This window comes from Salarias fasciatus, chromosome 13 (genome assembly GCF_902148845.1).
Source record: "Salarias fasciatus chromosome 13, fSalaFa1.1, whole genome shotgun sequence".
In the NCBI taxonomy this organism is placed as follows: Eukaryota; Metazoa; Chordata; class Actinopteri; order Blenniiformes; family Blenniidae; genus Salarias; species Salarias fasciatus.
The window spans coordinates 10,870,331-10,987,626 of NC_043757.1; the positions used below are offsets into that span (position 1 = coordinate 10,870,331).

The 117,296-nt window shown below is 42.2% G+C and overlaps 1 protein-coding gene across 1 annotated transcript; it reads left to right on the forward strand.

Moving 5' to 3' along the window:
• Window positions 1-29,271: 29,271 nt before the first annotated feature.
• Window positions 29,272-96,189, forward strand: wdr11 (WD repeat domain 11). The gene is made up of 29 exons (XM_030106229.1): window positions 29,272-29,458; window positions 31,521-31,632; window positions 38,787-38,940; window positions 39,176-39,349; window positions 39,471-39,672; window positions 45,612-45,777; window positions 49,604-49,706; window positions 50,260-50,458; window positions 52,061-52,161; window positions 59,012-59,188; window positions 66,645-66,729; window positions 70,153-70,259; window positions 74,343-74,418; window positions 77,456-77,564; window positions 78,314-78,435; window positions 79,261-79,408; window positions 81,209-81,315; window positions 82,610-82,724; window positions 84,003-84,174; window positions 84,357-84,465; window positions 85,879-85,941; window positions 86,301-86,366; window positions 88,201-88,390; window positions 90,212-90,307; window positions 91,793-91,958; window positions 92,206-92,303; window positions 92,938-93,083; window positions 93,555-93,634; window positions 94,139-96,189. The coding sequence occupies exons 1-29, from the start codon at window positions 29,373-29,375 to the stop codon at window positions 94,339-94,341; spliced, it is 3,732 nt and encodes a 1,243-aa protein (XP_029962089.1). The 5' UTR covers window positions 29,272-29,372; the 3' UTR covers window positions 94,342-96,189.
• Window positions 96,190-117,296: the final 21,107 nt, after the last annotated feature.

The following is a 117,296-nucleotide window of genomic DNA, read 5'->3' on the forward strand; positions in this document are numbered from 1 at the left end:
GCAGCGACACGAAGACACAAGGACAGAGGGCCCACTCTGCTTCTGGACAAAACGTTTGGATTATTCAGTTGAAGCAAGGAGGTTTCACCTGTTCAAACCTGTTTTGCAGGATGTGTAAGCAGATTGATCTGAGATACTGTCTGATTCAACAGCTGACAAGTGCTTAGCCGATGCAGCGTTTGGGGATCGCAGATCTCTGCCAAGAATGGAAAAAAGCCAATGAGAGATGAGTTCATGGTGAAGAGAATTAGGCTGTTAGTCCCAGCTTTTTGTTGGATTTCAGACAGTTTGAGCTGTGCAGAGGATTAGAGAATGTGGATGTAGCAGAATGCGGGAAGATTTTTTTTTTTCTATCTTTGACCTACAGAGTCATTTTAAAGCTGTATATCTAAAATATTCATCAATTCATCCATCCAGGTTGTCAAAAGATCCCTCTCGAAAACGAGAATATGTTTCTCAAAGAGATTACATGTGAAAAAGGCCAATTAAAAATATATTCTTCAATATCATTTAATCCAATAGAAGGTCGGGCAACTTTATTTGTCTCAGGGCGCTGGAGCTGATCACTACTCAACACGGTCTAGACAGGACACCCTTAGACAGGTCATCAATCCATCTCAAGGCAAACATATAAAGGCATTAATGCACCTGTTTGGACAGTGAGAGGAAACTGGATTATCCAGTCTTTTAGTTTTAATCTGTCTTTTAGTTTTGTCACTCATTGAAACTGACTATATTGTGATCTGCATGTATGATTTATAATATTTTACATAACTCACCACAATTACAGGTTTTAGTCAGTTACCCACAGCAGTAATCCATCAACACGCATTCCAGCAAACATCTACTTCCCTGACCCCCAGGACATCAGTCTTTAGATTTATCACACAAAAATTGAAATACCTTAAATCGCCTTCAGAGTAAACAGTGTACTGGTCTTTTCTTGGAATATTTATGAAGGCATCACCATGAAAAACTCAATTCTGTGTCAGTTTCATCATAAATCAGCAATAAAATAATGTTCTCTAGCTCAAAAATGAAATATTTCAGTGTGTGCATTGTGACATTGAAAGCTCCTACACCTTGGAACCCTACAAACTTTCAGAGGAAGAATGCCAAGTATAGATTCCTCATATGTACTGAATATGTGTGAAAATGTCAGAAGGTGACAAGACTGTATTATATAAATATATTTGGCTTGACAGATTAGAAAGCTCTGAAACAATTTTGCGAATAGAGCGACTTCACCCAGCTGTGTCCCAGTAGAAATAAAACATTGCTGGTTGATTTACAAAGTTTGCCGACGCCATCCTCTAAACTTTTACAGTGTTTTAAAACTTTTTGTTTTCCAACAAGCCATACCTCCTCCACTGCAAGGTCATTTGGCATGAAACCAAACTTGCAGAAGTTATACACACTCAGTAAATTTGCCTCGCAGAGAGAAAGGATGCTTTAATCTTTTCACTTTTCTTTTGTTTTGCGTTACCTTGCTTTCATGTAACATTAATAGAATCATAAGCATTTTTACACAAAAAAAAAAAAGTTATTTATTACTAATTAAATGTGCCTTAATTGTGGAGGGCAGGATATCTACTTGTTGCCTGGGTGACTACTTGATAGTGAGATGACTTTCAAGTTAACGTTCTCCACTCCCACTCTACAGCTTTGTTCAGGAGAAAAGAACATTTTGTCTGTTTTTAAGCTCTGAGAAGGTTAGAGGAAGGCAGTGGTTTTCATGCTCATTGATCCTTTAGCTAATAAATTAAGTTTAGCATATTATAAGCGGATCCTGAAGCTCCACTTTCACGTGGATTTTTGGCGGCTTTTGGCCTTCGAGAACCTGCAAACGCAATGACGCAATGTTGCGGCTTCTCAGCCTCGCGCTTGTTAAAAGGCCCAGTAACAAGCCGCCATTGCAATCAAGTGTGCTGCAACTGGGAGAGAGGAGGACTGCGGCCCTCGAGGACCGCGGCTGAGTAGCCCGGGTGCAAGCTTTGAATGAAATTCTCTTCATTTGCTCGACTCTGTCCACGTCTTAATGGAGAGGTCTTTGTTAGCTCTGCCAGACTGTTTGCTGAGCGAAGAGATGAATGCTCACTGGAAGAGATAGATTTGTTTATCCAGTCATTTCCATTTAGGCTTTCATGCCTCTCATCCATCTGGAAGGCTTTGTGAAGGAGGAGTGAAAGATGATGCCCACCGGCTGGTCGATGGGGTGCCGGCTGCTCACAGCACCTATATGTTCATTATCATATAAAGCAGAAGCAGCACTAGATCTACACTCAAGCCCTGAGTTTTTATTGCATGGGAGAATTCATTAAATATGCATGAATCATAACAGTGATTTACAGATGATTTCCTGTCCATGAATCTTTAATGCTTCTTGCTATGTCATCTGGCAAGTCAGACTCCTCCTCCGCTAATCAGTATGAAAAACGTGCTACTTTTTCCAGAGCCCTGTGGCTTCCTCATGTCTTCATTGTGACATTTCATGCAAAAAAAAAAAAAAAAAAAAAAGTCTAGTCAGAAATGCCGCGGTAAGAAGCTATTTTTGTGAGTTCGGATGTCAAATCAAAGTGACTGTAGTAAACAGAGAGGAAAAGCTTTTGGGTGACAGCACTTTGGGCTGAGAGGAGGCAGGCTTTAATGAACCTGTGATTTTTAACCACGTCGCAGGAACCTGCTAAAGCGTGTCAAGGTGAAAAATATCAGCTGCAAATATGCAGAATTTAACTCTCCCTGAACTTACACGGAGCCGGAGCTTAACACGGTACGGCTCCTCAGCTATTTCTCCTGAATTCATACTCATCAGTGAGTAGTACTAATCTTCTTATTCCACAGGCGGTTGGATTACCTGACTGCTGATATTTTAAATAAAACTCTGACTGTTTTCCCTTGCCCTCCCCCCATGAGCGCTCTCATCTTGCAAGCGTGTCTGGGCAGAAGATGCAGTCAGTAATCGTTTAGCTGCAGCTGGTGGCACAGCAGAATCGTGCCATATCCAGGGATTCCATCTCATATGGGCCATGAATCCTATCTGAACATATCCGCACACATGTTGGGCTCAATCTCTTGTCTGCTGGAGAAGCTTTGTTTTTATAATTATTGGGAGCACGCGTTCCTGCAATCACCGATAATGCAGAACAATTCCACACACCGTAATGCAAAAAGGTGGACTCGCCTTCTCAGACTGTTAGTTTATTCTGTAAATTGAGCATGCATGCATAATCTGTAAAAGGATATGTGTAGTGCTGTGGCCTTGTAGTTTAATTATCCAAAAGCTTTGTCACATGCTATGAATTGGTTCTCGCAGCTGCTCTGCTCAGTGGGCTCTGTCTCCGTGTCGCTTTGGTGGGGAGCGGTTGCCAGCAGCTGATTGGAGAATCTCTGGCAAGTGCCCACATTTAGACGTTCACTCAGTGACCCCAGGACGTCTTTCTTTTATCTTTCTCTCTCATTCACACAATCATGCACGTGTCTCTATCTAAACACCAGCATTAAAAACATTGCGGCCTTGTAGTTTCATCCCTTTCTCCATTTACTTCCAGTGCCATAAATGTGGAGATTTGGCATCCCATCTTACACCTGCAAAATGAAATGTTTTTTTGTTCATTCGCTCTGTTCTGCTCCACTCGGTGCCTTGACTAAATTGGTGCCCATTAAGAGCTGCAGCCACACAATGTCCCAGGTCCATCCTGTTCGCCCTATGGGAAACAACCCCACGTTTAAGAGGAAACACATTAAGACTGGCCATTAGTGAGCGCACAGTGAATACGCATAAAAACCAAGGTAGCACCATGCATTCTCGCAGAAACACAGAGAATTAAAGTATTGCATTATTCCGTCTCACATCTGGCTAATAAAATTTACATTTTATTTTCCACTGTGGGTTTCTAGCTATATTGGGGATAGAAAGGAAGAAAAGAAAAAAACAAAAGATCCATGGCACTGGTACCTATAAAACAAGGACCTGGCCATATTCACAAGGGATGGGATAAAATAATATGAATTTGTTTTGAGGCAATTAGAGCAACTCTTCAAAAATAAACTGTAATTAAATTGGAGGCGCTTTCCCAGTGGACATCTAAGCTAACAATTTTTGTGTCACCGTTCCACCCCAGGACACCAACCGAGACCATTGTCACTGTGTGCAAAAATTACAAACAGGAGAGTACCTCAAGAGACAGCAGCAGACAGTGAAATTTACTGTCACACTAACACTGCTGTCAGGTTGTGCTGTGATTTAGATGCTAACAAATACACAAAAATGCTGAGCTGCCTAACAGGCACGATGCGTGAAGATCCAGTTTTATAAAAGAAAGCACACACATGAAAACACATTGTCACAAACATTATCTGACATGATGACGGAAAGAACTGATTGGCGTTTTCATTTGTATTCAATTCACTTCACTTTATACAGCTTAGATTTTCAGAATTACCGTCTTGTCGGGAACCTTGAGGCGTTTCTGAAGCCTGGAACCAATAATGCAGCAGCAACAACAATAAAATCAGCATACTGGTTTGGGGAAGGGATTTTCTTTTTTTCTCCGCGACATATTGGACTAATACAGAAATACTGCTCAGAACAGCTGAATAGGATTTATGGCTGTAATCTCAGCCAATGTCGTACTTTTTCTGTTGAACATGAGCATGCTCAGAATTTATTTAAACAAGCTCACAAGTTTCTTGTGCTTATATTTCAGTGTGAGAAACCCAGAGGGTTTTATTTTTTTTATTAGAGTGTTGACAGTTTCTGCTTAAACAGACTTTCAAATAAACATTACAGTTACCATTACAGATGCTTTGTTGTTATCTGAGGCGCCACTTATGTCCATTGTTACAATTAATATGTTGTATAATAATGTGGTATTTCTTAAGGGAGCAACATGTTTGCTGTTATTAACCCTCTCATGCACAGCACTGTCCTCTGGCAATCCCATGTCTATTGATGGGGCTTTTCTGGCAGTGCAGTCTTTTCTAAACAAATGGTCTGAGAAGAAAGTAAGATTATTTGCACACTACTAATGTTTATTGAATTAATATTAAAAAAAAAATCTTTGTGCACAAAAAGTTTACTTCTTTTATCATTTTAATTTGTTTTTGAAAGTCCCATTTCATTTGATCAAAAATATTTTTATTATATTTGTGTTGTATTATTGTGGCAAAGTTGTGTGTAGGAATATTTTTTTCATGTTGGTTTGGATGGGCAATCACATTATAGCATGCACATGCACATGTGTTTGTTCATTAACAGGTTATTATCCAGTGGCTTGTGTGAATAATTCTCACCTGAAATGGTTGTAAGAAGCGTAACTTTTGTCTTTTTCTTAAATTAGTTTTGTTTCTTTCAAAGCAGTGTCTGATGATCTGTAAACAGATTATTTTCTTGGTAATTTGATGCCAATATTGTGTATTGTTACCTACAAGGAATAAAAAAGGCGATAAGATGGCCAAAAAAATATATAACGTTTCGGAATAAAGTAACTCAAAAAACGATATGGATTAATTTTTATCATGCATCATCAAATCATGCAGAGTACAGGGTTAAACATGACATCGGAAACTCCATTGAGTTTGTTACTTTTGGCCTGGAATAAAACAATAATGAATAAATGTTATGTTACAAACAAATTGTTTTCACTTTGGTAGATTATTTCATTTGGCTTGCAGATTCTCCTTTTGTTGTCATGAAATTATGAATCCATGTTATTTTGAGTTCTGCATGACTGTCGAAATGCATGTAAATACAATGCATGTACTAAAAAATAAACACTACAACTGAGTATTTTACATTTGATTAAGTCATTGTTACATTGACACAGTCTTCTTATGTTTAGGTATCAACTGTAATTGATTATGTTAAGATCATGATTCTGCTTTCACTAGAATCTGGTGTGTGGTTATATGGCTGCAGTCACCCTCCATCTTTTTCACAACTTTGCCATTAGTGTTCAGTTTGTAATTGTTCCAAGTTTCAAAGGTCTCCTGATGTAAAAACTGGAAATAACAGCCTCTACTTTGGCGGTTAATGTTAAAATGTCTTTTTTTTTTTTTTTTGTACAGGGGCGGACTGAATGTCATATCTCTCTCTGAAAAAGGCAAGGCTGGACACGTTGGTGACCAGTGTCAACAGATAACTATGAATGTCTTTGCTGACTGGAGGATCAGTAAGACACGTTGACCTTGAATAAGATGCCAAAAAAATAAAAAAAAATAGATCACCCGCGTCATTCATAATTTTTGCAATATGGATCTTATTCACACAGCGAAATAGATGATTGTATCTTGATTGGTATCAGTTGAGAGAAAGCTTAATATCAGCTACACTGAACAGAGATGTGTGTTTTGCCTGAACTTTAAAAACTCCTCTTCCACCCACTAAGCAGCTAAAGGTCAGTACAGTTAACTGTCCAGCTCACAGAGAGGCAGGGTTACTGTTAAGCCATGCTGCGAAATGTTGTTTTTTCCTGCAATCTGGTTCCTAATAAGTTCCCAGGCTCACTTTAATAAGCACTCTGCTGTGATTAAACATAAACCTGTATTTTCTGTTGGACACAGAACTGCTTGCAAAGGGGAAAATGTTTTCTTTTCTTCGACTTTAAATGTCATTAAGCATCCTGTGAGCGTGCTCATCTAAAAAGCTGTGAATTGCATTCATCCACTTAAATGTGATTTTTTTTTTTTGTTCTTCTCATCTCTCTATGGCAGCTGTTTAAATTTGCAAAGTTTCTTGTTTGAGGGACGTTGCAATGAATTATTCATATCAAAATGCATTTTCAGTGTTGGTAATGGGTTCTAATGGCAACACAGAAATGAGAGGAAAAATAAAGTTTGTTTGTGTTTATTTCTAATGACAGCTCGTGCCTGCACAACTGCCTAAATGTGAACTTGTGCTGTATGCCACACATCCTTCTCGCCATTACATGATATCTAATATCACCTGAAAAAAATAATTATGAAACACTTGACAAAACATTTACAACAATCAACAATGAGGGAAGAGAGGAAAAACTTAAAGCTTGCTGCGTCATCAATATTGGCCATCTTTCCTTTAAATCAGTATTAAAACACAATACAGCTCGCCCGTGGTGAATCACAAAGCAAACTCACCTGTCTGAATTTGTCTGTACCCATGTGACATGAATTTTCCAATGAATGACAACTACCACTTTTTAAAAAGCCACCTGTTATTTCCTGTTGATTTTCCACAGTCACAGCAATAAGAGCAGTCTGATTAGAGCTATTATTCACAGACAGACCTCCAAAGTTTATAAGACCTCCTCCAAAAACCTTCCTGTTCTCTACACTGGATAAAGTTTGCCAAACATGACAGTCTCCCTTGACATGGGGGAAAGAAAAGAAAAATCAATGAAGAAGTCGTTGAAGGTTAGTGTAAGTGGAGGAACAAAAACACATCTGAAAAAGCTGAATGTAAACCTGGTACGGTCTGGGTCAGGATTTCAACAAGTGAAATGCACCTGACACTGAACCAAACTGGGCTTTATGGACAAAGGCAATACCATTACTGATGAAAAGACATGAAAAGGAATGACTGATTTTGCCAAAGAGTACCTGGATAAACCTCAATCCTTCTGGGAAAATGCTCTGTGTGGACATATGTCCTATCCGGTGTCAAAAACACTTCCTCCAGCAAGTCAAAGACCCAAAGCAAACATCCAAAATCTCACGTATTTGTTGAAAAGGGAAAAAAAGAACATTTTTTGAAATGGCCAGCAATAAGTTCTGATCTCGATCTGATTGAAAGCCAATGAGGTGAGCTGAAATATGCCATTAGGGAAAAATCCTACAAACATTGAAGAGCTTGAGCAAACTGCAAAAGAAGAGTGGAAGAAAATGTAAGCTCACTTATGGATGGATGGCTAAAAGAAATGTCTGGAGGCTGTTATCACTGTCAAAGGGTTTGTAACCAAACATTAACGAGGGAAGTCATTATTGTTGCACAAGACATTTTTTTTCTTTCTTCTTTGAAAGTATATTATTGCAAGTCATTACTCGATTGCTGATCATAATTGCTGTAGATCTTGAGTTGAAACATCCAAATTATACAAATTGGGTGCATTGCCCATTTTTTCTGAAGATATGCATTTGGACAAAGTAAATCACATTAATTTGTTAACATGAACTCCTCTTGGTATTTTGATTTGGAGAACACACCCGATATTCCATAGTCTTGTGTGAAAATTCTGTTGGGCTCAATTCTTATTGGGTCCTGTTTGTGGATCACTTTCCACATGGGTCCACATGCGGTATCAAGCCTGGCTGCAGACCTTTTGAAGATCAGGCCCAAAGTTGGATGAAATGAGTAAATGATCGACAGGCGATCAACGCAAGATCAGAATACTAAAAATAGATCTTAAAAAAACAGTCAGCTTTTGTTTTTTGGTTTTTTTTCAATGTAGTGATTGATTGCATTTTATTTATTTATTTATTTATTTATTTATTTATTTATTTATTTATTTATTTATTTATTTATTTATTTATTAGCATTGATGGAAGCTCCATTTCTCCTGGAACCAATTTTGTTCATACCACAGAGTGTTAACCACTTTAGACGTGCACTAAATGCACTAAAATGAATGTCAGCACCAATATTTGCGGCACTTCATGGAAGGTAGATAAGCAGCAACAAAGCTGAGCAGGATGTCATGTTTTATTCAACGCCATTTTTAGTTCAAAAGACAAGGAAGGGAGGAGAGCACTCACAAGCAATTTTTGTCACTTTATGTTTTAGTTAAACCCGGAACGCTACCGGTACTTTGTTTCAGTTTGAGTTTGTTTCAGAGAAGATATGACCAAAACCAGACCACCAGCGTCAACATATATTTATTAAACACCATGTGCAGTTGCCCAGATTTATAGCATCCAGTAAACTTTAATATAAATATTTCAGTTAAACCTTGCTCAAACTTGAAGTCGTCACCAAAGTCCGACAGGTGATGAATTGCTGCTGGTGCAAATTGTTTCCTGGTTGCAGTTCTTATACAGTAAGCTGCTATCAACCTGTTTGCTGCACAAATAAAATTGTCACCTAATCAAAGAAAAGACGAGCAAAAACCTATTTCCTCTGCATCTTACATAAGATAACACGTGAGGCTTTCTAAAAAGTGTTGCTGCTACTGTTTTGTGCAGTATGTTGATATTTGTGTAGAGGTTGAAATTTTAAAGTCACAGTTTAAACCGAGAGTTACTCCACTGAGCTCCCTGTCTGCCCGGGTCAGGTCTTGTTCTGCGGACGCGATCACACTTTGGGTTTGTCTTTTCCACTCTGTTGCACTTTATCTCACTAACCTTCTCCTCGCTGCCACGGTGGTGTCCCTTCCCATCTCCCACCTCCCCATCGCTGCCTCGGGATCACTGCGGTGGAACATGCTCTCATCTCAGCCGTGAGTGATTGATTACCCGTCACCACACTCCTCTGCTCTTAGTGTCGTGGCTGCGCCAAATCATTTGTTTTCACGCAGCCACTTTGGTCAGAGTGAATAACCAAAGGCGAAAACTGGAGCAGGGCAGACTGTGATATCATTCCACTGTGATAAAAATCTGAGTTTTTATTCTTACCAGGATCAGCTCTTGACTCCCCGAGAGCTGAACGACCTTCCTGTTAGAGGGATCAAAGTCAGTTGTCAAACCTGGACAGACACGTTAGCTGTGTTTTACTCATAACCCCACCTGGTTTGAGGAACCCTGGATCCAGTCTGCATCATACAGCACAGAATACATAAAAATGAGACTTTAGAGCCGAGATTTTTACAGCTCTGCACTATTGAAGTATTTTAGACTATTTTTGATATTGCTGTGAAATCGTTCTTTCCCTGTGAGCAGAAAATCAAACAAACAAACATCAGAGTGACCATAAACAGAAGAGTGACAGGTGGCAGAAGATGAATGCCTCCTGTTAGAAGCTGTGATATGTCCTTGGGGCTGGCATCGCTTTGGTACCACGCTGACATTGAAAGGTGAATTTAGCTTTGATATGATCCAGCTCTCAATAATAAAAGTGTTTGTTTGAAAAGAATGGATGCTATTTGGCGGTGTGTCTATATGTGCATGAATCAGAAAAGACGCTTTTTTGGGGGGACTGAATATAACTCAAGACTGAATTATTGGTGTGTCTATGGAGGATTGAGGATTTATCTTTTGGTAGCGTAACACAAAGGAAACAGAAGAAGAGGTTTAACGGCTCTTTTGTGATGCTTTACCTTTGATTTGGTCATTTAAATTTCAGTACAACTGAACTAAGAGGAGAGGAATGGAGATGGCAAATAAGACTGTGACTGATGATTTAAATCCCTGCCTTTGTTCACTGACTTAAATTATTCCACAACGGTGTTCAGATTAGAGAAGCAAAACTTCAGACATGACGGGTTTAAAGAAGAGGAAGAGGTATAAAATGAAATTCCAAAGTGGGCCTGACATTGAGGGCAATATTTAGTCCAATCATATTTGAACTTACCACATTTATAAAATGTGTGTAAATGTGATATTTTCAATACCATTATCTTCTATACTGCTTTGTCTCCATGGGTGAGGGCAGGAAACACCCTGGACAGGTCACCAGTCCACCACAGGGCAAACGCAGAGACAGACAACCACGCACACATTCCCATTAACACCCTATTATTTGGCATCAACAACTGTATGATGCTTTTGGACTGTGGGAGGAAACCCAAGCTCACACAGGGAGAACATGCAAACTCCACACAAGAGGCTCAGCCATTAGTTGAACCCATGACTCTCTCTCTGTGAGGCAAGAGTAAACCAGTACTCCACCACATAGTGCAGCCCGCGCATTTTCAGTGTTGCATAAGTGAACTCAAAAGTTTAGGTCATCGTTATTTTTTAATTGCTAATTGTAATCTTTAAGTGAACATGAGTTCAACGAATAGTGAAGGAATCAGTAGCAAATAGGACTTATACCGTGGAAATGTTTTACTGTGTTTTTACTTTTCATTTCAACATGTGTTTTTCTGCTTGCTGTTCATAAATAAATTCGCCAAAGTCCAAGCCATGGAACTTTTTATATCTGAATGAATGTGACCTTTACAGAGAGAATAACATAACTGACTAATAATAAACCTGAAGTGGGATTTTTTTTTTCTTTTTTTGATGGAGGGGGGTGCTTTAATATTTATATTTGTTTTATTTCCTTCTTACTCATGGACACAAACACACCAATAGCATCGCAACTGTTTTATTGCTGTAGCAGCGGAGAATTGATAATGAGCTGTCATGCATCCTTGCCTCCATAAAGTAATCTGGACTAATTGAAACCGGAGTAATTAGCATATAGCTCATTCTTGGTCTTGGTGCCTCCAATTCAAACTCGCACATGCACCAGTGAACATGTGGGCGAACACGTAAATGAACACAAAATATACACATAATTAAGAGGTGCCCAGGTCGGCTCGGCTGTAATTCTTTATGGCCTGTAGGTTGGGCGAACAGCTGACACTGAAAGAGGAGAATTGGTGTGCAAAGCGTGCAGCAGTGTCTCACAGTGCAGCTAAGCTGTGATAATGAGCCTCTGAGTGCCTTTTTTCCCCCCTCTATCTTTTAAGTGTCAACCTTCACCTTCCTTCATTCGCTGCCTGCTTCATCATTCTCTAAGCTTTTCAGTTTCATTTTCAACTCCCCTACTATATTAAGCCAAAATGCAGTTTCGCGTGTAGTCACTATCCTTTCATAAAGCATATAGTATATTATCAGTAATGCTTGTCGCACATATAAGGTTCCAGTAACATGAAAAATGGCAAAGAAAGGATTTTTTATTCTCCCACTTTTCACTATCTTGTTTTGATAGAGCCTTATGGCGCTATACTTCAGACATGCTCATCGTAACAAGGTCATTATTGTCACCATCGCCCAAGACTAAATGATTTGAAGTTATCACTCTCTCTTCAGCACATACGCTCAAGTGACTCCATAAAATATCACTTTATGAGTTTTTGCCACAGAGGCAAAGATAAACTCAGATTAGTCTGCATATAACTATGTGTGCATAAGGTTGTAAATCCCTCTGTACACTTCGCCTTATAACATCACTATTGAGGTGATCGATACAAATGTTTTGCATGACTTCAAGAAATCTAAATATTCTTGGATTGTTGGAGATTTATGAGCTTCATCGTCACGTTAAAGTGGTGAAATACTTTAGTGCTTTAATATCAGCTCTCATGTCTGACTAATAGGCTGCAAAGCCTCATCTGCTCTGCCTGTTGAATACAGACCCAGTATTTTACTGAAGCACAACAACAGCATGGGTTTGATTCACTCTCTAGTCTATGCCACCAAGGAAACCTTTTTTTTTTTTTTTTTTTTGTCTGTGTTTCATGTCTGACTGTCTGTCACCTTGTTATTTATTAGCCTTTAATAAAACATCAAGGGAGGCTCTGCTTCGGGAATATGAATGGGATACGCTGACAGCCACATCAGCATATGTGGTTTCTATAGATGAGCTTGGTGAGAGCTGACGTGAAAGCACCACTTAAACTTTCCCCAGGGTCAAGTTAATGTGATACAGCATTACATGATTTTCACATTATTTTTAACAGTCCCGAGACAATCAAACTGCAAACGTCTGTGTTTTAGGTTACCATGAAGGCAATGCGTCATCATGTTTTTATGTACTGCTCTAATGAATTTGTGATCGTCTTTTTTTGTTTGTTTTTTAATGGATGTTTCTTTTAAGGGTCTAAATCAATTGAAGCTTTTTTTTAGATGATTAATAAATAATCCTCTATCCCTCTGAGATGTCAGGTGAAAGAATGTCAATGCTGACAATGATTAAAGCTTTCTATATAAATCTGTCCATTATCTTCTGGATCACTTGATCCAACCCAGGGTCACAGGGTGCTGGAACTGATCCCAGCTGGTTATGGGCGACGACAGAGTGCTTGGGACAGATCACAGGGCAAATGCACCCATGTATCTCTTTAAGAGGCCATCACAAATGGGCAACTTGGAGTCGACAACACAAATTCCCCCAAGCTCAAAACTGAAACAGGGAAATGTTTGTTACGCTTGTTTTTATGAATAACACAGACTGATCAAAAAGTAGAACATTAAAACTTCACACTGTTTCATTTGAGAGAATCTGTTGGATGTGGAAGCCAATGCAGTTTAAAGGCTGATCAAATTATTCCCTCAGCACTTCTGCACACAAACAGTCTATCATGGCTTTCCACTTGTTCAAAAACATCTTTACTTGAATTTAAAAAGCAGACACACATTCAGAATTGGATGCAATGAACTCCATGGATGCATTTACTGTCTGAATAAAAGTTACAGCAGCTATTGACCAGGTTCAGGAGCCACTTCCCTAGGAATAACTAATATTTCTGTCCCATAATATATACAATTGAATGAAAATATAGTGTCAACCAGTATATTGAAAAAATGAACTCCAATATTATATTCAAAAGGATCCATTTATAAAATTATAAAACCATATAGAACATAGTTGATATTCCGTGGAATTGTATTTTAAATTGGGATGTTCTGTTTGTGTTGTTTTGCTTTTTTCCCTCTACTTTTTTCAGCTGAACAGAGATTTGATTCATGTTGGCTTCAAAGCCGGAAGCCCTGAAATTGCTTCAGAGGAAAGGAACATCTTCAGTGCATTTATGACAGCAGGCAGAACCTGTTCACTGATGGATAACACAAGATATGATCAAAAGCTTAAAAGCAGCTATGGAGCCAAGAATGAATGTTTGAAAGCAGACTTTAAAGTATACCCAAGGTAAAATTTGGCTGTTTTGTTCAACATATACGGACCATGAAAGATCTGAAACTGTGCCGGTTTTCGAGAGTGGCACATCAAAGAAAAAAAAGAGAACAGGGAGAAGGGCAGGAACACAGACAAGGCTACAAAATATCAGCAACAGAAAGGTCGGACATTACAGTAAGGGTGAGGTTTTGTCACAGCATGAGCGAGGTTTTTTTGTGTATGTGTCTTTTTAGCCTTATCCTGTATTTTCCTTGGTTCATACTTTTACCAGGTTGTTTTGCTGATAATTCGTCCTCCCGTTTCTTGAGTTATCGCCTGTTGTTATTTTACAGCCCCTCTTCGAGTCCTCCAGAAACCTGGGCCTCAGTGTAATTTCACTATTTCTAATCAATCCGGTCTGTTTTAGATAGGGTTGTTTTTTTCCCCCAAGTCATGCCACTGGCGTTTGAAATGTCTTGTCCATTTGTCATATCATGTCATTGTTCTTGAGGCTATGTCTTTCAGGTCAACGTCCAGATACATGTTTGATTTCATGCTCCATATTTACGGCACGTCCATCTCTATTCTTGCTTTGTTTCCCCGTGCGTCACACATGATTACTCACCTTCATTGCTTCAACCTCCCTCGTAAATTGCAAGCTGCATGAATATCAGTCCATACATGTGTCCCTGTTGGTACTTCAGGTAAATTCTTGCCTAGTTACCTCTTTTCCATTTTAATCATGCCGTGTTGCTCGTCTGGGATATTTACCCTGGTCTATGGTTATTTAGAAGATTTCTATTTGTGATTATTTTCTTCAGGATCTTGTCGTTGCATGGTGACTGATGTGTGTGGTTGAGTGTTTTAGTCTCTCTGTGTGATGGACTGGAGACCTGTCCATGGTAACCTCTCAGCAGCGGGACTCCAAGATTGCAAACTTTGATTGCAAATCTTTTTCTCTAGTAGGCCACTACCGCCTGTTGGGTCTACATCCAGAGACTCACCGATTCCCAGGAACTTCACTGAAAACATTCATTTGTCGACACAAATCAGCTGAAGTTCCCTCCATGGGGTGGTTGGTGCGCCTCACGCTTCATCATCAGCACAGACTGAGTGTCAAGCCGCTTCTTCTCCACATTGAGAGAAGGCATCTGGGAGAATCCTGGTCACCTCTTCTTGAAGGTGTACTCTGCACACCTGACTAGGAGGAAGATCCGAGTTCAGCTCAGAAACAGCTAGAGGGATTATATTTCTCATTTAGCCTGAGACTGAGGCTTTCAGATCCCCGGAGGAGCTGGTGGAGGAGGATGGGAAGGGCTGGGCATTATTGCTCTCCGCACTGCTGCTCTGTGCAGAAAAGAAGATGATGGATTGATCTATGAAGATGGATGAAAGCAAATCTATCCTTTTGTTTTTTTTGTTGCTGAACTTCGGTCCTATCTCTTTTACCATTACTGGGCAGAGGGAGTCATCGTGTGTGTGTGTATGTGTGTGCAGTCACGCTCTTGTAGTGATCTTTACTAAGGCATCATTAACACAACATTTTCAGGTGAAAACACAAAGCCTTTTCTGCGTTTTGGACGTCCCTTCACATGACAACGGTGTTTGAAGCCACTGAGAATCAACTTTTAGAAAACGGCTCCCAAGACGGAATCTTTTGACAGTGCAGAAGAATGTTGTCATGCCAACAGGGAAAAATGCTCATTTGTGAAACGCTGAGGTTCGGTCTCCATGTCGACAGTGAAAATGGCCTTCTCCTCAGCAACTATCAGCAGATGAAGCCATCACAGTGTGTGGAAAACACCTAATAGAGACACTCTTTTTTTGGGTTGAACTTACTGGAGTGGTCAGCTCAAACGACACATCAGCAGCTCTGAAATGTTACCAAATGGAGATAATTGTCTTCAGTGTGGAATAATTTATTTCAAATCATTTGGAAATCTTTTTAAATCTCGGGCCAGATTCATGGCATTTCACTGCCTCTCCTCTGAGGGGCTATGGAAAGCTCTTTGGACCTTGGCATAATTACAGCACATATTTCAGCATGAAGGAGAACAGTAGTGACTTAAATGTCAGATTTTTTTTTTAATGAGACAGTCATTTCCGAATCATTTGCACTGAATTGGAAAACTGAGACACATACTTTATCGATTTTGACATGATTCCTGTTGAAGTGCTTCTACTTTTCCAACATATAAAGCAAATGTATACATAAAATGTATTTTCATTAAGCAATCACTGAGAGGAATCTTTTTTTTCTGACCTGCTTTATGTACAACAATAAAGTTGTGCAATCCTAAAAAAATCTTTACCGTATACTTTGAACTCCATTTGACAGTTCTGTTGCTTAACAGAGACAGAACACTAATGCATGGGTTTGACATGCACTCACTTGATGAAGACCTTTCCATGAGGAGCGTTAATCATTCTGAGGCCCTAAAATAAATCTCCATGTTCAGTGCAGGTTCAGCTTTTTGTCCATTGCTTTCAGAACATAATGATATACAGAATACTGAAACTAACTTCAGGAGCATATTATCATCCAAGAATAAATCGCAAGCTTGTTCCACTGCAATGGTGAAATTGGTGTTGCAAATTTATAATGCAATAATACAGCAAACCATACAGGTTATTAATTCCCTTCCTTTCTATAGGTACACAAGGTCAAAGTTTATATTATGGCCATTGTATTTTCTGCCATCAGCCCTTTAATGTTCACCAAGACCTCAATTTTTCTATAATATTTATAATAAATAAAATATGCCCATTATCTGTAATTTTCGCAGAATGGAGAAATTATGCAGCCTGGGCATAAAATGACTCATTCTGCTGTTACAAGGCAGCAATTTAGAATCAATTTCATAGTAACAGAAGTAATAGAAACTGTGCTGCCAATTACACAGATGACAGTGCTTTTACTATGTGCCTCATTCAGGCTTCATTAATATTCATATGGCAGATGCTCAATTGCCTGGATGACAGAAGTAAATCAGGAATATCTTCTGGGGATTTCCACCCTCAAAGTGTGACAACGTAACTCATCCTGACATGCGGTGCCACAACCATCAGGTCAGGCAGTTTGAAATATGGAAGAGAGCTGGTATCACATTCTGGAGCCGCCAGTCAAAGGCTTGGTCTGTTCATGTGGATCTGACATGTTCTGTCAGCAACAGGAAGCCCTACTTAGAAGAACAAACACGATTATATATCTTTCTTTTTTACTCCTTCAAACTTTGTAAGTGTGATAAGATGTGACAGTAAATCTTTCTCTTGAACTGCCCGTATGAACTGTGGTGGTTTTAGATAAATTTATAAGAAATCTATGACTCTGTTGGCTCTGTTTCATCTTTTTCATTCTCCCTGCCCACTTTGCTTGCAGACGGAAATTTGATCACAAGGATGGCAGGCAGGATCACAGAAATGAGAGCACAGAAACTCTGCAGGGCCAACTTCAGCTTGTCATTAATATGCTTTTTTTTCTGAAGCTTAGAAACATGCATGATGGGCTGAGTTTGTTGTGGAATTTTACTGATGTGGATTAATGCGACGAGAAAGGAAACCAAATGAAAAGCCTTTTTGGTTATTTTGCCACATCTGCTATATATTTACACCACTCTATTATGTTTACATAAAAACTTTTATGGTTTGTTTTTTTGTTGGATGATACTAAAAACTGAATATATGAAATAAGAGTGAATTTCACAACAATCACTCTTCATGAATGCACTCAGATTTTTTCACTTTGAATCTGATCGTTCATTCTCTTTCTTTCTTTCTGCTTGTCCAGCAGAAAATGGGAATTTGGGGCAGTAGCTTTTGAACTCACATAACTGCTCAGCATTTGCTTGCTGCTGACATGGTGTGATGTATAGAGGTGGGAATTGAGGGCTCCAGTTGATAACTTCTTCTTAATAGTCCAATCCATTTGAAACGTACTGTGCACCTCTAAGACCGCCTTACAGTGGTACAGTCTGACAGACATGCAGGTAAATGTGATCTCCAGAAGTTTCCAATAACTGATGCTTTTAAAGGCACACAGACATTTTTTTTTACAGGATCTTCCATCCATCTTTTATACCATTTTATTGAGTTTGGGTTCACTGTCAGTCACACACTCTGGATCACACCTGGAGAAAACTCACATGTGCACAGGGAAAACATGAAGATTTTGCAGAGAAAGGCCCAGCCTGGACTTGAACCCACAATTTTCTCACTATGAAAGAAAAGGCTAATCTTGCAGCCCTTCATAGTACTTTTACTGTAATACTGTTGTTTTGCTAAGATAAACACATGTGCACATCTTTTCACCTCCAAATGAAAACTAAATCGAATCGCTAATTTCTAAACCAGTCTCTAAACATCAAAATAGGGAAACTCATGACGCATGTGTCAGTTAGTTTGTAACCGGTGTAGCACACACAGCCCTCTCCAAAGCGCCTTTGCGCTCTTTATTTGCTTTGCAGTACGAGTTCTTGATGCAAACTGCATGTAAACATACAGCTTTACTGTATTGAAGATGGTCTGCCACACATAAATGATTGCGCATACTGTAGCAATCAAAACAGTGTATCGCCCCTTTTAAGATGCACATAACAACATCAGGTTGTATAGTTTTTTTACTTGTTTATATGCAGTACTTTTTGTGAATGGACGTCTGATGCTGAGCTTATCTTTTACTTTTCTTCCTTTCTTGCTACATTGATTCGCACACCTTAGATCACTATCCTAAACATGTATGTGTAGGAAGCAACCGGGCTTAATGATGTTGGTGGGTTGATTTGGAAATGTGTGTTAAATGATGCCCTGGATACTCTCAGATATGTGCAGTTTTTACTCTCATCATCAACCCATCACGATACCTTTGACAGATGTAATCTGTTGTGATAAAATATGTATCATGTAATGCCTTCAGTATCAAAAGACATACATTCAAATCCTTAATATTGCATAACTTCATAGAATATTTAGTCTATACAGGCTACATTATTTCTAACTTCAAAGGCAGGATTGTCAGGATCTGTTTCTGTAAATAAACTGAACCACTGAACTCTTCCTATAAAAAAACTGATACATACTGATGGGATGAACTGAACAGTAATCACATCGAACATTTCAAAATAGTTTCTCCTTAAGTGATACTACTACAAATCTTTGACTAAATCAGACAAAACACCTAAAGCAGTAAATCTAAACATTACTATATAACTATGAGGCAAAATTTGCTAAAAATTAAAACTGAAAGACTCCATAGCCAGAGTCATTGTATGTATTCCTTGGTGTGAAATTTAAGCTCTCTTGAGAGGCAACATGTTGACCAGCTTTGCCTAATTGCCTCACAAAAATATTTGTATCCTTGAGCCAAGAGATGGAGGTCAATGAGCTGGTGTGAATAAATATTCAGTGCATCTCATGCATCAGCGTAACCTTTCAGCCTGCCCATACACACCCGGGGTGGACACTGTGGGCGGATATACAGATGGATAGTGGAAATACTGGGGATGTTTCACATGGCTGACGGCCAGCAGTCCAACACTTTCAGTGCACTCAGGCTCTAATTGAGTTTTTACGTGACCCAAAGTGTGATTATCCTTGCTCTCCATTTTCATTACAAAACCTTCATTACACTCTGCAGTCGAGGCTTCTCCGCTGACACCACCACAGAAACTAAGAGGCTGTGGGAAGATAAATAAGAGAGGGAGAGAAATGGCTGATTTATGGCCTTTCGCGCTGTCACATAATGGTTATCTTGAGAAAGTAGCTCGACTAAACACTAGCTTTCCTGCTCAAATGGGAGAGCACTGAGACAAATGAGTGACTTTTGGAGAATCTTGTACAAAGAGGAAGATAAAACCCATATATTTGCGGAATCCCAAGATGTTTTCATATAGTTTTGCATTTTTGTAGAAATTAAACAAACCACGAGCATTTACTGCAGTCATTAACTGTACTGGTGAAATCATTTGCTATTTTTTTTTCTTCCCCCAAACAAAGCCAACTTACTCCAGCGTACAGTTTTCACCATAAGCCTTGGTGTATTTTCCTTGATAACTTAACAACCAAATGTTTTGTGTGTGCATGTGCATCGTATTCATTTACTGATATCAGAAGATGACTATAAACTGGGCAGAAATCCTGATTAAAAATCTTAAACCATTGTTTTTTTTTTTTTAAATGAAGAATGCAAAGAATACTACAAAGTAAACTGGAAAATTCACACTGGATGAACCTGATATGCATAACCATTCAAATTTCACAATGCTTACACAGATGTAACATTATGGGGTTTTTTTTTTGGTTTTTTTTTTTTGGGTTGTTCATTTTTATAATAGAATGAACAGCATGATAGTAAAATAAAAAAATAGATAACTAAATATCTTGATTTAGGGTCATTGGTATATCTAATATGCAGAGTGAGGACAGAATCTGCACATATAAGTGAAAATTGTTGTGAGATATAACGGAGACAAGCTCAAAGTATAAAATCTGTGGATTCAGTGCAGAAACCATGAAGTATTACCAGTGTGACAAGTGCAGACTTTATTGATAAAAGTGATTACGACATGGAAAGGCGAGCCTCTCGCCAGCCTATACAAGCAAGTGGGGTTTATTTCTATCAGTGGAACAGTAATGGTAGACAATATGTGAAAAACATGGCGTGGTTGTGGGAGCCACAACCTCAAATGCGCGGTCACCTTTAGTTTTCAGTCTTGAGCGAGGAACTACCAGCAGGCCTTGATCGGAGAACCTCAGGGACCTGCTGGTAACATAAGGCTGTAACAGATCTGTGATGTAAAGTGGTGCCTGGCCATGCAAAGCTCTGTACGTGACCACAAGGATTTTATAGTGTATTCGAAACTTAATGGGGAGCCAGTGAAGAGCAAATAAGATTGGAGTTATGTGGGACCTCCTGGGGGTCCTGGTCAGCAGTCTAGCAGCGGCGTTTTGGACCACTTGCAGGCGATCCAGAGACGCTTTGCTGACACAGGTAAACAGCGAGTTGCAGTAATCCAGGCGTTTGTATCCTCACGCCTGGATAAGGATCTCCATCTCAGCTTCAGACACAATGGGCCTCAGTTTGGCTATGTTCCTCAGCTGGAAAAAACAAGAGCGAATCAGAAGTTTCACATGTTGATCCAGAGTCAGAGCCTGGTCTACAGTGACACCTAGAATTTTAACGGAGGGTTTAATCATGGAGGTATGGAGACATAAACCATCTTTGATCTTAGGCACAAGACTAGGAGGAGCAGAGATAAGAAATTCAGTTTTAACAGAATTTAGCTGCAGAAAGTTATTAGCCATCCAGTTTTTTATCGCTGTCACACAGTCACTTAGAGCTGACAGTGAGGCAATGTTGCGGGGTGAGAAGGAAAAATAAAGCTGTATATCATCAGCATAGCAATGATAAGAGACACCTTTAAACTGATTAATTATTTGCCCAAGAGGAAGCAAATACAAGGCAAATAGAATTGGACCAAGGACTGAGCCTTGGGGCACACCACAACGGAGAGGTTCAGATGGGTAGGCGAAGTTACCAACTGAAACAGCACAGCTCCTGTCAGAGAGGTAGGAGGAGAACCACTGCAGGGCTGTCCCCGTCACACCCACCCACTGACCAAGTATCTCTATCAGTATGCCGTGGTCCACTGTATCAAATGCTGAGCTGAGATCCAACAGCACCACCACCGAACAGTCTCCTGCGTCACTGCGCATCAGGAGGTCATTTGAGACTCTAAGAAGGGCAGTTTCTGTAGAGTGCAGCCTTCAAAAACCTGACTGAAACTTATCAAAAATACCGTGATCATCTAGAGCACTTGTGAGCTGGATCGCTATGGGTCACGATAACATACAATCTCCTCAGGTCACCAGTCCATCACAGAACAAACAGTCACATACAGTAAACTGACATTCCCTCCTACAGGCAATTCTGAGTCACAAATTAACCTCAAATATATGTTTTGGTCTCCCCCTAGAACTGCCACCTTAACGTGGTGGGGGAGTTTGAGAGCCCGCATGATCCCAGGAGCTATGTTGCCGGGGGGCTTTATGCCCCCTAGTAGGGTCTCCCATGGCAAACAGGTCCTGGGTGACGGGCCAGACTGAGAGCAGTTCAAAACCCCCTATGAGAAGAAAAAGAACAAAGGTCGTTACGTCGCCCGGTATGGCGCAGCCGGGGCCCCACCCTGGAGCCAGGCCTGGGGTTGGGGCTCGTAAGCGAGCGCCTGGTGGCCGGGTCTTTGCCCACGGGGCCCGGCCGGGCTCAGCCCGAAGGGACGACGTGGGCCTGACCTCCGGTGGGCTCACCACCCACCGAGGGAACCGTAGGGGCCGGGTGCAGTGTGGATTGGGTGGCAGCCGATGGCAGGGTGCCCGGCGACCCGATCCCCGGACACAGAGACTGGCTCTAGGGACATGGAATGTCACCTCGTTGGCGGGGAAGGAGCCCGAGCTTGTGAGGGAGGTTGAGAGGTACCGGCTAGATATAGTCGGGCTCACCTCCACACATAGCCTGGGCTCTGGAACCCAACCTCTCGAGAAGGGCTGGACTCTCCACTTCTCTGGCGTTGCCCGCAGTGAGAGGCGGCGGGCTGGTGTGGGTTTGCTTGTAGCCCCACAGCTCAGCCGCCATGTGTTGGAGTTCACCCCAGTGAACGAGAGGGTTGCATCCCTGCGCCTTCGGGTCGGGGATAGGTGCCTCACTGTTGTCTCGGCTTACGGGCCGAACAGCAGTGCAGAGTACCCGGCCTTCTTGGAGTCCCTGGGAGGGGTGCTGGACAGTGCTCCGACTGGGGACTCCATTGTTCTACTGGGGGACTTCAACGCCCACGTGGGCAGCGACAGTGAGACCTGGAAGGGGGTGATTGGATCGCACGGCCTCCCCGATCTGAACCCGAGTGGTGTTCTGTTATTGGACTTCTGTGCTAGTCACAGTTTGTCCATAACGAACACCATGTTCGAGCACAGGGGTGTCCATAAGTGCACTTGGCACCAGGACACCCTAGGTCGGAGGTCGATGATCGACTTTGTTGTCGTGTCATCTGACCTCCGGCCGCGTGTTTTGGACACTCGGGTGAAGAGAGGGGCAGAGCTGTCGACCGATCACCACCTGGTGGTGAGTTGGATTCGCTGGCGGAGGAGGAAACCGGACAGACTTGGCAGACCCAAACGTGTTGTGAGGGTCTGCTGGGAACGTCTGGCGGAACCCTCTGTCAGCATGGCTTTCAACTCCCACCTCCGGGAGAGCTTCTCTCATGTCCCGAGGGAGGCTGGGGACATCGAGTCCGAGTGGACCATGTTCTCCACCTCCATTGTCGAAGCAGCTGCTCGGAGCTGTGGTCGTAAGGTCTCCGGTGCCTGTCGTGGCGGCAACCCCCGAACCCGGTGGTGGACACCGGAAGTAAGGGCTGCCGTCAAGCTGAAGAAGGAGTCCTATCGAGCCTTGCTGGCTCATGGGACTCCCGAAGCAGCTGACGGGTACCGGCAGGCCAAGCGAACTGCAGCCCGAGCAGTTGTGGAGGCAAAAACTCGGGTCTGGGAGGAGTTCGGGGAGGCCATGGAGGAGGACTATCGGTCGGCCTCGAAGAAATTCTGGCAAACCGTCCAGCGCCTCAGGAGGGGAAAGCAGGTCTCCGCCAACACTGTTTACAGTGGAGGTGGGGAGCTGCTGACCTCAACTGGGGATATTGTTGGACGGTGGAAGGAATACTTCGAGGACCTCCTCAATCCCGTCGCCACGTCTTCCGTGGAGGAAGCAGAGGCTGAGGTCTCAGAGGTGGACTCGTCCATCACCCAAGCTGAAGTCACTGAGGTGGTTGGCAAGCTCCTCGGTGGCAAGGCACCGGGGGTGGACGAGATTCGGCCTGAGTACCTTAAGTCTCTGGATGTGCAGGGACTGTCTTGGTTGACACGTCTCTGCAACATCGCGTGGCTGTCGGGGACAGTGCCTCTGGATTGGCAGACCGGGGTGGTGGTCCCCCTGTTTAAAAAGGGGGACCGGAGGGTGTGCTCCAACTATAGGGGGATTACACTCCTCAGCCTCCCCGGGAAAGTCTATTCCAGGGTACTGGAGAGGAGGATCCGACCGATAGTCGAACCTCGGATCCAGGAGGAACAATGCGGTTTTCGTCCTGGCCGTGGAACAGTGGACCAGCTCTATACCCTCCATAGGGTGCTCGAGGGTTCGTGGGAGTTTGCCCAACCAGTCCACATGTGTTTTGTGGATTTGGAGAAGGCATTCGACCGTGTCCCTCGTGGTGTCTTGTGGGGGGTGCTCCGGGAATACGGAGTCCGGGGCCCCTTGTTAAGGGCCGTCCGGTCTTTGTATGACCGGAGTAGGAGTCTGGTCCGCATTGCCGGCAGTAAGTCGGACCTGTTCCCGGTGCATGTTGGACTCCGGCAGGGCTGCCCTTTGTCACCGGTTCTGTTCATAATCTTCATGGACAGAATTTCTAGGTGCAGCCAGGGGCCGGAGGGGTTCTGGTTCGGGAACCACAGGATTTCATCTCTGCTTTTTGCAGATGATGTTGTCCTGTTGGCTTCATCGAACCCGGACCTACAGCATGCACTGGGGCGGTTCGCAGCCGAGTGTGAAGCGGCAGGGATGAGGATTAGCACCTCCAAATCCGAGGCCATGGTCCTCGACCGGAGGAAGGTGGCTTGCCCCCTCCAGGTTGGTGGAGAGACCCTAGCCCAAGTGGAGGAGTTCAAGTATCTTGGGGTCTTGTTCACGAGTGGGGGACGGATGGAGCGTGAGATTGACAGGCGGATCGGTGCAGCGGCTGCAGTGATGCGGTCGTTGTATCGGTCCGTCGTGGTGAAGAAGGAGCTGAGCCGAAAGGCGAAGCTCTCGATTTACCGGTCAATCTACGTTCCCACCCTCACCTATGGTCATGAGCTTTGGGTCATGACCGAAAGGACAAGATCCCGGATACAAGCGGCCGAAATGAGCTTCCTCCGTAGGGTGGCTGGGCGCTCCCTTAGAGATAGGGTGAGGAGCTCAGTCACCAGGGAGGAGCTCGGAGTAGAGCCGCTACTCCTCCACATCGAGAGGAACCAGCTGAGGTGGCTCGGACATCTGTTTAGGATGCCTCCTGGACGCCTCCCTAGGGAGGTGTTCCGGGCATGTCCCACTGGGAGGAGACCCCGGGGAAGACCCAGGACACGCTGGAGAGACTATGTCTCTCGGCTGGTCTGGGAACGCCTCGGGATCCTCCCAGAGGAGCTGGAGGAAGTGTCTGGGGACAGGGAAGTCTGGGCATCCCTGCTGAGACTGCTGCCCCCGCGACCCGGCCCCGGATAAGCGGTAGAAAATGGATGGATGGATGGATATGTTTTGGTTGTTTTTACAAATAAATCCATGCATACAGAGAAATAACTTGCAAAGTCCACACAGGGAAGACCCCGATCCCCCAAGAGAATGTGGCAAGAAAGCTAGTTGAAGAGATTGATAATGAAATCAGTGAGAGTGATGTACTCGAACAGACTGACACCAGGCTCCTGTCACAAGGAGCATTTCCATTCTTTTAAACTGCTGCCTGACAGGGATTATAGAGATGCTTCTGGAATTTATGCTTGGTATTAATCCATTGCATTTTAGGCAAAATATCAATGTAAGTGAACTCAAAATGCAGTCAGCATCTACTCTTTTCCCTTTGGTTTTAAAAAAAAGAAAACGTTTGTGCTCATCTGACACATTCTGGGAAAAAAAAAAACAGGTTTGTCTGAGGGAATTTTCTTTTTTAGTTCTTAACCTGTAAATGTCAAAAAATACAAGTAAAAGAAAATAACCTCAGTGAGAAACTTGAGGTTGGTCTCTTTGAAACCCAAAGTTAATAAAACATCTCAACATGCAAAGCAGATTTTCACCAATATATCTCTCAAGGTGTCAATTTTAATAGCCTGTCTGGTCTTTATGACAGGTTGGAGTTTGACATGCGGGATGAGATTCTCCTTTCTCAACAAGTGTCAAGAGAAGATTAACTCAGTCACCAGGTCAACGCAGAGAGACTTCAAAATGAAATAGCTTTCTGTTCTGACCTGTCAAAGTACATTCACAGTCTTGTAGTTCTGATATTGAAAACGGATACATGAACACGATTTGAGCTTTAGTGCTTGAAGGAAGATCAAGGAAAAGGATATAAATTCCGACTCCAATCCTGAAGATTGCTTGAGATAATTGTGATAAATGTGACAGATTTGCCATGTGTGGAAGTTTCTGTGCACAAGATGGTTTTGACAGACACTCTAACATTCAGCATGTCAAAACCAATTTACAATTTCTGTCAAATAATTGACAATTAACATGCAAACCAGAAAAGGGTCACCTGGGATTGTTAACAAGATGCAAAGTCAATGTGACAAAGAAAGATGACAATTTATTTGAAGCAAAGTCAAAATAATTAGATTAGAAGTTTCTCTTTCCATGTTTTTAGATAGCAGTGGTTCACCACATATTTTTAAAAAAAGAAAGTGGAATGTTGGATATTGTCCTTTTTTTCTATAATACAGAGAAGAGAGGCTTTCCTTGAGGAAAAATTAGCCTAAAACAACTATTTAGTTGCGTGAAATACAATTAAGAAGGCTGCATTTGTGACTAATGAGCCTCAACCGCATCAACATGCATTGCTGACAAAAAGGTTTCACGTTATATTTTATTCTTCCAGTCAGTTGAGGAAGAAAACCTCTTTTTAATTATTTCAAAGAACACTAATGTTGACAGTCAACAGAAAATCTTTATTTGAAGTCAGCAAACTATAAAAGATAATGTTTGTCCTTGGCGCATCTTGTAATGTTTTTCTACACTTTCACTTCTTTATTGTACGACATTTTGTTAAACTCTGTATCTTTTCTTTGTGCTTCACAGCAAACCTAATTCCAAATCATATTTTCCTTTTCAAACATGAAGGTTAAGTTCTGCTAGAAAGTCTACGACGCAAAATTCACGATTTCATACTCTTCCAAGTTGCAGTATTTCAAATTAAAATTCACTTCTTGTTGATGTTGTTGCTGCTGCTATTTCGGAAATGTTATGTTTCCCATTGTTGCACTGAAAATATCTTTTTCGGAAATCAGTGGCAAGTTGTGACAGAATTCTTGCAGACAGTTTAAATTTATCTGTTGACATAAATTGTGGTTTGTAAATTGTGTTTGACCTCGAAGCATTTCTTAAGGTTTTGTTTCTTACCTGATGGTAACATATTCAAGCCTGTGAATCTCAGCCTATAATGTGGAAATCACCCAAAAGGCGATTCCCTTGAGTCTCCACTTTGTGTTCTGCACCATCAACTAGTGTGCCGGCCTGAACCACTGTCAGAAGGAAGTACCATCTGATAAAAGACCGGAAAAACTTTGAGAGTTTGAGCTGCCAACAGTTTTATGAGGTTGTTAGATTTTAAGCTACACAACTTTCCTGTGCCAGAAGTCATTCGCTTTGCTATGCTGTGTTTGTTCCCGGGTCCATGGTGCAGAAACCCATCAGACCAAAGTAAGACATCAAAATGTTCTTGCTGCTTCGAACAACTTTTGCACCACATTGTAACACTTGTTGGCAAATTTGTATTACTGGGTGTTCCTTAAGATAAAATTACCTTTTATATTCTGTAATTTCAAATAAACAAAGTCCTACTATTCAGGTAGTTTATTCTCTTTAACCAGAAACACCATGCTTGAGGAAAGAGACTGAAACTCACTGAGAAATAATTGCTGATTGATTGTTATGTATTCTCTCTCTCTCTCTCTCTCTCTCTCTCTCTCTCTCTCTCTCTCTCTCTCTCTCTCTCTCTCTCTCTCTCTCTCTCTCTCGCAATATCTAAACTTGCTAATGAAACTTATTTGAAAAATATTCATGCTGAACATTTAGTCATGTTAATTATTTTGACATTTAAAATGTATAGTGTAACAAAAATACTGTCATTCCAAGTCATCCCAAATGAATATAAGTACTAAAGCCTTCAACATGTGGTGGTGAAGAACTGTGTTTCTCAAGCATGGGTAAGTGGGTCGTAAACACATCAGTGAGTCATCTGTATTGAAGTCAAACTAGTTTTTAATCACTATGCTCATGTTCGTTTGCCTGGAGAAAAGCCTCCAGTTAACCAAATTTGGCATCAACACACCTCTTCATAAATATTGATTTCTTCCTCACCTTTCATCATCATGGCAAAGAGGTGAAAAAGAGGAAAAATGCAGCCTTGGAAAAGGGAATTATGTTGAGTCGCCAGCAGAAAAAAAAAAAAAGTGGTTTGACATTAAAAATCCCAGTGTGAACAAGAGCTTACTGTGCACTGGGATGGCTTCAGTTCATTATGTCTCTCACCCCATCATAGTGCGTAAATCATGATATAAACCCATATATGTATGTTTTATCCCCAAAAAAACATGAACAACAAAGCCAGGACTTAAACCCTCGCCTCCCACATGACAGGTAAGAATTCCACCACTGGATAATCAGTCTCCATATGTGATATATCTTACAAGCGAATTGTTACCATATCACTGAACCAGCACAACCCGGCAGACCCACAGGCAAAATAATAAATCAGTGCCTTTACCTACCGAGACTGCAACTCGGTGCTCTCAGCAAGCAGATCAGCCACACTTTGAAAACCTGTTCCCTGCAGAGCAAATGGTTCTCTAAATCTTCCAACAGCACAAGATGTGTACTTCCATACATTTCAAACATCTCTCACGGCTTCTTTAGCACCTTTCACACCACAAACAAAACCATTTTTCTCTTTATAGATGAAGTGTAGGGATATACTTCTCTTTTACCCATCCTATTGGAAAGCAACCTTAACTACACATGTTAGGAGAAGTGGGTTGGAACAGTGTGGCACCTGGTGAGGTGGAGGGTGGTCGAAAGTCTTGATCCAAAGGAATCCATGGTATTAACCTGTGGGCAGTGGTACTCAACCCAGCAAATCTTCAATTAAGATTAAGTCCACTTTCCTAATCTCTAGGCCACCACAGGGTCCACAGAAGACATAATTAAAAGGAATATTTACTGTAGGCTAATTCTAATTTAAAAAAAAATATTGGTTTCGTCCATTATGTATGCAACATTGTTTGCACCCTTCATTATGAAATCCTTTTCTGAGATAGCTTGCACTAACACCTTAAATTTGTCCTCATTATTGATAAAGTGCTTCAGAAAGGTAAAGAAGTAGGAATGCGTAAGAAAGAGAGAAAGAAAATGCTGACGATGTTCTGTAAGTCACCCAGCCCAGTATTGAGTCACAGTTTATGAGGTAGACACAAGTGAACATATCATTACATGAAACATCCTCCATGAGCAGCAGAGATTGATCCTCCTTCTAAGCACAGAGGTCAGATGCAAACACTGTATTAGTTTTCTATTTTATGCCAGCAAAACAGCAATCAGCATATAAAAAATAAATCTATGGTTTGACATTTTACAACCACAATTATTTAAAAAGAAATATCACTGATCAATAGCATTATTTTTCCCAGGCTTGCCCTGAAGCGGAACTATATCCAGATGGAGTTTGTTGCTACACGGCGTACTGTTGAGAAGCACAGTGTCACTTCCTGTTAGAATTGACAACAGAGCCGCTACCGGGAAGCTAACTGGTTTAAACCTGTTGTTCGTCAATAAATGTTGTTGTAGCACAAATATTGAGGAACAACAATGATTCCTTACACTGTCAACATCAAGCTTGCGGCTCGGACGCTGACTGGCACTCTCAATCTGCAGAATAAAACCGCAGTTGATTGGTGAGTAGTACATCTCTGCAGCTAGCATGTTTCGGTAGCTAATTAATTCAAAGAAGCTGAATGAAAGATGTCACTGAACACGTTTTTATTGTGGATGTAACTTCTATTGCTGGTTAGACCTATGGCAGTGTTATGTGCTGCTGATACTGTGGATTTTTCTCTGTCGAAAGACTAAGTCTGCAGGCTGTCATGTGTGTCATGTGATTATGTGACATTCTACTGGGCCTGATGGATTCCTCCAGCCTTTATGTTTTTTTCTCTGAAATGCTGCTTGAAGCGTTGACAACAACGTGACTTCAATTCAGTGAAGCCTGGGGGGTGACAAGCGCTGGTAACCTCGTGTGTTTACATTATATTCAAAGGCAGCACGCGCAAAGTGACAAGATGTTCATGAGGCTCTTTTGTCGCTTCTGTTGTCTTGACCTTCACTGTGCATGTATTGTCGATCTTATTTAGTTTGTCCAGAAAAACACCGAACTTTAACTTATTATAAGGTTCAGTGGCTGACGGTGATCGTGTTTATTGCCAACAAATATATTATTTCTTACTTTATATTGACCCTCATTTCAAAGACTTGCTTTCACAGTCAATGGATGCATGATGATTTTATGTAGCTTTGGATTTCTTATGGTGCATCCTGCCATTCCCTGGTGTAAGCTGAGATGGATAGTCAAAAGTTTTAAAATGATGTGACATGCATCATATATATTTAAATTGAGATAAATCTGGCAAGGTCTACTTCATTCCTGAACTTTAGAGCTAATTTCTTTCATAGTATTTTTATCATCAAGCAGAGAAACTGTATATAATTTGCTATAAGCATTGATTTCAGTGAAACGAATGTGGAAAAATGTGTGTCGGGGATGCAACATGTGGGTTTTAGTGTATGTAATGCTGCTGGTATATTATATGCTCATGTCTGACAACTGTATGTGAAAGGCCTAAACAGGGAATGCATATTTGATGTGTGAGTAAGTGGGAATATATACTGTGATATACCATGACAGTGAATGAGCCGCCTCCAGGTGTCGTGTATAGAAAATGATTAAGCATGATGACGGATGTCCACCTTTTACCACCAGTATCAGTGACTTTATATAACCTTGTTTTCATGGTTTGGCATTTGGTGACATAAGCACCTATCATCACCCAGTATTAGCCACTCTGCTGGATGTGGCAGAAGATCCTGTTTTATACGCTCTCCCAATGGCTCGCATCCAACAGCGATTAGGTGACGAAGGTTATTCAGTCATCAGGCACAAAGGTTAACTAATGGTGTGCTTCACTGATTAAAAGGTATATAATCTATGATTAAAATCACCCATGCATCACAAATGTACTGCATCTTGTGGCCATATAAACCTCTACAACTAAGTGCATCAGCAACCCATACACTATACCGATCAACCCATAATAACAGTAGTTTCAAGTAAACACTAAACGGACACAAAAAAGGTTTCCTACAGTAGTCAAAATGCAGTAAAATGAGGATGAAGTATAGAGATGTTACCTGATGACAGAAAACTCATAAACTGTAGCCCCTGAAGTTCAGTCTCTCTTCAGTCAGCCACATCTCTGAACTGATCAATCTGTTTCTTTGGGACTCATTAACTGAAAGTTTGAGAATGTAAGGAGCAATTTTAGCTTACAGTTGAGTGATTTAGCATTCCAGTTACATATGCTGACACACTTACTGAAAGACAGTAGGTTAGATATTTAAAATTGTTATGCAACTTACAGTTTTCAACACTTATTATTATATTTTCATAGGTGAGAGTATGCAAATCACTGTCAGTCACTGTGGTTGAGAGTACCACTTACAAACATTTATTAAGGCCTAAAATTCCCCGGCAGTCATTCCCTGTCTCTGCTTCTGCTCTGTCTTCCTCCTAGCGTGCATTCAGTGGTGGTTCCTTGCTTGTGTTTCAAAGCAAAATTGAGTTTTGTTTTCAAGACTTTGCTTTCTATTCAGTTTTGTCCTAATGTATGATGCTGTTCTGTGTATGGTTTATCGATAGCCTTTGTAATTACCATTATTCTGTCTTTCTGTCATGTCCTGCAGGGGTTGGCAGGGCCTTATCGCTCAGGGATGTCACTCCAGTATTCTCATAATTGATCCAAAAACAGCCCAGACAATCCAGGTGCTGGAGAAACACAAAGCAAATGTAGTCAAGGTAAGTTTTTCAAGCACTGTAGTTTGCTTTACTTCCACTCGCTGGTTAACTTGCTGGCTAATTTATCCAGTCTGTCAGTCTATACAGGGTCAAAAAATGTTGAGGGAACTCATTTCTTCCTCAAAGCTGTTGGAATGCTTTCTGTTATTCAGCATGACTTGATGCTGTATGTTGCACTGCATGAAAAATCATGACTGAATAGGCAACTAGGGCTGAACGATATGGGCAAAATTTCATATCTCGATATCCATGCCAGATATCTCGATATCGATACGATATATTACAATGGTTTCAGTGAAAGTTAAGCATTTTTCAGAAAAATAAAAACATCATAATACAAAAGGATGTAAAATAATGCAGTTTTATTAATGAGAACTCACTGCCACTACCACCAAACTTGTTTGTGCAGATTCTGCAACCGCCCTCTGCCATCAGCTGTCAACCAGTAAACGAGGTTTGTGGTTGGTTGGCCTTACCTGTGCATGGGCAAGCTTACATGCAGGGCAAGCAAGGGAAATCTTGATGTCGTTGATTTTGAGAAACTAATGTCCTGAATGTTCATATCCCGATATCGATATAATAACGATATATCGTTCAGCCCTATAGGCAACCCATTGTATTTGCTGTACAAATCTAAATTAAGGCTTTAGTTGGTTTCTCCAAGTGAGCACCAAGTGAACCAAAAACTCGGTAACACATGAGTAGTTATAAACACTTATAAATAATCACAATGCTTTATAACCCACTATACAGCATAGGGTTAGAGTTAGGGTTAGGTCCTGATGTTATAAAGCATTGTGATCAATTATGAGTGTTTATAACTATAGTTATACAGTGCTATATGTGTTATACAGGGGTGCTTCAAGTAAAGTGTTACCAAAAACTCCTATCTGAAAATCTCTGCTGTGTTCGTAGCGTAGCGTTGGCTGTGCGATGAGGAGAGCTGCTGCAGGTGTGTGTGTGTGTGTGTGTGTGTGTGTATACAGGGAATTTTTACAACCATCATTGTTTCTGTAGAACTTATTTGCCTTAATTTGCCAAAATCATCTTGATGCCTGAACTATTGTTTATTTCATGTGAAAAAATTGCTAATAAAAATGTGGGAATAGAATCGGAACAACAGCCAAAGAATTACAGTAAGGCATAACTTTTTTCTCATTATTTTATTAACACATTTTCAAATAAGAACAATTTATACTGCACCTCATCAGGGTCTCTTTTTACTACAAAGTTGCACTTTAATTTCCAATTAGAGAAACATAAAAAAAAAAAAAGTTTTGTTGAAGAAAATCCTGATTCTCAGAATATTCTCCCTCTTAAAAGCTTTTTCTTTTTCCAACAGTTTACAATTAGGTAACAAAAGAAGACCTTGAGGGGAGACTGTATCACTTACTAAATTACTATTCATTAATTCTGAGCATCTGAAGAGCAGAATTTACTCCTTGTAAACATAAGAAATCAGTCAGCTGAAGTGGTGACTTGTTAACCATCAAACACTTGAACGTTACAAAAGGTTTTTACAGCCGTTTGTCTCCTGCTGTCCCGTTATTGATCGTAGTGTTGCTGATCTTGGTTGATTTACCTTGTTTTCATGTATTCAGTATTTGCAGCAGTTGGTATTTAGGTTTTCAGCGTGAATTGTCTCTCAGAATTAGAAGGTTGCAGGTTCGATCCCCCATCTGTTGAAGTGTCTTGTGTGCTTGCGTGTGTGATCATATAAAACCATTAATGTCTTGTGTTAAAATGTAGTTAGCTTTTTCATCTTTCCTTCTTTTACTTTACTCTGATGTTAGTATGGATATTTGCTTTGTTCCATGTTATACTTGGTATGAATTTCCAGTTAATCTGTTTTTGTATGCATCTCCACATTTGTCTGAGGTTTCCCATTTTAAAATCAGGCCAATGACAACAGATGAAAATTAGCTGGTTTGGGATAAATGTGGCTCATTAACAGTCTTGTCTTTCTTTTTAATTAATGAGAACTTTCCCAGTGAAATAAATTGACAATTGAAGGGAGACTTCAATACTCATTTCACAGGGATCGACAACCGTTTCTGAATATTAAGTAATAAAGAAAAAGATGCAAATCTTCCAGTATGAGAAGTTGTTTTTCTTTTTTTTCTATGATAGAATAGCAGAACGAGAAATGCGCTCCAAAAGTTGTTGTTGCATCTGTAATTAATTGACTGATAGCTTCAACTTCGCTTCACAGACTTCAAACCACTCACTCTGCGCAGAGATCTTACTTACAATAAACAGTCTTTTAGTAAATTGAAACACCTGTAGGAATTGGTAGCACCAAATGGCAAGGGTTGATCAACCTCTATTGCTGCAGAACAGTTTCAAGTTGTTAACCTATATCCTGTTGCTTGAAAAAGGATTTCTTTCGACATGAATGGCGGCGCGTGCACACGCAGCGGCTCCTCTCTGTCCCGACCAAACGGTGTTTCCGTGTTTTTTGTGCGTCCCAAGGAGAACTTACTCCCGCAAGCTTCTGCTCGACATCCGCAGAATCATATTCAGAAATACATTCACGTCAGAGATTTCAGCGGACGTGGAAAAGCTCCGCTCCTACGGTCTGCTCCGGAGTCCCGCTCAACCCCCGACCCTCGCCCCTGCGGTGAGCCCACAGTGGAGGCGCCACAGGCGGAACAGGAGGAAGCAGAAGAGGGGTAAGCGCGGAGGTATCCGAGCTAGGCTAGCTGCTAGCCCTCATCGTCCGGCTATCCCCACCATCATCCTGGCTAACGTGCGCTCGCTGGATAACAAACTGGATTACATCCGCCTTCTTCGGACATCTGTAAAGACTGTGAGTGAGTGCTGTGTCCTTGTCTTCGTGGAAACATGGCTCAATGACAGCGTCCCGGACTGTGCTATCCAGCTAGAGCGGCTAACATGCTACCGGGCTGACAGAGCGCTCGTCGAGGGGGGGAAGACTCGCGGCGGGGGGCTCTGTGTTTACATCAGTGACGCCTGGTGCCGTGACGCCGTTGTCGTCTGTAAACACTGCTCACCACTGGTGGAGTTTATGATCATCAAGTGCCGCCCATTCTTCCTGCCAAGAGAAATTACAGCTGTTTTACTGGCAGCAATATACATCCCCCCTGGCTCCACCAACAACAGGAGTGGGGCACTGAATGAACTCTATCAGCACATCAGTGAGCAGCAGACAGCCCATCCTGACGCCTTCCTCATCCTGGCTGGAGATTTCAACCACGCTAACCCAAAGAGCGTGTTTCCACAACTCCATGGACATATTAACTTTCCCACAAGAGGTGCTAATATCCTGGACAATGTTTTCACTACACACAGTGGTGCCTACAAAGCCACCCCCCTCCCCCACCTCGGGGCTTCAGACCACACTACTGTTATGCTCCTGCCAGCATACAGGCCGCTGGTTAAAATCAACAGACCAGCGAAGAAGACAATCCGTGTGTGGCCAGAGGGGTCGTCAGCGGCACTCCAGGACTGCTTCTCCACCACTGACTGGAGTGTGTTCAGAGAGGCGGCCACCTTCAACGACACCATAGACCTCCAGGAGTACACAGAGACCGTCACTGCTTACATGAGGAAATGCATGGACGACGTCACGGTCTCCAGAACCATCTCCACTCACGCCAACCAGAAACCATGGCTGACAGGGGAAGTCCACAGACTTCTGAGGGCTCGGAATGCTGCCTTCAGAGCTGGGGATGAAGCAGGCCTAAGGACAGCCAGGGCTAACCTGTCACGAGGTATCAGAGTGGCCAAGAGACAGTACTCCAGGAGGATCGCAGATCGTTTCACTGACAGCAGAGACACCAGGAACCTGTGGCGAGGGATCCAGACCATCACGGATTATAAGCCCGCTCCACAGACCTGTGACAACTCCACCTCTCTGCTGAATCAACTGAACGACTTCTTTGCTCGCTTTGAGGCCGACAACAACACCCCAGCACAGAAAGCCCCACCTCCTCCTGACGACCAGGTGCTGAAACTGTCCCCGGACAGCGTGAGGAGATTCCTCAAAGGGACCAATGTACTGAAAGCCCCAGGTCCTGACAATATTCCTGGTCGTATCCTGAGAGACTGTGCTGAGGAGCTCACTGATGTTTTCACTGACATCTTTAACATCTCGTTGAGCCAGGCTGTTGTCCCCACATGCCTCAAAGCCACCACCATCATCCCGGTTCCTAAGAAGCCGTCTCCATCCCACTACAATGACTATCGCCCGGTCGCACTCACCCCCATCCTTATGAAGTGCTTTGAGCGGCTAGTCATGCAGCACATCAAGTCTGCCCTCCCATCCACCCTGGATCCCTACCAGTTTGCTTATCGGTCCAACCGCTCGACCGATGACGCCATCGCCACTGCTCTCCACTCAGCCCTGACCCACCTGGAGACCAAGAACTCATACGTCAGAATGCTGTTCATCGACTTCAGCTCAGCATTCAACACAATCATCCCCCAGCAGCTCATCTACAAACTGGACCGGCTGGGACTCAACACCACCTTGTGCAACTGGCTGCTGGACTTTCTGACAGGGAGACCACAGGCAGTTCGGGTTGGCAGCAACACCTCCGGCACCATCATTTTGAACACGGGGGGCCCCCCAGGGATGTGTGCTGAGCCCCCTCCTCTTCACTCTGCTGACCCATGACTGCACACCCTCATCCAGCTCAAACCTCTTCATCAAGTTTGCTGATGACACGACCGTGGTGGGTCTCATCAACAATGACGATGAGACAACCTACCGGAGTGAGGTGAGCCGCCTGGCCACGTGGTGTCAGGACAACAATCTCCACCTGAACGTGGAGAAGACGAAGGAGATTGTTGTGGACTTCAGGAGAGAGCATTCCCAGCATGCTCCACTGACCATCAACGGTGCTGCTGTGGAGAGAGTGAGCAGCACCAAGTTTCTGGGTGTGCACATCTCTGAGGATCTTTCCTGGAACACCAACACCACATCACTGGCTAAAACAGCTCAACGGCGGCTCTACTTCCTCCGTAGACTGAGAAGAGCGAGAGCCCCGACCCCCATGATGACCACCTTTTACAGAGGCACTGTAGAGAGCATCCTGACCAGCTGCATCACGGTGTGGTACGGCGCCTGCACCGTGTCCTGCTGCAAGACCCTGCAGCGCATTGTGAGAGCAGCCGAGAAGATCATTGGTGTCTCTCTCCCCTCCCTCTCCTCTATTTACAACACCCGCCTCACCCGCACAGCCACCAGGATCGCAGGTGACCCCACTCACCCTGCCCACAGCCTCTTCAGCCTGCTGCCGTCGGCTAGGAGACTGCGGAGCCTCCGGGCCAGAACTAGCAGACTCAAGGACAGCTTTTTCCACCAGGCAGTCAGGAAGCTAAACTCCCTCCCTGCTCTGCCCCCACTCCCTGTCTCTGCCCCCCGCCACTGACCTCAGGCCTGAACTTTTGTGTTTTACTGTGTTATTAGTAAATTATTTTATTTATTTGTTTGTTGCACCGTGGGTCCGAGAGGACTGTAATTTCATTTGTGCTGTATGTGTTTATGTATGGCATATTTGACAAATAAACTGACTTGACTTGACTTGACTTGACTTTTTTAATTCTGTACATGTTTTTTAAATTTTGAGTAACCAGTTGTCCAGTACTTTTATACCATTAGAAACTATCCGTTGGACTTGACTCAAACTGCAAAAAAAATAAATAAATAAATAAATAAAAATAGAAAAAATTGAGGTTTTAAAGTTTTGACCATTAGTGTGTTAGACACAAAGATGTAACCAGTAGGATTTCAGAAACGTAGAGACCCTGTTTTATACTCTTTCATTCAGTTTTTACTGAACTTTAATAAAAGCTGTCTCATCTTTTTTAGCGGCCTTTTTCCACCTAGGTTTTTCCAAGGAAAAGAAAACCACCAATCACAAAGAGGGTGTAAAAATTAAAACCAGAAACAGGATGCCAACAGGGTACACAGGACTGAGCCAGTCAAATGTCAGGTGTGTGTAAGAAACGCTGACTCATTGATCATGCTCGGAAGATAAAAAGCCATCCACAGGTGCTGGATTTTGTGAACAAGCTGTTCTAAAGCTTTAAACTGCCGCATCTGTAATGGTTTGGCTGGCAGGGAGGATGACGCACCGTGAGAGGAGCAGGAGGAGTCACGACATGAGAGCAATGATAGCTGAAGCAAAACCAAAGGCCTGTGTGAGGAATAGGCTGGCAACGCCAGAGACTGTTTAAACTGTATGCAACCAGGAAACATTTGGAAAGCGCAGCAAAGTTGCACTGTTGAATGTATTTGCTTGTGTGCACATCTATGTGTTGTTGCAATATTTCAGAATATTACTTTCTCTTAAGTTTGAGCCTTTTGAAGAAGGAAACATCTTCTAATCAGTGTTGTCTTACATCTTCACCAATACAGTGCAGTGAATGCAATATTTTTGCATGGCTGAGTCTTAAATCATTTGCATCTTTGTGACAGTTCTCATTAAGTCTTGTGCTGCTTTACTTGTGAAATATTTACACACGTCCACTGATGGAGTAATATTTATGTGTCCATGCATTGGCATGAACGTTGTGTGACCTTGAGTAGATCAGTTTTGTCGTCTCTGTGACAGACAGCTTCAGCTCCGCTTCACTGTGTAAACAAACTACAGCGACACTGATAAAGGCTGCTGCAGCAATGACGGACAATCCCACTGCGTGTGTCTGTGCGTGTGTCCAAAGATGTGTGTGTGTGAAGGTAAATAATGGACAATAAATTCTACAGTGATTATCGGGACCAGTGCTCAATCCAAGGCATTCATTCTTCACTCTGAAGCACACTTTAATCCTGTAAAGCACCACAGCCACAGCAGCAGGACATTCCTCACAACCTGGCCAGACACAAGAAGCTTGCTGAATCACAACAAGAAAGAAAAAGGAAAAGCAACTACATTAAAGAGCATGTTGGTAAAAAAAAAATATATATAAACAAAATCAATTATTTAAAGACCACCCTCCAGATAGCCGTTCATCTTTTCATGTTTAGAACCTGCACTGGTTGTGGTTTTTTTCCCCCCAGTATTCAAGTGCATAAAACTTCCGACAGTCATCCTTCGTGGTTGAATTTTTGACGAATTGCAAATTATCCTGCTGGGTTTCCACAAACAAACAGCCTTATATGCTTAAGTGATCTTGTTGTTTGGTAGGTGAAGTGGTCCAGGGAGAATTACTACCACAACATCAGCTCGCCGTACTGTCTGCGGCTGGCCTCGGGAGACGCGTCGGGGAAGATCATCGTGTGGGATGTGGTCAGCGGGACCGCCCACTGTGAGATCCAGGAGCATTCGAAACCAATCCAGGGTAAGAAGTATTCAAGCTACCAACCACTGGGCTTGTTGTGAGTGTTTGTCAGCTTGCTGCAGGGAGCTGACTTCACCCCAAGCAGCTCTGCCAGCAAGAAATATGGCGCCGTTGCTCCGGTGTTGCCATTTGTTTTCATTAAGACGCTGTTACTGCCACTCCAGCTGATGCACGTCACACCTTCGTCCTCCTAATTCCGGCCTCGATCCTCCGTCTTCTTCTCTCTCTCTGTCAGACCTGGAGTGGTTGTGGAATCAGGATGCGTCTCGGGATCTCCTGTTGGCCGTCCATCCTCCCAACTACATCGTTCTGTGGAACGGAGACACCGGCACCAAGCTGTGGAAGAAGAGCTACGCTGAAAACATCCTCTCCTTCTCTTTTGACCCGTTTGACCCCTCTAACATGGCATGTAAGTGAACAGAGTAGTCACAGCTTTTAGATTTACTGTTTATCATTTCTTTTACTTTTTTTGCAGCACTTGGCAGGTACGCGTAACTGGATTGAGTTCTTTCATTTCTCTTTCTCGGCAGTGTTGACCAGTGAGGGGATCGTCTTTATCACAGACTTCTCCCATGCCAAGCCACCAGGCAGCGCAGGCAAAAAAGTCTACATCGCCAGTCCTCATGCGAGCCCGGCACACACCAAACCTGCTCCGGCTGCCACCCCGGCACCGACCGGTGCCAAGAAGGCCCTCAACAAGGTCAAAGTGCTCATCACCAATGAGAAACCCACGTAAGAATCACTTTGTTCATCATCTTTGGGTGTTTTTTGAACATAATTCTTCTGTATGAGTTCACAACAGGTGCGATCAGCTCGGTCCACTTTTCGGGTTCTTCCTTCTTCATTCCGTTTGTCAATTTTGCCAAAGTGAATTTCTGTCTTTAAAATGAATTGAGCCAGCTTATCTCACTCCGGTGTAGCTGACATAAAGCAGAGGCATCAATCACACCTGAAGCAAGGTGTGATCGGTGAGAGAGTTGGGATCGTGTTCTCCCCCTGCGCTTGACTTGCATAAGAAAACTTGTTTGCTCGTTGCACTCGGCGTTGACTTTTCTTCGCCTTTGAAGTTGGTTCAGAGTCAGGACAATTTATTATCACTCCCTCTGCAAGATATCGTTCTCGAGAAATCAATATCAAAAAAGAGTGACATTGAAGCGGGAAAGTTTCACTGAACGACCTCAAACCTGGCACCTTGGAAAGTAGAATATTTTTTTGGGGGAAAAATGGAATTTCTTAGTAGATAACCTTGTAATTTCGCATGATCGCGGCCACATTCAGAGCACAAGTTGTAAAAGTGGCAGGTACAGTCAATCTGAAGGAAAACTGACATCAAGAGCTATCAGCAGCTATCACATTCAACTCCCAACACGAATTAATCTGCTTGGTCACCTGCTGATGACCATCTGAACACATCTAATAGCACCAGTAGTGAGGATTCAAGGAGAAGAAGGTAAGGGGAGCTGAAAATATCTCCGTAGTCTGAAATAATATGCCTTTATTATCCAGTGATTCATTCTACTACTTGGAGGTAAACTGCAGTTTAGGAGCAGCTTTCATCTCTTAGTCCATGTCTGAAACCTGTAATTCAGGTTTGTCAGTTGATGTGGCTTCCCCTGGAAATATCTGTGTGGGTCAAGACTGATTTTTACCACACCGAGTCTCACAAATGGACTATATTTACAAAGTGAGTGGAGCAGAGAGAGAGGACAGAAACAACCCTCCCAAAAATCAAAATCACTCAATGGGCCACTCAAGTTTTTTAGCTTCTTTTCATCATGGAATTGAAATATTGTTATGAGAAGGGTGCATTTTTTTTTCTTTTTTACTGTGTCCTTAAAGCTCCTTCTTTATTTCACTTAATTAAAAAAAAAAAAAAAAAATCCTCAGAATGAAGTCATCTGGCAGACTTGATTTCAAACCACAGGCTGGTTGTTTGGCGCTCCTCCACAAAAGCCCAGCTGAAGCAAAGCTAATAGCAGCACGGCCTGGCAAAGGACCAGCATGCAGCAGATCACAGAGAATCCACTAGTATATGATTATCCCTTTATTATGTCATGTTAGGTTAGCTCTGTTTTATGTACTCATGAGCCACCAATGGAGAAAAAAAACTAAGATCAGGCAGATTCTCATACCATACATTCACGACACGTCTTTCAAAGATGTGAAACTTCTTTATATGCTTTGAGCTGATGTAAAATTAACAAATGGAAGAAAAAACTTGACAGATTTGCTTTTTTTTTTCTTCTTTAACACACAAAGCAAGCAAAAGAGACTAATCTGATTTAATGCAGTTTGGTGACAAACTTCTGCAATTATATAAGACAATACTTCACAAAAAGTTGCAATAGATCAGGAACCAAAGACTTGTTTGATGTGTTGGCAGCTGTCTGCCTGAGTGGTTTTTAGCTGTCAAACAGGATTATTTATAGCAGGAGCATCCCTTTCTTTCTGTCTACGTCCTCCAACCGGCTCTAATAACAAACACTCTATTACTCTTAGTCTTCTTTATTCTCTCCCTCTATCACATCCTGTCCAATTCAGTCTGTGTATCTTCTCTTGGTATGTGACACCTCACTTCCTCACCTTCCACGATGTGTGTAATTGCTCCTGAAAGTGCATTATTCCTTCAGTGTGCCTTTGTCTCTGTGTCAGTTTCGGTGTTCATCATGTTCACTGTTACAGTATCTCGCCTCTTTGGCTCCGTCTGCCAGCAGTTGATAGATGTGGGTTTTAAACGGGAGCCTGCTCCATCGAGCTGTTATCAGAAAAGTAGCGAATGCAGCACCGAGTCAAACGCAGTGGCGTCTCTTGAGGTGGCTGCCACGCATTTCTTTCTTTTTGTTGAGGTGACCGAAAACGGCTGTGAATACATGAATGCACACACCTGCGAACAAACATTCCGTCAACTTATAATATGCATATATGATATGGCTCTTGACATTTGACCCCGATGTGATATCAGGCATCTGTCTTGTCCTGACGGCCGGAAATTCAGTATTTTATGATTTGTGGTAGCAACAAACACTTTTTCAACTTGTAATCTGCTTCCAAATTACACAGAAAGGAAACTAATAAATTATATATTTTCTTTGAAACCAAAGAAACGAGTCGGGGAACCATTGAGGTTGTTGTGTGATACCATCTGGATAACAAAGCCGGTTAGCGGCTGAGCCGCTCGGAGATGTGCCGTCTGTTTCCTGCAGTTTCCTCCTCAACTGCTGACTCTCGATTCCTTCAGGAGACTTTTTTTTTTCCAAACTATTGTAAAAAAAAAAAAAAAAAAAAAAAAACTCCCCAAGGTGACCGTTTTTTGTTTTTGTACTGCTGCTGCCACAAACTTGTGTTGCCCAGCTGCTCACTTTTAATTTTTACTTCCTCAATTTAAGCGGTGTTGGGTTATTTCAAGATAATTTTCATGAAATTAAAAAAAAAAAAGCACAGAATATACACAAAGAAAGGATTTTTCTTTATGTTGTAACAGTTCTTTGCGGAAATGTTATACTGTGGTGTCTGTTGAGAGCTCCACAATACCACTATTTACTTCCCTTTTAAAAAGGGGCCACACATTTAAGAAGCATTCATTCATTGGATGGGGTGCAGAGATCAGTCCATGAGTTACAGCAATGAAACATTTAAGAAATGCCAACTGTCTTTTCTGTGCTGTTGCAACCGACGATTGTTTCGAGCTTCTAGCATCCTCCGGTGCTGACATTTTTCATTTGCTGCATTTAGTAACATCTTTTTGTGAATGAATGCAGTCTGATGGTCGCATCTTCTTGTTTTGGAAAAATGAGTCTGTTTGTCATTGGAGGCAATTCCAAATACAAAGAGATTTCAAAGATGAAATTTTGCAGCCGTTGGCAACCTCTTATCTCCAGAGTCTGGAACCACCACAGGAACAGGTTTAGCAGACTGCTTCCAAAATGTGTGTGTGGAGAAGACCTGTTGACGGACCTCATCTCAACCACATTGAACACCTTGTAGAATCGCTGGAGTGTATGATGAGAGCTGTGACCACCATGAGAACTGTTCTTGATGTGTGTGGTTCTTTCAGAAATTGCTCTGTTTTTGTCGCAGCCCGCAACTCCCCTGTGGTTGTGCAACTACAATACAAATATGCAACGAGTGGATCTTAATTAGCAGAGAACATAATACATTTCCAGCCATAGGTCTGTATACATTATTAAAAAATGTTAATTTCTGAGTTTTATGGAGATAGAGAGTGTAGAGAGCAACACCCTAAGGTCAACTTTATAAAAAACCACAAACAAAAAGTAAACAATTATGAATAAGTAATTTTTACACTAAAAGCCTAGTGGCATGGTACTTATATAATTTTAATTAATTGCAGAAAAAAGTTATTCTGATCACATGAAGTCTTTATAGTTTTCTAAGTTTTATATTATCTTTCAGGCTGCTGCTATCAGTCAAAAGTGCAATCCAGAATATATTTTCTGTGCATGTGAAAGTCCAAGGAAAATGCCTCAATACTGCAACACTTTCCAGCAGTAAGAAGTTGTGTGAATGTATTCTGTATTGTCTCCAAATGACAAGCTGAGGCCAGAGTTTCTATTGAAGGTAAAAACACTGGATTTGACTTCAGCGTCCTCTCAGTAGAAGGTTTATTGCAATGACTGTGTAACAGAAGCTGAGGAGTTCTTTAACTGCTCTCGATCTGTGTGTGCTTGCTGCAGTGTATATCTGTGTATGAAACACTGGCTGCTGTGGTATTCATGTCTTCTTCACAGCAAAGCGAGTGAGATGTGAGGAGTGTGTGATATTTCGATAATTGGACAGCTGAATATTTTGAAGTTACTGGACTTTTCATTCTCCTTTGCTCTTTCCATCATCTTCTCTTTTTTTTCACACATTTTTTTGCCTTGTTGTCTTGCATCAGAGTTACGCACACACACACACACACATACACATACACACTCACCATTTCACTGTGATGTTTCCCCTTTGGTAGCTGAGTCATTTAGCCCCCATCTCCTCCTCACTAGACTTCAGTAAGCTGGTAGCTCTGTAATTTAACTCTACAAGTCCTAAAGGGTCGACTATTGAGTCTCTCTCTCTTTTTTTAATCTGTAATGCTTTCCCCAGATGATAATGATCTCCATTGTGCTTTAAAGTTCAGCTCTCCTTTTGTGCTTTTATGTGCTCTTATTGTGACCTAGAGAAAAGAAGCTGTAGGAATGAGTTATGACTAGAGACCTGCTCGTAGATTCAGAGGAAATCAGCTTTCTGTTGTCTCTGGACTGGATGGCTAAGTGCTTGTGACTCCTTTCTTGTCATATAGACAAATCAAACCCGACTGCTGTTGTGGATAATTATATTTGTCATTAATCTTATCGTGCATGAAAGATGTTACACCAAATACAAGCTTTGCATTGCAATGTGGCACTCCCAGAAATAATGATACATTTATCAGCCTCCCATCATTCAGTCAAAGCCACTTTAATGTTTTCCTTTATTTCCCTGAAACTCACAAAGATCACAACAGTTTTGAATAATTCATCAGTTTTTCATCCATCCATTTTCTACATTCGGGGCTTTGGGCTGGGGCTAATTCCATCTAACTCTAGGTGAATTCAGGATACGCTTTGTCCAGCTCGATAGTCCCACCACCTTGCAGTCACACACAACCACATTCACACCTACAGGCAGTGTTTGGAATGGATGGAAACCACCTTGAAGTCACACACACACAAACCAAGCTGGAGATAACTAGACATGCAGTAAAAGAACATGCAAACGCCACTCCACTGACTGGGGACATTTTTTTTGCTGTGAGGCGCGTGGAGTGGAAACTACTACTCCACGGTGCATCAGCTTTCTCATCCAATAAGCCAAATTCACTTTTAAGTTTTTTATAAATAATTGTAACTAATTCATCCAGACTTCTGTGTGGAAAAACATGAATAAATATAAAGTTAGTCTCAGAAAAGGGAGTTTTATGAATAAGCTTGTTATCAGACTTGAGAATCCTGCACCACGTTGGAGCAGATCATATTTGCATATTTCATTTGCATATGTTGTGGTTATAGCAGAAGCTCGTTATATTGTTGGTGATTTTTCTTCAGGCTGGTGACAGCCTGTTATTTCATCTTTTAGCTTGGTGCAGTTTACCTTTTCAAACATGTTTTGTGCACAACCTGTGAAGATTTGTCCTTGGAGCTTGTGCTTCTTGTGCTTCTCGTGGAGAAGCACAAGAGATCATCTGCTTCTTACCCCTGCAGTACCCATCCCTCTTCTGCTGTTAGGCTCCTCCTGCACCTTCAGTGGCATATCCAACATCCTCCATCCAAAGTATCCACTATCTGTTCTCGGCACATTTCGGAGCCGTCCTAACCTGGCCTCTCTGTCTTTCTCTCTAAACTGCTCAACCTTCGCTGTCTGATCTGTTAATTTTCAGTCCTCTTCGTCCTGGTCACATGCCTGTCGCTTCCAGCTTTAATGTCTTGTGTTTGAGACTACGCCACTTTCTCCAATCCAAACATCACAGCGGCTCTCACTGCTGTTCTCCGCTCGCAGATGAAAGTGCGCGCAATCTTGATCTGTTAAACCAGTTGTTGCACCTGCAGGACTTTTCCTAGAGCAGATTATAACCTGACACTGGCTCTGACTTAATTGTTTCAATGCTTTGTGTTTCCTGCCTTCTGACGCTCCAGTGCGGAAGCAGTGACCTTGAACGACTGTCTGCAGCTGTCATACCTGCCATCCAAGAGGAACCACATGCTGCTGCTTTATCCCAGAGAGATTTTAATCCTGGACCTGGAGCTCAGCCAGACGGTTGGTGTGGTGGCTATCGAGCGCTCTGGGGTGCCCTTCATCCAGGTGAGACGCAACAATTCTTCCTAATTAAGGACATGCTTATTGATACTGTACTAGTACTTGTAATGACATTTTTTTTCCTGATTTTAGAAACAGTTCCCTCATTAGATTGATATTTACTCTATATTCCCTCTAATATGAGCTAAAGATGTTTTTTTCATAGCAAGAGTCTTTATGTTTCCTTTAGGACTTATTCCTTGTTAATTTTTAGGAACTAACTCCCTCAGTTTTTTCAAGATAATCCACTGAGTGACTGATGCATGTTAACTTTGACTGAGTGCAAATACAGTTGATTTTCTGCTTTGAAGACATCAACACTGAAATGTGAGAATAAGAATAAAACATTGTGGTGAAATTTCATCATATTATTTGAAATAACCTGATTTTTAGTTTGAGCATGAAGTATTGATATCCCAGCTTTTGGTATAGCACATCACTGTAATGCAACCTCAATAAGAAAAATGTGTGAACAGCAAACCTACATGGAGTTCATCAATTTCTTAAAGGGCAAAAGGTTTAGATTTAGTTTTTGGAGTCATAACTCTGTAAGCTCTTGGCTCCGAGGTTGCTCTCTGCTGGGATACACTGATGGATTCCTGCTGTGCGTTTGGAAGTAACACGCAAAGACAATTTGCAGAATATTTGTACTGACATCTCAGTTGGTCTCGGTTAGATGAATGACAGGCTGAATGTGCATTTTCACTCGCGGCTGGGCCCTACTTTACCATCTTCTCCTCCTTTGGAGTGCACAGTTTCTACTTTTATTGGATCACTGGAAGGACTTTATCCAAATGTTTTTTTTAATGCATTATTCTTCTAGGAAGCCAATTCTGCCTGCCTCCAATGATCAACGTCTCTACTTTTCTTCCTCTTTCTCAGTGCTCACCTCATTAAGGTGTGACAAGTGCACAGCAGTACCATGTAGTCCTTAACTACAGCAGAAAAATCTCCCCAGCCCCCACATGGCCTGACTTTTGATCCTCGTCTGTATTCACCCGCAGTGACGAGGTTGACCTTTAGGTGCCAATTCCCCTATTTTAGTGGCAGTATTTCTAATTGGAAATTGATGAATGCTGGTGGGGTATTATATAGAGGATTTGTCACAGCTGCAGAGCCAGTAATGAAACAGTAATGAAACAAAGGCTCTCCTCACTTTGCTCTGTTCATTCAGCTTTCGCTCGTTCTTTCTGGAAAACGGAACATATTTCGAAAGACATCTCATTGTTTTTGTTTTGTTGTTTTTCCTCTGATGGCTTTTCTGTATTGTGCCCTTTGAATCAATCTCCTCCAGTTTCATGCTTGAGTGACGCAGACACGGACCAGTTTACTGTTCCTCGGTTAATTTCTGCATTAGTGGCATGATGTGTCCTACATGTGTAAAATTCACACTCTGCTGTGTAGCGTAATGCTCTTTCATAAATCTCACTTTCCTTGAGTTGTCAGCGATCTTATTTTAATAAATGTGTCCATTGTTTAACGACCCAAAAGGTGGAGAACACACCTTTGCAGTCAAAGCGTGAGCTTTGATGTCACCAAGAGTAAAAGCAGAGAAGCATTACTCAGCCGCCCAGGCTCTGTCCAGCCAACGCCTTCCTTCCCTAAGTGTTACAAAGCGCTTGTCACATAGCCAATTTACATGACTGATGACGCAGCTTTGCAGAGGTCCGAGCAGGAGTATAGATGCTCCTGTGTAAGGATTGGCACATGCACAAAGCAAGTTCATCAGGTACATATAAGCTGCAGTTAATCTGCTGAACATCCAGTACCACCTCCTGCAATAGATCTTACTGTGAACATGAAATGTTCATTGTCAATAAGGTGTGTATGGAGAGTTGGGACAGACATGAAGTGGTGCCATACCATTTTTCTGTACTTGATAAAACCAGCTAATAAAGCAATGACAGGAGATCGTCTTTGGGTTAACCATTTTACTGCTCTATTCTACTTCTCTTGTTTTCAGTGTTAAGTTATCATATGACAAATTATCTTTCAGATGTAAAATAAATCTTTTGAGTATTGAGTTTTATCTGTCCACAAAATGTTGCACGGTTTCTCTTTAGGCTAGAGGACGTAGCGCATTGCCCCCATTGATGGTATGTAAAAGATGGACAAAACTTATGTGATGTCACCCATAACGTTCTGAAATCCCTTTTTGAGGATTTGGACATGATGTCTCCATGTTGAATATTTGAAACCGGATGTAATGGTGGTAAATTGGTCGAGCCTGTCACGTGAGCGCATCATGGACAGAGGAGGTGCTGTGATAGGGTGATTTGTGCGAAACTTTAACTCATAAAATAAAATCAACAGATGATTTATGTGAAAGTTGTACTCTGTTCAAGCTGGCGCGGTTGTGGAAACTAGTGATAGAGACCAAAACACTCTGAAACCGGGCACTTTATATGTTTACTTTCATTTTGAAATGCGGCTTTTTTTGAATGAGACTCGGCCTCTTTTTGAAACCAACATCATCGCCATCATCTGTTGGAGTTTCCTCAGCATTACAGGTTTTTCTTCACTTCCACATTGGCTGCATTTTTCACCAGTGGAGGTTGGCGCATGGTTGCCCCTTCGACCCATACCTTGCCAATAACTTGGCTTCATATAGTCGTCTTTAAGGTTGATTTCTCTGGAGTTGGTGATTAGCGGTTTATCATTCTGGTTATTCTTTCATCTTCAATTTTAGATTGCTATTTCAGTGAAATTTGGTTCCCATTCAAGACTGATAAGTTTTTTTTTTTTTTTCCCTCTTCTCAACATGTGTTCACGCCCTCCAATTGACTTTATATAAAGTGCTCTGTTCATATGAACATTGTGTGGAATGCCAAATTTTTCTCAGATTTTCACACAAAAAGATTTTTGCAAACATGGGCGGCATTGGCTGCCTCTGTCGTTGAAGTGGGCCACCTGACCTCACTGACTGAACTCCAGACAGCTTCTGTTCTAGAAAAAAAAAAAAACACTTTTAAATTGATGTTTCTCTTGTACAAAATCAGTAACGCCGACTGTTGGGGCTCTTGGTTTTCTATTTCTTTCCTATATATTTTGAATACATAAAGCTTCATGCGCATATGAACAAAGTTTCATAAAAGTGCACTTTTTTCCGTGATATAAGAGACAGTCTTTGTCTGCACAACAATATATCGCTCAGTATCCAGTTCTTTGACATGACAGTTCATGGTTGTGTAAATGAATTGAACCTCCAACAGAAAAATTTAGGCTGCTTACTGTACAACAAGGTTAAAGCGTCCGTCTTGCTTCAGGGTTAAACTTTGCTGCCTCTATTGGTGTTGAATTATTCAAAAGATTGATGCAATTTTAGAATTACCAAGACAGATTTTAGGGAGTGAGAGAACTGACCTTGAGGTAAAGGTCTTGTTTCTTTGGACTGAACAAGAGTCTAAATCTAAAATCCAGCAGCACAGAAGCATGTAAGAAAAAATTGCCAACAATTTTCCCTCACATAAAGAAAGTCAGATCTCTTTGGAGAGAGCATTAACCTGCCACAGCAGCAAGGACACCTTAAAGAATGTGACACATCAGTGAGAGACAGTCAGAAACTAGCAGTGAGCATAATGTAAGTTTTGTAATTTAATTTTTCAATTTACTATCATTGAAAATGAACAACCCATTGTCAATTAATATGTATGGTTTATTCTTTTCTGATTCAGATGATCTTTTGCTTATATCTGTGTTTGTACCAAATAACATGCAGATTTGCACGTTAACATGTTGAGCCTCTGTTTCTGTGGAAAACACAGTCTGTTAAAGAGATATTGGAGCATGCACACCCATCATCGACTTGTTTCCTGGCTTCCGCCGCTGTTAGGTGATTCCCTGCGCTCAGCGAGATGCCCTCTACTGCCTCCACGAGAACGGCTGCATCACCCTGCGTGTCTGCCGCTCCACCGTCGCTCCAGAGGAAGCAGCAGGTATGAAAGCAGCCCTGCGGCGGTGGCCCCGATCATGTACAGCGTGTCAGTGGTACTCTACTCACTCACAATGCCATCCCCCAGCTATCATCCCCTCAGCCTAAAACAGCCCTCCACTCAGAGCCTGTAGCCTTTCTCTATGCTCCAGTGGGCATTTAGCCTCTTACTGTCTCATTTATCTTTGGTTTAGCCTGCCAGACCAATAAGAGTCCACTGCCTCGCTGCGTCTCCCTTCTTCACTCTGTCTCTGTGCTATCTCTTCCTTTCGTCTGTCTACTCCCATTTTTCTTTTTCTTGACATTTTCTCTTGTGTTGCTCAGCCACTTATTATTTCTTAATCTTTCTTTTTTTCTTCTTAAATCTGTTTCACCATCTCTCATTTTTTTCCTCAATTTCTTTCTTTCACACTTACTCCAGAAGCTGTCACTTGGTCGTCTAATTGCCCTTTCTTTCACAGTCATCTCCTCTTCTGCCTTTCCTTCCATCTATTGTGTTTCCTGGCAGTGTCACGTCAGGCGTTATACTTCTTCAAGTTATTCCTGTCTGCCACCAGATCCAGAGCAGAGCGTTCAGGAGCTTGTCTACGACCTCCGGTCTCAATGTGACGCCATCCGCGTTACCAAGACGGTGCGACCGTATCGCATGGTCATCTGTCCCGTCAACGAAAACAACGCCGGGCTGATGGTCAGCGACGGGCGCGTCATGCTGTGGGAGCTCAAAGCTCACACTGGCAAGGCTGCTGTCAACCCCAGGTACACCTGCCTAAGTATTTCAGCAAAATGAGGTTTCAGTTTTCCCGGGATTCTGTGGCAGGAAGTGGGAATGGTATACAATTTGACAACTTTTTTTTTTTCAGGTGCCTTAAACTGACTTTAAACTGCATAATCCTCTAACCTAAATTTAGTCATCGCAGTGCCTGGTGCAGAGTTTGGCTGTTGTTGATGAGCCCTGCTTCCCTTTGATGGAGTCCTCCTCTGCTGCTGCTGCTGCTTCTGCTGGCGGGGAGACAGCTTTGCATTTCGCTGTCGAGTTTCCTTCCTGTGTGACTTTCTCTTTGCCTGTGAGCAAACTAAATTAATCTGGGAAGGAGAGAGAAATATGCAACGTTAAACAGATGAGCGCCATCCTGTTTTTCTTTCCTCCAGTATCCATGACACTTTTTTCACTTAAAATTTTAAAGTCTCAGCCAACTGAGGTTTTTGTGCGGACTTGGTATTTGCTGGAACTTTTTTATCTTTCTAATTAAAAATTTATATTTATGAAATCAGGTTTGATCTCTGTGATGGTGTTGTCATGGTAACGTGATCTTTAAATATATCTGAAATTCACCTCCATCACAGGACATCATTAATTCAAGTCGTTATAAACTTCTTCATGATTTAACCCGATTCACATTATAAATAACTAATTTGTGCAATTTATATAGCTGCAGTGACAACACAGTAGTTTGAGACACTCAACATGATGATATAAATTGGACTCTAATTAACATAGGAAAGGTTTTGTTTTTGTTAACAAATATGTCCTAATTGTATTTTTAAATCCTGTTGTATTTCACTCTGTTTTAGCAACTATCATCAAAATCGTGCAGAAATATTAGATGAAAATGTTTAAATTATGAAAAAAATTTTTTTTAAAAGCTTACACAAAAAGATTTAATATTAAAATGACAATTGCAATTCAAATGAAATTTAATTTAACATGGAAATATAAGCAGTGAATTGTATTAATATGAAAATGAGACATTAAAGTATAAGCAAGTCAGATGGAACAAAGCAGGAGTTAAAAAGAATATAGCATGAGATAAATAATATATTTAAATAATCTATCTTTATCATTTGTCTTTGTATCCATTTTTTTTTTCATTTATGCTTATTTAAATAATTACCAACCTCTTTTTATTCTGTCAATATGTTGAAACATTTAAACTCCTTCAGTTGACCTGAGGTACAGAGGCTGACTGTTTCAGCATGTTGCTGACAGACGCTTTCCCAAAGGTCTCTTCTTTACATATTGGGACACTTAACAAGGTTATATCTGGAAGGTCTCACCAGCTCAAGCACTGTGAGCATGTAGGTCAAACACTGTGCAAGAAAAGAAAAAAAATTATTTTAAAATCTCAAAATATAATTTGACTAGCAGAGAGAAAGTCCGGACAGACACAGTTTTCAGTTTTTCTGGAGAACCATTTCTTTTTTAATGAACAGTACCATCAGAATATTAAATCTGTACATCTTGAATTGATGCGCCTTTACTTGAGCAGTATTCATTTGCTAGTCCCGGTTCGCTTGGTGTTTGTGCATAAAGCATATGCCGTGATTCATATTGATATTCTGTCTCCTCTCTGGTGTCAGTTCGGGTCTGTCGCCGCTCTACTCCCCCGTGTCCTTCTGCGGAGCTCCGCTGGGTCCAAACCAAAAGAAGATTCAGGATCTCTGTCTCAACAGCATGATCGGTATGAACAAGCGCAATGCCACCTCAACACATCTTTGTGCTTCAAAGACAAAATGTCACACGAATCTTCTCTTGTTGCCAGTTTCCTCACTTTAGCCAGAGAGGGCTGACTCGGCTATGTGAAAACTCTTTTGAAAACTGAAAAGAAAGGAGGATACAGACTTTTGTGTGAGTGTGTGTCTGTGTTTGTTGGTGTGTAGTGTTTGTGTGCAGGTCTTCTCATAACGTTTAATGTACCTCATAGTTGTGTAGGCCTCCAGGCTCCCGTTCGCTGCTTTCATGTGTGACTGCTGCTCTCTCATGTGCATGCAGCTCAGGACAGCGTTATTCCCCAGCCTGAGCAGCTCTGCACAAAGATGTCCCACGGGTGCTTGGCCCTTCCTTTATTTCATATTTTCCATTTTATTCTTTTGCTGCTTATGATGTTCTCTCAATGCATTGCGCTGGTGTTTTCAGTGCCTTCCCTGTTGATTCAGAAAAGCAATACCGATCAGATGAAGAGTCTGTTCATAAAATAGTAATGAGGTTCTTATTTTTGTTCTGTTTTCAACATTTGTCAGTAGTATTTACGAAGCATTAAACTTGCAATGAACCGAGAGCCTTGGACAGGTGGAGCAGCAGCGATTGTAGATCGACCCATGGCGTAAAGTTTTATTTTTTCCTGTGTCTTCCCCTCACATGCAGATACAAAGACTGGAGTCAACCACTGCCTCGAGCTGTAGAACTCAGACAGTTTCAATTTCAAGATACAGGTTGCTAAATTTCCTAAACAAAAAAGAAGCCTCTTTTTCAAGCTGTACATCCTGAAATAAGAGGAGCATCAGATGCACAAGTACACACATATCATACACGCAGGCAACAACTGCTGCCAGAGAAACCATATGTGGTTACCCACTGCAAGAATTTATGGTATAATTTATGTGGTTGTTTGAAATTTTATTCCATTTTTATCTGAACTAGAAGCTGCCATGACACTCATTAATAAAGACATTACATTTACAATGTAGAGAAGGCTATCAAGGGTCATCAAATAAAGAAAATACATTTATTTTTTCAGGCAATACTAATTATAACTTCAAGGCTGCATCCTCAAAGAACGTGCTGCGGCTCTTGAAGTAAATATTCAAAGAAATGATTGGCATTTAAAAGTGTGGTCATTAACTGTGTGTGAAGGGCATGACCACTAAACTGTACCAAGCACAGCCTTCAAAATATCTTAATGAAGGTGATTATTTTTAAATTGAATGCTGGTTTAAAAACTTTCTGTTGTTGGGACGCCAAGATGGTATTTTGCACTTATCACCCCACATATTCGTAAGACTCACCTTGCTGTGATCTTTGGCATCTCCCTCACTGTGCTTTACTTCAACTTCCTGCATGAATGATGGAAGTGTTGCAGATGCACGCCTTACTTTCTGTTTGAATCTCCAATGAGCCGACTCCGTCCGCAGGTCAGCTTCTGGCTTTGGGTCAAATGCATGGAAAGTCACAGTCTGACCTTTTTGGTGTTTTTTTATGGATAGCTTCCATTAATTGTAAAGATCAAGTCTTATCTGAAGGGACTGCTACTCCTGCTTGCTTTTAAAGCCTCCATTTTTTTCAGTATGGCATCTTTGTCAAGATCCATGGCCTCATTTTTCTTGGGAATGGTGCAGTGTTTTCAAAATCGTGGAGGTCTAGAATATCCCAGTGACAATTTAAAAGATCAAACATGATGAAAGCATCTGATAACTGAAAGGAATAGTATCTGATTTAAAATATTTCATTGAACCCATCAGAGTAAGAATTAGTGCTGACCTTCAGCATCAACCTGAAGTCTAAACTGTCACCATAACTTGACTTCATCCTGACATTTTCCAATAGTAAACTTTTTCTCTCTGAACTGCAATAGGTGTTGTCTTTCGAATGTTTCCCATACCAGTGCAATGAAAATGTTCTCTGCACACATGCTGCAGGTCACTGCTTATCACTTGTAGCAGTAGGCGTGATGTAGAAAATCCCATTATCACACAATTTCTTAAGCACAGCATCCTTTTTTTTTTTATCTGCTTTGCAAATGAAACTGCAGCAGGTTGACCACAGGGCAGCTGAAGGTGTCACAGAAAAGAACTTCACAGTATGCAGAAGGAAGTAGTTGCCATAGAGTTAGCACAAAGCCATACTAACGTTGATGGCAGCCTCATTTGTGCATATATAAACCAACAAGTCCTGCTGTGGTGTTCTGAGCAGTACGCCAGGCTAATGTTTAGGGCGTAAAGTAGCCCTGGAATCAAAAAGCAGTCCCCAAAATTCATCCACCTCCACATTGGTCCATAACTCCCCGCTTAGAGTCTGTACGGTGGACTCCATTATCTGTGTTCTGCTTGAAGTGAATGATATTCACTCCATTTATCTGCTTCATCAGCGAAATAATTTCAGCATTTCAGCAGAGGAAGAAGAGGGATCCCGCCTGTTTAGCTCTGCTCATGTTCCTCAAACAAAAGAAGAATCAACTTCCTTGAGAAGCTCAGCTAATTTGTTCCTTCTTGTGAATGCGGGCAGGATGTCTTCGCCGCATTTCACAACTTTGCCCGGCTCAGCCTGCTGCTTCTTTGTAGACGTCGAAACAGCAAAGTCTCTGCGTAATTTCAGTTGTTTCTGAATTATCAAAAGTTTGCTCAGTCAAAAAAAACACTCGTACACGAGAAAGCCAGCGTCATTGCCCCAGTTTACAAATTAGCTGCAGTGACCTACTTGACGTTCAGCATTATTGATTTTTGCAGCACATTAATATCTGCGTAGCTGGTCATGTGCACCCTTGTCATTACATTATTCTATCAAATTCACATTCCATACTTCAATTAAACTGCTGTCACTCATCTTATCCTACATAAATTAATCATCTTTTTCTGTGTTTATGCTGCTTCGTGCTGTGGTCACCACAGGGAATCATCTGCTTCCATCTCAGTAATTCTCCTTTCTCACCATCTGGACGTCTTCCTTCACTACATCTGGAAACCTCCTCTGAACACTTACTCTTCTCCTCCATTTTAAACATTATTTTCATTTCTAATATAGCCACTATCTCTCCTCAGCACCTGTCAGAACCATCTCAGCTTTCCTCCTCGAACTTTACGTCTAAGCTGCTCAACCTCAGCTGTCTTTCTGATCTGTCATCTCTGCCACTTCGACTTCCGCTGTCGCTGTCCTTTAAACAGTGCTAATCTCACCGAAGCCTCTCCGAAGCAGGTCTCTACTGCTTCTCAACACTTCGTTCTTTCTGTACGTCACACGTCATTCCTGACGCTTGTCTCTCCTCACTCCATCCTGCCTGCCGTCTCTCCTTCACCTCTTTTGAACACTGTAGGTCCTTAAATGCATCCACTGTCACTCTATTTTTTGCATGTTTACACAACCACCTATCTCTCTCACAATCACACATGCATTGTCTTTTTTGTATTTTAACCTTCAGAAACTATATTCATTTATTTTACATGAATTAATCTAGCCTCAAATAAGCGACCCAATTTTATAAGGTTCTTTTTCTAGAGAGACATTGCAACGGGTGCACTATTAAGGTTAAAACCGTTGTTGACACTTGATGTATAATAAATGAAAATTATAAAGCATAAGTGGGCCTCTTCTCTCAACAAATAGAAAAACTGCCAAGTGAACAAGCAGCACAAACCGGCTCCTTTGTTTAGGAACTTGGAAAGTGAACACAAGCGTCCTCGTGCCTTCACACAACAGAATATTGACAAATAAATAACACCAAAATTGGAATTATTCACCATGAAATATTTTGTGCCAAAGCTAAAAACTACTCATATGCTTGGTAATTAGAGTTCCGGCTCACTCTTAAAAAGAGACAGATCAGCATCATGCAATGTTTAGAATCTTGTTCAACTCCCCATCTTACTGACAGAAGAGAAAAAAATGAATATATAAAATTAAAAGGCAAACAGAGGAATTCCATTGCCAAGTTCCACCACACATGGTGCTACATTAAAGCTTTTATCTTAAACCTGACACTGTGTCCTGGGCTGCAGGAGCACGTATGAGCCATTTCAGACATATTTTAGGAAGTTTGTGGGAGAGTCCGCATCTTACATGCATTTTGTCTTATTCCATATGATGGTCAGCCCTAACATTGCAACCTTCAACCTAGGCCTGGGCGATATGACAAAAAATGTTATCACGATATAAATTTTCTTATCAGTCGATATCGATAATTATCACGATAATTGTCAAATCATTTTTTCTTTCAAATTTGACGGCTGATTCTTGACCATGAGTGAAAGTTGACAAAACCAGATGCTGCTTTTGTAATTTAACCAGTCTTTAATGTCAGAACATGACAAACTACTACACAGCATTTCACAAATATGAGGAACATTGCACAAAATTAAAAGTTAAAATGCAGAACATTGCACGGTGCCCGAAAAAAATGCTGTAATGAGGGTTTGTTGCTGCTTGGGCTCAACACTCAGGGTTTCCGTTAGATCTTTTCAGTCTAGGCGCCCCGCCCTCGCTAAATTCTGCAGCGCCCGGACAACAGACATGAAAAACAATGTAGTAATAGCTCCGCGTTTGCGGCTAACATTAGCAGTTGCGCTCAATCGCTGGGCGCTCTGCTACGAGTGAGCGCCGCCGAGCAGCAGTGCCGCCCCGCTCTGTGCCGCTTCGACGCTCCGTGTGAGCAGCGCACTGCTCGGCATCGCTAGGCTAAAATCAAAATACCACCAAACAACTGAAGATGAGGGGCCTCTCTTGTCTACGATTCTTTCAGCATGCTTTGAGTGGGTCGGCTCGGTGTAATCCTCCGTCTCATCATCGCTCATTTTGGCTGTGGTGTTGTCCTTTAGCTTTCATGCTCTGTGCGAGCCGCTCTGGTCCTCCTCACCTTCTTCTTCGCTTGAATGTTGGTCGAAAACTAGCGTTCATGTCGCATTAGCGCCCCCCTTTCTCTGGTGTTTGGGTGGTGTAATTACAGTTTAAATCTATCGACTTTTATCGAACGTTTTAATTATTTCTATTGACAAAAATTATATTTCGATAATTATCGCTATCGTTTTATCGCCCAGGCCTACTTCAACCCAACCAGAGCAAGTGCATTAACAAGCTGTGGTTGCTCATCTCCCTGTCATTGGATCACAGATTTTATTATCATAGACCACTTTTGATGAATACTGGTCACTGCAGTGAAAATTGAAGAGGAGCTACAATGGCACAGCCGTCTAGCCCTCTAATGCGCTGAAATCCGTGCACTTGCTTCCATTTCTTGTTTCTGCTAAAACAACTTGATGCACACAATGTTTATTTGTTTTTGTGATACAGTCCACCTGCTAACAGGTGCCGTGATGAAGATACAATGAGGGTTACTCACTTCACCCAGAAGTGGTTTTGATGCATCACTTCTCATAATTTTGTTATAGTTCTTTTCAGAATAATCCTACAGCAATTGATTACTTTTTGATTATCTGTGGAAGAGGTTTTTTCTTTTTTTCTAAAAAAAGAATAGCAGCCCAGCCTTTGACTTGGAAGAGATGGGTGAATCAGAAAGAGTTACACCTGTGAACAAAAGAGATGTTACAAATAACGGAGAGGAGACGAGTGAGGAAGAAAAACGTCCTGTAAATTCAGGTTCTTGACAGTCGACAAGATGTTTTAGCAGGATTACAAATCCAGTTCTTGAAGAGAGAGAAAGAAGAATCTGTGTAGCTGGATGGTGTTTGAACCGATTGTTGAATCTGCGTGAGCAGTGGAGGCGATCCCGTCACTGGAGATGAGGTGACAGAATAGTGACCTGGTATATCTGAGAGAGCTTGGTGACTCTTCACACATAAGCGGGAGATAAATAAATAAACGACAGATAAATAGATTCTATCGTCCTTGTCATGCTCATTTCATCCTTTTTCAGTAGCTGAATGGACTGTGGCCTTTGAGTCGTGGGTGAAAACAGTTTCGTGAAAGGTTTCTAATCAGTGGCGCACTACTCAGCTTGCCTCCTGCTGTTACTTCAGAGGCATAGCAAATGCAGAAATCCATGTTTTTCTTTATCTTTTCCTATTTAGAACCAGCACAGCACATTGGTGTGCTGATGCTCCACTTTGTGTGCTTTACTGTTCGTTGGTGGATCCTTACAAACGCAGTTAGGCATGAGGGAGGATGTTTTTTATTGTGTAAGATTTCAAGCGTCTTATTAAGACAGAATGGCTTCATGAATTGCTTTAAAGTACCTTTTTCCAAGGTTTTATATTACAGAGTTTCAATATAGTTACCTCTTTTCTGGCTATTCAGTGTGACAGATTTTGTGAAAGAGTTAATTGTACTCTAGGTCTTATTGCAAAAGAAATAATGGGTGGCAAGTAGAAATGAAAGCTTCCTGTGTGAGGGAAAAACATCAGTATCACATTTAAAAGTCTCATTACCAGCCGGGATGCAGGAAGACTTATGGCTCACTTTCTCTTTAAATGGTTAAAATGAGGCCAACTGCTACTATTTAGACTGTAATGGATAAAAAAATGACTCGGCTATATCTGTGTCGCACCATTGTACCAGAATTTTGAGAATATGTTGGATTGCAGCACTTTATCTAGAAATACTGGAACATAAACCCCGTGCTCCAGTTGTAGAACTTTGCTCTTCACACTTCTTTCACTATGACGAAGACAGAAACTCGCTGCTCAGAGTTTCTCTGGTTTTACTGATCTACAGAGCACAAAGTTGTTGATTCTGGCCTATTGGTCGTTGGGTGATTATTGATTTAATATCTCAGATTTCTTTTCTGCAGAGTGAAAAAGTGTCAAAGGCTTTGAGTGATTAAGCCTTTCTGTGTTGTTTCATTTTTTTCCCCTCCACTCCACCTCCAGGTCAGACTCTGATCGCCGGTGAAGTTCCTCCACCATTGTCCAATCAGCAAGAGGTCCAGTTGAAGTTCCTGCTGACCGGCCTGCTGTCCGGCCTGCCTCTGCCGCCCTTTGCCATTCGCATGTGTCCACCTCTTACCACCAAAAATATCAACCACTACCAGCCGCTCCTGGCTGTAGGTAGGTAATGATTTACTGTCGACCGAATATCCCTTGACTACATGATCGATGCACAAAAACCGTTTCAATGATTGGCAGTAAAACATGTCAAGTGTTAAATGGATTGTTTTACAAACTCTATTGCACATTATCAAGCTCACTTAACCCTGGAGTTTTACTTTATTCAACACTTTTATGTCAAGAAGATAATTGTGCTGTCAGCGCACCACAAATGCATCATTTATCAGTTTTGGTTTCACAGTAGTTTCATTTTTTTGCATTCAGTGCTTTAAAAAACACTTAGCAGGTTATCGTGAACCTGCTTACTTGCCGAGGTACATTGATTAGCTGCATGCATTGAAAAGGCGTTTCCCTCTCTCCCAACTTTTTCTGCCTCTGCACGCTTTTAAAGCTGTCTGGGGTTCACTCCGTATTTTCAAGACCACTGGTTTGTGGCAAAACTAGAGGTGTTTCAATCAGTTTTGGTTGTCAGAATGCCATTTATCTTACGTTTCTCCTTGTTTGCCAATCAAATGATGTGTTTGTGTGTTAAAAAAAAAAAAAAAAAAAAAGGAAAAAAGAGATTACCTGACTTGATATATGAAATTTTGCTCCGGTTAATCATAGCGCCTACTGAGGACTCAACAACTGGATGACCATAATACTCCAGCTCCACATTCGAATTCCTCGCATGTCCAAGTCATTTATTGACCTGTGAGGTTTAAATCAAATTAAACTTTAAAGGTGCCTTAAGGAGTTTGCACGTTTTATGCGAAACAGCGCCCCCTGCAGGCCTTGGGCGTAACGCAGCTTAGTGAAAAACTCGTCCCTGTGGCTTGTGTGCACGGAAGAGGGGAACTCCGTCTTCGCTCGTTTAGTAGCGCTCAAGTAAGATTAAAGTTTCTTTTACCTGGTGGAGTCTGTGCTGGAGCTGTGGCAGTGCTAGAAGCCAGTCTTCTCTTACTTTCTGGAAGATCCTGCTCAGTTGTTGCTCACTAAGCATCTGGCGGAGTAATGGCGGACATAATGAAACCTAACCAGCCGGAGCGCACATTACGTCATTCCTTTCAAATTCTCCCCAAAAAAATGCTGGTGCCGGACCGGCACTGCAACTTTCAAGTGACAATTTAGCGCCGTTAGAGGTACTTGTAATGAATATGTCAGGGCACATTGCACACATCATTAAAAATGTGTAACATATTTATGGTGGAAAATAAGTATTTTTAAGGTTGTAAAACTCCTTAATGCACCTTTAAATATAAAGTACTTTTCGTATTAAAAACAACACAAAGTGCTTTGTTACCCATCAGCAGAGGTGGGAGATTGAAGCCTGATCAAGTCATCTCCATGCCATGTTTCTGCCCTCACCATGTACCACAGACAAGCTGAGGAGCAGGGCTGATTAGATTCACCTGGTGTGATACATGGTCAGAGCAAAAACATGGCATGGAGATGACTTGATCAGGCTCCAAACTCCCACCTCTGCCCATCAGAATTAAAATATTAAAAACAAAAATTAATATATTATAAAAGTACAAAAGTCATAGCCACACTTTTGTCATAATCGCGTGTGTGCACACACACACACACACACAAATGTACACACATATACATACACATACACATTTTGTCGCTTACGTTTGGGAGACCGCTTACATAGGTCAGGACTGCCGAGGCACCGCACTGTGAGTTTTTTATCATCTAAATTCCACCTGATGTCATTTAAAAATTTTAAAAGGGCCATCTCAGCACTGTGGTTCACTCTAGGTTTGTAGTTATTAAGAACATTGGGATCTAAATAGCTTTTCCTCAGAAGAGGCTTTACCACCGCCGTTTTAATTCAGTGGGGAAGACACCCGTCTGAAGACAGCAATTCATGATATTTAAAAACTGTTCCTCAAAGAAACCATAAAATTATTTTAAAAGTGGAGTGGGAATGGGATCGAAAAGTCAGGTTGTTGGTTTTACTTGGGAGAAAACTGGACAAAGAGTCCTCGCTTCAACCAGGTTCATTACTCCAGTTTATGAATAACTGAAAAAGGTTCCTTTGTGACTTGATCTCTAATTCTCTGAGTTTGAAGAGACAAAATACTCTATGCATGTGGATTACTGAAATTCAAATTAGCCTAATCCTGTGAGAATATTCAGCCACTTCTCCTTCAATAGCAACACATTAGCAGTGAATGAAGCAAGTGAACGAAGCTCTTTCAGAATGTGTACATCAGTACCAGTTAAAGTGATTAGCCTTCCCAAGTCGTCCTTCGAGTTCCGAGATGTTCTTATTCCAGCTGACTTCTTTTCTTAAAGTCATTTCGCAAAGTCCCATTAAGGTTAAATAAAGCTGTGAAGATTCCTCAAACAAAATGTCAGTGAGTGTGAAAATTCCACTCAATTAATTTGAATGTTCACACTAAAAGTGAATGAGTAGCAGGTCATTTTATCTGTTTGCAGTCAGAAAATGATGTAAAAAGGCTCAGAACTAACCTGGGGTCTCAGCCTCTGTTATTACTTTCCAGGACTGTTGTTGGTTGAAGGCCATGAGAGTCAGAGTACCTATCGATTAGTTTGTGATCAGCATAACAATTTTTGTACATTTTTTTTGTGGCTGTGCACAGTGCATATATGCAATTATGACCATAGCTGTGTGTCTGATAGTTTTGCATTCATCCATTCGTGTATGTAACTGGTTATGTTTGTACACACACATAAGTCTTACGCATCAAATTCCATTCATGGCCCAGACATACCGCTGCATCCCCCCCACACCCACCCCCTACAACGAATCTTCAGTTCAGTTGTCAGGCTGAAAAATAGGCTACACTCAGTCCCCTGACAGAGCCCACATAAATTAATCATACCTCAAAGACACACGGGCTCCTTCAGACCCACAGACGAGCAGCTGAATAATAGCACCTTCAACCTACACATCTTCCAGCCGTTCCAGTGGCTCCCTTCGCCTCTCCGTTACGTGTATCACACCCGCAATGGTGGAACTCACACATCTTTGAAGTTCAGCAGCAGATTATTGCTTAATGACCTAAACAGGCGTCCAGTGCTGTTCTTTATTACCTTTATGAGCGTTATCTCCTTGCTGCCACACAACACTGCAATTACTGCTCTGTCGGAGGTAGCCATTTCAAAACCTATTTTTCACTCTTGAGACCTGTATCTCTTTTCTTCCAATCAATATGTGGCTCGGGAGCCGGTGCAGGGAAAGCCCATCAAGTTGCTGCAGATGGTGCAGAGTTGGCTCTGCACTTCAGTTTCTTTGTGGCACCGTGAATCTAAAACTAGTAAAGGGCAATTAAGTTTTCCGATCACATCATTCGGCAAGTCCCCCCTAGTCGCCTTGCAGAGTCGAGTATTTAAACGGCCTCTTGCTGCATCATTGAAATGTGCCTTTTGCTCCTCTTCCTTTGAATCGCTTTGTGAATATAAGTTTTAAAAGACTGCTTAATGAGATCAGGGTTGGGACTCAAGCTTTGTTGAAGAGTTCAAAGCAAATGTCCAGGTAATTCAAAGGAACTGTGCAATTGTAAGCCCGTCTGGAGTCTCATATTTGTAATTCAAAACCGCCTTTTTTCATGAACATCATTAAAAGGAATGTGTACATTGTGCAAGTAAAGTAGGAGGTGAAGCCTGAGAAACACTGGTTAGAGTCTTGAAATCAGGTGTTTGGCCTCTGTGTGCTTTTTTGGGAAACACTAGCTACTCTCACTTCCTCATTATCGATACTGGAGTTCGTAATGTGACAGGTGTTCCGACAGCCGATGGCACATGTCTCCTCTCCTCTTTACCAAGAGCCAGCGAACACACCTGATTGGTAAATTCGGAGTGACCTGCGGATAAATGCTTGCCACATACAGCTGGGTTTCCTGGCCTCTATTCCTGTGTGCATTATGTTTTCTCTCTGTTGCGTATCTGGTTTAAAATGGGAGAGTCGTTGAGTTTCTCTGAATCGCCACAAGTCAGAGAAAGAGTGAAGAGATTCAGAATTCTTACACCTTCCAAATAAAGCAAGTGATGGGCTTGCTGCCGGTGGCGTGAAAGCGCTGGGGGTTGAAATTGCCATCCACACTTTCATTACGGTTAGACAAAAGGCAGAGGCTCGTGGACACTTTTCTTTGTTTTCTGTTTCTATTTTTCACTCGGTCGGTCTATCTTGCTCAGAATTTCCAGAGGAAAGGTCACAGTCGCTGTGAAGCCAACCGGAATTACCGCTGTCAGATCTCCAGGGTTAAAAAGCTGTGATCCCTAAAAGACCTGACATCTTCATTATAGATAGGAAGTCCATGCTTTCCTTTCCACTGACACGTACACAAATCCTGACAGGCTAACATCCTCTCTTTATTGATTTATCTTTACCTGCGAGCCTGGCCGCTCTTTTCATCCTTCATTCTTTGGCTCAGAAAATTGAACATTGAGAGCATGATAAAATATCAACACTGCAAAATGTAAGTCACCCAGTAAAAATGTTGGGAATAAACTTCTTTAATTGTATGAAGACAGCTGCTGAGGCATGCACCTCAAAAAGCAAACCAATTATTAAATTGATAGATTTTCATTCTCGGCTCCAGTGGTCTGTCAAAGGGAGTATCAGTACAGTTCTCAGTCGACAAACTAATCTATCCAAGGCTTTCAGTTTGCAATGCACTTCATCTTCTGCCTCTCCACGCTTGTTTGTTGAGTTTGGGTTCAGTTGAGGATCTTTCTGATCTGTCACCACCTGCATTTGCTGAAGAACAATTTGTTTTGGACGGCTTTCAAATTTGACTTTAATGCACCATGTGAAAGAATTCCTATTATCTGAAGAGGAATTTCTCGCACTCTCAAGGAATCCATTGTTTTTGTCATTTAATTTGGGGAACGAGATGGTAAATCTGTCAAAGGCAACACTTAATCAGACCCTGTGCTCAAGCATTTTCAGTCTGAAACTAAATAATGGGTACTAAGTTTCCGCTTCAGTTGGAGGCGATTGTCACTTTGCCATTGACAGAACTGTGTATGAAAAGTTTAGGGTTTCTCTGGTAATTTTAAAGACCCAGAAAATAATCAAGATGAATATATTTAAGTGACAGCTTCAAGATTTCTTTGTTTTTCCCTGCCAATGCTTTTCCCAGCCTTCACTGCTGCTCTGTCTTATTACTAGGTGCTCAGCAGCACACTGAGGCCAGGTGTTCGATTCAGGCAGTCGAAAATATTCTACTTCTTCACCCTCACAAACGCAGATTGCTTTTGGCTGAATGTTTTGGATCGTTGTCCTGCTGAAAGATGAAACGATCAGTGCTGATGCATTTGACTGAATTTCAACTCAGCGTGCGGCTTCTGTATAACTTTGCATTGATCCCGATGCTCCTGTTGGCAGTGAATATCATCAATAAATGTCAGTGTGCTGCCATGCATGCCCAAGCCAGGAAAAGACGGCCGCCATGTTTGACTGATGAGCCAGTATGCCTTGCCTCATGATTTGTTTTTTTTTATTCCTTTTTCTTCAATCACGTTCCTCTTTTTCATCATGTTGATACATGGATGCAATATGAATCCATGTTGCTCCCATGAAGTGTATTTTTTCATCTGAGAGATGATTTTCCATCAATGAGGATGAATATCAGTGCATTACATCAAAGGTCTACAGATGTGGATTTCAGTCTGAATATAAAAAAACAAACAAATTTACACATATTAAAATCATTGAGTAAAGATTGTGATAATTTGCTTTTGGATTCTTACATTCGACTTCGCAAATAAAATATATTTTGCTTTCAGAATGTGTCCAAAAGTCAAGACGTGATTGAGTCAACTTGTAGATTTAGAGTTTTTTTAAGACTCTGGTGATAGAAAATGAATTTTCCAAGCTTTTAGTGAATTTATTTGTGGGGATTATATTTTTTAATGTCGACAGAAAAGCTTGTCACTGCTCTAATAGAGAACGTACATGAAATGAGGAGATTGTTAAATAATATAAAAGTACGATGAGTGAAATGGGAGAAATATATATTGGCTCATTTAAACCACTCAATCATATTATCCATCAAGCAGTTCTTCTTCATCTTGTGTGCGTTTCATGTGCCGTTACATAGTGAATGTAGACACTGGTCTTGGTTATGATCACTGCTGCCATTTGCTGTGTAGCGTGGAGTTCGGCCTTACGCACCACGTGTTTGACATCCCTGACAATCCTGGTTAATCATAGTGGTTATTTTGTTACTTTTGGATAAAACGCGGCTAATCATCTTGCCTTAAGTAAACCACTGCGGGTTCTTGGGAATACAGACAAGAGTGGACTTTTCAGCACCCACTCTCAGCCTGTTTGCCTGCATGACACACAACATCCATCAGCTGCACAGACAGCATGAAGGAAACACGCAAACGCTGATAAATGGAACTCTGCGGCCAAACACACATACACTTTTCCACCTCCAGAGGTCCTGTCACCTGGTGGTGGTCCTGCTGAAGCCCACTGCAGACTAAACAGTTTTTCCACTCATCAGAGTAGTTCCATCACACTCCGGATCAGTATTGAATAAAATGTATTGCAGCAATAAAAAGAAAACTCCCTCCTCCCTCCAAACCTTAGTAAACACAACGTGTAAGTAGAATTGAGTTTGATTTCACTTCTGCTGCAGAGTTGTGCACCTTAATAAAGTAATTATGTTAAGTGCTGTGTCTTTCAGCTCTCTTACTGAGGTCATAACCTCAGTTGTTTAAAACCTTTTACAAACGCTTGTTTTTCTCACCGATATAAAACCAGCCAGTGGCATTCCACAAAACCATGACAAAGTGGTTGTAATCGTTTTCATACAGTAAATAATGTTTTGGCATTCTTTTTTTTATGCTAAAAGTGCAGCAATAAACTCTTATTGCATAGTTTATAGTATCAAACAGCCATTAGAGTGCAAAACAGAGAGTGAACCTGTTGACATGTGGTATTCAGCTCAGTGATCAATAAGGGGGTTTGCATATCCCATCATAAAAGTGTTAAAGCTGTGATTAGTCTTTTTCCAAAATCTGATGTTCCAGTTTTCCATGTTTTAGCTCTCCACGTGCAAAACATTGTAGCTTTCGTTATGTTTTACCATTTCATCGTTTTGAAGTTTACAGATATTTACGAATAAGTGAAATGTTTTTAGACTGCATGAGAAAACCATCCCTGCTTCGACCCTCCGGGCGGTTTTTGGAAATGTAAAATATCATCACCAGTATTTAATCAGTTTCAGTCTGGGAAAAGATGGAACTGTTTCGTTGTTCCCAGCAGCAAATAAAGCTGTGCCATGTTCCGGGGCTGTGAGCGGAATGACACCGAGTTTGATGTTCGGCCTCAATCCACACCTACAGCAGTGACAGGGAACACGCTCGGGAGTGTTCGTCTGACACATCGCCTCTCTGGTCCCGCTGGAGGCGAGATGCTGCTAAGATAACGGAGTGGTTTGTGACCTCTTGTCAGCCTGTCTCAAGTTTCTGTCTCTCTTTTTCCCAGGCACCAGTAATGGATCTGTACTGGTCTATAACCTAACCAGCGGTCTCCTCCACAAAGAACTCAGTGTACACTCTTGTGAAGTCAGGTAAGAGTTTTTTTTTTCCTTCTCTCCAGTTAGTTGTGTACAGTAAGAGAGTTTTTTTTTTTTACGATCAGCATGTCGGACTACTCTATTAAATGTTACCAAGGTGCTCCTCAGATGTGGCGTCTGCAAACTGACACATTAGATGAACCCCAGCGGCCGCATCCTCAGCTTCAGGCAAAATGATTTTCTGTTGATTGTTTTCTGGCTCATTAGTGTTTGCAGAGGCAATTGGCAATCACGTAATTAGCGTGCCATGTCAGCTCTTGAGTGTTGAGGAGAAATAATTTCCCTATTTTGCATCGTTGGGGTTTTTGAGCGTGCGAGCTGAGTTTGGTCATCTTGACTAGACTGTATATAAACAGAAAACAGCACAGCAGAATTAAAAGGACACATTTGCATGTAAAATGATACAGCATATTTTTTTGGGCTTTGATGAAAGATTCAAAGCCCAGACTGTTTCAAACTCTCTCTTAAATTCATATCGAGTGTTGAAAGCTATAAATCAAAACACTGACTGATGATCTGACTACGAGCATTTTATATAAACGAGCAGTCAAATCTTCCTCGCATTACATAGTCTAGCCAGACCCTGAAAAAGACATTTACAACTGCAGTCTGAGGAGGCAGCTCTTCTTGGATTTGTCTTGGATTTTTTCTTCACTGCGCACATATAGACTGAAATAATGTTAAATTGGCAAATCAGTTAAAATAAAGTGTGTTTCTTAGGAGATTTTCAGACCATCTTTTCTTTACATTTCACACATCCGTCCAACATTTTTGGGATTGTTTTAAGAACGCTGCGGTTACACAGTAGAGGATCCTCAGGAAATATCGAGCAAAGTAATTTAATCACTCTGGAAGAGGTAAAAGATAAAGAAATCCCCATGTGTGGGAGACTGCAGATATCCCAGAGGGCCACAAACTTATGATGAAATTGATAAAAGAAAAAAAAGGGAAACTGCACCAAATTTGACTTTAATTATGTTTCAGAGTATTTTCCGCCATTTAATTGAGGTTGTACATAAATGTGGATACGGTTAGACGAGGCAGTGTGTGATATGATATGTGGAAGATGAATGAATCAAACTGTGTTTTTTAAAATGAAATGCCAATTTCTGTTTTTTAAAATTGATGGTGGAAAATGAGTCACTTGCTCAAAATCCTTCTGTAATGCTCCCTTGCTGCTGTACAATGCTCCCCTCAGCATTAGTTGCTGATTAATAAGGCTGTCAGTCACACTTCAAAGGCACCGTTTGGGGAAGATCAGTGGTTTGTTTAAGACGGCTTCCTTCCTTTATTCATAAGCGTTTTCATCGGGAATGCAAAAATGAGCAAGAAGAGCGACGGCCCATTTAGATTTTTAGAAAACTGTTATATTTAGAAACCTCAATTCGTAAATTTCTATCTGGTATCGATGAATGAAAATGTAAAGATGAGAGCCAGGGAAACAGATATTCTTTTCCATACTCATTGTTCTTCATGGGATGAATGCTTCAGCAGCACGGCCCTCTGTAAACACCCCATGCTCAGTTGTGGCATTAATTTTTAAGTATTTTTCTCTGGTGTTGTCCTTGGTCACAGCTGGCAGCAACAACAGTGATTGTGAGTTGAATATCTTTGTTCTCCAGGATAATAAAAGGAATTTTTCAGAGGAATGAAATCCACAGGGGCAAAACAGTACATAGTCTGCAGTCTTTTATTTTTATATACACATATACAGTATGTAGATCTATTTAATTGTGCCTTATTTGAATCCATTTTGGATGAATTTTGTTTTCGATCTGTGAGTGTTTGCCTATTAGTCAGAACACCTGTTTGCCTGACTCAGCATGACATTATGTTTCTGCAAAAACACCACTCATATAATATTAAAGTGTTGCACATTGTAATGAATACAAAAAGGTTGACGCTTGATGAACCGCGGCGGAAAATCTGCTTTGTTTCACTCCAGTGCTTTGTACAATGTGGCTGTTTGTCCTGCTGCATTTCCATAACACTAATTTTGTTGTAGTTTGTGAAACAGTTCCCACTTATACTGGAACCTGAATTAATGTGAGCTGAACCCAGCTGTCAGCGCTCAATCACTGAACCTCAAAACAACCATAGCAGCGATATCTCAATGTCTTCTGCTGGCTGTAACAGTAAAAATGATTACCAATATCTTTAGAAATCAGTCACTTACTCCAAGACTTACTTTCTGAATCAGAGTAAAGGAAGGGAATGACATCTTCAGGTCTCTTTGTGAATGCTGCATTGAAATCAGCTGTCACTCAAAACAACATACAGCGCTTTTAAGAATTCAGAAAACCAGCCATGTTCTGATAATGAACACTCAGATATGTGGATGACAATAAGACACAGGAAACCTGTCGGGCCGTCTATCTCTATATGCAGCCAGTGGGCCGTGCCCAAAGTGACAGAAGTCAAAACACTGCACGCTCTTGGAAGTAGCCAAACATCAACAAAGAGCAGACCGAGCTTCATTAGTTACTATTCTCTAATGAGCAGTAAAACTATTTCACCAGGATTAATTAAGCACAAGATTGAATCAATTAATGCTGTTAAGAGATTGATTGGGAGCAAACGCCGTCCGTTCAAGCGGAGCCGAGCTCTCTTTAATGAGAGAAGTTGCTATCCACACATGCAAAAAGTCCAGCCAACTTTAATGAGCTAAGCGGTGCCTGTGTGTACGTGTGGATTGAAGTGAGAGTTTTGACAGTGTTTTTTTTTTTTTTAATGCCTTGCGTTGGCAAATTTTCTCTACAGACATGATGCTCAACATCTACCTGTCATCTTTTCCCCCAAAGCTTCTGTTTCTTCTCTTCTCTTGCTCTACATAGTGCTTTTTTCACTCAGTGATGTGCACTGCGAAAACACACAAAAAAAAGCACTATCAATTGAAGATACAAAAATGGCTATAAATAGTGCCTTCAAATTAAATGATTTTCATCACATTTTTTGCGATTAGGTAGGTTACGTCTACTATTTTTGCATCAAGCACAGCGACGTTACAGCACTAAGTTCGAAGCTGTGTGTTTTCCGTGGTGGGGAGAGCAGGGGTGTTTATGGAAATGAGCCCAGCAGCCCTCACCCCAGCACAGCCATGGCAAAGGAAGCCGGCTACTTAGCATCTCATTTACATTTAGTGGGGAAATCGACTAATTAATCATGTGGCTATTTACCATCTCATTACTGTGGAGTTTGTGCTCCCTCAGCTGGGCCAGTTGCTCAAAAATATCCATTTCTCACAGTCACTGTCTTGCATTTTTTAACTCTTGCACTAGAGTTCTTTTCATATACCTCACGGGTTGCTGGGCGAGGTAATAGGCTTGGCTATATTGCTCAGTTGATGGAGGAGTCTTTGATAACTTTGCTGCATGTAAAATATTCATCGAAAAACATCTGTGGGGGTTTAATCCACAGGGGGATTGAATGGGTGAGTCTCACCAGTTTCCTGTCTTTTGCGACGTCTGCTCCCAACAACATGGGCCTTGTGCGAAACGAGCTGCAGCACGTCGACCTCCCTACAGGTGAGAGACGCCCACACACAACATCTCCTGTACCCGAAGCCCAACACTTAAATTACCCTTTGTTCTTATTTATGTCTATATTTAGGCTTGGTGAACTCTTTACAACAAAAGAAAATAGAAATGTCAGTCCCCTGCACTCTTCCACTTCCTCTTTTGTTGTTTTGTCTCAGAAAGAGTCTCGCTTCACTCCTCCAGGGGAAACTCTCACACTCCACTCAACTCAGGGTCCAAAAGTAAACAGAGTTAGGATACTACTGAGGGATGCCTCGCTCCGAAAATGAGATTCTACCACGAAGGCCTGAATGTTTGTGCACAGAACAGAAGCTGCTGTACATTTCCACTTCATTCAGAATCTAGAAATAAAATAAATAAAGCTGCAAAGAGCACTGGATTTATAAGTAAGCAGAGTGTGAAATCATCTGGAACCGTGGATGAGCGGTTACACCTTGAATAGAGGGGTTGTGCAGATTTTTTTTTACCATGCATCCTATTTTTACATAAATTATAGCCTCTACATTATTAGAAATAAGAAAAGAACACACATTATATTGTGTTCAGCATATTCAATCAGTGTTTTTTTTTTTATTATTCAATCTTAAAAAATCTCAAGGAAAGAAAAAGTAAAACTGACCAAAATCACACATATTTTCTCTTTATTGCTTCAAGAGTCTTTTAAATGACACATTTCTAATGAAACAAAGAGGACAAAGAAGAGCTCCGACATTGCAAGTCTGATGGAATGTGTTTGTATAAATACTCATGTACTTCAAAAGTAACTTTTTTTTCCATTTTGACATTTGATAAACTCATGTTTATTTAAACTTAGGTTTTCAACTATTTGATATTAATTGCATCTAATATAAGATTTGGGTACTCTTTTTACAGATCTGCAAAACATTATTTTTATCACCGGGTTCATGAATTTTATTCCAGTTGTTTTTGGCTTGAGATACTCGTTTTGCATGGGCCCGTTTAAAAAACGGATGATCTCCGTAATGGCTCGGTCAAAGTGTCTTTCTAGGATTCATTTGCACAGTGGTCAGCCTCTGCTTTAATAGCTCCTGTGAGCAGCAGAGGCATCAAAGTTAACAGTCCATGTTTTCAGCTTCGGGTACGATGCCACACACTGACACACAGATGCTCTGTGCTTTCTCTCCTGTCTCTCCTGATTTCAAATGATTGAGATTCACTAAATTGTTCTCAACTAAAAACGCAGCTGTTGGTGTTGCAGACAAGCTTCGTGAACCTCCTGGTCCTGTCTGCCTTCTCTGATGCATGCACGTGTGTCATTTGGGAAAACTGTTTTTTTTTTTTTTTTTTTTTTTTTCTTTTTTTTTTTTTGTTTAAGACAGAAAATATCCATATCAATTCAATCTGTATGTGTTCAGTGCAGAGATAAAACAGCTCTGGGACATGCTTAGCCTAGCATAGCACCAAGATGACAAGGGGAAGCAGAGGGGGAGCAGCTCACATAGTCGCTGTCAAAGAAAGAAAAAAAGCAGCTTTCAACAGCTCGCAAGATGTTGCGTTCACAGCGTAACAACTTAAACCATAAAGCATCATGTTTTAACAAGCATCTGCTCAGGTCAAAGCCACATTCAGCCTCTTGTTAGTGTTGCATACTTAAAACAACAGCAAAAGCCATCTTTTAATTGATGCATCAAATTCGAGAAAACCTATTCAAAGATGTTATAATAGTTTTTTTTTTCCCCACACATGTATTGAATTTTTTGTATTTGAAAGGTACAGAACAAAATGTGTTTAAAAATGTTGTACAGACAAAAGCTTAATCCACTGAAGTGGGCACCTTATGCCCTTTAAAGCTGCAGCTTTTTCTTTTCTTTTTTTTTTCTTTTTTTGATAAGATTTGAAAGTCATCCCTCTCGCTTGCCTCGGAATTGTGGCTCCTGCTGCCAAGGTAGCAGCTCGAACTTCTACTCAGTTTTTCTTTCTTTTTAAGTGCAGCAGACCTGAGTAAAGTCAGATCTGCACAGGGGCTACAAATCTGTTCAGCAATGCAGCACATGCAGTATAAATATGTATTATGTATCTAGAGGTTAATTATACATTATTTGTGTATGCACCATCACAGGAGGTGTCATTACAGCAATTATTTGTAATCAGTGAGAAGGATGAGGTTTTGACACTGCGGTGTTAAGAGCTGACGTCTCAGTGTCTGCTGTTTGTGTCTATGTGCAAGAGGTTGATCACGTTCTTATTTTGCATCGATGAAAATTTCAGTGAGTGATAAGATGTGATTCTTTGATTATGATCCATCGTTCTATCATGTCTTTTAATTATCTCAGTTACAGCAGTCTCCTGATGGGAAACAGATGGGTAGACCATGAGATAGATTCGGTGTAATCAAGCTTTTCCATAAGATCCATCAAACCCAGGCTCTGAGCTTCTAACTGTCTCAGAGGACGATAAATGTAATTTACAGCTCCACCTCTTTAGACTCATGACGAGTATTTGTATCCAGTGAGGAGGAACAAGAGTAGCATGTAGACTCGTCATCACGGCTGGATATGATCATGGTCAGGGTGAAAACCGAGATCATCTCATCCACACCAGAAATAGCATCCTATTATTGAAGCGAAGCTGAAGATATATATATTCAATTAACATCAGTTAGCTCTTTTTTAATATGCAGAGGTGATGCAGATAAGATAGTAGTAGTTCAAACTGACTTCATCCTGAATTCTTATGATGGGAATATACCTAGGGTATATTTTTAATGATGAAAGTCTCCTAAGCACAAACACTATTGGTAATTTTGCAGGATTCGGAAGGCCCTGCTCAATTAAACAGACTTCCGTGTTCAGTGTGATCATTTTCACTTCTTTTAAATCAGATGGTGCGCTGCAGGCATGGACAACCTGCTGACAGCAGTGTGTGCAGAGAGCACACCAGAAAGGAAGAGTCATAATGAGAGTGGGATACAATCAGAGGAACTGTAAACCCTCAACTGTCACTCAAGAAACCAGCGCCTCTCGGAATATAAAGGAAGTCTTGGACAAAACCAGGTGTATCAGTGTTTCTGTCTGGGTCTCCTGTTAAGATACGGTGGCCACATGCCTTTGGACTGGTTGAGGTGGTCTTGCTGGTTTAAATAAGAGTTACATAAGAACAAGCTGTTTCCGGTTTGTTTGTTGTTTGTTTTGATCATTTTGTAAAGTGTTTATCATGATTGTCAGTGTTTCTGCTGTTGTATGACCATTAATACATAAACACTGTTTTTTGATAGCTGTACTAAAGTTCCAAATATAGACTGCCAACTCTTAAACATTGAGATATCTTCTAAAATTAGCTCTTAAAGTTTATTGCATCAGTCTGCTGAACATTAAAATATTTCTTAAATACTGTAAGAAAGTGAGCAGTATCAGCTCGGAGCGTCGATGCTAATCCAAAATCGACACGTAACTACCGCCTTTAGGCTGATGTCCAAAACAGCGAGATGCTGCAATAGATGCTCCGTAATCAGGGCATGTGACCCCTGCCGATATGTATGTGAGTGGAAAACGAAAGAGGAAATAATGAGCAGCACTTCATTAGCCTTGAGTGCACCACAGGTCCCTAAAGTTTTTTCCCACACCATATGCTTAGCTGTTTCATTCCCTCCAGTACGCACCAGCCATCATCAACCACCCAACGTTTGAGGTCAACAACCAAAGGCAGCTCGATCACTCTGTCCATTTTAAACAGGCCTCTCCCACGGATGTCCTCTTCAGAATCAGATCAGCCCTTCCTCAGGTGAAAGTGATGCTGTACGGCTCAAGGGCGCTCTTGTTTTGTTTAACAAAGGCCCACAGTGACTCTCTGCATACTGTTGACTTTCTGGGTGGAAAGTTGTGGATGAACAGCATATTAGAGCAGGTGTTTGGAATAATTTGCCGGCAGTTTTCTCGCCGCACTTCGGCTAAAGAGATGAAACTGGGACGCAGTGGCACTAAAGTGAAATGAGATGAGTCACTTTTTTTTTCTTCCACAGGTCCACCGTCTTGTTGTCCTCACCTTCTCCCCCTCGCTCACACCTTCTCTCTCTCTCTCTCTCTCACCCGCAATGTCTGTTGTGTTTTTTAGGCCGGTGCTTTGCATTCCGAGGCGAGCGAGGGAATGATGAGCCACCCATTGAGATGATTAAAGTGTCTCATCTGAAGTAAGCTGCCAGCTCCTGCCACCAAAAACACCACCAAACACAGGAATTTTAAGAAGTTTTCATCCGACGCATATGAAATAAGCTGTACACACACACACACACACACTCTCTCAATTTCATACTGACTTATTAGCCTGGAGCCATTCTGCCTTTGGATGTCTCCGTTGATTTTCATTTCTAAACATTCGGGATTGCACAATGTTCAGGAAGTGTTCGGATTGCCATGCTCTTCATGTGTCATCATAACCAGATGAAATTCTAATGGAACTCTGAAACGAGTAGCTTCATTGCTCGTATAGGTTTATTATCTTCCCCCGGTTGTTAAGCAGTGTTGTCTGTTCAAGTGTTCATTGCTCCATCTTCTAGTGGGACCGCATTATATAATGTGAATACAAAATAGCAGGCATGTGCAGATTTCACACATTTTATGAGAAGCAGATGTCTCCGCAAGGTTTTTCTCGTTATTGACCACCATGGATATGTCTTCCAGTCTTTCTGTCTATTCAAGGGCACCTTTTTTTGTCAGGCTGTCGGTATGCATTGAGAATAAGTCTACTTGAATAATGCATTACATAGAAAAGTGACATCTCCAGTTATTCTGCCTGCATTTGGTGACTCCTGACACCAGCTCCATTGCTAATGGCAACATGCGTTCTCTCCTCTAGAATGGACCGGGTGGGTTGCTATGGAGGCATTGAATGCAAGGGTCAGCACAGAGACCGTGACCATGAAAAACAGATATTTTATTACATGGATGCAGTGCCGAGACAGTCGGAATGTTTCCTCTTTTTCACATAAATGCAGTTTCTACTAAATAAACTACATTCAGAACATAACGTTACCTGTAAGATTAATCTGATTCAATGCAGATCCAACTCAGTGGTGCCATGTCAACACTTCTAATTCAAGTTGAAATCAGATCAGAGGATGTGGTGTAAAGTTTTTATGTTTTGATTTGGTACGTCGAATTGACTCCTTTGGTCAAAGCTTTGTACACGTCTGATATGTAACGTTACCACATGGCTCCTCATGCACTATTTTTATCAGAAGAAGGCAGTGTTGCTTTTAAAAATACTGACACTTTCAAATATTTGAAAGTTGACAGATTTTATTTTCTTTGTTTACAGTAGGCAAGTTTACAAGTAAAAATAAAACATGTTTGTGGGTAAAGCTGGATGTGGGATGACATCCATCGTTTCACAAATGCTCAACGTCACAGTGCAAAGCATTGTGGGATTGATCCACCTCCTGAATCAGATTATATCCTTGGTGCATATAAACCTGAACATCAGTCTGATGATTTTATTAATTGTTCTTCTCAATAATCTGATCTCTCAGTTGTAAAGAAAACTTAACAAAAAGTGGTCTGGTAAACTTTCGACAAATTTTTTCCTCAGTCTTGGACAAAAAAATCAATTTAGCAGCTCGTCATGGTGTTTTTGGCTTGTTTAATCAGTGATATTTCCTCAAAGTTCAATTCAGAATCACCAAAAAAAATACCGTTGCTAATTTCACTGGTTTAAGGAGCGTTTCTTGTCGTACCTACTGATTTTAATCCTGCCACTCATATTGCGATCCAAATTGAGGAATCAACTAGAATCGCTGCTAAACTCTAAAGTGTCCTCACATCTTGCTGCAGTTATTGCATCACATGAGTGTTTCCTCTCAACCCACCTGCTGACTCACGAGTAAAAAAAAAAAAAAAAAAAAAAAATTAATCCGTTCTCTTCCTGCCCTCCCTGTCAGAGCAAACCACGACATTTAGCCGAGTATTGTGACAAACAGCCGACTCATTTTCTGACTAATCTGACAATACAGGAGCGTTCGGTGATGAAAAGATGACTAAACCTACCATTTTATATAAACAGTAGTTTTCTTGTGTATTGCTGTGTAATAATGTCAACCTTTATCATTATAGGTATCTAAACTGAATAACTAGAAGACCAAGTACTGTAGATAATGGGAAGTTTCTAATCATTAAAAGATAAAGCAGATAATGGAACTGAGAGTGGCTGCAATAATAGACAGTGGGTTTAACCATTTTACTGTATTTACGTCTGTAATAATTTAGCTTGAAAATAATTCACTTACTTGTTCATGCATTAAAAAGCCTATTTAATAAAATCTGTCTGCACCTTTTATTTAGTTTCCATGTATCGAGTTTACACAAATTATATTAAATTGATTGTCAGCATTTGTTTTTACATAGTTGTTGTTTAATTAACATTGAATTGTCTACATTAGTACTGTTTCCCTTCTAAATGAAGTCAGTACCTGTAAATGAGAAGAAAAGAAAAAGACCAAAGGCCAAGACCTATATTTTACAAACAAAAGAAATTAAAAGTAATTCTTTAGCATCTCTCATTTCATATCTCAGGTCAAACATTTAATGTGACCAAAGTTTATTTGTACTCACAGATGAAAATGGTAACATGTTTGTATTAAAGCTGCTGGGAGTTTTTGGCAGGTTTACTATTGTGTTGCTCTTCTATAGCAGCTAGAAGTCAGATTGTGGCTCCTGGGCATGGCAGCTCGTCATGGTAGGAGCTCAAATGTGGTTTTCTTATCAAGTCAGCTTAAGTTCAGGTCAAAAATTTAAACATGGGATCACTTGTGCCACACAAAGCCAGCTGTTGTTGCTAATCTGTTCCTTACTACACAACAGCAGTGTGTATTTAAGACCAACTTCAGTGGAGATTTAATAGCAAAGCAGAATATATTGCAAAAGCCCATCGTTGTTTCATCCCTTTTCTTCTAGAAAACTAAAATAATTCAGCATACAAATATTTTTAGTGCCGTATAGAGAGGAAGAAAACAAACATTATGCTTTTCGTTTTAGTGGTACATCTCCTACAGTGAACCCTTTTTCAATTCAGTATTCAACACCAGGAAAAAAAATTAAAGCTTCCACTGATGCGCAGCTCAGTGTGTCTTTCTGATCCAAGTGTGTGTGCGTGTGCGTGCGTGCGTGCGTGCGTGCGTGCGTGCGTGCGTGCGTGCGTGCGTGCGTGCGTGCGTGCGTGCGTTTGCTCTGCAGACAGTACCTGGTGGTGGTGTTCAGAGACAAACCCCTGGAGCTGTGGGACATCAGGACTGGGACACTTCTGCGGGAGATGGCAAAGAACTTCCCCACCGTTACTGCGCTGGTGAGAGCAGATTAACATAAAATCAAAAGCGTATCTTCTTTCAACCCTTTATTCACCTGTTCCTGCAACGCGTACTCTCTCACACACACACACATCCATATGATCATATCTGAATCTTAACAGAAACAGCATTCTTCCTGAAAGGTGTTGAGGTTTGACCATCTAAATTTACGGCACCCAGAATTACTTCATTAAACATACAATCACTGCTGTACAAACACCCACTATTTACTCTACTCTTTAATAATAGTCCCCTTATACTTTTTGACCCCTTCTCCTTCTGGTGTTTATGTGGATCGTTTGAAAGATTAGTGTAAAAAAAATCCCCCTCAAGCTCAGCGAAGGACCTTCGTTAGGCCTAAGAAACCCTCATAAAAGAAGAGTGATGTTGGACAAACTTTACTGTGGGGCCATAAAATCCTCCACAGTGTGAATAAAAACGCCAGTAACCTTAATAATACATGCCTGCATCTTCCAGCCCCATATTGCTGTCTCATTTCCATATTGATTACAGCCTCGAGTCAAAAAACTGAAGTTACGGTACTTCCACGAGAATACAGGATTTCAAAACTCCTCGTCTGTGTATCTTGATCTCATTTCTGCATTCCTCCACTCTACATTCAAATCATCTCCCTTTCTTATATTTTTCCTCTGGCTGCTGTTTTTCATTGATGTTTTTATATTCCACCTTTTTTATTATTATTATTATTGTTCCTATTGTGACTGCGCTCCTCTGTTTGTGTGAACAGGAGTGGTCTCCGTCCCACAACCTGAAGAGTCTGAAGAGGAAGCAGATGGACGCCAGAGTGGCCATGGCCCGGCAAACTGTGTCCGACGCCGAGCAGAGCAGCGTCGACTCTTCGGTCATCAAGTGGGTGTTTTTGGTGGATTTTTATTTCTTTTCTCACAGATGCCTCTGATAAAAATCCATCACCCGTCCGTCTCCGTTATTCTGACATTGCTTCTATTTTTTTGTAAAATATTATTATTATTTTTTAATTAATATTAATATATTAGCAAGTTTGGAGAACAGATGAAAAAGAAAAAATTAAATATTTTCAGCTTTATCATAAGAGTGTGTTCTAAACTAATAATAATTGGTTCTAATTTAATGCTTAATTCATACACTCATTTTTGAGGTTGTTCAATGTTCACTTGACCAGAATTAGAGGTGCTTCATTCTGAACTTATCGTGTTTGAAACTGGAATCTCCACAATTCTAGAATAGAGTAACATCATGAAATTAAAACCTCTCACTTAATTTCAGGCAAAACTGAACATCGGATCTTTTGTTAATGTATAATTTATGGCAGACCTGCTGTAATGAATCATATTAAAAGTGTCCAAGTGTAACTAATGAAATGGTCACTCCTGAGGGTTTTTTCTTTTTTTTTTTTCTTTCCTTCCCTGCAATCACAATTCTGTGTCGTTGGTGCTGGTTTGGCTCATTTAAAATCCTACTTCGCACCTCCTGGTTACTGTGGAATAAACTGTGAACCAGAAACACTGGACCAGATACCAGTGGTTACAGATGCCTGGCAGCAGCCAACAGCAGAATATCGTTATCCAGCCAGAAGATTCCACATGAGAAATAGGGCGAAAAATTTTCATGTTCTTATCTGGCAGAATTTTCTGTTAAATCCTTTTTTTTTTTTTCCCTCCCCTACAACCCCAAACTCACCTTCTCCCCGTGTAGTCTCCTGCAAGTCGCTGAGAGCAAGTCCGAGACGAGTCAGGCCATCTCGGCCAGGGAGCACTTTGTATTCACCGACACCGACGGGCAGGTCTACCACATCACCGTGGAGGGCAACACAGTCAAAGACGGTGCACGAATTCCCCCCGATGTGAGTAGAGGGACCATGTGTCACCTTTTATGTCTCTTTTTCTTTCACACCCTCCCGTCCACAGTTTTTGGTTTCTGCTTCGTATCGCTCTTAGTCCAGTTGAGAAATCTGTCGATTCCCTCTCTGCACAAACATCAGTCTTTCTTTTCACATTTCCTGTCTGTGTTGGTGTTTGTATCTGTTATCTCTTATTCTCAGGTCCATTTATCAATTCATTCGCCTCTTCCCTTTATGTTGCAGCCTTCATGACCCTTAATAATGTATTTTTCCTCTGGATGCCACTTTCACATCGTTTCACATAAAGATTAATTGTGAGCGGTTTCTCTTCCTTTAACTGTTTTTTTGCTGTTTCTTTGGCATTGATTTCTGCAGCAGTAGCTTATGTCCTTCAAGTGCTGGAGGAAGATGAAATACGGCCAACTCAATGTGCTGCTCCCAGTAATAAATTCAATGCAATCGAAGTAAAGGCTTTACAGAAGCTACATTTTGTGTCGTATTCTGCCACTTTGAGGTGTGTGATGTTGACGACGTCCCCGATAGCGTTCTGCACAGATTCGCTGATTTCCAGTCTGACTTAGGAGAAGACGATCTGTTGCTGCATCCATTTGTAAAACATACGAGCAGTAGCCTAGCCATCTTTTTATTTTTACAATAAAATATCCTGGCTAGTAAACATCTATTTTTTTTTTTTTTTTTTTTTTCCCCACCTGGATGGCTTCAAGACGCCGTGATAATATCACATCAGTTGAGTGATTTGATTACTCCACACGTCACCTTCATCACCACTCACAAAGGCGCGGTGGATTGTTAATTAAAGGAGCTGTTTAGCTGGCGAAGCATCTGTTCTGGGGTTCTTGTTTGGAGAGACTTTAACTTGAGGAACTTCTATGGGGCTCATTACCTCATTTAAACTTGTGTCTGTGTGGAGCTGAGTCACGCCGCATTGTAGGAAGCGGCTTCTGTTGGCTGTTCCTAATTTGCCACATTTTTTTGTTCTGTCAGTGGAAACAGCCCATCATCATATCTTACCGCTGAAGTTTATCTTGTTTTTCACTCAAGGCGGCAACGTTTTCCCTCCGCCGTGTAGTATTTTTAAAGAGAAGCCGGTGGAGTGTATCCATTGTGAGGCGGCGGCTGTTTTGCGAGGAAGACTCTTCACACCACACAGACGCTGGAGGTTTACCTGGGGATTTGGAAGCCTTATCTATGTGATGGCTGTAGATTTATTTTCTCACACATTTGCATACCCCAAAGGTTTTACAGTCCTTACACGATTACAGGAGATCTTTAGATCTTTGTCAGACAAGCTGAGGGAAACTGGGAAAAAGTTTTGTCCTATCACACGCTGAAGGTGAGCTGACACTTATGTCTTAACTCCAGCGCTGCTGTGGCACAGCCTATTCTTAGTCAGGCTCAGACGAGGCTCTTGTTGCACATGACTTTGCCAGAGACGTTTCAATTTATTGCCCCGTTTTTATTCACACCCAAATATTAAATGCCAGAGAGGAGCATGTTTTATAGCAGGGGGAGAACGGTTAAATTCGCTTTTGTATCCTTCACCCAGCAGTGCTTTACTGCATTGATATTGTGACTGTAAATCTGTATTTCTCACTGTAACGACGCAGTATTTAGAAGATAATCATGGACTTGACACAGCAGGTCATCTGAGACTGCAGGCTTTAACAGTTAAGCGAATATTGACACGGCAAGTCACTGGTGAGGCCGATTACTGGAAAATAAGTAATATATCAACTGGTTATGCTCTCCTGATTTACACGTTTCCATTTCCCCCCTCTTCAGGGTAGTATGGGCAGTATTGCCTGCATCGCCTGGAAAGGCGACACCCTGGTTCTTGGTGATGTGGACGGCAATCTCAACTTCTGGGACCTCAAAGCTCGTTTATCAAGGTAACAGCTACATCCTAGATATTTATTACGCTTCTGAATCTTTTTATACCAGGTCATTCCATGTTAATGATAAATTAATTACTTTAGGAGAAAAGAGCACAAATTATGGAGTGGGTTGAATAAATATTCATATCACTTTGGTCAAGTAGTATGTTGAAGTACTTGTATATTTTTTGTGTGTTTTTTTCCCCCAGGTTTATACAGTATTTATGATACTTTACAGTTTAGAGCTTGTCTTATGCTCCACATTAGCATTTTCATGTATTATAAGTTTATTCTTTTCACAAAGAAGTTTTTAAATTTAAGATATTTCAGGCAATGTCACCATTGTTGTAGTCAAATAATTCTCTTTTAGATTCTTTTCTCCTCTGTATATATGCTGTTTGTTGGCTATATCAGTTATACAGATTTCAGATTAGTGTTTTATCGTCTTGATTTGTTTTTCCAAATCATAAACCTGTCCCAGAAATGCTCGTGTATCAGTTTTCCAGACATGTTTCAATCAAGAATGTGTTTCTTTTTTTTTTTTTTCAAAATAACAGTCCTTGTGACTTGTTAAATTACTCTGACAGTTTCTCAGGATTCCCACAAAACTGAAACTTTTTTTTTTAATCTATTTTTTTCTGTTTGCCTCTGAAAAACACCATGAAGTGACGAAAGACAATGCAAGCAGTGCTCATTGACAGACGAGGGCTTCTGTGCTACTTTCTGTTGTTGTATCTCTGAAGATGTGTAAAATATTAAAGAGCATGGACCTGGTTGCTGATCGCACATGTAATTTGTCCGCTAATGCAGTATTCATGGACTGGTTTTTACTGTCCAAATCCTGGAGTTGTCGGTAGACTTCAGCCTGCTCACGCTCCGAGCCCACTGCTCCTGGTGTGTGTTGACTGGCTTAAATGCAGAGAAATATTTTTTCCCCTAGAGGAGTCAATAGCAGGAATCTGTGTTATAGAGTTATCGAAACATCATGCTGATATGAAGTGCTTTTAGGACTTCTTCTTTTTCTTTTTCTTTTTTTTTTTTAATCCATAAATCGTGTTTTTCCTGCTGTTTGCCGTTTCCTAGCTTTGCAGTGACTTGTGCTCCATTCAGCGGTCTGACGACTCACACTGTGTTGTTACATTAACACAGTTTCATTATCTGAATGAGAGAGAAGGCGGAAGTACCCAGTTCTGAGCACATACTGAATATCTTTCAGTGAACCTTAGAAAACATCTTCTGTTTCTGGGGTATGTGTCTTGACAAGTATTTTGCACAGTATAATTTTGACTGACGTTATTGTTGCTTTCAGGGGAATACCGACTCACCGGGGCTGGGTGAAGAAGATACGGTTTGCCCCTGGTAAGGGCAACCAGAAACTGCTGGTCATGTACACCGATGGAGCTGAGGTCTGGGACACCAAAGAGGTGAGCCGTCCGCAGACCTTCAGCAGTTGCCGGTGGCACATCGCTGCTGGCAAAGTATAGCAGTTGTATCCCTGATTGATTTGTTCTCCGCACATAATAAATTCCCAGCATGCTTCGACCCACTGCTCTGAAATTAAAGGATAGAAGCTGCTATGGTCTGCAGGTTCATAGTGATTTAGAGATTTACCCTGGCAGAGCTAATGAGTTTTCAAACACTGCACCCACTGTTGTGGAGTATATTTAACTAATGTCCCATCTCAGTCTAACACTGTGTTATTAGTGCATAGTAGAAGTATATTCACTGTAATTGTGTTGTTGTATTAAACACTCATTGCAGTCTGCTATGTAAGTATATATGCGCAAGCCTTAAAAGCTTTTTTTCCAAATATTCATAAGCATTACCATGGAATGATGGATGATCCTGATGCCTAAAGGCAGCTTGCATTGTCACTTTATCTTTCACTTTCTTCAGCAAAGTCATCATCATGCAGAGTGTCCTCTCCCCACCTCACCTCAAATAAGAATCCTTAAGGCCAGTTTGCACTCCATCTCATCGCTTCGCTTAATGCCATGGATTGCCCCCCCCCCACTTATCTGTACCCATGCCACAACATTTGTTAGCTTACCCGGCAGCAATGAATGGTAAAATATTGAAGAGCGGATTAATATTGACTCAGATAATTTGGTGCATTAAGAAGCATTAGGTGGTGGAATATCTTCCCAAGGGAGCGCTGTTGTCTGGGTGGAGCAGTGTGTTTTGTTAAGGAGAGCAGAGATGAGACAGTTTCCTGTCCCCAGTCATAAAAGCCAGACGACAGATGGATAAGACTGCGGAGAGAAAGGGAGGAAAAGCTTTCGAGCAGGAAAGAGATGGAGACAGAAGGAGGAGCAAAGAAAGAAACAGGGAGGAGGAAAAGTGCAGGAGAGATATTTGAAATGCTTCACTACTCCTCTGACAGCTGGGTTTCACTGAGTGCTCCCGCATAAAAGCCAGAGAGAGCTTTTAGAGGATACACCCTGGGAAAAATAGCTGTTTTTCCATTGTCTCTTCCGTCTTCTGTCCTGTTGGATTCAATACAAATGAGTTTATCCAGAGACACCATGCTGCTGCACACTAATCAAATTAAAAAAAAGACCAAATATTTTGTCTCTCTCGTTTTGTTTGCAACGTTTTTTAGGAATTTTCCTCCATCTCTCTACAAATAGCTCAAGCGCTATCAGAGGGAAACATAGATCAGAGCGGCTTCAGATTCACCATCTGGCTCTGCTCTGTCCCAGGTCCAAATGGTCAGCAGCATGCGAATCGGCCGCAATGTGAACTACCGCATCCTAGACATCGACTGGTGCACGTCAGACAAGGTGGTTCTGGCATCGGATGATGGCTGCATCCGAGTGCTGGAGATGGCCATGAAGTCCGCCAGCTACCGAATGGATGAGCAAGACCTGACAGGTGAGCTCAGAAAACAAACTGGAGAAAATTAGCATTTCCCTGAAATAGTGAGCTGTATTAGGTTATGCAATTACACTCTACACAATGACACTGCTTCCTATGAAAGTATAAATGATATCCTGATCGTAAAAGTGTCCTTTTTTTTTTTCTTTTTTTTTCTTGTGTGTGGAAAATTTGTGCAGATCCGGTGTGGTGCCCTTACCTGTTGGTGCCCCGTGCTGCCCTCACCCTGAAGGCCTTCCTTCTTCTGCAGCCCTGGTCAGGAACCTTTACCATGGACATCACTCAAGTGTGAGTGGACGAAACATCTCAGATGTGACGTGCTCGCTCTGAAATTGTGACTTTTTTTTTTGTTGGTGCATGTTGCATTTGTACAGGGTGTGTGAAAGTGCAGACACGCATCTCATTCGGATGGCTGTAAATGATTTAAGAGAATAATTAAATTAAATGAATTTATCTTGATGATTGAATCTTAAGCTAAATATTAAAAAAAAAAAAAATGCTGAGGGAAAACACACGCCTGTCCTCATGGCCTGTGGGATCATACACTTTCTGTCATAGAACTGGTTCGTCTGCACAAAAATCTGCTCTTCAGCCTTTATAGATTTGGATTCGGTGCGCCACAACTTGCAAAAACAGACGAATTACTGACACCAACCCTCAAGCAACGTGTTGTGAGCCAGCAGAGCACAGCACCACATTGATAGTCGTCGGTGGTTTCAATAATTGATGTCCACATAGCGTGCATCGGCGATTGATCAGAGAAGTCTTTGGTTGAGCTGTATTTGATCCTGCGTACTGTCTATCACCCGGCTAATGGCGAAGACACATACGCCATCTGCTTTTAACCCTGCTGCAATTACAGGCTGAGTTATATAATATCATGCAGAATTTCTTAAATCCCAATAGAAGTTTTTTCGCTCACATATTGAGAAAAAAACAGCAGTTTTTATTAATAGAAATGTTGACCTATTTTAAGCGATGAAGTCACATTAGATCTTGGTGAAAACTCGGTAAGGTCATTTATATTTAATACAGTCTCACTCTGCATTTGAGGCTCACTTCGGTTCAGTGATGCCAAGAATAATTAAATGTGAGCAAAGAGCACTTTTGGTGATTGCGTGTTGAAGTATATAAAAACTGAAGTTACTGGGAATTGAAGCAAGTTAACTAAATCTGGATAAAATATTTAATGAATCTAAAACCCGCTAAGCTATAGGACGAGCCATATTGTGTTGGGTTTTTTTTTTTTCTACAGTCACACATCTGCCAACAACACAGTCTTTCACTTTATTTCCTTCATAAAAATTAAAGAAAGAAATAAACATAGTGCCAGTGTCAGCAAACCACTTCTGTAAATAAGTCAACACAGGATGCAGCAGCGGCGGCCCTGAAAGAGCCTTTTTTTTTTTGTTGTTGTTGTTATTTTGTGGACCTCAGCATCTGTGTTTGTCTAATAGCTGAATGTCGTTGGGCCCGTCTGAGAGTCTCGGTCCTCTTTTCATTTATCACACACAGCTGCCTGATCATAAGCGAAGCCGTTACAGCAGCGGCAGCAGCCTGCGCCTGACCTCAGCATAAATGTTGGAACAGGCTTCCTCAGACACCACAGACCTGCTTCTCTTAACAAGCAGGTTCCCATTTAACGTCGGGTCGGGTTTGATTTCAGCAGCCGTTTGACTGACTTTGATGTGTCTGTTTCAGAGACTACAATGAGAGAGGCGAGATAAAAGGCCTGATCCAGGAGCAGCTCAACTCGTTGTCGAAGTGAGTTATTACACTATTGCGTTGTTTTCTTGGGGGATTTCACATAACACCTCAAACTAGATTGCCTAATATAACCAGTGTGATGGAAACGCCAGCATTTGGGTGTCAGTGAGGCTGTGTGTACAGTTTATCAATATATCGGAGGACGGTCTTCGCTTGTTTTGATGTACTGCACTTTCGGCTTGAAGTCGTTCTCCCAGGATCCTCGGTGTTTAGACAGCAGGTCCACAGTGCCTGTACCTGGTGGGTTGACAAATGAGAAGAATCTCCTGTTGCAGCCACGCTGGGCCACGCTGTGTTTGAGAAGTGTAATTGGCTCCGGCTGTGTTCTGATTGTCTGTTTCTGATTGGCTCCCCAGTGATATGAAGAGCGTGCTGCAGGACCCGGAGCTCAGTCTTCTGCAGCGGTGCCTCCTGGTCTCACGGTGAGCTACAACACTGCCGGGAGTTACTACTGTTCCCTGTTTGTTCACACTGTGTTCATGTGCCCCAGCACGCATGTTTATCAGGATTCTGCTCGGTCAAAGTTTCATGAAACCAGTGCAGGTGAAAGTATTGTTCAGGCAAAAAAATGTGCTATCTCCAGCTCTGCTGCTCACCGATTGAAATGCGCTGGTAATTTTTAAATTACTATCTCGGCCACTTAATGAACTACACTGTGATCGCAATATGTTGGCCTCTCTTTTGCCTTCACTGCTCCTTTAATCTTCTTCCCTGACATGCATTCAACAAGATACATGGAAAATTCCTCCGAGACTTTTGTCCGTATCAGAATGATAACATTAAAGCCGTCATTGTAAATTTATGTGCAGCGGGCTCTTGTTATTAATCTGCCGTTCCACCACGTCCCAGATGTGCTCCATCCAATTAGAATGCGTTATCGCTGAAGTCGTTAAACCAGCCAGAGATGTTTGGTGACACGATGTATTTCCCCGCTGAAGGTAGTTGTTGGAAGACAATAACGAAGGAATGCTCAGGCAGGATTATGACATTTTAATCACTCACTTGCTGCAGTCCAGAGTCAGCTAATGTAGTCTTTGGTGACTGGCCACAGCTGATCACAATGTTGTTTTCTGGGCGCTGTCTCACTAGCTAACTGACCAACCCAATGAGGGTTAGAAGGACAGGTTTTGGTCCCATAATATGGAGATACGGGATGCAGAATTTAATTTTCATGGGGGACAGCATTTCCATTGTTTTGAGAATTCCTGACATAAACTTTTACTGCAAAAATAATCCCCCAGACATTTCTTTTTAACTTCTTGTGTATAGTTAGAGGTTGACTTTGAATTATTCAAAGAGATATCACTTTTCAGATCCTCTAAATTCTGAAGTAATAAGAAATGAGACCATTTGTCTTCGACCATTCCTACAGAAGGCATCCTGTCTCTGAGAATTTCAGCTCCTTGCTTCTTCTTTTTTTTTCATGTAATTCGTGGAGATGTTTGTGTGTGTGAATATTCCTGCAGGTCAGCAGTTTCTGAAATGCTTATCGGGAACCTGTCATAGTTGATTTGAACCTTTAAAGACCCTCTGAACTATGTCTGCATGCTTGAATGTCCTGCCTTGTGATTAGCTGATTAGTTGGGTAAATACCTCCAATGAATACGCCGCATATTTTGTAATGTTGTGAGCTCAGTCGGAATAATTTTCACACAACACTTCAATTATCTGACAGACTAATTGCTTTCTGTGGTTGTACCCGAACAGTGTGATTTTTTTTTTGTTGAAATTCTACAAAAACGCATGACATGAAAGCCGGTGTCAGCGACTCTGATCTCATCTCGGCTTCATTTCTCATTTCCCTCGAGCCACTGACAAATCTAGATCAGCCAGTCTGAGCAGGAACGCAATATCTTCTCCCCTGTTTGCATTGTGTTATTAAAGCCATGATTTACCTGGAAAGTCCAAAGGATCTTTTTTTTTTCTTTTTTTTTTCACCCCTGAAATGCTGTTGCCTTACTTTGTACACAAAGGGCTGATGATTTCGCCTCTACATCTGGTGGTTCGAGCTTCACACTATTGTTAACGTCTCAAGGTAACCTAGCAACAGCTGTGTGCCGGTTCAGATATGTTAAAAGAGGCCGAGGGAAGTAAAGGGTGGAGGGAAAAAGGCGGCAGGAGGAGGGGAGCCGCGCTGAAAGATCGAGACGTGGGCTGGGAGATACACCCGCGGTCATTAATGAACACAGGAGGTGATGGAACGGCCCGCAGAGTTCAGTGGAACCTCAGCTGATTTGCTCTGGTTGTGATCCGCAGGCTCTTCGGGGATGAATCCGACCTTCACTTCTGGACGGTGGCGTCCCACTACCTCCAGTCATTCGCACAAGCTCGCCAGCTGAGCGTGTCCACCGCAGAGGGGCAGGCCCCGAGCGAAGGAAGTCAAGCGTCCCCTCATAACCACCTGGACATCTGCCACGATGTCCTGTGTGAGAGCTCCTACTTCCAGGTCAGTCAAACGGGGGAAACGGTGACCTGCTCTGTGTCTTGACGCCCTTGGTGAGCTTGGAAAATAAGAACAAAGACACATGATGAAAGCAGATAATATAAAATAAAAGAAAAAAAATTCCCATCTGTGGTGTCGTCCAGAGACAGTTGATATCTTGAAGCAGAAACAATCAGCCCGTCCCTCGTCGCCCCGCAGTGTCAACATCCAAAACTTTGTGCGTCTCCTCTGTTGTATCGCTAAGCTCCGGTCTTTAAGGAAACCAGCTCACAGCCTTTAAGGTCAAATCCGTCCCTCGCTTCGTTCCCCTCTACATTTAATTCCTCTGACATTTCCTCAGAGAGATTCTCATCCACATGTGGATACACTCATTTATTTAAAAAACAAAAAACTTCCTTTGTTGTTTGTATTTTGCTCAGATCTGAGTCCTGCTGGTGACACAGCTGAACCAACATCCAAAGCTTTTTAGAGCCATCACCGCAATCTTCTTTCTTTCTACTTTAATCAAACTAGTTTGTTCCTGAAGAGTTTTTGAGAAGTTTTTTTTTGAAAGGACATCCACAGATTGGTCCTCCTCTGCTGTGTTTGACAACATCACTCCCATCCAGAAAACGAAGAAGCAGCAAACCTCTTCAAACGAATACACAGCTTCATCCTTCTGCAGTTTTTTTTTCATGTAATGGTTATCTTTTTTTCCATTTTGCAGCAGTGATGAGTCCCACATTGTTTGTGTGTCCAGACTGCGAAAATCACTCGGATAGTCTGGGAAAATTGTGGGAAGGTAATTAGAAAGTTGTCCCACTGTGCAACGGAAGATAGATGTTTTTTGGGGATGCTGTGGGTCGACTGTTATTTATTCCTCCCCTCCTCTTTTTTAAAATAATGAAGATAAAAGAGAGAACACCTACCTTTATCAGCTCAACACTATTAGCTCTGTCAAAGACCTTTTTACTAGCCTGAAGTTTTCAAGTTGCAAAATACCGGCAGAGGTCCAATTAAAAAGTCTCGAAATAAGCCTGCAGATTTTTTTTTTTTTTGTTCTTTAAGTGTTTTCTAGATTATGCAACATTGAGTTTTCACCAAGTTTTACTTGTTGTTAATGAGGGTCCAGGCTGTGATGGTAAAAGTTGGGACTCTCAAAGAGCGTTCCTGGTTTCCAGCAGCACGAGGCTCCTGTTGTCATAAAGCAGCTCCGCTGGTAGCAGCCCGGCTGTAATTACCAATATCCAAGCCTCCCGATACAGAGCACACAGCTCTGAAGTTCCTAAACTCATTTGGTATCTCTGTCAGGATTTATGCCCACAGCTGTGGCTTTCATCATAATAAAGATCACAAAACTTTAAAAGCGAGGCTGCGCGATAGTTATAGATACAACTGTGTGCACACATACATTGAGTCACTAATATTTTCCACTGTGATCCTATCTCTTTCTCTTCTCATTGTTTCCGTCTGCTTCATGAAACAGATTGGTCTTTTTCGGCTTTCATGCCTGTCGTGTGCACGCTGAGATCTCCCATCAGGGAGACAGCTAATGAAATAATGAAGGAACAGCCACCGAAAAATGAAATCTAGCACAGGAGGCTCTGGCTCCACAGAAACTACTGAATATTTAAAAAACTTTATAATGACACTCTCCAGCTCTGGACTTTGTAATCCTAAAATTGTCTCCCTAAATCTATCTCTCTCTCGCTTTTTTTTTTTTCCTCATTATTACCCTCAAGTGTGATATCAAATGAGTGCAGCAGTTTCTTATTGTGTCTCTCTGCAAAACTCTCACACACTTTGACAGAAGTGCACTAACTTGCTCCTTGACGTGCTCCGCAGAAGTTCCAGCTGGACCGGGTTCACCTTCAGGAGGTGAAGCGCTCCAGTTATGAGCACACTAAGAAATGTGCTGACCAGCTCCTCCTGCTGGGTCAGGTGAGTACTGCAAATGCCCACTACTGGTGACTTTTCAGTCCAAGCAGGCTGCAAGGGAGGCTCTTTATTCCAGTATTTGATATTCCTGATCAGTTCGCAGTTCGTTTGATGTAAATTGAGTGTCGTAGGAATTTGTTGTGGGATTTAGTGTCGTAGGATTTAGTGATAAGTATGAATTTTTTTAGTCCGTCACATCATTTAAAGAGATCTAGTGTTAGCTCAGTGGTTCCCTCGTGGCAGATGCACACCCACAATATGCAACACCGGCTGGTTTTCAATCACAACCAACAACACAAAACTGTCTGAGAACTTTCTGAGTTCTGTGAGGAACTAAAGTCAACTCAAGTAAATTTGAAGGAGCTTCATCAAATTCATTCTCCACACACCAGTAAACATACAGTCAAAGCTTCATAAGCTTGAAAATCAATCAATCGTTCCTGCACAAATTGATCTAAAGTCATTTCACTTGTGGCATGACTTAAACTAATGAATTTTAGATATTTAAAGTCTCGTGGAAAAAAATAACACAGATGAGCTAAAGTGATCAAAAAGTGACAGAAGCACTTAATCGCTGCACTTAAAAACAAAAATTCTAGCCATAACAGTTATATACGGTTCTTATCTTGTTATGAATGGACATCATGTGCTTCTGTTTCTATTATCCGTGCCATGTTAAATTGTCAGTTTAATAATGTAAAATGAACAATATGTAAAATGAATGCAGCAAGTGCTAAAACATTCAGTCATAAGAATAAAAATAGATTTAGCATACATTATAATAGTCAGAAATAAAGCATGAATTTAGAGTTACTGCTCGCATTAGTGCCATATTGTAACTACATTAAATTCTCATCTCACTAACTTGTCTCACAACTACAAGTCTCCCTTTTCATTGTGCCAACGTATACATTTAGTTATAAAAAGGTTGTATCAGTGCAAATAAAGCTGCCTTTGTCCAAGCTGTTTGAGCCTCTGGGGACCAGCATCACCCCCTCGCCGCTCTCCATATCGCCACACTCCATCTAATCAGCGGCTGCAATCAGCAGACTGTGCGCTGGTGGAGCAGCAATCCAGCAGGCCGGCGGGCGGAGGCCGGTCTGCACCGACCCCGGCGAGAGCCGCAGCCTTCATCTACACCAGATGAAAAGCACGATAATAAACATAATTTCCTCTTGCAATTCCATATCGTCCTGCACGCGCACGCACACACACACACACACGCACGCACGCACGCACGCACGCACGCACGCACGCACGCACGCACGCACGCACGCACACACACACACACACACACACACACACACACACACACACACACACACACACACACACACACACACACACACACACACACACACACACACACACACACACACACGCGCGCGCGCGCTCGCCATCACCAGCCACAGCTGTTAACACCTCATTTCTGTCTCCATGCTCGGTCCTCTGACAATCTCATAACTCTGTGTTGTCGGCCGCTGACAGACGGACAGGGCGGTGCAGCTGCTGTTGGAGACGAGCGCAGACAACCCCAGCTACTACTGCGATTCGCTCAAGGCCTGCCTGGTGACCACCATCACCTCCTCAGGACCCTCACAGTCCACAATCAAGCTGGTGGCCACCAACATGATTGCCAATGGGAAGCTAGCAGGTAGCGTTTGTTTGCATTTGTCTGATATCAGAGATCATCTATGTTATATGAGACGAGGAAGCGTTTAGTGTGTGGGTGTTTCAGCTTTGAAAGTGCCTTAAGAAGGATATTATTGGCTATTCTTATATCTTATATGTGTATCAGTGTCAGAGCTGTTTGGACTGAGCTGACTACGTTGGGTTCTCATCTGCCGTCTACCCTCTGTCTCACACTCGTGTCTAACTTGTCCACTTGTGCCGTTTGTCAGAGGGAGTTCAGCTGCTGTGTCTGATTGACAAGGCAGCGGACGCTTGTCGCTACCTGCAGACCTACGGGGAGTGGAACCGAGCCGCTTGGCTGGCGAAGGTAACTCAGCGTGACGGCATCCATCAAGAGGAAACGTCACGTACCGGGTCATGTTTGCATTGCACCCAGGCGCCGCATACATTTGCGAATAATTTAAAGAAAGTATGTCTGAATTAATTAGACGCTCCAAAATAGCAGGAGAGCCCCTGCTGGAGCTTGTTTTTAGGAAGCTGCGTGTTGCTCCGGGATCAGATGAAGCAGCATGGCAGGCTGGATGGATAAATGGAGAGAGAATATATTTATGAGGAGGGAAAATTAAAGAAGTTGGGTCCTGGCACAAGTTTGAGTGACATTCAAACTTTTTATGAGAACAAGAATAATTTTATTTTTTTTTTCATACAAGCTATTTTAGTGTGTGAATTCATTATGATTTGTACGTACGTGTGTGTGATAGGTCAGTTAGCATTAAGAGGTGTACATGGTGGTCGAAATCTTTAAACACATAATAAAAAAAGCAAGCCATTGCTAATTTACCGATGTGAAGTTTGGAAGACTTTTGACTTGAATTGAGACAGAAGCTCGAACCTGTAGACTGCCCACCGCCTCTGTGTTCTTGCACTCTGGCATGTTTCTGAGTTGTCGGTGTGGATTTCCCAGCAGGACAGCGGAGTCAGTGTTTGGTTTGTGCTTGCAGGTGCGCTTGAACCCAGCAGAGAGCTCGGATGTGCTGAAGCGCTGGGCAGAACACCTGTGCTCTCCGCAGGTCAACCACAAATCCAAAGCCATTCTGGTGCTGCTGTCGCTGGGCTGCTTTTACAAAGTGGGAGAGATGCTCCACAGGTGAGTAGAAAACCCGGGCAAGTTCTTTGGATTCGCAAATGGAAAATGAAACCGTCAGAATTTAATGCAAAATCTCTGCAGTCGACATCCACACAAATCTATACACAAAAATGAGCGGCGAATCTTTCTTTTTATGTGGTGACTCAGACACTCCAGTGTGCCTTCGTTTCTTGCAGCCCTTTATTTCCTGAGTACCTTGAAGGACAGATCACGGTGTGTATTATGGTCTGACCCTGCCTCTTTTACCTCAGCATCGATCTGCTGTTGGTCTCTCGGCCCGCCTCCTTGACAGCTCATGTTCTGAAACGCCTCTGGCAGCGAAGCGCGCTCTCAGGGAATAAGAGAGGCATCAGCTCGACAGGGCTGATGTATGCTTTAGGATCACTGACATCAAGGCGGGGATGATAGTGCTCTCTGACAATAGCGCTCACCTCCTGTGTCTTTCTCTCCCGCCCTCCTCCTCCTGTGTAGCATGAGGCACTTTGATCGCGCCGCCCTCTTCATCGAAGCCTGTCTGAAGTCTGGGGTGATGGAGGCCAACGACTCCTCTAATATCCTTTTTGAAAGGCCATTACTGCGCCCCGAAGGCCATTCACTGCGAGAGTTGAAGTCACTACAACACCCCCTATATTTGAGACATAGATTTTCTATCGGATCACATTTTATGACCAATTATTGCTTAAAACCGTCAATTTACATACTAATTAATTACCTCTACACCTGTACTCCAGTCAGTCGATCATACTACATCAAGGGACAAAACAGTAGACCTCCTGTCACTCTTGGCCTCGGTTATCCCTCTCTCTGCTGATAGTGTATAGGAGGTAAAATTGCTTTTTACAGTATCTTTGCTGCATAAGATAAATACAGCTATAGTAATAAATAAGTACTGACATTTTGAGTGTTTTGTTGTAATGATGCACAAAAAAAAAGTACACAACATTTTCATTTCCATTTAATCAAATCTTCCGTTTTCATTGAGTCATCTTTAAAGCTTTGCTGTTGCCCTGATTGCACTGTGGTCTCGTGTTCCTCCTTGACCCCCCCGTCTGCACATAAACTCATCGAAGCAGCGTTTTTGGACTATGCACGCCTGCTGCGCTCCCTCGGCCTGCGGGAGGGCGCCGCTCTGTGGGCGTCACGGGCCGGCAGCGCCGGCGAGCAGCTGATGGAGGAGCTGTTCCAGGGAGAAGGCGGCGCGCCAGAAGTGATTCTTGGCGAGGAGGAGGTGGAGCTGGGCCAGGAGAGCACCGAGTGACCTCAGACATGGGAGGTTTTAGAAGAGAATGGATGACTTTTTCTTTTTCTTCTTCTTCTTTTTTAGGTGTAGGTCAAAAGTCAACCATTGAGTCTCTCCTCAGCCAATCAAACATTTTGGGAGAAATCAGTTTCCTGGAGAGTTTTGGTCATAAACTCCACACCAAGCAGGAGCCTCAGTTTGGAGTTCAGTCTGTGTGAAGTTGTCTGTTTATCACTGGATTGTGTTTATAATGAGGTTGACATTTCTCAGCGTTCGGTATGACCAGTGTGTGTGTGTGTGTGTGTGTGTGGGTGTGTTTGTGCTCATGTGTGTAAGCATGCAACGGCCCCAAAAGAGACGCACTTAGTTTCCTCATTCCTTCGACACACTCGTCGTCCTCGCCTTGGTGTTGTGGTTAATGAATTCAAACCGTTTGATTGGATTTTGACGGATGCCTGTTGAGCCTTATTTTGTGTGCCTGTGTGAATTATTTCAAAGATGTGTTGTTGCTCCGCGGGCTCCCGCTTGCCGAGATAAGATGTAGCAAATTGAATTCCTCCCCAAATAAAAGCCTCCTCGCCGCATTTTGAAAATGCACTTGATTTAGCCAGTGTCTACATAGTTTAAGTGAGAATTCACATGACCGTCTGTCCGGCTGTGACATATTTTCACAGGAGATAAACCCTTTATCCACAGCAGCCACTGTAGCTGTAATTGTTGGATAGCAGTAAAACTGGATAACCAGACCAGCCTTCACTTATTAGCACATTATCTCCCGGTGCAGGGGGCACAGGAACTGGACCATGAGGCAATTTAATTAGCTTATACAGAGTTTAACTTCAGTTAAATGGATATTGGTTGCTCATTAATCTATTCCATTAATCCAAATTGATTTTTTTTTTTTTTTCTTCATGAAGGCTCAAGAGGCGGTATACTTTGATGTTTGTAAAATAAAGTTGTTCCTTAGTGCGTGTAACAAGTTGAGCTGTCCAGATGTGTAGTAGCTCCTTCGAAGCGTCATTCTCTCGCAGAAACGGTGATCTGTGCTGCTCTCACTGTCGTCCATTACAATCAGAAAAATATCTGCCCGCCTATCTTCTGGTGTTATTCTTTTGCCTTCTTTGTACAAGACTGTCCTGATAATCAAACTGAAGTATGCCACAACACAAAGACGTGAAGTGATTTTTCGTGTTTTGTTCTGCTTGTGATGTGTTCAGTATTCCTGAAACAAGACAGTAACTCCTGGGACCTTTTTTTTTATTATTATTATTTCATACGTTTATTGTGTTTCATAAACACATCCGCACTGTTTTTTTTTTTTTCTTTTCTTTTCCATGTGTCTATTAATTCCAATCATCGTCACTATGGCAACCCAGGCCTATTTCGGGGCCACCACACGTTGATCCTGCGTGTGCGTTTCACAGAGCTCACTGACTTACTGTACGATGGCAGTTCACACACAGCCCAGATCCCTCGGCAGTTTCTCTGTTGGTGTGTGATCTCCTCTCATCACGTCAGTATTGCAGAGCCGCCATGTGCGTTCCAGTTTGATTAACACTTTGCTGCTTTCCTTTGTATTTAAATGGACTCATATATATATATATATATATATATATATATATATATATATATATATATATATATATATATATATATATTAAAAAAAGAACAATTCCCGAGAGACGAGCTGTGTTTCTCAACAGAGTCAAGTCTTCAGCAGTATATTTCCTATGAGGATAAGTCATTGTAATGTTGTTGAACTTTAGCTTTTTCCCAGTGTTCTTTGTTCATTGTTTACACAGTGATGCTCATGCTTTAAAGATATCTGATTTAAAAAAAAACAAAACAAAATCAACAGAAGGAAAATATATGTATATATGGATGGCAATAAACTCAATATTATTAACATGATGTTTTCAGCGTTTTGCTTCCACACAAGAGGGCGCTCTTGTCTCAGTGTGAGCTGAGGTGCAGTGGGAATCTTTGTGCAAAACCTGTTGCCCCAAGTGCTCCTTTCAGTTACCCTGTTTAATTCCCAAGCCAGGTAGATTGAATTTGACTGTTTGTACATTTATCAAACTGTCTTAAAAGTGAATTAGTTTCTGCGTGAGGAACTTCCGCAATTAATTAGCTCTTTTCAGCTCGGGAGGAGGGCCAACAGCTGGCCTCAGCTCGCTGCCCAGGTCCGACCGTTTTCAACTCTTTTCTTCTCCTCAGATTTATTCATTGACGTGTATTCTGTTTCTTCTCTCTCGCAGCAGCACAAAAAGGAGAAAAACAGTCCGAAACAGAAAAGCCTCACAAATGACTTGATTGTGCTCCTTTAATGGCTTAATGAATAACTGCCGGAGAGCCGATCCAGCCGTTACAGCCAGGCCATCAGTATGCAGGGCCTCACCACTGCGTTCTATTCTGTCCCAATGCCTATACATAGCCTGCCACCCAGCTAGCCGACGTGGCTCTGATAACAACTCCCTTCCAGCCACCCTCACTCCGTACTTCCCTTTTTCTAACTTACATCTGCTTCGACCCTCCTCTTTTTAAGGTCTCCCCTGCTTTTCTTGTACCTAAAGAAAGCTGGCGGACACCGTGCCAACTCATGTCCCCGCTACACCCCTCTTCTTCTAATTTCCTGGAAGACTTGTTTCCATCTGCCGCTTGGCTCTCACATCTCACAGCAACACCCCCCCCCCCCCTTCCCAAACACACACACTCCGTCTGAAACAAGATTCAAAGCAGCGTCAGAAGCACAAGATTAAGTGTACTTGGATCCGGAGCTGTGAGGAGCACTCACGTTCATTTACCAGATGGAAATCAACGGCCTTCACTGTTTCTTGCACATATGGCGGGAATTAACACCCTATTCCAAATCAATCATATACGGTGGTCTCGCTCATCCTCGTTCTCAATCATGTGCGTGAGTGGCCGCTGGAGCGGGGGCTCTCTGAGACCGCGGAACAGAGGCAGGATCAGCAGTGTTTGCCTGGTGTAGACGGTGAAGTACAGCAGGTCATCCAGTTCCCATGAGAGCGTTCTCCTCTGCTGCTGACAGATAGCTCTATCTAGGAGGGGCAGGTTCAAGCCTGCTCGCTCAACTTACTGAAAACCCCTCTGTCTCCTCCTTTTGGAGTTTTTGTTGTTCCCCCCTCCTCGCTGAGAGTTACCATTGAGTTCATCTCTCCTCCTCTCTGTAATTATCCCACCTTCCATTGTGTTCTAAGCACCTTGACATTTAGTTGGCTTTCTTTAGGCAGCGCGCTTCCCATCCAGCTGAATCGTTCAGAGTTGAATGGCTGCTGCATGTGTGGTGATAATTATTTGTTGCGGAGTTGATTTGTGCTTCACACTTCTTCTTCGAGTCGAGTTTAAAAATAGGCGAGCGTTCCAGTGATTTGACAGCTCTTCTTTGTGTTCGGTTGCATCTCAAAAACTCCACGCTGTCATTGTTGCTCACTGATCTTGCCTTTCTTTTCTTAGACAAATAGTTAATCCCAGCCTGATCCACGGGACACCTGAGCTCCACAGGTAAAGGTCATATCCGTTTTCTTCATACAATCTCAATATCTTACCCGCATCCCCTGTTATCGCCCACATGTTGGGATATCGGCCGGATCTCGTGGGATACCTGCAGCAGGCTGCCCCTCAGATTGGTCGGACGTGACTCCCTTCCCTCCTTCCTGCCTCTGCTACTGGTCAAACCCTCCAGTGCCTCTGGTGTTTTGCAGGCTCTGATTGGCTGCGCTGCTCTACTGACGGGGGCCCCCTGTGTTTGAGGCTCCAGGTGATGTTTATGTTAAGAGTATTCAAGCCCACAGCTTTATCTGATTCCATTTAGATGAATTTGGCAGTGCTCAGCAGACCGTGGCCTCGCCTCACCACAACACCACACTGCTGCCATTTAAGAGAGGCATGAGTGACGGAGGAAGGGGACCACAGACGGGATGGGGGAACAACAGGATCTCTGGAACATTACCACACGATGACAAACCCTTATCGAGTGCCGGTAATGACTTGCGGACAGGATAATCTTTTAAAAAGCTCCTGCTATCTCCTAAACAGCTCTATTGTGGCCTCCATGTGTGCATGTTGCGGTCGAGACTGTTACTTGGAGGAGAAGAGGAATCAATGAGAGCATTGTGTCGGGAGCGTGGAGCCAACTCTGCCAATCACCGCAGCACGGCCGGCGGCTCCTGCTCACACTTATGATCCTACGCGGCTAATCCTCGGCGAATGATCAGGATTATGTGTGTGACACAGAAACAAAGAGGTTCGAAACCCACAGACGGTGTAGTTATGCAAGCATCGTGAAAATGGCACACCTTTTGTGCTGAGGGAAATTTCCAAAGTGGAATCAGCAGTTTATCTGATGATATTAATGCCGCGTACGATAGGAAATCCACGCTGCTGTTTTAACAAGCCACACTGCCTCAAAAGAAGCTCTCTGCTGCTGTTGACAAAGCTTAAAGCACATCCAGACCTCTGCATGAGTGTGTAAATAGCAAAGCGGCGCTGCAGAGAGAGCCCCTTTCAAGGCCTGCAAAGTGAATTACCAGCCACGAAACAATAAGCTAGAGAGATGAAGAAAGAAGACGATGAACTACACATTACCCATATTTTATGGAGGAGAAAGAGTTCAGCCAAGCCTTTTACTTGTAGTCACATTGCTCTCTGGGGGACCCATAATCCAAGCCATGCTTCTTGCCCGACCGCCAAATGTTCGTGTATATGTGCCTCTTTTTTTTTTTTTTTTTTTTTTTTATGTGTTTCAACGGATGGTCATGAGGTAATAGAGATGCCATAGATGCCCCTGCTACAGTGAGGCCCTGCTACCCCCAGGCTAATTGCCACTATCCTTTGGGAGATTAGCACAGGGGAAGGTAGGGATGATTATAAAGGAAATGGCCTCTTTTAAGCTGCTGTACACTCGGCCAGCCGGGCCCACGGCTGCAGAGACGACGGTATTCCCTTTCATCGGTGGACAGTGGGAGCCAGTAGAGGATGTAAAGGATACCTGTACTGCAGCTGACCCATTTCCTGCCTGGCTGGTCATGCATGTGTGTGCGCATATATGTGTGTGTGTTTGTGCTTGTACTGTGTGTGAATATAAGCTCAGAGCCTGAATGTACGGCGCGATTCCAGTTTAACTAGCCCGGCCTCCTTCCTGTGAGCGCAGGGGGACTCCACTGAGCTGCGTGTTTTGGTTTCTAGTGAAGCCGAGTGTGTGCGTTTCCTCCCGGCGTCGTCGTGACCAGACACACTGTGGCCTGTGTGGGAGAGCGAGGGAGCGGGGCAGCAAGGGGGGACCCCGGAGAGGGGACTGTTTTGCTGCGGCCCGTGCAGGCCTGCACTCCTGGGGATAAGCACGTGCTGTGCAGCCGGAGGAGGACCAGGTTGGGGTTCGCTCTCTCCCCTCCTGTGGCTTTAAAGGAAAACATGGGCTGTGTGGTTGCATTGAGACTGTAATCAATAACAGGATGGTCTGTATGACTGCAGCTCGTGACTGGTTTGAGTTCAGCCTGCACATTTCAGTGTTGAGCCCCTTTTTCAGATTTCAGAACGTTGATGTTTGATTAGCTTCATTTTTTTATACAAATAAAATTAATTCACTCAGCAACTAGAGAACAAAAGCCGAAGCTGGTATCAGCCTTCAGTTTTTCATATATTAAGTGTCTCAACATGTTTACTCTGAGCTATTTTCCTGAATGGCTACATTTTGAAGGAGCTCGAGCCGCACAGTGGGAGTCTGCAGTCTGGCCTCAAGCAAGATGATCCCTGGTTCAAATCCAGGTTTTTCTGAGCTGTATAGTTTCCCTGAGCATGTCTGGGTTTTATCTCCTTCCATAGTCCAGAAACGTACATTTATTTTGAACCGATGCGGCTTTATGATCAATAGGAATGAATGTGAGTAGAAAATAACATTTATATCTCTGTTTTTGGTGTATGATGGACTGGCGACTTGTCCAGGGTGCACCATCGTCAGCTGGGACTAGACTCAGATGAAGTGGTGCAGACGATGGATGGTTGTTCAGTTCAATTAGATATATTTTACCTTCTTAGACAGTGAGATGGAAATTTTGTGAAGTTCTAACTGAGGATTAATTTTTGGAGGTTTATGACTTCTCAGTGAAAATAAACAAAGCTTCCATATTCCAGATAATACATAAGCTTAAAATGTGCATTACAATTGTATGAATGAAAGGTGAACCAAACTAAACCAGACTTGAGCCAGTTGTAGTCTACAAATTCATCAACCTTCCTTGGGGTTTGTGCTGTAGCCACAACTGGAGTTTAAAAAAGCAAAGGCTTTAACTGATCAGAAATTGTCAAAAATGTAACAGAGCACGTGAAAGCAGAGCATCATGAGACACCTGATAAATGCCTCAAACATCTGAAACGACTTCTCTATGTCACCAGTCCTGTGTTACTCATATTTTTGCTGTCAGGATGGTTCACATCTGTTATGTCACGTGCCTAAATTAGACTGTTATACTCATTAGCACGACTGACACGTGCTGTCCTTCCACTAGGGGGCAGCAGAGGTCTGGCTAACTGAGCTCCTCTGGTGGTCCTGCTATGGAGACTGGCTTTGCAGTTCTGCAGTTCACACAAGTGCTCTTTAAGTTTTAGAAGAAATAAGAATTACAATTTAAATGCAAGTAATGAAGTTACAAAAGCACAGCTACTGGAAAAGCGTGAGTTCGTCTGCTACATTGTTCCTCTGCACACGAGAAAAAATACCTTGCAAATGAGTATTGTTCAATTTTTCTGATTTTTTCTCATTCAGTCAGTCAGCTTCCTTCAACATGTGGTATTATTTACCCAGGACACTAAGTAGGCTGCAGAATCTTTTTGCGAATGATATTGAATCACTTTGTCTGCTCCTGTGTGACTGCTGCTGGCTGAGGTGTGTGTGTGTGTGTGTGTGTGCGTGTGTGTGTGCATGTGTGTGTTAGTGGGTCGCAGCAGGAGAGGGAGAGCCAAACAGAAGTCGCAGGTCCATTTCATAACAGCTTGCTGTGTTTGTGCATGACGGCGCCATGTTCCCCTCCGTATCACTGAACCAATCTGACACCAGCACCGCTGCATGTTGTCTAATCTGGGGAAAATCAGCGTGTAGCTGCCGTGCACGACATCCTCTGCGCATGGAAAACTCCTCCCAGGTGCACCGAGCTGATTCCTGTGCTGAATGTTGGGACGCTGCTCACGCTGGAGAACATCTGAAGGCACGCAGCTGGGAGAGACACTGGCATCCTGGACATGTGTTACATCAGACTGGACCAACGCCTCCTAGACAGGGCTGCAAGACAGCCATGAGGGAGGGACTGAAAGGTTGAATTTATGAGGAGACAGACTGGGGACAGAGTCAGGATGACAGAAGAAGTGGCATGCAGGCGGGATGAGGGAGGGGTCAGGTGCTGACAGTGTTTTGTGGAGTTATGTAGATGTAATCCCCTCTGATGGGCAGGTCAAGCTGCCTGCTTAACGCCACGGCTCCGGCCAGCCGTGAGTGCATGTGTTACTCACAGACAAGCATGTGCAAACTTGCATATTGTGCATGCTTGTGTTCACGTCCATGTGCATGTGTGTCCATTAAGCCTCTTGGTGCGATCGGCCAGAGCTCACGAAGGGGGAAGAAAGGCCAGATTTTTTATTTTTTTTCCTTCTTCTTTAAGCGAGCAGAGCTGGCCTGCAGAGGAAAAAGAGATGGATCTCCTCCAAATGCCACCGTGGGCGCACTAATGCCTGCTTTGTTCGCCGCGGTAATTCTATTATGGTAATGTAGGATGAATCCCAGCTTTCTTCCCCTCCTTGCACCATCCCAGTTCCAAGTCGCCTGCCCTCACACCCCCACCACCGAGTTTCCGGCGCAAGAAAACAAGAGTTAAATGGCCTCAAGAGTCCCCAAAGAGATTACTTTCCAGGTCCTTGATGCACTGAGGAGTGAAATACTGCACCTCACTTTTCCCCTGTGTGGCTGATATTTATCAGTTTCAGGTTATCATGACAGGATTGTTATTTCCCATTCTTTGTAGTATCAATATGTCTTTGTTGCCAATCACTGCCACATGAGATAATGATACAATGATGATGTTTTCCTTTAAGGTGAACAATGCAGGGAGGGATGGCATGTGTGACTTTGCTAAAATTGGAAATGATCCATGCTGCTGCTTTTGTTCTCTACCTGTTGCTCCATGCACGACCCAACAACCATGCAATAACTCCACTGAGACTGGCCTCTTTCCCCTTTGGGCAGCACCTCGCCGCCATACCCAGCAGCCCCTCTGAGAGCCCCTAATCCCTGCAGCCTGGGAACAACTCCAACTCACAGTCCCTTAAAACGTCTTGGTTTGTGCATTATTAGATGCTGTGAGTTACACTTCGGAACATATGGAAGGAAAACACAGCGACTGGCAAACATGGCAGTGATAAATCTGAAATAATGAAATGGGGCTGTAAGTGGAACCAGGAGGGCTCCGCTGACCCACGATCGGGGTAATCCGAGCTGCTGTAGGCAGGACTACCTGGCGCAGCCCAGCTGGAGCCGTGAAGACCTAACCTCTGTACAATGTGGAGCTCATTGGAGCTCGGGGAGATCTGCGGCGGGTCAAATTCCTGGCTTTTATAATAAAGTGGTAGGACCGTGTGCTGGACGAGGTGTTGCTAAAATGGAAATTCTAAGCCTGGTAACTGGCTGCCATGCTGGAGTTCGAGCGTCCTGAGACCTAAACCCTGGACCATATGTTTTTAACTGACGTCACCTGGTAAATAGTGGATGAGTGTATGAGACCCTGCCAAGGGCTTGTAATGGTATAAATAAGTGTGGAACAGCAATTTGTAGCAAAGCAAACCCTGAAAATGTTCTGAGACAGTATCTGTAGCTGTAACACAGCAGATGTAGGTTTTAATAGACACTGCGGCCAGAGAACCTGATGTTCGGAAGCCATGTCTTCACTTTTATTTATCCGTAGTCAGTGTTCAAAATTTGTTCTGGAACATGCACATGTAGATTTTATTTTTATTTTTTCAGGTTGTTCACATCCAGATGGAAAAGCTATAACAACAGCTATGAGACAGATTTAGCGGTGAAGCATGTGCTATCTTAAGACTTACAAATTATTCAGTTTATATTATTTTATATTTCAAAATGATCTGTTGTGGGGTAATTGTAGAGGACACGCAGCTGGATTGAGAGGTATCTCACTGTCAGTACCTCGCATTTACAACCATTCAACCAAAGGAAAATAAAACAAACAAAGTAGACAATATTTTGAGTGCAGATTAATTAATTAATCTATACAACACTTAACAGCTAGTGTTATATTTAGTGAGCATAGATATCAAACAGATAAATAACCAACACAAATGTTGAGCTGTCCTCATCCTCACAATGCTTCTTCTCTCAGTAAAGTCATTTTATTAACACCCCGGAAAATGAGATACTAAAGAGCTTTTCAGAGTTGGGTTTAATGTGTGTGTGTGTGTGTGATAAACTCAGGAGAGTCCTGCTGTAATTCCCTGCTTGTGTCGCAGCTTTGGGTGCATTCGGAGGCAGGCCTCGGTGCTGTGCGGCCGTGAACGACAGGCTGTGCAGAAGACTGATGGAGCCCTGTGCCCACACTGAGGAACGGCTACTTTACCAGTGCGGGAGCGATATAAATTCCCAGTCGCTAATGCAACATGTTTGTGTTGGACGGTGTGTGAGTGTGGATGCTGGAGGGGAGGAGAGAGGCTCTATGTGCATAGTGTGTGTCAGAGCAAAACGGAGGCTAAAGCAGGGCAGAAAATGAATAGCTCTGTCAAAGAGAGGCCAGCTAATAAAGTAGGGAGTGCAGGAGGGGGGTGAAAAGAATGCGTCTCGTCTTTCCCTCCTTCGCCGTGGGTTGTCATCAAGGGTGAATTAGTTTTATGCTGAGGCGAATGCGACCAATAAAGCTCCATCTCCGCCGGTCAGGCCCTTCCCGCCCCAGCCCCGAACCCCCTCCCGCCCTCCAGTGGAAATTGCATTGGCCATGCTTTAGGAGACGCTCGCGGCTTAAGTTTCACTCCTTTTGAAGTTTTCATCGTCAATAAATTGCTAGATCAAGCAGATTAGTTAAGTGTATTTTGGCTTCTTTTCACAGCTGGGTGACCTTTGTGTGTGTGCGTGTGCTTGTGTGTTTGTGTGTGTGCGTGTCTGTTTGAAGAGATGGTTGTTCTCAGACTTCACTTTTCCTTTTCAAATGAGGAGCACTGACCTCTTAATCTACAGTGATTTGAGTTAAAAAAAAAAACAAAAAAAGAAAGAAATCATGCAACCATTTAAATTGGAACGTTGTATTTTACAGTTTGCTCAGTCATTTCCTTGAAATGTGTTTTTTTTAGTTGCTACTTAATAGGAACAACTACTAACTTGGGAAAGTAACTTGTTGTTTTGATCTGTCTCAGTTCATCAGTCATTATTTATGTCAGCCATGATGCACAGATCTCAGATGGACAGATCTTTACATGACACCTGCTCCTTAAATATATTGATGAATGAACTAATTACAGCAGCAACAAAAAAGCCGAGACGAACAACCAACATGCAGACGTTGCAATAATAAAGGTGAGATAACGTTCATGCGTCACATCTAAAGCTAACAGCCGGCACAGTGAGCTGGTTACAGCCTGCAGTATTGACATTACAGGGTGCTACTTATAGCTGGCATTCCCAACGCTGTTCACAATTTGTGTGAAGAACTGATTTTTTTCTTGAAACGTGATAATCCCAACATCCATCATGACCCGTCAAGAGAGGCTCGACTGTCAACAAACTGGTGCTAAAGTCTGCTAATGCTCCGCTGAACATGCACAATACATCACCATGAAGGAAGCTCTCACATGATATCGCCGCTCAGCCTTTTCTCAGTCCAACACTTTGACAGACGCTTCCACCGAGGAACAGCCCGTCCTCCATCACACTAACAGCTCCGCTTTATTCAAACCAGAATACGAGCACAATCCTCCTGGCTCGACTCTTTTTCCCAGGGTTTTTCCCTGGAAGACGAGGGAAAGAAGGAGGTGTTTGGGCTGATAACCCCTCTCCATCAACCTGACACTGAGAAAAGAGCAGCGCCGAAGCAGGGGCCTCTGGCAGCGCACTCACCCCCAGCTAGGAGTTTGAGAAAGAGGCAGATGAAGCGCAGAGGCAGCAAAAAAAAGGGGGGGAAAGGAGAGTAATGGAGGTGGGGGGGATTGATAAAGACTCAGTGAGTGATGGCAGTCCGGCTGAGTTATCTGTTTGCTCATATGTTTGACAGACGCTTTCGTTCTCTCACAATCATTCACCCTGTCATGGGGTATCAGTTTATGCCGTGGCGCCAACTTGTTATCAGGTCCGCAGAGAGACCTGTACGTTTACGTGCATGTGGGTTATCGGAAATGTGCATTAACTGCATACCTACTGTATGACTCCACCGGGCTGCACAGATAAGCCTCGGCCATCTTCTGGCATCTCTTATATTTATTTGATCATCTTTTCACTCTCGCTCGCTCTTCGAACCTTTCTTCCTTTCAAAAGCTGGAACCTGTGAGTCTGCTGGTCTTTGTTACATGTTAAGCACAATTTGTTACCGATGCATCCCAAGGTGTGGACTTGTGAGGCTGTTATGTTGGTGAAGCAAAGAGCTCCTTTCGAAACACCATTTATTACCTCCCTGCGTTCCCGCCTGGCAGTGGCGGAGGTAGAAAAGAAGACCAGCGTGAGCTTTAATGAATTCCAGGCAGTGACATGATAGATAACAAATTTCACAATGGGTAAAGAGGGAATAACATAATCTGAAGCAGCCAGTGAGGCAAGGCACCGGCATCCAGCTGCAGACCACAACAAAACGCTGCTGCTGTTTCGGCCTGTGCAGCTGCAGGAGCAACAACTGAGAGTTATCTCATGAAATGTCCTGAAAGCGTCTGAACTCTTTAAATTGGCATGTTGGAGCAGAGCATCACGCCCTGCAGTATCTGGCCGACCCGGTAATTAATTTTACTATAAGCTACTGCAGCTCGCTCAAAGCCATAGTAACGCAGTGTATGGGTGAAATATTTATAGCAACCCTGAAGACAGCCGAACGTAACATGTTTTTCTGTGTTTTCAGCTCATTTCATGCTGGGACAGGTTAGCGAAGCCTCCGCGCTGCAGCATAATTGTGGGAATGTTTAGTTTACATTAGGGATCAAGCATGACTTCCCACCAGAACATCTTTTTTAATTTCGGAATCCCTCTCTGTTGTCCTCAAGTACCCCGAACACCTGTAAAGCTTTGTGAGAAGAAAAGGCAGGTACAGTTCGTCCTTGTATTCGCTTCATTCAGACATGCTGCTCCGATTCAAAACGCAATCCTCAGATTCAACACTTGATATTTTCAATGCCAGATGTAAAATATTTGTACGGCATCTCTATTTTTATTTACATTTTCTAAAAAACTTTTCTTGCGCTGGGTTGGCGTTTGTATATGTTTATGCACAAACAAAAAACACATGCAGCACTTTCTCATCAAAGACTGCCCAGTGAGTCAGATTTCCAAACAAGAATTTTGGTTTAGTTGTGGAAAAAATTAGGTTTGGAGAAAAAAAAAACAAAACACAACAAGGAAAGTCTCCCATTTTGGAAAGCAGCTCTCAGAAACACTTGTCTAATCTGATTCCATGTGGATTTTGACAAATGAACAGCGACGTGAGGGTTTAATGAGGCCTCGGATCCATACTCTGCACAGCTGGCTGGACCTGTTTGCAGATGTAGCATGCAGGAGGCTGCACTTCCTGGCCTTCCCTGCAGTTCGTGTGGTGTGACTGAATGTCACAAGAGGAGCGGGAATGGATTAAGCCCCTTTTCAAATCAAACAACCCACGCTTTTCCACTTCTCAATCAATGAGTGTGTGTCTCCAGCAAAATGCGTGAGCCGTAATGCGTGTTTTATTGTAAATGTACGGGCCATTAATCAAAGCTAACATAAATAAGTCATGACAGGGGAGCCGTAATGCTCTCTGCAACTGCTGGCAGTGGGCTCTGAGAGCCAGATAGAGCACAGATAAGGGGGGTGGAGGGGAGCAGACAAACACAGCAGCCCCAGACATGACCACTTCTTCTGGGCTCGGGCCAAACTACAACTCCCGATGCTGCCTTTGCTGAGAGATTGTTGAGACGAGGCGGTGCTGACGTCCAACGATTGATATATTTTTACACTCATATATATATACACCCCCCATCCCGGTCCAGCCTCACTTAAAAATGTTTTGTTAGAGGTAAACTAGTCAGCATGTGTGTTTTTGAAACCCACACCAGTGAGAAAAGACTTGTGTTCCAGGGATTGGATAAATATTTAATCATCCAAAGCCAGGCCACACCAGAAGCACCAGGGAATGATCACAATGAAGCAGAAAATGCACGCTAAGTCTGAAAGGAGTGAAAAAAAACATATAGAAATGTATTTCATTAAAGTCAAGTTTTTTTGTTGTTGTTTTTTTTTTTTTTTTGTCTCCAATTGGTTTCTTTTGTCTGCATTCATCATTTGTCAGCTTCAAAGCTTTGGCATGCCCTTCTAAACACCCAGAGAACAAAAGAGTCCCTGCATGTTGTCATTTTAGAGCCGACTCTGCTGCCCAGCTCGTGTTGTGGTAGAGATATTATTTTTTCATTTGAAGGCCCGTGTGGTGTATATTTTCTTTCTGGGCTCGAACTCTGCTGTTCTTTTTGGAGTCGGAGGCCCTCCTCAGCCTTTCGCCTCTGTTTGCTTTCTCCTGGCTCGCTTCAGTTCCTCACGTCATGGGCCGGTGCTGCTTTTACATGGGATACACACACACACACACACGCACCTTTCTCCCCTTTAAGCTTCTCTTTTCCAAAGTGTGTGTTACCATTCATCAACCGTCTAAATATGGAAGGACAATCCCTCCCTGACAAATATGTGATAATCAAGCATGAGAATAAAACAAACAACCAAAAAAACAGGGTCTGAATTTATGTGTGGAAACTATTCAGTCACACATGTAGCTGCTTTTCATTTCTTGTTTTTCCAAATTCCTGCTTCATTGTGAGTAGATGTGTTTGTGACACCGCTCCGCTGTAATGTTACAAGGCCTCACCCATGAACTTCTCCTTCAAACATCCCTCTGTGTGTGTGTGTGTCTGTGTGTGTGTGTGTGTATGTGTTCGTATGTGGAGGTCTGTCCTTCTCCTGCATGTCTCCCTCATGCTGTGGTCCGTCTGTCACATAGCTTGAGAATCGAGGGTCAGCACATGCTTTTAATCAGCCGATCTCTGGCTTTGCCAGACGACTGTTCGCTGTTTCTCTCTCTCTCTCTCTCTCTCTCTCTCTCTCTCTCTCTCTCTCTCTCTCTCTCTCTCTCTCTCTCTCTCTCCTGCTGCTGCCAGGGCTGATGGCTCACTAGCTCCACACTGTGGATAAACAGGAAGAGTGTGTCTTGGAGAGATGTGTTTGTATAAACTTCACTTGCTTGATGTGGTAGTTGTATTTACGGGACGCTTTTTGCAATAACTGTGTAACAGAGCACCAGAGACGGACTCAGTGGTCTGCGTTTGTTGAATTTAAAGTACTCCGCTGGTTTTGTTTGAGGATATCAAAATCTCAGAGGAAAATAAACAGGATTTGTTTTTTTCTAAAAGTGGATGAAGTTTTGTTTTCATAAGTTGTATCTGTTCGTGTGAATTGATAAAAGAGACTGGGTTGCTGTGAGGCCTTTGTGTGCAGCAGAGTGTGTATGTTTTCCCTGTGCCTAAATGGTTCTTTAAAGATATCTTTGGGTTAATGGTTGACTCTGAGGTGTGTGCAGCCCTGTGATGGACTGTTAAGGAAGGCATCCTGCTTTTAACCCAGCGCCAGCTGAGATAGCCTCCGTTCTTCAGCACTCACTACGTGTAAAAATCAGGAACAGATAGACTGAAACACATTCTGATGCTAAAGGTTAAACGTAGCATGCTTGTTAATGAGTTAGACGCAATTTGTGACCTCCTCCTCCATTTGGGTCTCTTCCATTTCCTTAAAAAAATGTGTTTGGTTTTGTTATTCTTTCATCTTGGTAGCAGCTTGAGTTTAACTCACTGCTGAGAGAAATGATAGAAAATCCCCTCCTGTGCACACCTGCTACTTTTTGAAATATCGACTCGTATTTCGACTAAACGATCCTCTGCTAACCATGTGTTAATAATCAGTGAAATTAAAACTTTCAAAGCTGCTAACTCTAATCATTTGTAATTCTTTGATTCATCAGGTCGGCCCATGTTAAAGTTTTTGCTCCTGGTCTATTACGGTTGTCTCGCAGGTGAGGATCGGTGACAGTTGGAGTGACGGGCTCATTATGGCGTCATTACATGACTGCTTGGACAGGAGGAGGAGAGAGGCGCGGGGAGATGAGCCATAAAGCAAGCGAGGATGACTGGACAGCCTCGGCAGGCTCCGAGCTCCCCCGCACAGACTCACCCAAGGGAGTGACTGAGGCACACCTGAGATTCACTGAGAGGAAGGGCGCCGGGTGCACGCCTAGAGAGAGAGAGAGAGAGAGAGAGAGAGAGGGGAGATTCCTCACATTCAGCCCGGGAGGTTTCCCCGAGGCTCCTCTTCATACACACACCGTCTGCTCAAGGTATTAGAACAAGTTCAGACTTTTCGACCGGTTTACTCAGCCAGAAGAAAACCGTGCAACTGCGCAAATCACTTCCCCACGTCTGAATAATGAGATTTAAGAGGAGAAGCAGGTTGTGACACGATGTCCTCCACATTAGACGCTTCGAGCCGCGCCACGCCTCTGATTCCTGTCAATCGTTGGGACTTGAAAAGCCAGGGCCGATTGTTCTGCCGTCGAATTGGAGTTTAACGCCCGGCAACGGGTGTCAGTCACAGATTTGTTTTCTTTGGGAGTAACTGAGAAACGTATGCGGAGCTGCTGTGATTAAAGTATCCAGGAGCCATTAAGTACTTAAAGTAAGTGGTTGAATGGAAACCAGCTTGCTTGTCGGTTTTGAAAGATTTGAAAGGAGGATTGGTAGAAGCTTTCAGCCGAGTAAAGGCCCAGGTCAAATGATGTTTGCACACAATTTATCATAATACAGTTTGTGGATTTCTACAGTTTAATTCAAATCGGAGTTCAAACTTTTTAAATATTTTGCACAGGTCTAATGGTTGGGGTACAGATACAGAGTTCAAAGGTTGGTAGCAAAAAGAAGAACTATTTGGTGATCCTATACTATTACTCATATACGCCTCCATATTAGTCCCATCATGAATTCCTCAGCCACAAAAAAAAAAACAACTGTGTTTTTGTTTCATGTTAAAATAGAGGGAACTTTCCATGAGCAGGTTTCAGCACCTGTCCGAAGTCCCCTGCACTTCCTTAAGGCTGATAAATGAGCCAGGTTTAGTCTTTGGGGGTCTTATTGAAACAGGCTGCATCCACATCTCTGGCCCAGTGAAATATATCTTAACGAAGGAAATGTGGCCTCGCTGGGACCCCGAGCTGCCTCAGGTATGCACGACCGAGCCCTTAAATATGGTGTGAGTGAGTTGGAGAGTAGATGGATGTGATTGCGATGTTAAATTTACACTTGTGTAAAAAAACGTCTGTGTGGAACTTCTTCTGTACTGACATAGTAAAGGAAAACACACACAAACATTGCATATGAATGGATTCATTGAATAATCAGCATCTGTGTGAATCGTGATTGCATTAAACATCACTGAATTTTTAACATTCACAATCCAAATGTAGCATCAAAATCTTCTTTAGTTGTTAATAAATTGCCTGCTGTTTCTAATCTTGAATTCTAAAGTTGGTAACACAATTTCACTGATCTCTCTAATATTACGAGAGACTTTTGGTCATTATCCTAGTTCTTTTTTCTATCTAGGATATTTAAAAAAAGATTGTTTTATAGGAATACTGGGAAAAAAAATAGGTCTGATTCTTATAAAACTTGGTTGTCCAACCGCATTAATTCATTTTCTCTCTCACTGATATCAGAATGCAGGGTGTCTTTCCAAGAACATGCCCAAAACATGGAGATTTTGAGAAGGCCTACGTTCTTCCTGGATGTCTTGTGGACGGTGTTCAGGGAGTATGGAGCACCAGAACTGCTGCAGGCTATCCGGTCTTTGTACCTCCAGTGTCAGAGCTGCGTCTGTTCCCCCGACATGAAGTCGAACTTGTTCAAGGTGGATGCTGGCTGCCACCAAGGCTGAGCCTTTCCACCTGTCGTGTTATTGATTTTTCATGGACAGGGTGTTGGAACACAGCTGAGTCCAGGACTGCATCACATAGGGTGGCCGGAGCGCGGAATCTCTGTTTGTTTGCAGATGATGTCCTCCTGGTATGGTCACATGAGGTCCTCCAGCGTTCACTGAAACAGTTGGCAGCTGAATGTGATGAGTCAGTTCAGGTGGTTCATCTGGTTAGGATGGCACCTAGTTGGTTTCCACTCGAGTTTTACTGGGAGTAGACCCAGAGGATGGCCCAGAAAAATATATTTATAACCAGATTATAAGTGGTGAGACATATAAGTGGATATCCCGAACAGAGGACGTTGGAGAAGGAGCTGGCAGAAGACATATCAGATGATTCCCGGATATAATGGAGGAGATGGAGATGTTGGGTGTAGCAGTCAAGGATTCAGGGGATATTATGAGATGGACGATGCCGTGACCCGTCGAAGGGATCAGCCAAAAGACAACAAAACCTTAAAGGAAATAAAAAATATTGCAATGTTCTGTTTCAAATCAGAACCGATGTCCAAATAAAAAAAGGAAGGATGCAGAGGCTTCTTGAGTTTTGATGAAACTATTCCTGGCCCTCTTTATTTACTGGCTTCCAAACTTGCTGGCTGCTGCTCTTCTGCAAACATAAAATACCAAACGCTGCCTCTTGTTTGTTAACCTTGGGAAGTCATTGGCTCAGGAACCAGGAAGTAGGGATGGGCGACACAGCGCACCAAAGTTGATCCGCTCTGTATCTCTCAGTTTGAAAGGAGAAAAACCTGATAAATGCATTGCTGTTGGAGAACACAGATTTTTTTAAAGGGAGTGTTCCTTCCGTATCGGGCGACAAATGGGAAGGTTTAAAATTTCTTATTTTGCATTTAAGTTGAGAAGTTGAATCATTTTTTAATATAAAACAACCCTCAACACTAAACACTACTCAATAAAGTGCACTTTAACACTGATGGAAAGTTCAAACCAATCAACAAATTTTAGACAACATTAACTGCAACACAACAGACAACTGGGATTAAAAATAATTCAGTCATTATTTTTTATAAGCCTCTTTATTAACATATGCTGAAAGTATTGAGTTTATTCATAAATATCTACTCAACTAAATATTCAGAAGATAAAAGTAACATATTACCCTTTGCAACCTCTGCACCAGTTCATGTAATGGAGAAAAAAACGGGGAAAACATGTTTTGTTTTCAACAGTTGAAGAAACTGTTGTCCCCCAATAGTGGAGAAATAATTCAGAATCAGTTTTCCCAGTGTAACATTCTCAACTCACCGCTTTAACGTGGATCACTTCAGTTTTAGCTGTGAAAAGAAGATATTTTCTTGTGTGAAGTGTGAAGTTTTTTCTTTATCTTCTGACTCTTAAATCGCACAAGAAAATGAAGGCTGGGCCCCACAACAAACCTTCACACATACTTTTTCATCCACCTCGTTCTTGGTATCCTCCACATTTTCCTCCTTGAACACCTTGACCACCACGATCTGCTGCTCATCACCTTGGAGGCATTTGACCACTTTTCCCGAGACAGAGTGTGTGTGTTCTCGTATTTCTATCCTTGTTGGGGCCAAATGTCCCCACAAGGATAGCAAAACGTGGAACGACGTGCCTTGTGGGGACCTTTTTCCGGTCCTAAGTAGGAGAAACAGTGTTTTCTTGACCATGTTGTTGTTACTGAAAAAAGTAAAAGTGCAAAAACATTTCTTTAGGGTTAGGCTTTGTTGTGGTGTGGGTTAGGGTTAGGGTAAGGGTCAGGGTTAGGGGCTAGACATGAATGGGAGTCAATGGAAGGTCCCCACAAGGATAGAAATACGAGACTGTGTGTGTGTGTGTGTGTGTGTGTGTGTGTGCGTGTGTGTGTGTGTGTGTGTGTGTGTGTGTGTGTGTGTGTGTGTGTGTGTGTGTGTGTGTGTGTGTGTGTGTGTGTGTGTGTGTGTGTGTGTGTTCAGGCAATGTGTGAGAAACAATCGACCCATCCAACAGACACCTTGGATCCTCTATATTCAACAGCATAGATGGAAATTGGTGTGTGTATGAAGGCCGCTTTGAGCAGGGATATGAGACCGATGAGTAAACTATGGCTGACGAAACACTGATGTTTCATTCTGTCTCAGATTAACACAGGTGACCCAACTGACCCAATAAATAATGTCCAGCAGCAAACGAGCATCAGTTTAAGCTCCACTCCTCTGATTGGATGAGACGTGAAGTTTTACAAAGAGGCTGTAGTCACGAAAAATCCAGTTCTGAAGAAAAATAACTAAACTCGCTATCTTCTGGAGTTTGAGCTGCTCAAGGCCCTACAGCATTCAGGAGTTGAAATTCATTCCACGACTTATTTGTTCCTAAACATGAACAAAATGTTCAGTGTTGTCAAAAAGATTATAACAGAGAATAAGAGACTCTAATTCCAGCACCATGATGGGGATCAGTGATTTGCAACTGTGTATACTGGATTCATTGAATTTACCAAATGTCTCCCAGTCGAGGCTTTGAACTTTGTTTTATATGAGAAGGAGGAATCAGGTCAGAAATATGTATTCCAGTACTCTGAAACAGTTTTCAATCACAAGTTAAAGCACCATTGTTGAATTATACTTAGGTACGAGAATATAAACGGAATCAGTCTGCAGCTTCAATGTTCATAACTGGACCTGTTGGATTTTTTCACTGACACTGAATCGCCTTAGTGGAGACTAAAACAAGGCTGATTTGAACGATGTTTCGGCCAAATACTACAAATATTTTTAATCCAGAGTCAAAGTAAAACAGCTTGAACACTAAACAATCAAGTGAAATAACAGAGACCTGAGAAATCTGGTGAAGTCTAGTAACCCTCTCCACCAGCTGCAGGTCCTTCCTCTCCTCCTCCTCCTCCTCCTCCTCCATGCAGCAGGAGGTGAGGAAGTCCTCTTTGTCTGACGGACGGGAATGAATTGGCCCATGAGGGAGGTGAGCTTGTGAAGTTCAGCCTCTGTCTGTTCTCTGAATTTGAAGATCTCCTTCTAAACCCCCTTTTCTTGTGCGTAGAGTCTTCAGTGTTTCTCTCCTCCAAACCCCAGTCTCCTGTTTTTTAAGCTCAGTATTGTTCTTCGTTTCTATAAATCTTTGCCTGATTGTCATTCAGTAACAGAAGTGAGTTTTTAGAGAACATATTTCAATAAAATGCGAGCCCAAAAGGTTTTCACATGCAACCATTGTGCTGACTGAATCTAAACTCTTATTGTTTTTTGTTTTTTCCCTCTGCTCTTGAGACTAACAGACGCCTGGTCTCTTCCTGCACTCTTCTCCTATTTATGACTCTCCTGTTCTTTATTTTTCTCTTAGCATGGTCTGGGCTTGGCTGGTTGGCCAGTGTGCTGCCAGATGTGGGAGAGAAACGGGGAAAGGAAGAACTGGCATTTGACAGCGTGAGCGCACCAGTTGTTTTTACTTTATGCTTCTGATTATGTTTTTCTGTGTAGTTTGGAAAGTGGTCGGCTCATAAATTTTTCACAGTGGCCACTCATCTGATGACACAATATTCTCTCTATGAAGGGCCATGCCACGGCTTCCCATGAACCAAATACAACAAAGACAGTAAATTAAAGACAGACTGTGGGATAGAGACACATCAGGCAAATCAAACTGACATTCAAACCCAGGGCAGCTGCATCACCGGGTATCAGAGATCCGTTCGGCGAAATGATAATTATGATAATTGTTCGGTGAACTCTGGCGGCGTGGGGTTGTAATAGTTGCTCTCCCCGCAACAGGAACTACTGGGATCTCTGCGCCGACTTGCCAAAACCACAAAGCTTACACAGCTCTGAGGATGACAAGACAAGGCGAACGGGGAGGAGAGAGGGGCAAATGAAATAAAGAATGAGGCACACTATAGGCTCGCATAAAGACTTTCATATGTACCGTGCCCGCCATGTTTGATTTTCAGTCACAGCGGCATGTCTTGGCAGCCTTTCAAGGCAGTCCAAGCAAAATTTCCATGAGTAGAGCGGTAGATCTGTGAGTCTGCAGATCACAGCGCTTTGTTAGTCATATGTCTCTCATTGGTTCAGACTTTTCTTCTCGGTCATTGGAGTGTTTCACTGATAGGTTCAGTAACATGGCAGTAATTTACAGGCATATACAAAGATGTCAATCAAACCTGGAGTGTACAGAGCTCAGGTTTTGAGCCTTTTAGTTGGAATTTCATATGTGACTACTGAAAATATCCTGACAGAGAGTCAGGAAGCTGACTGAAGTCTTTCAAACCACCTCATGGTTACTTGAAAATGTCCAACATCTGCATCACTCATACTTAAAAGTCAGAGCACGTTTGTCTCAGCAAAGCAGACGGAATGTTTCAGTCAAGTCCCTTTTCCACTTATTCCCTATCTAGGTCTTTTAATTCTCTCAATGAAAGACAATATATAATGAAGACATTTTATTTCTCTCTTCTTTTCTCAGCAAAGCAGCAGTCAGTCACAGAACATTACAGTAATGAGTCAATGTGAACATTTTACCCCTGACAACTTTCTCTCAAATAGTGTTTTTGCCTTAACAGATGCCCGAAAAAAAAGTCTGTTTTTAACACAGACTCCAGGGATTTTTAGTTTTTATTGCACACTATAAAATGCAGTCCTGCTTGTAATTTTCTTTAAATGTACATGTCTCAAAAAAAGAAAAAAAAAAAAAGGCATTGGCGAGCAAAATGGCTAAATAAGACTAGAGAGCCCGTCCGAGACATTACGTCAGAGCACTGTGCACAGACGCATTGTCTTTATTCTCTGACTCTTTTAAACTAAAACCACACAACATACAAAACGTTAAGATGAGAAGACACAAAACGTACAAATTAGTGCTCTCAAAATAACTTAACTATATGTAATTACATTGTCAACAGCAATTACAACAGATTCAAATAATTCTGTTGTATTTCTAAATAAATGTGAAGCTTTTGTGAAAAGTGTACATTTGCTTGAAGCTAAACAATAAATAATCAATCAGCTAATCAAGTCTTCACATTCGGATTTCAAAAGTACAAAATCATGATGTGAATTTGGTGATTATAGGTGAATATACATTTAAAAAAATTATGAGTGCAAGTAAGACAATAGCTTGAGTATTTGTGATTCAGAAGTGCCCAAAAAAATGCATCTTTGTTAAAATACTTTCGTATTTGCAAGTCATCGCTTACGTGAATTCATTCCATATGACCAAGATAAGTTTTATTTATCTCCTGTAAATCCCCTGTTCTAGCTTTTCGCTATAGCTTTCAGTATTGAAAGAGCTCCCAGTAATTCCTCTTAAGCATCGGGGAAAGATATGAAGTGAAGTTGAGGAGATCTATCTTCTTCCTCTTTGTGCACACCTCTGCAGCGCTCCATCAGTAACGTATACAGGATCATACACTCACATTATTGGACTAATATCTCACTGTCAACTTATCATACATGGCCCCAAATCTTTCTTCTCATTTCTTTCAGTTTTTTTTATTTTATTCTATTTTATTTATTTATTTTTGGGACACTTTTAACGCTCCCGTCTGCACTCCAGTGTTTTCAGACTCTGGCTTGACGCCCACATCACACACCCGAAGCTCACATAAGAAATTATCTATTCTAGTGTCAATGTCTAATTTAAGCTTCCAAAAAGGGATGTGTGCAGCAGAGGACGATGCGTTGCCAGGTTTGTGTCAAAATTTCCAGTGCTCCTGCAGCGCTAATGACTGGGCTGTGAATCGTCACCACAGCAA

What these genes read in the sequence shown, in the direction of transcription:
- wdr11 (XM_030106229.1), top strand. Translation starts at nt 29,373, where the DNA reads ATGATTCCTTACACTGTCAACATCAAGCTTGCGGCTCGGACGCTGACT. An exon ending in GTCGACTCTTCGGTCATCAA is followed by an intron (nt 78,436 to 79,260) that starts GTGGGTGTTTTT and finishes CTCCCCGTGTAG; the next exon opens with TCTCCTGCAAGTCGCTGAGA. An exon ending in GTGCACGAATTCCCCCCGAT is followed by an intron (nt 79,409 to 81,208) that starts GTGAGTAGAGGG and finishes CCCCCTCTTCAG; the next exon opens with GGTAGTATGGGCAGTATTGC.